This window comes from Dermacentor variabilis, chromosome 3 (genome assembly GCF_050947875.1).
Source record: "Dermacentor variabilis isolate Ectoservices chromosome 3, ASM5094787v1, whole genome shotgun sequence".
Classification (NCBI taxonomy): domain Eukaryota; kingdom Metazoa; phylum Arthropoda; class Arachnida; order Ixodida; family Ixodidae; genus Dermacentor; species Dermacentor variabilis.
Genome location: NC_134570.1, coordinates 112,805,794 through 112,949,286, shown reverse-complemented (window position 1 = coordinate 112,949,286; position 143,493 = coordinate 112,805,794). Strand labels below are relative to the sequence as shown.

At 48.3% G+C, this 143,493-nt stretch overlaps 1 protein-coding gene and 17 non-coding genes across 18 annotated transcripts; 1 reads left to right on the top strand and 17 right to left on the bottom strand.

Moving 5' to 3' along the window:
• Positions 1 to 2,438: 2,438 nt before the first annotated feature.
• Positions 2,439 to 2,529, bottom strand: TRNAY-GUA (transfer RNA tyrosine (anticodon GUA)). The gene is given in 2 exon segments: positions 2,439 to 2,474; positions 2,493 to 2,529. It is a non-coding gene; the product is annotated as a tRNA-Tyr (tRNA).
• An 8,962-nt stretch (positions 2,530 to 11,491) lies between these two features.
• TRNAY-GUA (transfer RNA tyrosine (anticodon GUA)) lies at positions 11,492 to 11,582 on the top strand. Its single transcript is given in 2 exon segments — positions 11,492 to 11,528; positions 11,547 to 11,582. It is a non-coding gene; the product is annotated as a tRNA-Tyr (tRNA).
• Positions 11,583 to 37,667: 26,085 nt separating this feature from the next.
• On the bottom strand, positions 37,668 to 37,758 carry TRNAY-GUA (transfer RNA tyrosine (anticodon GUA)). Its single transcript is given in 2 exon segments — positions 37,668 to 37,703; positions 37,722 to 37,758. It is a non-coding gene; the product is annotated as a tRNA-Tyr (tRNA).
• Positions 37,759 to 63,757: 25,999 nt separating this feature from the next.
• TRNAY-GUA (transfer RNA tyrosine (anticodon GUA)) lies at positions 63,758 to 63,849 on the bottom strand. The gene is given in 2 exon segments: positions 63,758 to 63,794; positions 63,813 to 63,849. It is a non-coding gene; the product is annotated as a tRNA-Tyr (tRNA).
• Positions 63,850 to 64,106: 257 nt separating this feature from the next.
• TRNAY-GUA (transfer RNA tyrosine (anticodon GUA)) lies at positions 64,107 to 64,197 on the bottom strand. Its single transcript is given in 2 exon segments — positions 64,107 to 64,142; positions 64,161 to 64,197. It is a non-coding gene; the product is annotated as a tRNA-Tyr (tRNA).
• A 5,584-nt stretch (positions 64,198 to 69,781) lies between these two features.
• TRNAY-GUA (transfer RNA tyrosine (anticodon GUA)) lies at positions 69,782 to 69,872 on the bottom strand. The gene is given in 2 exon segments: positions 69,782 to 69,817; positions 69,836 to 69,872. It is a non-coding gene; the product is annotated as a tRNA-Tyr (tRNA).
• A 262-nt stretch (positions 69,873 to 70,134) lies between these two features.
• Positions 70,135 to 70,225, bottom strand: TRNAY-GUA (transfer RNA tyrosine (anticodon GUA)). The gene is given in 2 exon segments: positions 70,135 to 70,170; positions 70,189 to 70,225. It is a non-coding gene; the product is annotated as a tRNA-Tyr (tRNA).
• Positions 70,226 to 75,394: 5,169 nt separating this feature from the next.
• TRNAY-AUA (transfer RNA tyrosine (anticodon AUA)) lies at positions 75,395 to 75,485 on the bottom strand. Its single transcript is given in 2 exon segments — positions 75,395 to 75,430; positions 75,449 to 75,485. It is a non-coding gene; the product is annotated as a tRNA-Tyr (tRNA).
• A 5,061-nt stretch (positions 75,486 to 80,546) lies between these two features.
• On the bottom strand, positions 80,547 to 80,637 carry TRNAY-GUA (transfer RNA tyrosine (anticodon GUA)). Its single transcript is given in 2 exon segments — positions 80,547 to 80,582; positions 80,601 to 80,637. It is a non-coding gene; the product is annotated as a tRNA-Tyr (tRNA).
• A 5,497-nt stretch (positions 80,638 to 86,134) lies between these two features.
• On the bottom strand, positions 86,135 to 86,225 carry TRNAY-GUA (transfer RNA tyrosine (anticodon GUA)). Its single transcript is given in 2 exon segments — positions 86,135 to 86,170; positions 86,189 to 86,225. It is a non-coding gene; the product is annotated as a tRNA-Tyr (tRNA).
• A 253-nt stretch (positions 86,226 to 86,478) lies between these two features.
• Positions 86,479 to 86,569, bottom strand: TRNAY-GUA (transfer RNA tyrosine (anticodon GUA)). The gene is given in 2 exon segments: positions 86,479 to 86,514; positions 86,533 to 86,569. It is a non-coding gene; the product is annotated as a tRNA-Tyr (tRNA).
• Positions 86,570 to 86,823: 254 nt separating this feature from the next.
• TRNAY-GUA (transfer RNA tyrosine (anticodon GUA)) lies at positions 86,824 to 86,914 on the bottom strand. Its single transcript is given in 2 exon segments — positions 86,824 to 86,859; positions 86,878 to 86,914. It is a non-coding gene; the product is annotated as a tRNA-Tyr (tRNA).
• Positions 86,915 to 87,168: 254 nt separating this feature from the next.
• Positions 87,169 to 87,259, bottom strand: TRNAY-GUA (transfer RNA tyrosine (anticodon GUA)). The gene is given in 2 exon segments: positions 87,169 to 87,204; positions 87,223 to 87,259. It is a non-coding gene; the product is annotated as a tRNA-Tyr (tRNA).
• A 5,498-nt stretch (positions 87,260 to 92,757) lies between these two features.
• TRNAY-GUA (transfer RNA tyrosine (anticodon GUA)) lies at positions 92,758 to 92,848 on the bottom strand. Its single transcript is given in 2 exon segments — positions 92,758 to 92,793; positions 92,812 to 92,848. It is a non-coding gene; the product is annotated as a tRNA-Tyr (tRNA).
• Positions 92,849 to 93,098: 250 nt separating this feature from the next.
• Positions 93,099 to 93,189, bottom strand: TRNAY-GUA (transfer RNA tyrosine (anticodon GUA)). The gene is given in 2 exon segments: positions 93,099 to 93,134; positions 93,153 to 93,189. It is a non-coding gene; the product is annotated as a tRNA-Tyr (tRNA).
• Positions 93,190 to 93,442: 253 nt separating this feature from the next.
• On the bottom strand, positions 93,443 to 93,533 carry TRNAY-GUA (transfer RNA tyrosine (anticodon GUA)). The gene is given in 2 exon segments: positions 93,443 to 93,478; positions 93,497 to 93,533. It is a non-coding gene; the product is annotated as a tRNA-Tyr (tRNA).
• A 609-nt stretch (positions 93,534 to 94,142) lies between these two features.
• Positions 94,143 to 94,236, bottom strand: TRNAY-GUA (transfer RNA tyrosine (anticodon GUA)). Its single transcript is given in 2 exon segments — positions 94,143 to 94,178; positions 94,197 to 94,236. It is a non-coding gene; the product is annotated as a tRNA-Tyr (tRNA).
• Positions 94,237 to 122,030: 27,794 nt separating this feature from the next.
• LOC142574099 (histone H2A-like) lies at positions 122,031 to 123,384 on the bottom strand. The gene is made up of 2 exons (XM_075683269.1): positions 123,302 to 123,384; positions 122,031 to 122,778 (listed from the first exon to the last, which is right to left on the bottom strand). Exon 2 carries the CDS (start codon positions 122,706 to 122,708, stop codon positions 122,280 to 122,282), a length of 429 nt encoding a protein of 142 aa, XP_075539384.1. The 5' UTR covers positions 122,709 to 122,778; positions 123,302 to 123,384; the 3' UTR covers positions 122,031 to 122,279.
• Positions 123,385 to 143,493: the final 20,109 nt, after the last annotated feature.

The following is a 143,493-nucleotide window of genomic DNA, read 5'->3' as shown; positions in this document are numbered from 1 at the left end:
GAAAAATATTAATTATATTCCAGGGTTCTACGTGCAAGAACCACATTTTTATTATGAGGTACACCGTAGTAGGAGACTCCGGATTGATTTGCACCACCCGGGCTTCCTTAAAATGCGCCCAATTCGTGGGACACGGGTATTTCTTTTTTTGCATTTCACCCCCATCGAGACGCGGTGGAGACTTGTCCGGGGTTCGATCCCGAGCCCTCGAACTTAGCAGTGCAATGTCAGAGTGGCATGGTGCAGAAATGCAGCAGAGTGCCATCACCGGCCACTACATGTAAAGCTTGAGACCTCACATAGCTATCGTACGAGAGCAGGTGCTCATAAAAGAGCACGTTGGCGTTTGACGGCGAACGCGCATATACAACCGGGTTGGAGAGCTGCAAGGATCGCTGCCTTGCGAGAGCACGTACCTCGGCGAAGATGCACCACCTCGGAATAGCTGCCGAGAATGCTAATCGTTTCGAAAACGTCAGGAGGAATATTTATTGCCCTGTGAAGAAAAAGAGAAAAAGGACACTGTGAATCTTGGTGTGTGTGTGTGTGTGTGCGCGCGCGCGCACACACACGCACACTTTTACACGCACACGCACACCCGCCAGCAATTAAGAAAAAAATCATTAATTACCCTTTTTATTAGTGCCCTGGGGGCAGTTGTCCAAATGGGGAAATTTGGAGGCAGGGAAATTTTCATCAATACCCCTGTTTTAAATATCTTTCATATCACACCTAATTAGGTATATTCATCGCAATATTCCAGAGCTCATTCGAGGCAATATCGAAACTGAGCTTGTCCCGCTGTGCCTGAGACGGCAACGCACGGCAGAGAAGTGTTGGGCGAAGTTTGAACGACAGCATATCGCGGCAAATCCTGGCCCCGCCCACAACTGCACATGCTTTCCAGGCAAAGCGTGACGTTTCAGCAGCTGCTGCCACTGGTCAAGACGTCCCATTGTGCAAAGAAACGTCATCGTAACATTTGCATAAATGGGTGACCTAGCGTAATGAGCGCGCCCTGTAATGTGTTTTCGTTGTACAGGCAGCGAGGAACAGCTAGCACAGTAGCTTGAGCTGCGAGCTAAGCTTTTACGCGCACATATAGGGAGGAACGAAGATTACGGAATTCTGTGCCGCTGGGCGAGTTGGTGAGCAACGGTATTGTGAACACGAAATGTAAATTCTAGCGCTTCTGACCCCGAACGCAGACATGGTGCACGATCACACAGGCTGCAGTAGAGGGCAACGTTGGAAGTCAGACACCCATGCATGTAAATTTCAGCTGATGAGCGTTTTAATTGAGGCAGTGAAAAGAACGAATTATGATGGCCGAAAGGATGCGGGTGTGGGCTTTTTATTTTTGTCTATAGCTTATTTCGTTCTAGACATACAATTATCCTGAGTCATCGTTGTGGGGGGGGGGGGGGGGGAGGACGGGGTTGCCAGACTAGAAAGGGAGAAAAACAAAAATAAATACAGTAAAAACTCCCTTGAGTGAACTTCAAGGGACCGAAGGAAATAGTTCACTTAACTGAAAGTTCAGTAAACTGAATATTCGCTAGACCAACATAAGACATGGCATACAGACTCAAAAGTTTGAAGTGCAATTCATGGAGCAAAAGACATGGCATCCATAGTGCTAGAAATGTGTTAAATGGACATATCAACAAGTACAAGGTTCATAACAGTTATAATGCTAACTCTGTGTGAACACGCGGAACCGACGAGACTGGAAAGAAAGAAACGACGACTATGCCACGAATAGCCGGTGGGGAAAAAACACACAGCACGTGGTTTGTGGTGTGACAGAGCGCCGCTTTGCTCTGGCGGCGTTGTAAACGCCAGCGATGTTGCTTTTTTTTATGGCCTCCGAGATTACATGCTTGCTCGTTTTGTGCGGGCGATATCGAAGGCCATGTCTCGTTGCCGTTCGTTTTCCACGCCGCCGCTTTGCCCCAGGGGCGCTGTAGCGCCAGCGACGTTACATTACCGTTGAAACGGCGGTTTGATGAGGGCGGGCATCGGTTGCGCCTGCAGTGCAGGGCGCAAAACTTCGTTAAAAATAAGCCTTGGTCCTCTGAGCGAGTTCGTTAAACTGCAATATTGACTGTACTGAAATTCGTTTAAGTGAAACATTTTTGCATATAATCTATAAAAAAACTGCCGGGGATTATTAAAAAGTTCATTATTCTGAAATATTCGATAAAGCGACGTTCGCACAACTGAGAGTTTACTGTACTGCGATGGCCAATAGAAGGAATGATTTGTCAGAGCATAACTGAAGGATTATATACGTCTGCACTGCGCTTACACGATATAAAGAAAAAAAGCAAGTGATGTGCCAAAGTTCTGGTTAACTCACTAATTCGATTAATCACGGAACACGCATGGAACAAAACAAGGTCGCCTCTGAATGAAGAAACAAAAAATGTAGCCACTCCGTCGAGCCGGATTCGAACCAGCGACCTATGGATGCCCGCAGCACGAAACCTCTACAGTCCACCGCTCTACCAACTGAGCTATCGACGGCGACATTGAACCCGGCGTTTAATATTTATTCCCTGATCGCACTGCAGTACGGCACACACTGGCGATCTGGCGTGCAGAGCATAAGTAAAAGGTTTGATTTTGACAGAACAGTTGGCCCCAGTCCTAGATCGTGTACGTGCGTTGCTGGAATTGTTTTATCGTTTATTTGTTAACCTTTTGCTTTTACTTGCATTGAATTAAGACGCTTCACTTACTCAAATGTCGTTTCTTTCTCATTGTATATTTAGTTTCTTTTCTTCCACATTCAGTTACACGCTGCATCAGCATAAGCACAGTGACGCAGAAACTAAAGAAGCGTAATGCCAGATTTGGTAAGATCATCAATAACTACAAAACACAAACCCGCTACGTTGAATCAATTATCTCTCGTGGTTCCTTTGATCTCGTGTTCTGTTTCTCACTTCTGTTTCATGTCCCTTTACATTTTTTCGTGGCATATCTTTTTCTTCACTTTCTTGGAAAACAGCCAGCTGTTCGTTATGAGAGTTCTGGGTCTCCTCACCAAGGACAAAGGCTGCTTTCACCTACCAATATGTACAACTGGCATGTCAATACCGCATTTCAATTTATACTGTGAAGCGGGAGCCACGAGCACACAGAGAAATAAAAAGAAAAACAAGACAAGTAAAGAAAAGAATGAAAATGAAGAAATCTACCGAGGAATAATATGGTGCAACGGTGACGTAATTTGATGTAGAAAAAAACAACACGAACACAATCATAAAGTAGGCGCGGTTGAGGTAACGGGAGCAGTGAAATAAGGAGCAGTGAGGCTGTCGCTATGAGATATAGACAACGATGACGAGAGAGAAAAACCTTGTTTCGGTGCTCGATCGGCTGCACTACCTCTCGCTTCTCTATCGTTCTGGTCGCGAACGCTTACTGTCCGAAGTGCTTCGCGACATTATCCATGTTTTTATCGATTTATGTTTGTATCTAAGCGTTTCCCTGCCTGCCTCGGTCACTTGGTAGTCAGGGATCGAATGGTTGGCGCATAACGCTGCTTTGCTGAGCCAGAGCAACCAAAACCCAAAATCGATCACTGGAGCAACTTGGATCGCTGAATGCGTGGCAACGTATATACACACGTGCCTCTCTTCAAAGAAGCTCTATCACGCCGACATGGGTCACTGTCGATGCGGGACTGGGTAGGCACCGCTGTCGAAACTCTTTCACGCCGACTTGGAGCACGGGGTGCGTGCAACTCGGCGTCGGTCGGTGCTGCTCTTCGATGAACTTCACTGATGTCAACCTATAGGTTCACTAGGTATGTGCCAGTAGGTGTGAGCAGCTCTTAAATAAATGTCTTTGACGCCAACGTGGGCATATGTCTACATGCAAATAGCCAGTGACCCAAGTTGGTATCAAAGAGGGTCATTAAAGACCGAGTAGCACGACACAGTGCTCGAAGTGAGCGTGAAACATATTCACTAAAGAGCGGCACAATGCTGCAGCCACACTCCCAGTCCCGCATTAATAGTCACCCACGTCGGCGTAAAATAGGTTTCTTGAGGAGTGACACATAGGTCATACTGTGAAATACCCTGTGAACAAAGTTGGCACTGTCGGTTTGTTTCGAACCCGGCCTTGTCAGCTTAGCAGCCTGACGTGCTTTACATTCGACCATGTAATCCAGAGACGCAGGTTTAGGAGAAAACGGTTAGGAACATGCATAGGTAGGTACATGGATACAGAGCCCCCGGAAAGTGCTTCAAGTGTCCTAAGAATTTGACGTAGTAGTTCTGCGGAAACCCGCAAGGTGGAGAGAAGTAATGAATGAAGGGAAAATCAGACATCCACCCGTTCGTAGCAATTGCTACAAAGGAAACCCATACGAGTTCCTCGAAAGGAAAGCCTCATAGTTGAAGAAAAATTCGTCCTGGTCCGGGACTCGAACCCGGGACCACCGCCTTTCCGGGGCAGCCGCTCTACCATCTGAGCTAACCAGGCGGCTAGCAGATGGCAGGGCGAAGTCGAATTTGTTAGCAACACGAAGCAAAGGCAAGAGTTTGACGTAGTAGTTCTGCGGAAACCCGCAAGGTGGAGAGAAGTAATGAATGAAGGGAAAATCAGACATCCACCCGTTCGTAGCAATTGCTACGAAGGAAACCCATACGAGTTCCTCGAAAGGAAAGCCTCATAGTTGAAGAAAAATTCGTCCTGGTCCGGGACTCGAACCCGGGACCACCGCCTTTCCGGGGCAGCCGCTCTACCATCTGAGCTAACCAGGCGGCTAGCAGATGGCAGGGCGAAGTCGAATTTGTCGGCAACACGAAGCAAAGGCAAGAGTTTGACGTTGCGGGTTTCCGCAGAACTACTACGTCAAACTCTTGCCTTTGCTTCGTGTTGCCGACAAATTCGACTTCGCCCTGCCATCTGCTAGCCGCCTGGTTAGCTCAGATGGTAGAGCGGCTGCCCCGGAAAGGCGGTGGTCCCGGGTTCGAGTCCCGGACCAGGACGAATTTTTCTTCAACTATGAGGCTTTCCTTTCGAGGAACTCGTATGGGTTTCCTTTGTAGCAATTGCTACGAACGGGTGGATGTCTGATTTTCCCTGTCCTAAGAATGCTGATCATATTAATACCTAAAATATATTCCGCTGCTCGGTGGAAGGGAACGTGCCCACAACCCCCCTCCCCTTCGTATATATATATCCAGGACTCCCACCCCATCCTGTCTTTATATATACACCTACACCGCGGCGCCAAGTCACGAAGATGCGGTGGCGCTGTTCTCGGGAGTGGCTTTCACATGGTAGGCATTCCGTCGCCGAGCGTACCTCAGTAGCCGCTATGTTTCACGGCCGCGTGGGCGGTTCTATGAGTAGCGTCCTTATTCTATGGCTTTACAACGCAGGTAAGTCGCCAATGAGACGCGTTGCACGGAAAAACGCAAGACGCTCGAGTTTTCATAGGCTGCGCGCCAGATCGCAAGCGCCGTTGGTTGGGACTACTAGGCATATGCCATCTCGTTCGGCCGTATATTTATGGGAACGAAATGAAAGAGTGTGAGTTGGGTGCGCGTTAGTGACCCATTGGGAGTCAAAGTTACTGCGGAGTCCCCCAGTACCTCGTTCCTCATAATCAAATCGTGGTTTCGGCAACCCGCGCCCCTCCCCAGTGCCAAAAGAAAGCACCATTCAAGCGTGCAAGCGGGGGCGGCGAATGTGGGTGGAGCCTACGCATACGTGATGGAGATATAGGGCCTACAGTATATCGATTGCGCCTACCATTGTTTACATACATAGCGTACGTCTATATTCACACATGCGCCCGGCGCGAACAACGTGGCGGCGCCACTAGATGGCGCAGCGTGGACAGAGATACAGCACAGAGACGGTTGTCTAGTGCTGGATCTACGTTATGAATTCAACCTTACAGTAGGCAACAGGGAGAATAAGTGTCATGGAGAGGTAAAATGGCAATGTGGAAACAGGCAGTCATGCATTGACAACGCCTTAGCCTCAGAAACGGCCTAAGAATGACTAGAACAAATGACGACAGACGAACAGGGAGAAATAAGCCCGGGTAGCGATCCCGAACGTTTAACTTCACAATTTGAGAGCGATACTAACGCAGCACACGAGACAGCACTAGCAAAATGCTTGCAAATTAATGAAAAGAATGTAGCAGAGATTTCAAAAAGCATAGAGAAGGATATGGAGGCGCTTCCTACAACAGTCTGAGAGTATAGAGAAACCGTAGACGTCATGCAGCAGAATATTGGTCAAACACGGGAAAAAAATTCTTTGACTGGAACGTGGAAACCCCACAAAAGAAGGAAATAAAGGAAACTACAGAATAGCATAAGTGGAAGGCTAGGAATAATCAAGAAGCCCTGCCCCCCCCCCCCCCCCCAAAGAAAAGGAAGAAAGACCCGGCAGATCCCACGCCTTGTCGGAATCGATGTTATGTGAAGCAGTATGCGGGGAGGGGAGCCTACCAAGTTAACGAAACATTCACGAGCGCCCCAAGACGTATGCGGCTGTTTCATGACCTGCATGGCACACATGTCAAGACATTGATGTCATGACCTATCATTTATACTCGTCATACGCTTTTGGCATGTTATGCCAATTTTGGTATAATCTTGTATTATCGAATCTTGTATTAGGCAATAAAGGAAAATAAAAGAGCGAAATATATAGACTAATAAACTACACGCTGTCTACTGCCCCGAAGTGTCGGAGGGTGTCAAATCGAAAAATAAATGAGAAGTACATATGTCAAATTCACTTACATATTTAATAAAAAGAGGAACTGAAATCTAACATCATCGGCGAAACCACGGCCAAGGGCACACGTGGTGCGGGCTTTACTGATCCTCTAATAACGCAAGAAAAACTATAGTAACAAATAAACAACCTTAGAACCTTAGAATAAATTTCATTCGCTGTAAGTTTTCTTCGTTGTGCTTGCTTCTCTTGTTTTCTTCGCTTTCCTCATTGTTACGTTCACTATTAAAAGAAGGCAGTACTCTGTAGGTGTAACATGAAACTAGTGTTTGCCGCAGCCGTCGCACCAATGGTGTGATGGATTGACCTCTTCACGTAAATAGTTTTGGGCTGCTTGAAGGATTGGTTGCAGAGCATGAAATATTTCTTAGCCATGGCTGTTTCCTAGGAAAGTGTATTAGTATGCTGGTTTTCTGCTGTTCTAGTACCATTGTGGATCAGTCGATGTGAAGATTAATTGGGTACATCTCCCGGGAATGATTTCAATCGGACTAACTGTTGCTCCAACACCTTCTTTTTAAAAAAAAATCGGTTGCCGATTATACGAGAGCGTCGGAAACGCAATGAAGTCGTGAAATTGAACGAGGACTGAAGCAGAGATGTAGACTGCTTCCATTGTGGTTCACGCTTTATGTCAAGGGTATAGAAAGACCATTGGAAAACAGCGATTTCGGGTTAGATTTTTTTACATCAGTAATGGGCAAACAATGCAACGGAAGCATTCTGGATTGAAGCATGCGTACTACGCAGTGCTACTTGCGGACAACGCAGAGCATTTACGGAGACTTGGAAATACGTGTGTCAACGCAGCGACGAATCCAGGAATGAAGAAAGCCACAGAGAAATAGGGAATTACAATCTTTAAGGAAGAGATCAGTAATTACGTTCGAAAGCTGGTCGTACGGACATGCAAGCAATATAAATACCCGGATTTTCACATAAGCAAAGGAAAGACTTATTCAAGTACCGCCAAGATAATCTGCAAATGAAGGGGAAGGCGAATGCAACAATAATGAAAGGGGGATCATTTTGGGGCTACAATAAATATGAGGTGGTGCGTGGAATCATGAGAGGAGTAATATAGGGCCAGCGCTAACGTTAGCAAATGCCATTCTCTGCTCCAAATCAACTATATTGCCGAGTAAAGAAGTTAACCAAAACGTTAAGTATGCCGGCGCGCTTTAGGGGCGCACTGTAAGCACACAAATAAGGCAGTTCAGGCTGAGAATGTCTGGACTCCTTTTGAAGCTACAGAAACATATAATCGTGACATATTCATGGCCATCATCACCAGGACATTTTATCGAGTACTTCATGTTCACGGCACTACCAATCGAGTTATTTTACAGCTCTTTATTTTATAATGGAGTTAAGGAAAGGAGCTTTTCAAGGGAGTGTAAAGGAAATGTTAGAATCACTAAAGGATTAACAAAACTTGTTTGCTCGGGGCTTCCCTATTTACGCGAATTGGAATGTGCGCTGGTGGGGCACACCGCCTGGAACACAGAGACACCTCTGATTGTTGTCACCTGAGTGTTTCCCGTATAGAGTTTAAGGACAGGCACACAATAATAACACGTTGCGCGCACGTCACGTTTCGACAACGTTCAGACTTGACTCGCCTCGTATTTAGATGGCAGGCAGAGAGGTGACACGGCATCTAGGCCCGTCGCCGTTCGATATTGCGGCTATATGGCAGCGCAAAGCTTAGTAACGAAGCGCTAAGAAGTCTCCCAGTTTCAAAAAACATTGTTGAGACCTCTCAGGAGAATGCGAAAGCTTGCGACTCGTCGTCAATAGCACGTGCTCGGTGCACCCTCCAGCGCGATCCCACATGCCAGCGTGGTGCCGGACAAGTTGGTGTCGCAAAATGGCGGCGCCCTCGATAAAACAACCTATATAACGCTGCTAAAGATGGTGCTGAGGCACGCGCTGAATTAATGTGGAATTTCTTGGCCGTCCACAGCGCGACGCTCGTGAAACACGCACTGAAACCCGGTCGCAAAAAAAAAAAAATGATTGCGGACGCAACCCGCGTGGGTCGAGATAAGGACACTACAGCTGAACTTCATCCGTGCTCGTGTAGCAGAGGAAAGATTGCTTGCTATAAGAACCTGTTCTTTTATGTTCATTCTCTGCAACAAGAGCTTATGCACGAGTAGGTTAAAAGAAATACGCTTGAAGCGAATGCCTCGGGACTAATAGCGGAACCTTGCAATTCCTCAAGGGGCTGAAAGAAACGTTGAGTAAAAGAAAGTTTATTCTTTGGCGCCACTAAGAGTGTCACGCAGTATCGCTTGCAGGTAACCAAGCGCCGACGATGAAAGTGTGTTATTCTTTAGTATATCTAGTTGGCTGCACATTCCTGGTCACAAATTTCTGGTTGCGCGGTGTATCTGCTCATTCTCCTGCTTTGTTCTTTGCATGTTATATTCCTGGCTGTGTCATAGAGAAAGAAATGGCGGTATTCTGGCGTCACAGAGACGTAAAATGTTCGTATGGTCATATGTTGGAATAAATATTTTCTAAGCGGTCGTTTATGTACAGACATGCGTTGTCTGTTGGTTGCAGCAGCAATGTTAGCAAATCGCATGTGCTCTGACATTTCTATGAACGCGCCTTGTGATCAGCGCTCAGAAGTTGTATGGTATCGTGCTATTTGTACTGTGCCATCATCGACAGTTCAAAACTTTCGCATCATCATTCGTTAGGAAAAAAATGCAAGCTTTTTGCAACGAAACTATTTATTTTCCAATTGTATCGCAACTTCGCGGAATTTTTAAAGGTGTTTTTAAAGTGATGACGACGGTGTGACAACGACAGTGTGACAACGGATTGATAGCGAAGTGACGACAATGACTTCACAACAGCTACAGAGCTGCGTATCGCCGCTGGTTTATTCTACACAAGCCAACTACTGTTCCAACAATTCACTTTGAGATCCTGGAGATTCCACGCACTGGTGGGAGGCTCTGTATGCGAAGCTGTGGTGTGCAGGCAAAGGAAACGGCAAGCCTCCATAAGAGACTCGAAGCGGACTGCAGCGACCAAAATGCTCCCTAACGCTCAAACCAGGTGGTGCAGAAAAATATTAATTATATTCCAGGGTTCTACGTGCGAGAACCACATTTTTATTATGAGGTACACCGTAGTAGGAGACTCCGGATTGATTTTCACCACCCGGGCTTCCTTAAAATGCGCCTAATTCGTGGGACACGGGTATTTCTTTTTTTGCATTTCACCCCCATCGAGACGCGGTGGAGACTTGTCCGGGGTTCGATCCCGAGCCCTCGAACTTAGCAGTGCAATGTCATAGTGGCATGGTGCAGAAATGCAGCAGAGTGCCATCACCGGCCACTACATGTAAAGCTTGAGACCTCACATAGATATCGTACGAGAGCAGGTGCGCATAAAAGAGCTCGTTGGCGTTTGACGGCGAACGCGCATTTACAACCGGGTTGGATAGCTGCAAGGATCGCTGCCTTGCGAGAGCACGTACCTCGGCGAAGATGCACCACCTCGGAATAGCTGCCGAGAATGCTAATCGTTTCGAAAACGTCAGGAGGAATATTTATTGCCCTGTGAAGAAAAAGAGTTATAAAAGGACACTGTGAATCTTGGTGTGCGTGCGTGTGCGTGTGTGTGTGTGTGTGTGTGTGTGTGTGTGTGTGTGTGTGTGTGTGTGTGTGTGTGTGTGTGTGTGTGAAAACGTTTATTGTAATGAGGTCCGGAGGCTCGACTTCCTAAGCCAAGGTGGGCCGCTCCCACGTTGGCACTGACAGGCCAAGCCTTTCAGCGACATCATGGGCCCTCTGGACGGCCCTTAGTTGGTCTTGAAACAGTGGGCTTTGAATACTTCTTTCCCACTGTGCCCACCCCTCAACGAGGTTGGGAGAGTCGCGCGACACCCCGCCAGCAATTAAGAAAAAAATCATTAATTACCCTTTTTATTAGTGCCCTGGGGGCAGTTGTCCAAATGGGGAAATTTGGAGGCAGGGAAATTTTCATCAATACCCCTGTTTTAAACATCTTTCATAACACACCTAATCAGGGATATTCATCGCAATATTCCAAAGCTCATTCGAGGCAATATCGAAACTGAGCTCGTCCCGCTGTGCCTGAGACGGCAACGCACGGCAGAGAAGTGTTGGGCGACGTTTGAACGACAGCATATCGCGGCAAATCCTGGCCCCGCCCACAACTGCACATGCTTTCCAGGCAAAGCGTGACGTTTCCGCAGCTGCTGCCACTGGTCAAGACGTGCCATTGTGCAAAGAAATGTCATCGTAACATTTGCATAAATGGGTGACCTAGCGTAATGAGCGCGCCCTGTAATGTGTTTTCGTTGTACTGGCAGCGAGGAACAGCTAGCGCAGTAGCTTGAGCTGCGAGCTAAGCTTTTAAGCGCACATATAGGGAGGAACGAAGATTACGGAATTCTGTGCCGCTGGGCGAGTTGGTGAGCAACGGTATTGTGAACACGAAATGTTGTAAATTCTAGCGCTTCTGACCCCGAACGCAGACATGGTGCACGATCACACAGGCTGCAGTAGAGGGCAACGTTGGAAGTCAGACACCCATGCATGTAAATTTCAGCTGATGAGCGTTTTAATTGAGGCAGTGAAAAGAACGAATTATGATGGCCGAAAGGATGCGGGTGTGGGCTTTTTATTTTACACCTGAAAAAGTAAGATGCTCGAGCGTGTCTCCGTCGATAGCTCAGTTGGTAGAGCGGTGGACTGTAGAAGTTGAATGCTATGGACATCCATAGGTCGCTGGTTCGAATCCGGCTCGACGGACACTTACTTTTTTTGTTCTGCGCGCTCTTTTGTGTTTTCAACTTTTCCACCTCCGGCTTTTATAACTGCATCGGCTTCGTTTTTTCTGCCAGTTGAACAAAAGTGCCCTATACCCTTTTCAACTCACACAGACGGCTACGATGCTGAAAGGCAACGGCAAACTATAATTTTGTAGATAACAGCGTTAAAGCCAGGGCAAGGTGTACCGAACAATTTTCGGGTTTTGTTGGCTTTCGGGTTGAGACTTCAAGTTGCTTAATATTTTCCGGTTCGGCGCAGGCTCATCTCTGGAGCAAGAATATAACGGAACGGAACTGGTTGAACCGGTTCCTACGGGTTCATTACGGCTCAGAATTAAGGAGAATAAAGAAGTCTGAGGAAACCACGTTTTTGAGCATCAACCGCGAACTTACTTGAGCGAAATATAGTTCATTTACGCCCTGACGCGACGCGGAGTGATGCATCGATCTGTGGTGATAACCGTTCAGGCCTGAGGGACCAGTGAGGGACGGATTGGGCAACAAACAGGCCTGTGCGTGTGATGCTATATACTCAGGAAATTCTTCAACTGCGCACACTTGATATTCTGAGAATTCCCTTACAGGAAAGGTAGTGCCATGCCCCGGTAGTAAAACGACAAAAAAAAAAGAAAGAAAGAAAGAAAAAGAAAGAAAGAAAAGAAAGTGCTCATGCGCGTTGAGCGCTGCTGAATGTTCAGAACCAGAATAAATTAAGTGTGATAGGTTCATAGCGCAAGACACCGTACAAAAAAACATACAGGATGAGATCTGATCGCACTATAGGCTGTAAGGGAATCGACTTGCTGTAAAGGGTTACGGAATAGTCGCCAAAACTGCATATTATAACAGCTGTAATCTAGTTTCACTAGAACCGGTAGATTAACACAGAAATAGGCAAGAAATAACCGAAAACAGTGAACACTATTCTAGCGAGATAAATGGAAAGCTTGATAATTCAATAACTCAGAAAATAATAATTTCTTTAGATGCAGCCGAGCGATGAACAGTGTTTAATCTGTTGGTAGCGATCAAAATATATAAAGTTGTAAAATATGCCGTATTTCCACCATAATTAGTCCGTATCACAGGCGGTAAAATAATTTCTATCTGACGCAAGTCTAGTCTAGGATTAGCGCTAGGATGGATGGATGGAGTAACTTTGTAGAAAGGTCGTGCGAGCTACGGGGCGCAAGGTCCCATAGAGCGGGCTACTCCCACGTTGGGACCGGGAGTTGTAACTCCCTGGCCGCATCGTGGGCTCGCTGGACGGCCCAGAACTGCTCCGCCAGGTCCGTGCTGCGTAATGCGTCTTGTAGCCTGGCGGAGTCTTGATCCTTGTTTGCGTGGGTCCGACCACACGGCCAGAGCAAGTGATGTACGTCTAGTGTGCTATGTCAATTTTCGCAATATGATGTTTTGTATAGGTCAGGCATGTAGTGGTGTAGTCTGTTCTGCGTGGGGTATGTGTTTGTTTGAAGCATTCTGAACGTCAGGGCTTGAGGCCTGGTGAGCTTATTGTGAGGTGTGCCGTATATTCTGCGGTCTAGATAAAAGTACTTTATGATCTCGTTATATGTGGAGGGAGGGTCCCGATTCTCGCTGGGATGGTCACGACCAGAATAGGGGGCGTCGCGGAAGGTTAGGTCTCGCGCGCTCCTGTGAGCCATCTCATTGAGATTGCGAGGGGCGTCCTCGATCTCTCCGAGGTGTGCCGGGAACCAGCAGATGGTGTGATGCTGCAGCGGTGCGGATATATTGATTATTTGTAGTGCTTGTCTAGCGACTGCTCCTTTCTGAAAGGCTTTGACGGCCGAGCGTGAATCGCTGTAGACGTGGGTGGTGATCGGGTCTGTGAGAGCGAGTGCGTTGGCAACCTGTTCTGCTATCTCGGACTTGTGGGTCTTGACTGTGAGAGCGTTTCTCACTTGACCTTGCTTATTGATCGTGGTGGCAACGAAGGCCTTCCTGGTTGGGTACTGTGCCGCGTCAACGAAACAGGCTAGGATCTTCTTATCACGTATTTCGCGCAGGATGAACGATCCGCGTGCCAGCCTTCTGGGTTGATGGTGCGCGGGGTTCATGTTCCGCGGCAGTGGGCGAACCGTGTAAAAGTTGCGTGTGCCCGTCGGAACGCTTTGATATAGATTCTCGATTACTGTGGTGTCATAACCTAGTTTGGCTAGGATGTCTCTACCCGGTTTGGTTCCAGAGAGTCTTGTCCATTGAGCCCGTTCTTGAGCTTCGGCGATTTCTTCAAGTGTGTTGTGTACCCCCAGTTGCAGCAGGAGCTCTGTCTCGGTGTTCTTGGGGATTCCCAGTGCTAGTTTGACAAGCTTCCTCAGTTGTACATTGAGTTTGTCCTTCTTCGCTACCTTCCATCTGTGCATGGCCGCCTCGTAGGTGAAATGGCATAGCGCAAAGGCGTGTGTTAGCTTGAGAATATTTTCTTCCTTAAGGCCGTGTTGTCTGTTGGCTACGCGTCGTATGAGATTCAATGCATTATTCGACTTTGTCACGATCTTCTCCTCTGTAGCGGCGTTAGAGCCGTTGCTCTCAATGAACATCCCAAGGACTCTGATTTTGCTGACGTGTGGAATGGTTCTTCCGTCTTTTGTTCTGAGAGTAATGACGTGTGTGTCTCTGATTTCGTTCTTTGGTTTGGGACCGCTCCTCGATGGTTTGTAGACGAGGAGCTCCGACTTCGCTGGCGAACATCGCAGGCCGGTGGGAGCGAGGTATTCCTCGACCACGTCGATCGCTTCCTGCAGAGCGCTTTCAATTGATCCCAGGCTACCTCCGGGGACCCAGAGCGTTACGTCATCGGCGTATATCGTGTATGTGACATTCTCGATTTGATCCAGTTTCTTGCCTAGGCCGGCTAGCGCAAGGTTAAAAAGCGTCGGAGAGATGACAGAACCTTGCGATGTGCCCCTGCCTCCGAGTTTGTATTTCTGGGACTTGATTTCCCCTAGACGGAGGGTGGCCGTTCTGTCGCTCAGGAACAATTTTGCGTAAGCGTAGAGTCTCGTGCCGAGGTCGAGGTTGGAGATCGTGTCGAGTATGTAGTCGTGTGATAAATTATCGAATGCCTTTTCGAGGTCTAGCCCTAGGATTACTCTCGCGTCTCTCGTGTCTGCGTCAATGATCTGATGCTTGAGGAGCTTCATGGCGTCTTGGGTGGATAGCCCGGGTCTAAAGCCGATCATTGCTGCGGGGTAGACATCTTTATCTTCGAGATGTTTCGAGAGCCTGTTTAGGACCGCGTGCTCGGCTACCTTGCCGACGCAAGACGCCAGCGAGATAGGTCTGAGGTTATTGATGTTGGGCGCCTTGCCAGGCTTTGGGATGAGCACGATAAGGGCCGTTTTCCAGTCTTCTGGTAGTGCTCCATTCCTCCAGATTTTGTTGATTTCCTCTGTGAGGGTTTCGATTGAGGTTTCGTCGAGGTTTCTAAGTGCCTTGTTAGTTACGCCATCCGGCCCCGGCGCTGACTTGCTGTTTAGGTTCTGAAGCGCCGTGCGTATCTCTTCGGTTGAGAAGTCCCGATCAAGCTCTGGGTTGGCTTTGCCGCGATATGCATCGGCGGTCGTGCCTCTAGCATTTTTGGCCAGCGGGAGGTACTTGTCGGCAAGACGGTCAATGAGCTCATTTTCCGTAGTAATTTTGAGTTCCTCGTGCATGATCTTGTTCAGCGTACGACCCTGGTCCGCTTTGGTTTTGGTTCTATCTAAAATATGTTTGAGCAGGTGCCACGTCGTCCCGCTGTTGATGCAGCCGTCCGCGGCGTCGCACACCTCGTTCCATTGCTGGTTAGATAGTTGCGTGCAATATTCTGCAATCAGCCGGTTGAGGGAAGAAATTCTTTTCCTGAGCCTTCGATAGTGTCTTTGTTCTTTCCATCTCCTGGTGAGCGATTGTTTGGCTTCGAGCATGTGGGCCAGTCGTCTGTCCATGCTTTGAACGGGAAGATCTGTCTCTATTTCCTTCGTGGCCGCCTTAATGTCGGCCTTTAGTTGCGACGTCCATTGTTCCATTGATTCTTTGCCTGTTCGGCGTTCGTGTCTGAACTCGCGGAACTTGTCCCAGTCGACGAACGTCATTTTTCTGGGTCCTCTGGATGGGGTGTCGATTGTTGTCTCAACAATGTGATGATCGCTGCCCACATCCTCGAAGAGGTTGTTCCACTGATAGTTTGGAACGTTGCGGACGAAAGTGAGATCTGGCGTTGTGTCGCGGTTGACCGAGTTACCCGTTCTTGTGGGGTACTCGGCATTCGTGATGAGCGTTAGGTCAAGTTCATCGGCGTCGTTTAGCAAGTCCTTGTCTTTGGCTCTGCTGGCGACGTATCCCCAGGCCGTATTAGGGGCGCTGAAGTCCCCGGCCACGATCACGGGGTTGTCGCCGGCACGGTTGCGGGCGAGCTGGAGTATTTGCTTAAATTTTTGTGCTCTGTGCTTGGGGCTGCTGTAAACGTTTAGGATGAATATGCTCTTGGCGTTCTTGGCTTTAGGGAAGACTTCCGTGAGAATGAATTCGCAATTGCTGTGGTCGTGATCAATGTTGTGTGTCGTGTGGGCTCGCTTGTTGCTGACCAACGTGGCGATACCTCTACATTTGTGTTGCGGTGTCGTTGCGGTCACGTCATAGCCGGGTAGCGAGGGTGTAGCGGTATTTGTGTCTTGTAGGAGAATGACTTGGGGTTTGTCTTTTTTGGCTCGAATGTATTGTTGCAGGGGGGCCTTTTTACGGACGTAGCCCCTACAATTCCATTGCCAAAGGCGAAACTTTTCAGTTTGCACAGCCATCTTTGTTGTTGGCGTTGGGTGGCCTTTGTGAGGCCACGTTCTTGCTATGTCTATCGAGCGACAACGCCCGAGGTAGCTTGGTGATAGTAGGCTGTGACGTCACATATGGGTGGTCTGCCATTTCTAGCGCGTTGAGCCTTGCACCATGGATGTTGATCGTCTCCATGATGTGGTTGATCTGTAGCGTTATCCTGTCGTAACCTTCCTTGAGGGTCCCTACTGTCGTCGCAAGTTTGTCTTGCCCTTCCTTTAGTGACGCGACGGTAGTTGCAAGCCCGCTGAGCAGTTCCCTGATTTCCCTAATGTCGCTGTCCGTGCTCGATGGATGTGTGTTTGTCACGGCTTTTCTCTTATGCGGATTGCGCGTGGATTCCGCGACCGGTACTTCCACTACCATGGGTTCTGATGTGACTTCGGTTTGATTAGAGTCGGGGGGTGGTGGCGTTTTGAGTTGTCTGATTTCCTCGACAAGTTGAGTGATGGTTTGCCTTAACTCTTTGTTTTCGTGTTCTAGTCTTTTAATCGTATTTGCTATTTCTACTTGCTCTGGCCGTGCCATCGGACTCACCTGGCTGGCGGCCTGCTGTTAATGCTGCTGTTCTTGTCGCTCCTGTTGTTGGTGCTGCTGAACTCGTTGGGCCCACGTCAACCGGTCATCACCGCCAACTCGTGGGCTGGGGGCGAATCGTATCCTTGACGAGGATCGCTGGCTCGGGTTCCTGGAGGGTCCTCGCGATCGTGACGACAGGCGACCGCGGTTCCTCGATCTCGAGCGGCCCCGCTCGCCGGACAAGCGAGCATCTGCGTTGGCGGCCACGTTGTCGTTGATGGCGCTACTCTCGGTGTCCTTGAGCGGCGGGAAGTCGTGCTGACTCAGAGCGATTGGCCCTGATCTCGTGGTGCTTTTGCTTGCGTTTGCTGCGATTTTTCTTTCAACTCGTCTTCTTCGGACGACGTAGGGGAGTTGGAAGCGGTTCTTGCATTCCTTGCTTGCCGTGACATGATTTCCCTGGCAGAGCGCACATTTGATCGAGGTGCACACATGATCTGCGTTAGGGTTAGCTAGTCCACAGCCTTTGCAAATTGCGTCGTCGGGCGAGGGGCATACGTCGGCACGATGGCCGAGTCTGCCGCACACATGGCACATGGCAATCTGCTTGCGGTAAAGGGAACACTTGATCAGGGCGTTGTCGTATCTGACATAGTTCGGGACTCGAAAGCCGTCGAAGGTGATGGTGACCGTGCCAGTTTCCTTGATTCTCTTTGCCGCCAGAGCGAGCGGGTTGCGTGGGTTGACGATCTTGCGGTTTATGGAGTCCTGCGTATCATCGAGCGGAACCCCTCTTATAACGCCTTTGCATGTTTCGTGCGGCATCGTCCTATATGCAGTGGTTTCAAACGTATTTTCAAACGGATCCTGAGGTATTTTGCTGCGTTCGCTTCGGACGGTGTGCTGACCACCATGATGTTCTGCTTCAAATTGGGGCATATCGTGTCCTCGCGAATTCGCTCGGTAGATTCGATGCAAGCAGCCATGCAAATTGCTTTGGTGACCGTAAGTTGGCCTACCTTGGCTATGTTGATACCGCCACGAATGCGAATCACGATCTTGATGTCATCTTGGGGCAGCGCGGGCATCCTGCTTGCTTTGATCAAGGAGTTTCTGGCTGTTGAGACAGTTGCGTTGGTATTTCCTCCCTTTCGTTGGTGGTTAACGAGGTTGGGCTGGCTCAACGCAGTCTTGATTACTGACGGGCGCGGCGCCACGATAGTCCACCCTGCGTCTGCGGTGAAGTCTTCCGGGCTCATGTCTTGGCCATTGACTTCGTATGCCATCGCTGTAGGGTCGTTGTTGGGTGGAAGGCTCGTTTGTTGTGATCGCCGGAGGCCACCACAGCCGGGGTGGGCGCGGGGACGTCTGGGGTCGGCGGCGGCTTGGTCGGAGTCGAGACGTGCGTTAATGGCGGCGGCCGTACTCGCCGTTAGGCTTAGAGCCCGAAGCGGGGCGGCGAGAGCTGAAATCACTCGTAAAAAAGTCCAGAGGTCACGCACTTGCCGAAATGTGGTCTCCCTAGGTAGAAGAGAACTTCAAGAATCCGATTCCGAGTAGAAAAGGCACAAAACTGGGCAAAAGGCACATTGAAATTGGCGAGAAAGCGGGAGCCGGCTAAATACACCATGCTAAACCATGCTAAATACACTTGATGGTGGAAGACGATTCACTGATCTGAACAGAATAGCTGCAAGATGGTATTTCAGTTGGCGCGAATTGAGAGCATATTAAAATTGTGAAGCAACGAAAGGCCACTGCTGTGATATGAGCTGAACGTTAATATTCTGATGGCTTAGTGTTGTGTGTGCTGTGCTATACAGCGTGTCCCAGCTAATTTTAGGCAGAGTTTAAACATATGCGAATGTCACGTAGCCGGAGAGCTAGAACCAAGGTAATGTTTGCCGTCTCTTGGAGACGCTCAAATAATTTTTTTTTCATTCCGCCTAATTACATAATTAGACTTAATTATTTAATCAACTTGTGTTGAATGAAGAATGATTGAATGAATGAATTATTGAAATGTTGAGTGTGCTTTCGTATCTTGTCGACTTAGTCCAAAAACGCAAAACACCACGCATGACTTACACACGAAAAGTCTGGGGAGACGGCGACACTTTCCTTTCAAAGAGCCCCCTTTTCTTTTCGGCCCGATTTGACGTAACTCATATGGGCAATTATCGCCCAATCTCCATTTTGTCCTGCATTAGTAAAGTTATCGAGAAATTATTTCTGAAATGTATAAATTGCTACCTAACAAAGGTTAAATAGTTGAAATATTGCTTGTTCGGTTTCCGTCCTGGCAGTCCGACCAGCTTAGCTTTTATAGAATTAAGCGATTATATAAGGCGTTCTGTTGACAGCGATAAATTTGTTGGCTCAGTATTTTTAGGTTTTACTAAAGCTTTAGGCGCTGCTTATCATGTAATTTTATTTACCAAACTAGAATCTTTAGGTATAACAGGTCCAGCTTTAACTTTTCTAAATGATTACATACATGACCTTGAGCAAGCAGTCTGTGTAAGAGGCGCTTATACCGAGTTGAAAGTTATGAACCAAGGGGTACCACAGGGCTCAATACTGGGACCCTTGTTTTGCATTTACATTAACGACTTACCGGGTGTTCTTAATCGTTCTAATGATATTCTATATTCATATGGTTCCACTATTTCCATGTCGGATTAGTCTTGAACAACCTTACTCTTTAAACTGAGTAGTGAACCAGCCAAACTTGTCGAATGTTGTTAGTTAAAATATTTAATTTTAAAGCCTCTGAAAGCTCAGTTCATGATATTTAAAACAAAGCAGAGGATGCTGCCGTGTATCCTCTTAGTAACCCTCGACATATTACCTGTCACCTTATTTCTGCAGCGAACTGGGTATCATTCGTTGTCATAAAATTAGATCCTAACTTGAAGCTTACTAATCATATTGCGTTTGTTAAAAAAAAAGCTTTCGGCATAAGAGCACTCATGAAATCACGTGCATTCTTTTCAGAACACGCATTATTATCTGGATACTTTGCGTTCATTCATAGCCATATAAACTAGGGTGTTGCTTCCTGGGAAAACACATATAACTACCACCTCTCGTCTATTCAACTCATGCAGAACCAGGCTATTCGCATACTAAGCAACAGTTCCGTCTACTAAAATGCTCTGCCGCTACTTCAGGCTAACATTATACTACCTGTATCTGGGTGTTTAAGTATCATTTAAGTATTCTCTTTCTTAAATTACTTAACAAGCAGCTTGCTTACAAATTTGTGGACTGCAGATTACTGACTAATACCAACCAAACTAGGTTTGCGGATAATTTCAACTTTTTACTACCTAAATGTAACACCAACCATGGAAAAATGACATCCTCGTTTTCAGAATGAAAAATATGGAATGACCTACCACACTTAAACTAACGTCATCTTTGAATGTATTCAAACATGAATTGAAATGTTTTATTTTTGTAAATAGTTTCATGCCCTATAAGATGTTCTGTATAATTATGCTTTTCGATATATGTACTCTGTTTGTTTTCTATTCTTTTCATTTATTTTACATGCACTTTTTAAATTTTGCTCCTTTAAATCACGTTTTGTATACCTTCTGCAACCGAAGGTCCCGTTCCAGTCATTGACTTAGGGACCCTCCTCTGTTACTTATTCTATGTTATTGAATGGAGAATAAACTGAAACTGAATTTGAATCGCAAAAGGCGATGGTGGCGGTGCGAGATGGCGTGCGCGCCTATTTTATTGCTTCACAAACTAAAGAGAGCTGAAGTTGGGAAAGAGGATAACATTTTTAAAAATGGGCGAATAAAGCGAGAGGTAGCTTCACAAAGCCATAAAGAAAGGAGGCTGTAGCGACCGTCCGTCGCTACGTTGTCCCAGCTTCTCGAAAATCCAGTTTCCCTCGTCGTGCCAAGTGGTGGGGGTCACTGCCCCTGCTCTTTCTTGGAATCGCGGCGGCTGCCCGACGTACGGACGTAGCGTAGCGAATGTACAGCTACGTAGCTACGTAGCGAAGCGGATGTACAGCTACGTTCAGAAGTTTGTTCGCTCGTGCCCGGATTGTCAGCGCCGGGAATCTTCACCGCGCCTCTCGCCAGCCGGTGTGCAACCGTTACCTTGCCCTAGCCTGCCGTTCGAGCACGTCGCCATAGTTTTGTATGGGCCACTTTTCCTGACATCTGCTGGTAACCGCTGGGCCATCGTGGCTGTTGACTACCAAACAGGCGCTTGAATACGCCAACGTTTTATTTTGTGGGGTTTTACGCGCCAATACCACGATCTGATTATGAGGCAAGTTTTGACCACTTGGGGTTCTTTAACTTGCACCTCAATCTAAGTACACGGGTGTTTTCGCAGTTTGCCCCCATCGAAATGTGGCCGCCGTAGCCGGGATTCGATCCTGCGACCTCGTGTTCAACCGCCCAACACCATAGCCACCAAGAAAGCACGGCGGGTTGAATGCGCCTATTCGTTGCAGACAGCATATTTCATAATCGCTGTTGTTTCATTTCGCAATTCGGAAGACGAATGAGCCCGCCGCCGGCACAACCTTTAGTCCGAAATCGGGCGGTGAGCGCGTCATCCCATCTTGGAGTCCATGACTACATACAAGCCAACTGGTTACGTGAGCGCGGTCTGTGCATGACCAATTCTACAAAACATGATAAGCAGTCACGTAAGGTTCGCAAAGAATTAATCGCATAAATAAAAAATGAAGCCTCCATGCGAACGACGTCACCCGTGAATCTCAAGAGAAAAGTTTTGAAGCAGAATTGTGCGAATCGTCCCCCACCACGGTTTTCGGAGGACGTTCGAGCCCGGACCCTATGCCTACCTTCCGCGAGTGCGACTCCCCGTCGGCGAACCCTTCCCGAATCCCGTCTCCTGCCGCGACTTCGATATCAGCGGCAGCGTGCACCCCTGCCAGAAGACGGCGCTGCTGTGGTAACCCGAAGTCAACTCTTTATTACAGCCGACCTTTCACAATTCGAACGGGTGCTTACGTCTTCGGACATTAACACCCGTGCAAATGTGGCGGAACAATATATGCACACAAGAAACGACTTTCACGCTGTCATCTCGAATAAGACTGCCTCGGTGCCCCGAAGGCCTTCTTTTATGCAGGAAGTGCACCATTCGCGCGGCTCGTCGCGGTCATCCTGGGCCCATTCGCTGCGAAACCGCCGAGGCCGAAAAACGACCTGGGCCAAATACACAATTCACCGACGTCAGATCTGGAACACCCGACATCTCCCATTACCGCACTTTGAGTCAGTTTACATTCATCGTAGATCACGGTTCTGGTGGAAGCTGATTCTGTAGCGGCTGCTTATGAGTGTATGCACATGCAAGGGTATGCAAGGGAAAGCCTTCATTATACACTTTTATAGCTAAATGAGGAAACCGACTTTTGCTGTGAACAACTTTTGTGTGCGAAGGGACCTGACATTTAATTTTAATGCTCGAGCATTCTCAGGGTAATTCGCGCACTTTCCGGGGCCTATCTATCTGTGTTTATTGTAGCGCAATATAAGGAGCAGTGGGGCTGTGGCTATGAGAGAGAGAACGACGACGAGAGCAGGGGTGTAGCCGGGGGGGGGGGGATTATGGGTCTTCAGCCCCCCCCCCCCCCCACGCCAGTGTTTCCGCCGTGTCATTCATCGCCGACCAAAACAACCCTCGGTGCCGGAAATCATACTGGATTTTGTCTAGAATGTCCTTTTCGCGCTTGAAAAGACATTTCAGCGCGAACATTGCGAAATCGGGCTGGATTTCGCGGCAACGCCCATGCATAGGGAGTCACATAACGCACGTAGCCCCATCCGAGCAAAAGTTCAAGGGTGTTTTGAACGTGAGCGGGCTCGTCGCGGCACCTCGCGGAGGCCGCGGGATCTACGGAGCGCAATAATTTCAATTCCGAATCTTTATGGGTATAAAGTTCTCATAAAATTTTGATGCGAAGGTGCATTGCCATTTACAAACTCGTGCTCTATTTAAATTTTAAATTCCGGTACATTGGGGGTTGAATGTTATAAACATTTGACGCCAAAGGCGGATAGACTTTTTTGAAGTCGTACATCGGACCATACAACCAGACAAGCCATACGAACGCTCTGTCAGACAAGTTGACAAAGCACGCACCGAGGTCCGATGAGGCTAAGCATTGTGGCAGGTCATTTTTGCCGTCATGTCGCAGAAAAGAATGTCAACATATTTTTTTTCACCTGTGCCAAAGCATCCATGTCAACACACTAAAGCCAGGAAAGGTGACTACGTTCTTATTTATTTTTCTCTTTTGATTTTTATTCGTGAGGACTCATTAAGCTTCTTCAATTTTTTTTTTGTTCTCGCTACCCGCGGGCTGCCAGAGTCAGCCAATGCGCATGCGCTTTTCTGGTGTTGCCCCGACGACCAGGCGGATCACTTAGATGCGCGTTCGTTTTTCTCTGGCCGAGTGGATTTCTACCTGGCAGAGTTTTGGACGCTTTCTGGCTAGCAGACGAGAAAAAGAAACAATGGTCGCTCGCCGCCATCACTGCGGAGACTCGACGGCCTGCAACGCGTTCGCTTAAGCGCCACCTCTCCGGAAAATTTTGTCCCACCGGTGTAGGATACCGAGCAGTATGCGTATGGATCGCTGTGGACCAAACGTCTCACGTTTTCTTCGATATTCCTTCAGTAGCCACATTAGGTGCCCAAAGTATGCATTCGATTGTGGCCAACATGCTTTCCTTAGCGCTTTCTATTTCCGTGCCCCCGCCCCCACAAAAGAAAGTTGAAGTTGTTTCTCAAAAAGAAATTAGTCGCCGTATGGCTGCCGTGTACGTTGAACATTGCATATCATTGGCCACTGTGAAGCCACTGTGTTCAAAGAAGGACGTGAAATTGCAAAGACGATCCAAGACCGGGCCAAAGCCATCGTGCAATCACCCCCAACAACATTGCAAAGGTCGATGAGCTGAGGAGACAAGAACGGAGGATAAGCATCGATGAACTGGCACAGCATGTGAACATCAGTCACGGTTCGGTTCACGCCATAATTCCTGAACATCTCGGTTATCGGCTCTTGTGTGCGCAATGAATGCCCAAGATTTTGAACCATTGCCAGAAGACGGAGAAGTTCGGGGTTGCCTTGGCTCATCTGATCCGGTATCCAATGAGGGTGACGACTTATTCTCTGCAGTTGTGATCGTGAGCAAACCATGGTGCCACCACTACGAGCCTGAAACAAGACGGCAAAGCTTACAGTGGAAACATCCAATTCACCGCCTCCAAAGAAAGCAAAGGCCGTCATTTCCGCCTGAATGGTGTTGTTCACTTTTTTTTTCGATTGTCAGGGGCCATTACTGCTCGAATTTGCTAAACCTGGTGAGGCTATCAATTGTTTCCGATATTTTGAAACGCCGGATCGGCTGCTTGTCGCAATCAAGAACAAAGGTGGAAAACTCAGGAATGGATTCATCTTGATCCACGATAATGCCCGTCCCCACGTCGCTGATGTGGTTAACATAAACTGGCAAAGTTCGAGAGCGAAACGCTGCAACATGCGCCATACAGCCCACACCTGTCGCCTTGGGACTTCTATATTTTGGGGCACTTGAAGAAAACTCCTCAAGGGAACCAGATTCGTGTCGGACGATGACGTGAAACAGTCAGTTGCAGAATTTTTGAAGCAGCAACCCACGGAGTTCTATGACATGGCAATCACGCGACTTGTTATTCAGTGGGACAAATGTCTAAATGCTCATGGAGACTACTTTTTTAATATAGTACTGGCCGTTTGTCATATCTTCGCATTGGCTAACTTTCATTTGACTCACCATCGTATATTCTGCAGAACTCCTGCTCTTTGTATGTGTTCTCTAGTGCGACTATTATTCCAGTGCAATTACAATACATGACCGGTGATAGCTGCTCCTGCGCATTACATGGGAACAAAGGACAGCGTCATTGAGATTTCTCCCTGGCGATATTATATGTACAAAAATGTAAACAAAGTTCTTGAACGACAAAGTTTCATTAAAATATTTGTCCTCAACTTGTTCATTTCATAGCCTTTACATTTTTCATATCAGCAGCATTCACTGCTTTGCCGGTTTCAAACTGATATTGCTCTGAAGTTCATGGGATATTATCTTTACTTATTAAATAGACAGAAAATATGGAAGCATTGATATAAGTTATTTTGGGCGCAATTTCTGAGACATATGAATATATTCTTTTATGAAAAAATACATATTTTACTTGCCTTTCCAGTGCACAGCGTTCAAAAATTCGCTTGCAGTATCTTTGGCAATGGCAATGCAGTTATTATTCAGGTATTTAATCCCTCGACAAATTCTATAAGGAGGAGGCCGACCTGGAACGTCAGCACCCCCCCCCCCCCCCCCCGAATGAAATTTTTGGTTACGCCACTGCACGAGAGAGAAAAAAACCTTGTTTCGGTGCTCGATTGGCTGTACTACCTCTCGCTGCTCTATCGTTCTGGTCGCGAACGCTTACTTTGGGCAGCAGCCCAAAGTGCCTCGAGACATTTGGTGGAAGGTGCTGGACCTTTTGCAAACCTGAAACTCCGAAGCCGGACGATCCCTGTCACATCTCCCATGCCTGAGGAGACTAGTCCTACCAATCCACCACAGGCACCGTCTCCGGTCGTCTGTCCTGGTGCATTACCCCAACGGGATCCTCCCATATTCAATGGAACTGATGATCATGACGTAGAAGACTGGCTGTTATCGTACAACCGAGTTAGTGCCCACAACAAATGGACTGAGGCTGACAGCCTTGGTTAGCTACCATTCTACTTTTCCGGGGTCGCCCATCTTCGTTTCCGAAACCATGAGGCTAACTTTTCCACTTGGACCGCATTCCGAACGACACTTCAAGAAGTCTTCTGTCGCCGTGCTGTGCGCAAACTTCGGGTGAGCAACAGCTTCGCTGTCCTGTCCAACCAAAGGGCGAAACCCTTATCAGCTACATTGAAGGTATAGTTGACATTTGCCGGCGTATCAACCCAGATATGACCGAAGGTATCAAGATGAAGAACATCTTGAAAGCATAGAAGATGATGCCTTCCAAATGCTCATGGCAAAGGATTCTCAGATGACCAACGACTAAATAACGCTTTGCCAGAGCTATGAGGAGCTATGCAAACAACGGCTTTCTACGCGCCGAGCTCTCACTCCGGACGTCGCGCTTTCAGCTCTGAGTGATGTGTCAGTGCTACTCCTTGCAGTTCAGCAATCTTCGACCAAATCAAGCAATCTGTACGAGAAGTGGCATGCCAGAGAGAGAGAGAGAGAGAGAGAATACAGAGAAAGGCAGGGAGGTTAACCAGAGGTAGTTCCGCTTGGCTACCCTGCACGGGGGGATGGGTTAAGGGGGATAAAAAGAAAAAAGAGAGTGGAAGGGGTGATAGAGAGAAAGCGAGACAAGCACTACCAAAGCGCGTACACTATAGAGCGGTAGGGGGCGGCGCTCTTAAAGTCTATCGTTATGCCCCGTAGACCGCAGGCCAACTCTTTCTTCTGCGAGTCAGTACAGCGTCCGAGTCGCCCTTGTCTCCCGATCTCCATCAGGTGATACAAGAACAAGTCGCCAACGCCGTACCACTTGCTAATCAACCGCCCCAGTGATTTCGGACCAGCTTCGTTTTAACCTTAAAATAGTCGCGGCGCCATATTCTGCAATTTCATCACGTACAGCAAGCGCTGCGCCGATTGAACCCTTAGGGAAGTGTACCATGCGTCTTATAAGCGGTACTTCATAACACGTTGAGTACTCTGTTCTGCCTCGCTGCTACCATGCCATGATTTTAGGATGGGGCTTTCTGTCCTCTCATCATGCCGTTATAGATTGTGCCCATGCTGAACTCGTGCTGTCGCCATTCGGCAACAACGTTTTTGAAGATACTGATGACGCTTCCGGTCGTGTGTTCGTCACCGCCGACACCGAGATTCGTCCATACTCTGTCGCACTTGTACCTTTTTCCTGAGTTTTGTTTTCCGACTCCGCAGTTCTTTTCACGCCGTCTAAGCTCGTTGCTCGCCTTCACCCCTTCTTTCCATTCGACAAGGTTCCAGCGCACTTTATGTATCGAACCTGTTTCCTTGCCCTGCTAGCCTGCTCCATGATGAGTGTCTTGGTTATGCTGACGAAATTGAACCAAGCTTCCTTTACGATGTGCCTGACGACCCGGCTTCTCCTCCGGTTGACGCTATGGCCTTTCAAGCTTCTCCACCCACGCCGCCGTGTGACCCAACATTTTCCCGGTGTATTGATCCCAACCTCACTCCAGGTCAGCACGCCCAGATCGTCGATTTCCTTGACCGCTTTCGCACGTCATTCAACCTACAACAATCTCGCTTAGGCCGTTCTTCCTCTGTTGTCCATCACATCGACACCAGTAACCATGCGCCTTTACGCTACAGGCCGTATCGTGTATCCGCCACGGAGCGTAGCGTCATCGCTGAGCAAGTTAGAGACATGCTCCAACGCGGCGTCGTACAACCTTCGCACAGTTCCTGGGCTTCTCCTGTAGTGCTGGTCAAAAAGAAAGATGACACAATTAGCTTTTGCGTGGACTACCGGCGACTCAATAAGATCACCCGAGAGGACGTTTTTTCACTAACACGTATTGACGACGCGCTAGACTGCCTCCAAGGCGCCGAATTCGTCTCTTCTTTAGACTTACGATCCGGGTACTGGCAAGTGCCAGTTGCTGAGTCAGACCGTCCAAAAACGGCCTTCATCACACCTGACGGTTTATTTGAATTTACCGTGATGCCATTTGGCCTGTGTAACGCACCTGCCACATTTGAAAGAATGATGGACAACACCTTGCGCGGCCTCAACTGGCAAATATACCTGTGTTATATGGACGACATCGTTATCTTTTCACCGGACTTTCCTTCCCACTTACTTCGACTTGAACGCGTCTTCAAGTGCATCGCCGATGCTGGCCTCCAGCTTAACTTGGAGAAGTGTCGCTTCGCTGCCCGGTAGCTGGTCATCCTCGGCCATGTCGTGTCGAAAGAATGTGTACTCCCTGATCCGGCGAAACTACAAGCTGTTGCCCAGTATCCGCGACCTACGACCTTGGAAGAACTGCACAGCTTCATTGGGTTAGCGTCATACTTCCGCCGTTTCATCTGCAATTTGGCCACCATAATAGCACCTTTACCACAGCTTCTTCCTGATGGCCATAACCTTTCGACCTGGTCACCGGATTGCGATGGAGCATTCACAAAGCTGCGTCGTCTCTTGACGTCAACACCAATCTTGCGCCGTTTCAACCCAAGCGCTCCAACTGAAATGCACATGGCCTTGGGGCCGTTTTCGCTAAGAGAAAGGCTGGCTTCGATGATTACGTCGTCGCCTTCGCCAGTCGCGCACTCACTAAACCAAAATCGAACTATCCTGTGACAGAAAAAGAATGCGCAGCTATAATTTGGGCCATAGCCAAATTCCATCCGTATCTCTATGACCGCCCATTTGACGTGATAACTGGTCACCATTCACTGTGCTGGCTGTCGTCCTTAAAATAACCATCCGGTCGTCTTGCTCGATGGGTCGTTCGACTGCAGGAGTACGACATTCGAGTGCTGTACCGTTCTGGCCGAAAACACTCAGATGCGGATGCCTTGTCTCGTTCGCCACTAACAGACGAGGTTAGCTCCCCGAAGGCCTCAATGTCCGAGTCTTCCCTTGCTGCCACGGACATTCTTCGGGAGCAGAAGAAAGAAAGACCCATGTATTGTGTCCAGGCTGAGTTTCTTGTCCACCCCATGGACACCCACTACCACTCGCGCATTACGTCGCCAAGCACATCACTTCTCCAATCGCGACGGGCTCTTGTGCCGTCGTACCTCCCAGACGGCCGCAAATGGTTGCTTGTGATCCCTCGGTATCTGCGTTCGGATATTTGTGCACCGCTCCACGACGACCCCCAGTGCGCGCATGCAGGTGTACTGAAGACATTCGTGCGTCTACGCCTTCGTTACTACTGGCGGGTGGTGTATCGCTTTATCGGTCATTATGTCCGCTCCTGTCTCGTTTGCCAACGGCACAAAGATCCTCCTCGTCCTTCAACTGCTCCATTGCAGCCTTTGCCTTGCCCAGCATGCGCTTTTGATTGAGTAGGCATCGACATTTATGGACCTCTGCCAAACACATCCGACGGTAATCGCTGGTTAATCGTGGCCACCCGCCATCTTAGGCGCTATGCGGAAACTTCCTCATTGTCCAGCGCTTCTGCACGCGACGTCGCCTGGTTTCTTCTGCGCCACATCATCCTTCACCACGGAGCTCCCAGGGAATTACTTAGTGACAGAGGCCGCGTCTTCCTCTCCGACGTCATCGAGGCTTTCCTCAAAGAATACCGCATCATTCATTGCACCACTACTGCATATCATCCGCAGACTAATGGCATGACCGATCGCTTTAATCGCACTCTTGGTGACATGCTGGCCATGTACGTTGCATCCGACCAAAGCAAATGGGACCATGTTCTACCATTTCTGACCTAGGCTTCCAATACCGCCACGCAGACTACCACGGGATTTTCACCCTACTTTCTCCTGTACGGACGCGAACCTTTTTCCACAGTGGATACTATCCTTACGTAACGCCCTGACACCACGGAAACCACTACCTTATCCGAAGCTGCTGCACACGCAGAAGAGTGTGGCAAGCTTTTCCGTATGTTTACGTCAGAAAACTAGCAACGCCAGAAGCACCATCGAGAAACTTCCCATGCTCCTGTATCCTATGCTCCTGGCTCGCTAGTGTGGCTTTGGGTTCCAGCCCCTACCCCTGGACCGTCGCCGAAACTTGCGTCGAAGTACGAGGGCCCCTACCGCGTGATCAACCAAACGTCTCCAGTCAACTGTATCGTGGAACACCTGGAGCTACCTTTGGATCATCGCCGTCGAGGACGCGAAATTGTGCATGTCCAGCGTCTCAAGCCATTCTATGATCCGCCTGTGTTGTCCTACCTGTAGGTCGCCGGGACGGCTTCCTTTCCCGCTGGGGAGATAACTGTACTGCGAAATAAGGAGCAGTGAGGCTGTCGCTATGAGATATAGACAACGATGACGAGAGAGAAAACCTTGTTTCGGTGCTCGATCGGCTGTACTACCTCTCGCTTCTCTATCGTTCTGGTCGCGAACGCTTACTGTCCAAAGTGCTTCGCGACATTATCCATGTTTTTATCTATTTATGTTCGTATCTAAGCGTTTCCCTGCCTGCCTCGGTCACTTGGTAGTCAGGGATCGAGTGGTTGGCGCATAACGCTGCTTTGCTGAGCCAGAGCAACCAAAACCCAAAATCGACCACTGGAGCAACTTGGATCGCTGAATGCGTGGCAACGTATACACACGTGCCGCTTTTCAAAGAAGCTCTATCACGCCGACATGGGTCACTGTCGATGCGCGACTGGGTAGCCACCGCTGTCGAAACTCTTTCACGCCGACTTGGAGCACGGGGTGCGCGCAACTCGGCCTCGGCCGGCGCTGCTCTTCAATGAACTTCACTGATGTCAACCTATAGGTTCACTAGGTATGTGCCAGTAGGTGTGAGCAGCTCTTAAATAAAAGTCTTTGACGACAACGTGGGCATATGTCTACATGCAAATAGCCAGTGACCCAAGTTGGTATCAAAGAGGGTCATTAAAGACCGAGTAGCACGACACAGTGCTCGAAGTGAGCATGAAACATATTCACTAAAGAGCGGCACAATGCTGCAGCCACACTCCCAGTCCCGCATTAATAGTCACCCACGTCGGCGTAAAATAGGTTTCTTGAGGAGTGACACATAGGTCATACTGTGAAATACCCTGTGAACAAAGTTGGCACTGTCGGTTTGTTTCGAACCCGGCCTTGTCAGCTTAGCAGCCTGACGTGCTTTACATTCGACCATGTAATCCAGACACGCAGGTTTAGGAGAAAACGGTTAGAACATGCATAGGTAGGTACATGGATACAGAGCCCCCGGAAAGTGCTTCAAGTGTCCTAAGAATGCTAATCATATTAATACCTAAAATATATTCCGCTGCTCGGTGGAAGGGAACGTGCCCACAACCCCCCTCCCCTTCGTATATATATATCCAGGACTCCCCCCCCCCCCACCCCATCCTGTCTTTATATATACACCTACACCGCGGCGCCAAGTCACGAAGATGCGGTGGCGCTGTTCTCGGGAGTGGCTTTCACATGGTAGGCATTCCGTCGCCGAGCGTACCTCAGTAGCCGCTATGTTTCACGGCCGCGTGGGCGGTTCTATGAGTAGCGTCCTTATTCTATGGCTTTACAACGCAGGTAAGTCGACAATGAGACGCGTTGCACGGAAAAATGCAAGACGCTCGAGTTTTCATAGGCTGCGCGCCAGATCGCAAGCGCCGTTGGTTGGGACTACTAGGCATATGCCATCTCGTTCGGTCGTATTTTGAAGGGAACGAAATGCAAGAGTGTGAGTTGGGTGCGCGTTAGCGACCCATTGGGAGTCAAAGTTACTCCGGAGTACCGCAGTACCTCGTGCCTCATAATCAAATCGTGGCTTCGGCAACCCGCGCCCCTCCCCAGTGCCAAAAGAAAGCGCCATTCAAGCGTGCAAGTGGGGGCGGCGAATGTGGGTGGAGCCTACGTATACGTGACGGCGATATAGGGCCTACAGTATATCGATGGCGCCTACCATTGTTTACATACATAGCGTACGTCTATATTCACACATGCGCCCGGCGCGAACATCGTGGCGGCGCCACTAGATGGCGCAGCGTGGACAGAGATACAGCACAGAGACGGTTGTCTAGTTCTGGATCTACGTTATGAATTCAACCTTACAGTAGGCAACAGGGAGAATAAGTGTCATGGAGAGGTAAAATGGCGATGTGGAAACAGGCAGTCATGCATTGACAACGCCTTAGCCTCAGAAACGGCCTAAGAATGACTGGAACAAATGACGACAGACGAACATGGAGAAATAAGCCCGGGTAGCGATCCCGAACGTTTAACTTCACAATTTGAGAGCGATACTAACGCAGCACACGAGACAGCACTAGCAAAATGCTTGCGAATTAATGAAAAGAATGTAGCAGAGATTTCAAAAAGCATAGAGAAGGATATGGAGGCGCTTCGTACAACAGTCTGGGAGTATAAAGAAACCGTAGACGTCATGCAGCAGAATATAGGTCAACCATGGGAAAAAAGTTCTTTGACTGGAACGTGGAAACCCCACAAAAGAAGGAAATAAAGGAAGCTACAGAATAGCATAAGTGGGAGGCTAGGAATAATCAAGAAGCCCTGCCCCCCCCCCCCCAAAAAAAAAGGAAGAAAGACCAGGCAGATCCCACGCCTTGTCGGAATCGATGTTATGTGAAGCAGTATGCGGGGAGGGGAGCCTACCAAGTTAACCAAACATTCACGAGCGCCCCAAGACGTATGCGGCTGTTTCATGACCTACATGGCACACATGCAAAGGCATTGATGTCATGACCTATCATTTATACTCGTCATACGCTTTCGGCATGTTATGCCAATTTTGGTATAATCTTGTATTATGGAATCTTGTATTAGGCAATAAAGGAAAATAAAAGAGCGAAATATATAGACTAATAAACTACACACTGTCTACTGCACCGAGGTGTCGGAGGGTGTCAAATCGAAAAATAAATGAAAAGTACATATGTCAAATTCACTTACATATTTAATAAAAAGAGGAACTGAAATCTAACATCATCGGCGAAACCACGGCCAAGGGCACAGGTGGTGCGGGCTTTACTGATCCTCTAATAACGCAAGAAAAACTATAGTAACAAATAAACAACCTTAGAACCTTAGAATAAATTTCATTCGCTGTAAGTTTTCTTCGTTGAGCTTGCTTCTCTTGTTTTCTTCGCTTTCCTCATTGTTACGTTCAAAATTAAAAGAAGGCAGCACTCTGTAGGTGTAACATGAAACTAGTGTTTGACGCAGCCGTCGCACCAATGGTGCGATGGATTGAGCTCCTCACGTAAATAGTTTTGTGCTGCTTGAAGGATTGGTTGCAGAGCATGAAATATTTCTTAGCCATGGCTGTTTCCTAGGAAAGTGTATTAGTATGCTGGTTTTCTGCTGTTCTAGTACCATTGTGGATCAGTCGATGTGAAGATTAATTGGGTACACCTCCCGGGAAGGATTTCAATCGGACTAACTGTTGCTCCAACACCATCTTTTTTTAAAAAAAATCGGTTGCCGATTATACGAGAGCGCCGGAAATGCAATGAAGTCGTGAAATTGAACGAGGACTGAAGCAGAGATGTAGACTGCTTCCATTGTTGTTCACGCTTTATGTCAAGGGTATAGAAAGACCACTGGAAAACAGTGAATTCGGGTTAGATTTTTTTACATCACTAATGGGCAAACAATGCAACGGAAGCATTCTGGATTGAAGCATGCGTACTAGGCAGTGCTACTTGCGGACAACGCAGAGCATTTACGGAGACTTGGGAATACGTGTGTCAACGCAGCGACGAATCCAGGAATAAAGAAAGCAACAGAGAAATCGGGAATTACGATCTTTAAGGAAGAGATCAGCAATTACGTTCGAAAGCTGGTCGTACTGACATGCAAGCAATATGAATACCTGGATTTTCACACAAGCAAAGGAAAGACTTATTCAAGTACCACCAAGATAATATGCAAATGAAGGGGAAGGCGAATGCAACAATAATGAAAGGGGGATCATTTTGGGGCTACAATAAATATGAGGTGGTGCGTGGAATCATGAGAGGAGTAATATAGGGCCAGCGCTAACGTTAGCAAATGCCATTATCTGCTCCAAATCAACTATATTGCCGAGTAAAGAAGTTAACCAAAATGTTAAGTATGCCGGCACGCTTTAGGGGCGCACTGTAAGCACACAAATAAGGCAGTTCAGGCTGAGAAGGTCTGGACTGCTTTTGAAGCTACAGAAATATATAATCGTGACATATTCATGGCCATCATCACCAGGTCATTTTATGGAGTACTTCATGTTCACGGCGCTACCAATCGAGTTATTTTACAGCTCTTTATTTTATAATGGAGTTAAGGAAAGGAGCTTTTTAAGGGACTGTAAAGGAAATGTTAGAATCACGAAAGGATTAACAAAACTTGTTTGCTCGGGGCTTCCCTATTTACGCGAATTGGAATGTGCGCTGGTGTGGCACACCGCCTGGAACACAGAGACACCTCTGATTGTTGTCACCTGAGTGTTTCCCGTATAGAGTTTAAGGACAGGCACACAATAATAACACGTTGCGCTCACGTCACGTTTCGACAACGTTCAGACTTGACTCGCCTCGTATTTAGATGGCAGGCAGAGAGGTGACACGGCATCTAGGCCCGTCGCCGTTCGATATTGCGGCTATACGGCAGCGCAAAGCTTAGTAACGAAGCGCTAAGAAGTCTCCCAGTTTCAAAAAACATTGTTGAGACCTCTCAGGAGAATGCGAAAGCTTGCGACCCGTCGTCAATAGCACGTGCTCGGTGCACCCTCCAGCGCGATCCTACATGCCAGCGTGGGCCGGACAAGTTGGTGTCGCAAAATGGCGGCGGCACGCGCTGAATTAATGTGGAATTTCTTGGCCGTCCACAGCGCGACGCTCGTGAAACACGCACTGAAACCCGGTCTCAAAAAAAAAAAAAAAAAATGATTGCGGACGCAACCCGCGTGGGTCGAGATAAGGACACTACAGCTGAACTTCATCCGTGCTCGTGTAGCAGAGGAAAGATTGCTTGCTATGAGAACCTGTTCTTTTATGTTCATTCTCTGGAACAAGAGCTTATGCACAAGTAGATTAAAAGAAATACGCTTGAAGCGAATGCCTCGGGACTAATAGCGAAACCTTGCAATTCCTCAAGGGGCTGCAAGAAACGTTGAGTAAAAGAAAGTTTATTCTTTGGAGCCACTAATAGTTTCACGCAGTACCGCTTGCAGGTAACCAAGCGTCGACGATGAAGGTGTGTTATTCTTTAGTATATCTAGTTGGCTGCACATTCCTGGTCACAAATTTCTGGTTGCGCGGTGTATCTGCTCATTCTCCTGCTTTGTTCTTTGCATCTTATATTCCTGGCTGTGTCATAGAGAAAGAAATGGCGGTATTCTGGCGTCACAGAGACGTAAAATGTTCGTATGGTAATATGTTGGAATAAATATTTTCTAAGCGGTCGTTTATGTATAGACATGCGTTGTCTGTTGGTTGCAGCAGCAATGTTAGCAAATCGCATGTGCTCTGACATTTCTATGAACGCGCCTTGTGATCAGCGCTCAGAAGTTGTATCGTATCGTGCTATTTGTACTGTGCCATCATCGAGACTTCAAAACTTTCGCATCATTATTCGTTAGGAAAAAAAGCAAGCTTTTTGCAAAGAAACTAATGATTTTCCTGTTGTATCGCAACTTCGCGGAATTTTTAAAGGTGTTTTTAAAGTGATGACGACGTTGTGACAACGGCGGTGCGACAACGGATAGATAGCGACGTGACGACAATGACCTCACAACAGCTACAGAGCTGCGTATCGCCGCTGGTTTATTCTACACAAGCCAACTACTGTTCTATACATTCGCTTTGAGATCCTGGAGATTCCACGCACTGTGGGAGGCTCTGTATGTGAAGCTGTGGTGTGCAGGCAAAAGGAAACGGCAAACCTCCATAAGAGACTCGAAGCGGACTGCAGCGACCAAAATGCTCCCTAACGCTCAACCCAGGTGGTGCAGAAAAAAAATTAATTATGTTCCAGGGTTCTACGTGCGAGAACCACATTTTTATTATGAGGTACACCGTAGTGGGAGACTCCGGATTAATTTTCACCACCCGGACTTCCTTAAAATGCACCCAATTCACGAGACACGGTTGCTTTTTTTTTTTTTGCATTTCACCCCCGTCGAAACGCGGCGGAGACTCGTCCGGGGTTCGATCCCGAGCTCTCGAACTTAGCAGTGCAATGACATAGCGGCATGGTGCATGAATGCAGCAGAGTGCCATCACCGGCCAATACATCTGAAGCTTGAGACCTCGCATAGCTATCGCACGAGAGCACGTGCGCATAAAAGAGCTCGTTGGTGTTTGACGGCGAACGCGCCTACATACAACCGGGTGCGGGAGAGCTGCAAGGATCGCTGCCTTGCGAGAGCACGTACGTCGGCAAAGGTGCGCCACCTCGGAACAGCTGCCGAGAATGCTAATCTTTTCAAAACCGTCACGAGCAACATTTGTTGCCCTGTGGAGAAAAAGAGTTATAAAAGGACACTGTGAATCTTGGTGTGCGTGCGTGCGTGCGTGTGTGTGTGTGTGTGTGCGTGCGTGCGTGCGCGTGTGCGCGTGTGCGCGCGTGTGTGTGTGTGCGTGTGCGTGCGTGTGCGTGCGTGTGCGTGCGTGTGCGTGTGCGTGTGCGTGCGTGTGTGCGTGCGTGTGTGTGTGTGTGTGTGTGTGTGTGTGAAAACCTTGACTTCTTAAGCCAAGGTGGGCCGCTCCCACGTTGGCACTGACAGGCCAAGCCTTTCAGCGACATCATGGGCCCTCTGGACGGCCCTTAGTTGGTCTTGAAACAATGCGCTTTGAATACTTCTTTCCCAGTGTGCCCACCCCTCAACGAGGTTGGGAGAGTCGCGGGACACCCCGCCAGCAATTGAGAAAAATTCATTAATTACCCTTTTTATTAGTGCCTCGGGGGCAGTTGTCCAAATGGTCAAATTTGGAAACAGCGACATTTTCATCAATACCCATCTTTTAGATATCTTGAGTATCGCACCTGATTCGTGATATTCATCGCAAAGCTCAGTCGAGGCAATGTCGAAACTGAGCGCGTCCGGCTGTGCGTGAGACGGCAAAGCACCGCAGAGAAGTGCTGGGCGAAGTTTGAACGATAGCATACCGCGGGAAATGCTGGCCCCGCCCACAACCGCATATGCTTGCCAGACAAAGCGTGACGCTACAGCAGCTGCCGCCACTGGCCGAGACGTGTCATTGCGCAAAGAAATGTGTTCGTAACCATTGCATAAATGGGTGATTTAGCGTACTGAGCAATCCCTGTAATAGGTTTTCGTTGTGCTGGCAGCGAGGAACAGCTAGCGCAGTAGCTTGAGCTGCGAGCTAAACTTTTAAGCACACATATAGAGAGGAACGAAGATTACGGAATTCTGTGCTGCTGGGCGAGTTGGTGAGCAACGGTATTGTGAACGCGAAGTGGTGTAAATTCTAGCGCTTCTGACCCCGAACGCAGACATGGTGCACGATAACGCAGGCTGCAGTCGAGGGCAACGTTGGAAGTCAGACACCGATGCATGTAAATTACAGCTGATGAGCGTTTTAATTAAGGCAGTGAAAAGAACGAATTATGATGGCCGAAAGGATGCGGGTGTGGCCTTTTTATTTTTTGTTTATAGCTTATTTCGTTCTACACATACAATCATTCTGAGGCATCGCTGGGGGGGGGGGGGGAGTTCCCAGACTAGAAAGGGGGAAATCAAACAAAACAAATACTGCGATGGGCAATATAAGGCATGATTTGTCAGAGCATAACTGAAGGATTATATACGTCTGCACTGCGCTTACACCATATAAAGAAAAAAAAAAGCAAGTGATGTGCCAAAGTTCTGATTAACTCACTAATTCGATTAACCATGGATCACGCATGGAACAAAACAAGGTCACCCCTGAATGAACAAATAAAAAAAATGTAGCCACTCCGTCGAGCCGGATTCGAACCAGCGACCTATGGATGCCCGCAGAACGAAACCTCTACAGTCCACCGCTCTACCAACTGAGCTATCGACGGCGACATTTAAGACTGCCTGTAATTTTTATTCCCTCATTGCGCAGCCGCCCGGCACTCTCCTGGAATCCGGCGTGCAGAGCATAAATAACAGGTTTGCTATTGGCTGAACAATTGACCCCAAGCGTAGAGAGTGTACTTGTGCTGCTTGAATTGCTCGATCCTTTATTCGTTACTATCTTGCTTTCACTTGCATTGACTTACGATGCTGCACTTACTCAATTTTTCTTTCTTTTTCAATTGAGATATAATTGTTTGTTCTTCCACATGCAGTTTCACGCTGCATTGACATAAATACAGTGACGAAGGAACTAAAGAAGCATAGGGCCAGATTTGTTATGGTCATCGATAACTACAGAACACAAACCAGCTACGTTGCATCAATTACCTTTCAAGGTTCCTCTCACCTTGTGTTCTGTTTCTCACTTCTGTTTCGTGTCCATTTACATTTTTTTTTGTTGCATATCTTTTTCTTCACTTTCTTGGAAAACAGCCAGCTGTTCGTTATGAGAGTTCTAGGTCTCCTCACCGAGAAGAAAGGCTGCTTTCGCCTACCAGTATGAACAACTGGCATGTCAATATCGCATTTCAATTTGTACTGTGAAGCGGGAGCCACGAGCACACAAAGAAGTAAAAAGAAAAAAAACAAAACAAGAAAAGAATGAAAATGAAGAAATCTACCGAGGAATAACAATATGGTGCAACGATGGCGTAATTTGATATAGAAAAAAAAGACGCGAACACATAAAGTAGGCGCGGGTGAGGTAAGGGGCACAGTTGTTTTATAACGCAAAATGCCTCGGTCGAAAAATCGGCGAGTAGTCGTCGTCATCTGCAATAATCTCATAGGACATCATGTAAAGAATTCTCAAAAAGCTCCTACGCTAAAATATTTGTAAGAGAAAATTTAAGCCAATCCTAATGCTTAATATCTTTAGCGAATGATGCACCGGCCAATGGAAAAGCGCACTTACGGACAAGATGGCTTGTGAATTCGGCCCACGCTGTCCTCGTAAAGTACGTCCCCACTTGCGGGTAAAGTTTCTCGAAAGTTACACGGACACGCGTTTTACGGGACGCGGAACTCGCAGGACATCAGGTGACGTTGGACATTCCTCGTTACGTTCGAGACCTTTGGAGAGAACGCGTTGCGGTACCTACTCGACGACAATTCCGCGTTTCCCTTATCACTAACGCGAGACCTTCTTTATATGTCTGGCCGACCCAAGAGGCCACCATAGAGAAATCTGGGGACTTTTGCTTCTCAAATTCTGCTTTTGCTATAGGTACTACTGAAGACGACGTGCATTGCTCTAACTGCGGCATATTCTTCCGATCAAACATGAACATAGCGGGTGATAAAGTGTCCGTAATGGCGGAGTGGCAGTTCATTTCGTCAGTGCTTGGCCCGTGTTCCTGGGACGCACGTATAGCATAACCTTTGCCGCTTCGCAGTACGCATTCGGTGTTCGTCCATTGCGTGCGGCGGCGACGAGAAGAGTACGTGTCACGTGGGCCCTATGTGCGTGTGGAGCCATGAACTTTAGCGCAACTTGCAAATTGATATTTTACAAGAGAGCGAATACCCCGCAACATCGTTTTAATATTCATAGGCCCCTGCGGTCGCTAATGCGGCGTCTACGTAACGACCTTCAGTGCGCATGCAATCGCCAGCTGCGCTGTGTGCTTGGTTTCTCCGATCCCATTGGCGGGAACCCTTCGTGTCAGGCCTGGCGGTGAAGCATAGACAAAGCACCGTAAAGTCAAAGAGGAAACTATATAATAATGCCGCAATATTTGAAAGAAAAAAAGCAAGGTATATCGAACACGCGAGTCGAACCGAGTACCTCGCAGTGATGAGCGCAATGTATTTACATGGCGCCACGAAAATTGCCCACCTCATTCCTCAGCCCTCATCCACGGTCGCGCAGTGCAGCTCGGCTAGGGACAAACGGAGCAAAGCTCGCTCTGTTCCCTATTCGTTTGGGAAAAGTAGATTTCTAGAAGCAAAATTCCCACGGTGCAGCTCCCGTAACTCACGCATTCGCGCGATGGTGGCGCAGGTACGAGAAGGGAGCTCTCGTCAGCACAACAAGGAAAATAAATATGGAAAGTTGGGGGTCACCTGTCTGCGCGACTTGGTTTGCATCGGTTGTTGATACTGGGCCTGCCAAAAAGAAAAATGGGTTCCGGAGTCTATTCTAGCACCCGTCACCACGTCTGGCCATTTTGAGCTGACAAGCGCCGCGCATACTATGCTCACTAACGATGGTGTCTGCCAAATATTACTACGCTAAGCACCGCGAAAAGAGCTGAGATTTCAAACCGAACGCCGTTTGCCCTTACCCTTGCACGCGCCGCGCTCGCAGCTGGTGAGTCAACGCGTATCGCACAAGTAGGCCTACGTACGTCGCACTGCTGTGACGCGTGACTTTGAGAATTATTCAAGCCAACATCTGTTATTTACCCGCCGTGGGTGCTCAGTGGCTATGGTGTTAGGCTGCTGAGCACGAGGTCGCGGGATCGAATCCCGGCCACGGCAGCCGCATTTCGATGGGGGCGAAATGCGAAAACACCCGTGCACTTAGATTTAAGTGCACGTTAAAGAACCCCAGGTGGTCGAAATTTCCGGAGTCCTCCACTATACGGCGTGCCTCATAATCAGAAATTGGTTTTGGCACCTAAAACCCCATAATTTTAAACATCTGTTATTTATGTAATCTGTTGCTTCAGTAGACGAATTAAGGTTTAGAGAAATAATAAAGCGCACAAACAAAATGTCTGCGCATTCGTGTTTTACTTCGCACCGCAGCAAGCGAGATTTCCGTCCGTTTTGTCTGCTTGTCCCCGCGCCGTGCAGTCGCGCCCGGACAGCGAAAGTATGTCATTTTCTGCCATGTTCCAGCGCGCGATCACGCTCTATGACCCGCTTTGTGTCTGCCTCAGACAGTCCCTCGGTATTCGCGCCGCACGCACGCACGCAACTCAGTCGCCTGGCCACCACAGCGGCAGGTAAACGCATCCTCGAAGAGCTGGGTTACCACCCTGCGGAATTCTCGATGGTCAGTACCCCGATCCCTAGGTGCATTCGAGACAAGTTCGTAGTGGCCCCTGTGCCCCGAAACGTCCATCCCGTCCACAACGAGGGCAGACGCAAGGCCAGAGCAGCAGCCATCCTCAAACAGATCAAGCGACACGACATTAGCGCAAGCTTCGTCGACGCTGCGGAGTACAGTGATGGGAAGTCCTTTGCGGTCGTTGTGGTCGACTCGAGCGGAAGCATTTCCAATAGCGCCTCGTTTCGCACTTCAGACCCCGGAGTCGCCGAGCAAGTCGCCATCGCCCTCGCCCTGCTAGACAGTCGTGGGTCCGAAATCTATAGCGATTCCAAAACGGCAGTTAGGGCTTTTCAAAAGGGTTGCATCTCCAAGGAAGCTCTTCGTCTTCTTAGCGGCTCGAGTCCACATGCTCTCACAAACCATTCAATTCACTGATTTCCCGCTCACGTAGGATCGGTCGAGGGTGCTCCCCCGAACCTCAATGAGTCTGCCCACGAGGCTGCGCGTGACCTTACCGACCGCGCTTCCTCTATAAGGAGCGCTGACTCCCCTCCTCTCTACGGTCACAGGGACGCTCCCGCTACTCACAACGAGATTATTAAATATTTCTACATGTCAAGAAGGGTGTTTCCACCCCCTCATCCCAAGTTGAATAGGGCGCAAGCCATTTCGCTTAGGCTCCTACAGACCAGCACATATCCGTGTCTGTCCGCTTTCCACGAGGCTTACCCCGACGTGTATCGCGACGACGCCTGCCCGTCCTGCGGCCAGACCTCCACTCTACCTCACATGCTCTGGGAGTGCGGGTCGACATACCCCAAGTTCATCAAGGAGGAGTGGGACTCGCTTTTGCGTAGCCCCGCTCTAGAAAAGCAAATCCTGGCCGTCCGGCGTGCCCGCGACCGGGCCGGTGGGCTAGACCGGCCGGTCCCGACGTGGGACTAGCCGGGTGCTCGACGAGTTCGCGTCCTCGCCGGACCTACAATAAAGTTTACTCACTCACTCACTCACTCACTCACTCACTCACTCACTCACTCACTCACTCACTCACTCACTCACTCACTCACTCACTCACTCACTCACTCACTCACTCACTCACTCACTCACTCACTCACTCACTCACTCACTCACTCACAGCGCGCAAAATCTTGTGCTGCGCGAAACTAGACCAACGCAACAGATCGCGCGCAACGCCATCAGCGGAAGTGCACCACGCAGAAAGAAAGTGAGGGGAAAAGATGACGGCGGGGAGCGTGGCACATGCTTCAGCCGGTCGTCGAGTTCCGGTATGGCAGAACGCAGGGAAGGAGTTTCGCTTGCGGAGGCTACACGGGGTAAGCGGAGAAAGTGTATCACTTGGCAGTGGCCCTCGCCTCCTGAAATCGTAGGTTCGCGGCAGTGAAGTATTATTATCTCGGTAATTGATGAACCAATTTGAAAAATTCTTGCGGTAGAACGCTCCCCAGAGGGTACCTAACAACTGGCAGCGTATAACCGAAATTTGATATATTGCCTGGTGAGGGGCCCTTTAAGGGCAGTAAAAGATATGCATTCATGTTTTCGAACTGCCCGAATTTTCGGACGTTTTCGCGGCCCCCAGGGAGTCCGAAAGATCGGACGTTGACCGTACAACTGACCAAGAGGTTGGTTCAAATGGTCTGTGGGGCGAACGCGTGGCGGAAGGAGGATGAGAACAGAAACGACTTACGCACTGAGGAATGAACGGGAAAGGAAGCGCGCCGCCGCTTCTTTGAAGGAGCTTGAGCTCAAAAAACAAAGTGTTGGCTGACGCCCAGATGCAGATGTCCCTCAGTCAGACCAAAATGAACTCTTTAAAGCAGCGGAACATAACACTTACGCTTTGTGCGCGGGCTGAGACGATGTCAGGACAGTTGAGGTTGACTTGGCAACTGTTCAGAGAGAATCTGACTTGCGAAAAAGTTCGGTCCTCATACCGATGAGCTTGCTATCAGTTGATAGAAATAGCTCATGTTCAAAAATATTTGGTTTTGTATGCATGTACTTTTTATTCGTATTTGAGAAGGTCTGACTCGATTTTCAATGGTTTTTACCATTTCTTAAAGATGTTTTGTTGGCTGTGTATTTTCTAGTCCCACCTTTATGTGATATTGAATTAAATAAACACTACTCCTTACTATTCAAACTGGATTAAGTTCTATTTTTTAAATTTTTGACATGCTTACTAGAGAGTGGCAGCATTGGTCAACATGGTGGCAGCCCGACTTAAAACAACACGAGGATCTCTGTCACTTTGAGAATTTCGCGAAGGCACTCATGCAAAACCTGGAAAAATCAGGGAATTGGTAAATGCCAACGTGGTAGACACCCTGTCGACTGTACTGCCAATCTCGACAGCCTCCGTCGCCCCGGTCTAGTCCATCATAGGCCTCGAATCTAAAGAATCAGTGCGGTTACGCCGTAACAATATTGTACAGCGATACTTTTGGCACAGTTGTAGGGAACCTAGTTTCATAATGGTCATGTCATCATTATCACATCTGTGATCTCGAGTCGCAGTTTCGGAAGCTCCGTAGTCACCAAGAACTTATTCTGTAGTCTCCTGGCGCTCTTGGCTACGTTGCTACTTAATGTGACCTTTTGACCGAAGAATGACGTACGACTTCAAAACTTTACAGCAACAAGCCCGAAGGAAGTCAGAGCCTTCGACCGAAAAAAACAAAGAAAATTCACTTTCTTCATTTAATGAATGACGAGAATTAAAAGAAGGCGCCCAACGTTACGCTTGAACTTACGGCCCAGTGATTAACAATCTCATACACTACCGACTCAGCTATCCGGCCGTGCTAATGTCCGCAAGAAATTTACGCTTATTCAATAAATGGTAGAAAAAAGAAAGAGAAAAGTAGCACGGTGCCGCTGACAAGCAGAAAATCTAACCGAAACCTTATCATTCTTCAACTTTGATTACTTGTCTGGGAACAATATTGTAATATCACCCGTGGCCTTCTTTAAATGTCAAGTGAAACGGAACATTTCACGGTACGTTTTCTTTTGGCACGCAGTAAACGTTTTTTTGCATATTGTTCCCATGTATGTTGTGCATGTTGATAGGAAGCGCAGCGGGGTTTCTACCCCTCCGGCGAAACTGCTGCGTTTACGTCGGCTCCTAGAAACGAACCTGTATTACAGCTGTATACGCGGTTTTGTGTCACGCGAACAGCCTGTAAAAAAGCTGCAGGCGAGTAAAAGAAGTAAAGTCAATGGGCCCCACGTGCAGGAATTAGCACAAATGGTTTGAATCTAACTAACAAATGTACAGAACAGCGCAAAACGGTAGAATACTGTGCCAAAGGGCAGTCATTTATACGCTTGCTCAGGTATAAAACAAATCATGCGTAAGGAAAGTCATCAAGGCACTTAAACGTAGGGAAGCAAAAAAAGAAAAAAGAAATCTGTTTAATCTCTTCAGTCACGAATTACTATCGATTGTCGATAAATGCGGGAAATTTACATAATTTTTTGTCATGGCGCTCAAGGCTCCATAGAAAGCAAGTCAAGGTGGGAAGAAAATGACTGTGGATGTTATAGAGACCATCCTAATTACGTATAGTAGTTCAATATTAATTTATTGTACGGTTAGTCATAGTACGTTTCTTCAATAAATATATCGAACTACCTGCTCGAATTGCGTGTATATTTTAATTATTAGGTGTAAGCATTACAGCAAGGAAAAAGATTTCTCGCAATTACTACCGAAACGCCGCACTTCAAACATTCCGTCAAACACGGTAGCGCCTTCACCAAAGCGGTCCTCTGAAGCGATACGTTTCACTCAGAAGTGAAACAGCTGTACTTTAGGAAAGCGCAATGTTCTATTTACTCAAAGCTTATTGTTCGTCGTCTATTCCTTGCAACCACTGCATAGTAATTGCAAATATAGGTCCCTTCCATAAATGTGTACGCCTTAATTGAAGCATGAATACGTACGAATGAGGCTGTGGTTACAAATTCTTGGAAGGCCGGGCTCCTGTTAGATGCAGAATCACAAATCTCTAGTCAAAAAGGGTGTATGTTTGGGTGAGTGCGTACACCGCTGCCGTAGGAATCGCTCGCAATATCCCTTATATGATGTCTCACCATTCCGCTGTATTCCGTCTCCTATGTTGCACCTTCGCCCCAGCATAGGGTGCAAGCGCGTAGCAATCCAGGAATCCGAGGTCGAAGCGGTTTCCGTGGTAGCCTTGGACGTTGGACCCTTTCATGAATCAGTTCAGCTTGTGAGGGTCCGGTTCAGGTAGAGTGATCTTCGCGGTAGTTACCTCCTCCACGGAGGGCGGCAGTCATTGTCGCTTTGGAGTGAGCTCTTTTCCTTGCGCGTAACATTCCATGTCGGGACTCGCTGATGAAATGACGGCCTCGTGGGAAATGTCCATGGAATACTCATCGCCGTATTGAAATGTAACAGACTCCTCCGCCGCCGGGAGATTCGATTGGATGGTGACCAGCTGTGAGGTTGCCCGAAGGGTCGGTGTTCAGTCGCGACCTCAGGGATTGTTCTAGAAGTGATGGCTGATGACGCACTGCAGCTTGAGGTCTCAGCCTTCGCTTTTTTGAGGCCTTTTCCCTGGGAATACACAAGCACACACACACACTACGGTCGCGTGCGCGAGTGGCACGCCCACTGAACGCTAGGATCCCCGCGTCGCTTTACAGCGTTCTGCCCATCTCTCTATCTCCCTCTCTCTTTTTGCCGCCATCCGCTCTCAGCAATACAGAAATATGTAGTTTGACTCAATAACATCAATAGCGATATGGACAGAACACGTTCTTAAAAAGATACCCCTATCAGGTTGGTTAAAATTCCCCGGCTCAGACAGTCTGCATTCTCATTTTGGCTCCCTTTCCTACACTTGACCTGGAAGTTAATTGTATTGCTGCAAAGTGAGACTCCATCTCAGCAGCCTCCCGTTTTTTCCCGACAGTTGCTTCAGCCAGAGAAGAGGGCAATGGTCGCTCTCGACCGTGAATTTCGTGCCTGGAATATCGTATCCTAGCTTTTGAATGGCCCATACTATGCACAAACACTCTTTCTCCGAGGTGCTGAACGCCTCCTGACGCGGAGTCACTTTTCCACTAGGTACAGTACGTCCTTGCCCGCTTTCTTTGAGTTGGCCAAGGACGACACCGTGACCACGGTTGCTGGCGTCACACTAGAGAGTGATTTTCCTGCACAAGTCTGGCGAGACAAGCACAAGCCATGGAGACAAAACTTTCTTCTCAAAACAACGCACATATTACAATTAAGGATGCTTATTGATCGTGACGGTATAACCACTGGAGCTGCATGGTCTGAGCGTAAGAGCCATCAGTATATATATGTGGACTCGGTCAAAGCAGAAAGCGTATAAACAATCCAGAGCTGCTTGCTTCAAGGCCAAGGTAGGCAGGTGAGTCTTCTGTGTTATCCCTGGAACCGTAAGATGCACTTGAGGTTGTTTTAAACACCACATGGCTGAGGTCGAACGTGCTGATGGTATGAAGCCCGATGGTAGGGACGCACGATGGATGCTGACCACGCAAACGACTAAACTTCTAGTTCCTTTATTACTGAGAATTTTTAAGGACCTCATCTTGAAAAGCAGGTTGTGCGAAGAGAATTGCCACAACGAATGCCTTCGGCTCCCCGTTATTTTTTTCCCGTGAATGCATTCGGGGCATGGTCACATGATCACAACAAAAGGTCCCGAAAATCGGAGCTTTTCGTGAAAATCCAAATCAATTTTAACACGAACGTGTTTTATTCTGAGGTCCAGCATCAACTTCCTCTAACGGATGTGACTCCGCGCGAACTCGTAAAATATGCTCTATCTTGGCAGTGATGGTACTGCCATCTAGGAGCAGTGACAAAACGCACTGCATCACGACACTAAGGAACGCCGACAGAGAGCTCTTCGGTAGTCTCAGCGCAGCGGGAGTTCCGAAACGGTGTAGCCTGGTGTAGATGGTGTACGCCTTATGCTGAGCTCACCAAGCAGTTTCTGCACGTGGTTTGACTTTCGCGTCCGATTAGCCTGCGACGCCTCGTTGCCTACAGAGGGCAGCTTCAACATGCATCCGCAGTGCTTACGCGCTGCCTACTGCTTCGCTTGCGATGCCACACACTTAGAAAGTTGCTGCTCTAAGTGGAACACAAAGAAAGCAACAAAGTCGCCCCTGAATGAAGAAATAAATAATGTAGCCACTTCGTCGAGCTGGGTTAGAACAAGCAACCTGGGGATGGCCGTAGGACGACACCTTTACAGTCCGCCGCTCTACCAATTGAGCTACCGACGGCGACATTCAGAGGGGCGTTTAATTTTTATTCCCTTCGACCGCACCGGCCGCAGGGCTCTCTGCGGCAATCAGGCGTGCAGAGCATAAGTAACAGGTTTGCTTTCGGCGGAACAATTGGCCCCAGGCGTAGAACGTGTACTTCTGCTGCTTGAATTGCTTCCTCGTTTATTCGTTACCATCTTGCTTTACTTGCATTGACTTACGATGCTGCACTTACTCAATTCTTGTTTCTTTTTCAATTTATTTTTCATTTTCGTTTTTCCACATTCAGCTATACGCTGCATTGACACAAATACAGTGACGCAGAAACTAAGAAAGCGTAATGTCAGATTTGGTAAGATCATCAATAACTACAGAACACAAACCAGCTACGTTGCATCAATTACCTGTCGTGGTTCCTTTGACCTTGTGTAATGTTTTTCACTGCTGTTTCATTGCCGTTTACTTTCTTTCTGTGGCATATGTTTTTGTTTACTTTCTTGGAAAACAGCCAGCTGTTCGTTATGAGAGTTCTTGATCTCCTCACCGAGAACAAAGGCTGCTTCCGCCTACAAATATGAACAACTGCCACGTCAATACCACATTACAATTTGTGCTATGAAGTAGCAGCCATGAGCAAACAAAGAAATAAAAATAAAAACAAAACAAGGAAAGAAAAGAATTAAAATGAAGAAATCTACCGAGGAATAACAATATGGTGCAACGATGACGTAATTTGATACAGAAAGAAAGACACGGAGATACCAAGTTGGCGTGGGTGAGGTAAGGGGTACAGTTGTTCTATAACGGAAAATGTCGCAGTCGAAAAATTGGTGCATATATCCGTGGTCATCTGCAATAATCTCACAGGACATCATGTCAAGAATTTTCAAAAAGCTCCAACGCAAAAATTTTTTGTAAGGAAAATTTCACTAACATCTTTAGCGAATGATGGGCAGGCGAATGGCGATGCGCACTTACGAACAAAACGCTTTGCGAATTCCGCCCGCGCTTTCCACGTATGGTACGTCCACACTTGCGGGTAAAAAAGAACGGGGCAGGACGAACTCGGGCATACCACTCGTTTCTCGAAAGTTACATCGACCCGCGTTTTACGGGACGCGTAACTCGTATGACATCAGCTGACCTACCGAGATTCTTCGTAACGTTCGAGAAATCTCGAGAAAGCACGTGGTGGTACCTAATCGACATCAATCCCGCGTTTCCCTTATCACTAACGCGATACCTTCTTTCTATGTCTGGGCTACCCAAGAGGTCCCCATAGAGAAATCTGGGGACTTTTGCATCTCAAAATGTGCATTTGCTAATAGGTACTACGGAAGACGACGCGCTTTGCTCCGTTTAACCGCGGCGTATTCTTCCGACCAAAGAGGATCACAGCGGGTGATACAGGGTCCGTAATGGCGGAGCGGCAGTTCGTTTCGTCAGTGATTGGCCCGTGTTACTGGGACGCAGGTAGGTTAACGTTTGCCGCTTCGCAGTACGCCTTCGGTGTTCGTCCGTTGCGTGCGGTGGCGACGAGAGGAGTACGTGCCACGTATAGGCCCGCTGTGCGTGGCGAGCGATCCGCCAAGCCTTGAACATGAACTTCAACATAACCTCCAAATTGGCATTTTAAGAGAGAGCGAATTCCCTGGAACATCGTGTTATTATTCATAGGTTCCTATTGTGCTGTTTGTATTGTGCCATCATCGGGACTTGAAAAATTTCGCATCACCATTCGTTCGAAAAAAAGAAAACAAGCTTTTTGCAAGGAAACTAATAATTTTCCCATTGTATCGCAACCTCGCAGAATCAACCGAACATGCTTGTGAAGGGATGACGACGGTGTGACAACGGCGGTATGACAGCTGATTGATAGCGACGTGGCGATAATGGCTTGACAACAGCTACAGAGCTGCGTATCGCCGCCAGTTTATCTTACACAATCCAGCTACTGCTCCAACCACTCGCTTTGTAACCACGGAGATCCCACGCCCTGTGGGAGGCTCTATATGCGAAGCTGTGGTGAGCTGGCAGAAGGAAACGGCACGCCTCCATAAGAGACTCGAAGCGGACTGCAGCGTCGAAAATGCTCCCTAACGCTCAGCTCAGCCCAAGTGGTGCCGAAAACAAAAGAAAAAAACTTTTCGGTGCACTACGTGCGAAACCACGTTTTCATTACGAGGTACATTGGAGTGAGAGACTCCTGATTCATTTTCACCACCTGGGGTTACTTAAATGGCACCCCAATCCACGGCACACGGGCGTTTTTTGCATTGCACCTCCGTCGATTTGCGGCCGTGACGTGTCCGGGGTTCGAACCCGAGCCCTCGAACTTAGCAGCGTAACGCCATAGCGGGATGGTGAAGAAACGCAACAAAGTGCCATCACGAACCCTTGCATCTAAGGCTTCAAACCTCGCATAACTATCGCACGAGAGCACGTGCGTATAAAAGAGCTCGTTGGCGTTTGACGGCGAACGCGCCTACATACAACCGGGTGCGGGAGAGCTGCAAGGATCGCTGCCTTGCGAGAGCACGTACGTCGGCGAAGGTGCGCCACCTCGGAATAGCTGCCGAGAATGCTAATCGTTTCAAAACCGTCACGAGCAACATTTGTTGCCCTGTGGAGAAAAAGCGTTATAAAAGGACACTATGAATCTTGGTACCACAAGATTTCAAAAAGCAGTGAAACTAGGCGATTGGAAAATGCGTGGTACCATGATGCGGTTGAGGTAGGGTGTGTGTGATGCCGTTTTGTGGTGACAAAGTAGGCAGATGCGAATATACGACAAACGTGTGCACTGCTATGGGATCGTGTGAAATTTCTCTGAACAGGCTGCGCGCTCTAACAGCTATCGTTCGTCTCTGCCAATGTTTTCCGCGTTTGATGCCTTGTTCTGTGAGTTGCGCGGAGCAAAACTATAGCCGAAAAATTTGAGCAAGAAATTTGCTATGGCTACGTGCTCTATAGAAAATGCACGGTGAGAAACATACGCTTTAAGTAAATGCTCCTTACGTTGTGTATTATGTAGCTTTAGCTCGCCCTATGCAACTGCATGCGATCGGAAATAGCTTTTCTCGGCAGCCACTGCACAAATTTTGTAAGTTTTCACTATTAAAAAAAGCTCATTCTTGCAAGTTGGTGGAGTGCTTGAAGGCTGCTTCACCTCTGCCACGGGTCAAAAAGTTAGAATCGACTGACTGTGAGAGCAGATTTTTTTAAGAGACCTTAGAAACTTGAATGAAATTGTTGAGAAATATAAAAAAAAAATAAAAATGAAACCGATGAAAACAGATTTACAACTCAACTCTTCAATGGTCCACGATATCACATTTTCATAAACTGCAACTCATAAGAAACCTAAAGAGAAATTAGATCAATTGTAAGGCGGTTCAATTAACGAGTCAGAACGTTGCACAACACACAGGCAGGTCTGTTGATCAAGCGTCGGGCACAGAGCGCGCGAGCTCTGTTCTGGAGCGAGGCGTTGACGATGCGCCTGAAGCACACACGCGTCTCCTGCGGCACAGTATTATACACCGCTTTGATATGCAGGGTGTTTTCGTTACAGCACACAATTTTCTTACAGAATTTTAATGAGTGCAGCGAATGTCGCGTTTTTGCAGACGAGTTCCTACTCGAGCCGGACATACTTTGGCCCCTATACCGTGTGCCTCCAGAACAATAATTAACAAAAATAATAATTATCTTTTTATTAGGGCCTTGGGGGCATTTGTCTAAGTGGTCAGATTTGGAGGCAGCGGCATTTTCATGAATACCCATCTTCTAGATATCTTGAGTATCGCACCTGATTCGTGATATCCATCGCAAAAGCTCAGTCGAGGCAATGTCGAAACTGAGCGCGTCCGGCTGTGCGTGAGACGGAAAAGCACCGCAGAGAGGTGTTGGGCGAAGTTTGAACGATAGCGTACCGCGGGAAATGCTGACCCCGCCCACAACCGCATATGCTTGCCAGACAAAGCGTGACGCTACAGCAGCTGCCGCTACTGGCCGAGACATGCCATTGTGCAAGGAAATGTGATCGTAACCATTGCATAAATGGGTGATTTAGCGTACTGAGCAATCCCCGTAATAGGTTTTCGTTGTGCTGGAAGCGAAGAACAGCTAGCACAGTAGCTTGAGCTGCGAGCTAAGCTTTTAAGCGCACATATAGGGAGGAACGAAGATAACAGAAATCTGTGGCGCTGGCCGAGTTGGTGAGCAATGGCACTGTGAACACGAAATGTTGTAAATTCTAGCGCTTCTGACCCCGAACGCAGAGATTGTGCTCGATCACACAGGCTGCAGGGGAGGTGTTGCGTACTCCAGGGTAGCGTACCGTACTGCTGCCGAAAAGTAGCGGCGACTGCCTATCGAAGCTCGACCGACATTACTGATTGGGTAGCGTGGCGTTGTCGGCGGGCTGCAGGCATCCGGTAGATCATGGCGACCAAGCAGGGGCGAGACCATTTGCTAGTGCGAAACTTGCACGGTTTATTCAAAGGTAGTTGAAAGAAAATAAGAAAAGCATGAAGTATGAAGTATATCAAAAGTACATTTCGGAGCCCCTTAAATAGGCTCTCTACAAGTGTGGGCGGGATCTTGCTTCCGTCGATGACACGTGACAGGCACAGAGAGAGGGCCCCTCCTCCTGCGTTACCGAGCACGGGAAGGAGAAGTCGATCCTCTTTTCGACGAATCCGGGAGAAGGTCGGGTGAATGACATGTCGCCCGTGGGCTCCGGCCTAGTAGAAGGTAGAGGGAACGACCTGTCACCCGTGGGCTCCGGCCTAGTAGAAGGTAGGGTGAATGACCTGTCGCCCGTGGGCTCCGACCAAGTAGAGGGTAGTGGGAACGACCTGTCGCCCGTGGGCTCCGGCCTAGTAGTAGGTAGGGTGAATGACCTGTCGCCCGTGGGCTCCGACCAAGTAGAGGGTAGGGGGATGACGTATCGCCCGTGGTGTCCGACGCCAACCCTAACAGCATCTTCGGCGGGGGAGGAAGATCCCGACGTGTAGGGGCCAGCAGCCGCTGTACGAGGGATCGGCGTGTCGGTATCAGGATTCCCCGTAGAGGTCACGAACCCTTCGTTCGTAGCAGGTAGATTCCGGGGAGTGGTCATCCGTCCTCGTGGCGCTCTTGTGACTTTTCTCCTTGGTTCGGTCCGGTGAAATTGGTCTTTGCAAGCAGGTCTCGCAACTTTTCGTCTCCTGCGTGGGCAAGCAATCACCCCAGAACAGTGCCGGACCCACAACCACAAAGCAGCGAGCACATGGCCACTCTCCCCCAAGACACACCCGGCTTTTAACAAAAAAAGAAAACCCGCTACACCTTTCCCATTCCCTACGCGCGTCCTCCCCCCCTCAACACTAAAACCAGCCATTTCTTGAAGGCGTTAGGACGTGGTTATTAAAATCAGCTAACAATCGGCTTCACTTCCGAAAAACATATGAATGCACGAAAAAAATGCCACGGAAACCCGGATGAGCATGGGGCTTTCGATACTCTAGGGGCAATGACTTAAACCGTCGGCATTGCCGTTAAGCTTACCCTTCTTGTAGCGAATATCGAAGGTGTACTGTTGAAGAGCCAAGCTCCAGCGCAAAAGACGACCGTTTTTCGTAGACATGGACTGCAGCCATGTGAGGGGACAGTGATCAGTCTCTATGGTGAATCTTGAGCCAGCGATATAGCAAGCTGGCTTCTGTACCGCCCAAACTACGCAGGCGTATTCCTTTTCTGATGCACTGTATGCTTCCTCACGAACTGAAAGCTTTCTACTGGCGTACAGTACAGGGTGTTCGTTCTCATCATCTCTCTTTTGACAGAGCACCACCCCCATACCCCTGTTACTGGCATCACACTGAAGAATGAATGGCTTAGAGTAGTCGGGCGCGTTCAACACTGGCTGACTCGTTAGTGCGTTCTTCAGCATACTAAAAGCCTTTTCTTTTGCGTCATCCCACTTTACCGTTTGTGGTTCTGTTTTTCTGAGAGCATCCGTTAAAGGACTCGCAATCTCGGAATACCGCGGGATATATCTTTGGTAATAATCCGCCAAGCCAAGGAATGATCTGATGTCCCGCTTGGTGCGTGGTTGCGGGAAGTTGTCTATCGCGGTCAGTTTAACCTCGGAAGGCCGACGATGGCCTTGCCCTATTACATGACCTCGATAAGCTACCTCCGCGCGCCCTAATGGGCATTTCGGAGCCTTAACAGTTAAGTTGGCCTCTCGTAGCCGACACAACACGGTTCGCAGGTGTTGCATATGGTCCGCCCATGATGAAGAAAAGATAGCTATGTCATCGAGATAGGGAAGTGCAAAGTCCTCCATTCCTCGTAGCACCTGTTCCATAAGGCTAGAGAAGCAATATGGCGCATTCTTCAATCCAAAACTCAGGACTTTCGGACGAAAGGTTCCCATCGTGGAAATAAACGCCGCAAGCCGGCTTGCCCTCTCGGTCAACGGAACCTGCCAATACCCTCTGACTAAATCGAGCGTAGAGATGAAATTAGCAATGCTCACCTTTTCAAGCCTTTCCTCCATATGCGGTATTGGATAAGTCTGGTCCTTCGTGATTAAATTTACCCTGCGGTAGTCGATACATGGCCGCGGCTCTTTTCCTGAGACCTCAACCAAGATAAGAGGCGAGGTATAATCACTCTCTCCTGGCTCGATTACACCTAGCTCTAACATCTTGTTTATTTCAGCGACCTTCAGCGGCTGAAGGTGAAAAACCTGTTGATTCGTGCGGTGCAGTTCGAAGCGCGAACATTGCCGCAGGCAAGCAACTCTCCCAATCGGCTTTGTGCTCATAACAAAGGGCTCGCAAAAGCCGTTTCATGACTGAGTGGACTTTCTCTACCGCGTTTGACTGCGGGTGGTACACTGAGCTATGGATAATTTTAATACCGCACCTTTCCAGAAATGTCGAGGTCAGTGCGCTTGTAAAGACCTGACTGGATCTGACTGGATTTCTGCGGGAAACCGTACTCGCGCGAAGATAGATAAAAGTGCGTTGACGATCTCTGCCGAGCTTAGTTCCTTGAGAGGCACTGCCTCGGGAAATTTCCTTGCGGGGCATAGTGCTGTAAGAATATGTCGATAGCCAGACTGCGTCGCAGGAAGTAGTCCCACTGTGTCTATTATGAGCCTGCGAAATGGCTCCGTGATAATGGGAACAAGTTTCATTGGCGCTTTAGCCTTATCTCCGGGCTTGCTTATGCGTTGACATGTGTCGCAGCTCCTTACAAATGCTTCTATTTCTCGAAAGCAGCCGGGCCAGTAAAATTTCTGCAATAAGCGGTCCTTTGTTTTACGAATGCCCAGATACTCTGTCCATAAGCCCCCGTGAACCAGGTGCAGGAGCTGCTCACGAGAGGAATGAGGCACCACGAGTTGGTCGAATTTCACTCCCTTTCGACTGGTGTACTTTATGTAGAGGATGCCTGCCCTCTTGAGGAACTTCACGTTCTGTTTGGCTACACCTTCTTTAGCGTCAGGCCTTAGGTTACGCAGGGTGGAATCTTTTTCCTGCTCAGCAATCAATCTGGCAGGGCTTACATTCAATAACCTTTGCCTGCATTCTGCCTCGCGAGACATTTCAGGCTCTGGTGCTTTCCTGACTTCTTCATTACCTGGTGTACCTTCCGCTGGTGTACCTATAGGGCTGTCCTGTTCGGTACTGGTGGACGAATCCTCCTTCAAACCTGTTTCCTCCACTACTGGACCCTCATACACTGCCTTGGCCGCGAGATCCCGTGGCCTTGGAACGAGTTAAGGCTTGCACTATCCCTTCACTAAACCCGATTCCCCTGCGTCATAGCAAATCCTCAGATTTGTTAGAAAACAAATATGGATACTGATGCGGGAGATGTGCCGAGACGGCAGCTTCAGTGTCTAGAACTCCAAAAGGTCCTTGGATACGAATCTTGGCCACCGGGAGACAAACACTGGAGGTTTCCACGGCTTGCCTTATCCAAGCATATTCTCCCGTGAACTGGCCTTTCTCTACGTACGACGGATGCACTACGTCCATTGTGGCTGCCGAGTCGCGAAGCACTCTACACGGTTTGCCGTTTAACACGAGGTCTCGAATGTACGGTTCTAGCAATTTCAGGTTTTCCTCGTTACTAGTTAGCGACATCAACACTAGCTTGGGATTTTTGCATCCCACGGAGATATGCCCCGTTTGCTGGTAGTTGTAGCAAACTATTGGTTTCTTGGCCTCGAAAGCCCTTTTCTTTTGCCTTTCTGCCCTCTGTTCGGGTGACTCCTCCCTTCCCTTGCTGTTCTCGTCACTACTTTTCACTGAATCTGACCTTTCCTTTGATTTATACTGATTAGACTTCGACCAACGCTCTGGCTTGTCGGCTCTGTATTTAGTCATCTCCTTCTTAGGAGCTTCGTTGCCTTCGAACGCACGGCGGGTTACGTACTCCTCAGCGAGATTGGCCGCTCTCGTGATAGTGTCTACGCCTGGCCTATCCAGAACTCAATGCTTGATGTTTAGTGGCATCCGGCGGTAGAACTGTTCTAAGGCAACGCACTGCATTGTCTTTTCGGCATCGCCGAGTGCACCCTCTTCTCTGAGCCATTCCTTCAGGTTTACCTCCAAGGTGTATGCAAAATCAGAATATGACTCACTCTTGGTCTTCTCGACTTCCCTGAACTTTCGCTTGAGTGCTTCAGCTGATAATCTACACTTTTTAAGCAGATTTGCTTTGACTTCATCGAAGTCCTCTGCTTCTTCCTTCCCCATGCGGGCGATAATATCAGCTACCTCACGTGGCAGCAACGTAAGCAAGCGTTGCGGCCTCGTGTTTTTCGCGAATTTTGCCTTCTCACACGTGCGCTCAAACTGTACCAGAAAAAATTAGGGGCGTATCGGATGAGCCACGTGTGGGCCGTAACTTTCAGTGGTCCCGAAGCCGTGAAGAAGTTACTCGCCGCGAGTGAATTGAAGGTCAAGGGCCGGCGCTGCGTCGTCATTGATCCTGGAAACCAAGATGTAAGGATGAAAGTGCACTGGCTGTTGCACAACGTTCCAGATGAAGACGTGCGGGTGGCATTCCTTCCTTATGGAAAAGTGACAGAAATTAGCAGAGAGCGGTGGCGAGTACACGGAATCTCTGACAAGGGGTCCACAACCAGGTTGGTGTCCATGCGTCTCAAGGCAGGCGTTAAGCTGGAAGATCTACGACACCAGCTGAACGTCGCAGGTGAACAAGCTTTGGTGGTCGTATCAGACCGTCCGCCGATGTGCTGCGCTGTCATGCAACGGGGCACATTCGCCGCGACTGCCGGGTTTTAAAATGCAGTGCCTGCCGTAGATTCGGACATGAAGAAGGTCAATGCCCTAAGACGTACGCCAGCGTCGCTGGGCCTACGAGTGCCCAGGATTCATCCGAACTTCTCATGGATGAAAACGACGCTGAAGAAGCTTCGAAGCCGTCAAAGGACACCACAGTCCGCAAAATGGTAACGCTAGCAGCCAACAAACCCTTTTTGGAGGACAAGGCGTCAACCAGCAGAGCGCGAACGGGATACCAAAGACCAGGCCGTGGAAAAAGCCACCACATCGAAGGACGCCTGTCAACCTATCAGCGAGGATACAAAAGTGGAAGAAACCCAAGAGGCCTGCATGGACGTCGTCGAAAGCCTCAGTGGACAGCCCACCAAGCGGCCATTGGAGGAGAGCGTCGAGGAAGCAGACAAAGGAGTTGAAGAGACAGAACCACCGCCGAAGGGACTCGGCATAAGACGGTCTTTATTGAAGCTAAGGCCGAATTTTTCCGCTGAGCGGCGGCCGGCGGGAAAACCTCCGTCTTGACGCCGACTCTCCACGCAGCGCAACCTTTTGGAGTCTTCGGGAAGACGTGGGGACTCTGAGCGAACTCATTTGCAAGTGTCGTGAAGCCTTTCCGGTTAGGAGATGCCTATAGCGCACATTGTGCTGCATACGTGATGTGTCTACAAGGTTCATCTTCGCTGTAAGTGTTATACTATGCTAACTAATTTTTCAGATTGTAAAGGGGTACTGTAATGCGATAATTTTGCAGAATATATAAAAAGAAATGGCTTTAAAATCAGGCACAGCACTACGCATAGCGATGATAAATGTCAGAGGTCTGGCGTCTAGGAGACGACAGTACCAGCTTAGTTGCCTGCTGTTAGAAAATGAGCTGTATATCGTAGCAGTTCAAGAGACAAAGGTAGAAACGCAGGAACAAAGTGATCGCATGGTATCACCTTTTAGAAATCGGTACAATATTGCCATAAGTCATGCAGTAGGTTTGTCAGCAGGTTGTGCTCTATTTCTTCGAAATTCTATTGAGATTGTAGAGGAATCTTTGAGTGTCAGTCAATGTGGTCGTTATATTGTTTGTGATTTCACCTTCGCAATGAAAAATTGGAGGGTGATTAACGTGTACGCACCAAACAAGGAACATGACCGGCGAGTGTTCTTTGAGGAAATGGAAAAACACCTGCTATGCGATAAGCTGGTTATATTACTGGGTGATTTCAACTGTGTTTGTGAACCAGAAGATAGAGTGAACAAACGACCTATTCGAGATAAAAGTGCAATATTTTTAAGCGCAGTAGTGGATGAACACAACTTAGATAACGTGGGGTCTTTGTTTTCATGTAACTTCCCCCAGTTCACTCATTTTCAAGGAAATAGCCACGCTAGACTAGATAGAGCTTATATATCGACAGCTCTTGTACCTTTGTGCAGTAATTACACAGTCAATCATGTTTCTTTCAGCGACCACAGCTTAGTGTCTTTCTCGCTTGGAGCAGAAAAAAGAAAAAGTACATTTAATTGGCAGCTCTGGAAACTTAATGACAACCTATTGGATGACAAACCTTTTGTAGATTACGCAATGGAAAACCTTAATGATTTACTTGAAGATCACCAGAACATAATTGGCAGATGGGAGCGTTTCAAAGAAAAAATAAAGATTAAGGCGATAGAACGGGCTTCTGCACTTAAGCACAGTAAAATAAAACACGAAAAAGAACTGCAAGCCCAGTTAGACTTCTTGATCAGCCAAGAAAGTGTTACCCCCGGCCTGCGCAGTAAAGAAATTCGAGACGTCAAGCGACAACTTGAGCTTATCGATGTCGAAAATTATAGAGGAGCAGTGATACGGGCTCGTGCAGAGCATTTGTGGATGGGCGAAACGCCCACCAAACGCGCCCTTAGTGACGAAAAAAGATACGCGACCAAAACAGAAATCAAAGAAATAAGGTACCGAGGTGCAGTCACAGATAAGAAAAGTGATATAGAAGACGCTTTCGTAGAGCACTTTCGCAAATTGTTTGTTGAAAGGAAAGAAGTAAACAAGGGATTTGTAAACGCTTTTCTTCCACTTATGCCGCAACTAGATGAAAATGCAAAATCAGTCCTAGAAGCCTGAATTACATTAAAGGAAATTGAAAAATCAATCGATGATTTAAACCCCGGAAAGTCGCCCGGTCCCGATGGACTGGGTTCAGCGTTTTATAAGAAATTTAAAACTCCTATAGCTAAGGCATTGCATGCGGTAATACAAGAGGCATATGACGTAGAAGAGCTTCCCCTTTCCTTCCGTCAATCACATATCATTCTCATTCCTAAAACGGACGACCGACTTAAGCAATTATTGGTAGGTTCTTACCGGCCAATTACCCTCTCTAACGTAGATTACAAGATATTCATGAAGGTCATGGCAAGAAGATTACAAGGTTTTATTAAAGATATAGTCGGACCACACCAGACGTGCGGAATTAAAGGTAGGAGCATAACGACGAACATTCATATAGCAAGAAATATTTTAGAGTGTTGTGATGTTTTATCCAACCACGTGGCAATGCTCCAAATAGATCTGGAAGAAGCTTTTGACCTTGTCACGCACGAAACATTGTTTGCCATTATGGAATATGTAAATGTAGGGAAAATAATACTGGAAGGGGTAAAAATGTCGTACACTGGATGCTCTGCCTCAATTATAATTAACAAACAAGTCAGCAAAAGCATCCATGTCGTCCCTTCGGTGAAACAAGGGTGTCCTCTGTCGTCACTACTTTTTAGCATTTATTTAGAGCCATTTTGTTTAAAGATTATTCAAAATGAGGAAATAAGAGGCTTTCGTATTATGGCTTGTGAAGTCAAAATATTATCTTACGCCGACGACATAGCTGTTTTCTGTACCGATAGAGAAAGTGTAACAAATGCGATAAAAGATGCCACAGCTTTCTGTCAATACACAGGGAGCAGAATAAAGTGGAATAAATGTCAGGGTTGCTGGCATGGTGAATGGGATAGTGTGCCAGTCACGTACGCCAACATTCAGTGGACGACTACTCCAAGTAAATACCTAGGCGTACCACTACAACATTACAAGGATACACAAGAATACTGGAAAGAACAGACAGACAAGGCTCGAGAGAAAACACAAAAATGAGGAGGACGAGACCTATCAATTTTTTCCCGTGCCACAGTGTGTAACATTTTTATTATTGCTCGAGTATGGTACGTTTTGCAAGCGTTGCACATGTCGCGCATGAGTATTCAACGACTGCATAGAGTGTTGGCTGTTTTTGTATGGAACTCATCATGGGAAAGGGTGAACCGCACAAATTTGTTCCTTCCAGTGAGATCGGGAGGACTGGGTTTGATTCATTTGTTCGTGAGACAAATTGTCTCTAGGTTCGTATATTATCGCAATCAAAGAAATCCTTTTTTAAGAAGTGTTATGCAAGTGAGATTGGCGAACGCATTGCCAGATGTCATTGTGTCATCATGCGCCCATATGCAACGCAACGTCCGCGGATACATGCATGAAATTGTTGCGGCTGTCCAGTTTCTAAAAGTAAGATCTTCAATGGAATACCTCAGCGAGGTCAAGAGAAAACGCCTCTACAAAGACCTAATTGATGTGATGATGCCTCTTCCCTTGTATCGAAGGATGTACAATCCTGGGCCAGGCAGCAATGTGTTAAAAAGGGTTAAAAGTATGACTATCCGATCGTCAGTTAAAACTTTCTTTTTCATGCTCCATAGTGGCACACTTTCTACAATACCTTGGCTAAAGGAAAAAGGGTTGTTGGTACCATGGTCGGTAGACTGTGTAATATGCAAAAGGCCTGAAACAATCGAGCACATGTTTCTCGATTGTTGCGATGCCGTATTCTTATGGCACATCTTGCAAAGAACCCTGAAAAAGGAACTGCCGCTTACACCCTACGGCATCGATTTCTTCCCGTCGAAAGCGAAGGTGTGCCGTACGATATGCTAATGATTCTAGTAATGCACAGTGTTTGGAAAACCAGAATGTCAGTGCGTAATGCGGACGTCAACGCGAGGTCAGCCCGGGACAACTTCAACGAAAGTATCGCATATTTACGAGATGTGTACAAACAGAAGGAAGAAAAGCCAGATTGGTGTGTTTATCTGGACGAACTCCTGACCGTAAAGCGTTTTTTTACCCACTTATGCTAGCCAGACACAAGCTAGCATTTTGAATGTGATGTTATGATGTTGTTTTTTCACTGTATTGTGCCAAGTTGGCAATAAAGGAAAAAAAACTCGTGGCTCAGGGGTAACGTCTCCGTCTCACACTCCGGAGACCCTGGTTCGATTCCCAGCCCATCTTGCAGGTTGTTTTTTATTCATGAAGTGCCTGCTGGGATTTATCGCTCACGGCCAACGCCGCCGACACCGACGCCGACGACACCGGCTTTTCCGCGACACGAGCTCCTTAACGCTGTCGCGTTAAAAGACCTATGTCCCCTCCTACTGCGTAGGGTGCCGTCAAGTCTGTCATTCTGCGCTCACTTTCACGTGCCTCTGTGCTAGGTCTTTGGTTATTTTGTGCTTTCAGAAGCTCAATCTCAAGGCGCTTCATTTCGAGGTCGCGCTCTTCGTTGGCCTCACGTGCTGCCAGCGCTCGCGCTCCTCTTTTTCCTCAAGGCGCTTACGCTCTTCTTTTTCCTCTAGGCGCTTACGCTCTTCTTTTTCCTCAAGGCGCTTACGCTCTTCTTTTTCCTCTTTCTCTAGGCGCTTAAGCTCTTCCTCTCTCTCTTTAATGCTCTCTAGGCATTCCGTCAGTTCCTCGTCGTCTGCCCCGGTCGCTTCGATTGCCTCAATGATCTCCGGCTTTCTCTTTGATTCGGCAATTTGGAGGCCCAACTCTTTGGCCAAGCTCAAGAATTCCGGCTTCCTTAGTGCCTTCAAGTTCATGGCTGCCCTTAGTGCTGCTAAACCTTCGCTCTATACAACCTTGATGTACTCAAACTTCCGTCAACGGTTTAAAGAAAAATCACTGCAATGTACTTTCCAAAAAATACGTAAAAGCCAAGTGATATCTCAGTGAAGAAAAGCCGTGCACTCACCATATGCAGTCATGATCCAGACACCTTCCTTGCGAACGTTGTTGCCAGGACAAAGAGGCTACGATCTTGTAGTTGTCGTCCAAGTTGGGTTCTCCAGGATTCCTATCCCACCGCTGTCACCAGTTTGTTGCCTACTCCAGGGTAGCGTACCGTACTGCTGCCGAGAAGTAGCGGCGCCTGCCTATCGAAGCTCGACCGACATTACTTATTGGGTAGCGTGGCGTTGTCGGCGGGCTGCAGGCATCCGGTAGATCATGGCGACCAAGCAGGGGCGAGACGATTTGCTAGTGCGAAACTTGCACGGTTTATTCAAATGTAGTTGAAAGAAAATAAGAAAAGCATGAAGTATGAAGTATATCAAAAGTACATTTCGGAGCCCCTTAAATAGGCTCTCTACAAGTGTCGGCGCGATCTTGCTTCCGTCGATGACACGTGACAGGCACGGAGAGAGGGCCCCTCCTCCTGCATTACCGAGAAGGGGAAGAAGAAGTCGATCTTCTTTTCGACGAATCCGGGAGAAGGTCGGGTGAATGACCTGTCACCCGTGGGCTCCGGCCTAGTGGAAGGTAGGGAGAACGACCTGTCACCCGTGGGCTCCGGCCTAGTAGTAGGTAGGGTGAATGACCTGTCGCCCGTGGGCTCCGACCAAGTAGAGGGTAGGGGGATGACGTATCGCCCGTGGTGTCCGACGCCAACCCTAACAGAGGGCTACATTGGAAGTCAGACACCCATGCATGTAAATTTCAGCTGATGAGCGGTGTAATTAAGGCGGTGAAAGGCATGAATTATAATGGGCGAAAGGAATGCGGTTCTGAGCTTTTTATTTTTTTAATATAATTGATTTGGTTGTACACCTACGTTCAACCTGAGGCGTCGTAGTAGGGGGGGGATTGTCTGACTAGAAAGGGATAAAACAAAACAATATCCGTGATGGGCAATACAAGGCATTGCTTTGTCAGAGCGGAACTGAAAGGGAATATGTACGTCTGCACTGCGCTCACACTATATCAGAAAAAAAAAGTGAGGTGCCAAAGTTGTAGTGGTCTCACTGATTCGATTAACCATGGATCACACACGGAAGAAAACAACAAGGTCACCCCTGAATGATGAAAGAAAAAAATTACCGACGATTACGTTACTTCCTAATGCGAAATTTGAGCGCAGCAAATAAGCTGTTTCACCTTTTCGATAGATTGAGGCAAAGAAATCGAGCAACACATGTATGCGCTATCACAGAATTTTTTTTTATTTTTCACACGTATTCCTTTAACAAAGACTCCACTAACAGTTCTTGACAGTCACGAAGGAAGCTTCGTGGTCGGAGAAATAGACTGATATATGTTCGACTTGGTACACCAATGCTTGATTCTCAAAGACGAGATCTATACAAGTGCCTCGCGAGGTTGTCACAGCCGTGGGACGCGTTACGAGCGAGAGGAACGGGATGTTCTCCCGCATAAGTGTTAGGAAATTGCTGTTTGTCTTTATGTCAAGCCGCCACCGATCTGGCTCTCTGATTGCCACCGCACAGGGCGAACGGCAGCGGCAATTTCGGCTCGGGCGGTGCACATATACAGATCCGCCGCCACCGATCTGGCTCTCTGATTGCCACCGCACAGGGGTTGCATTGGAGGAGGAGCGAAGAAAGGAATTAAGTTCGAGCCGGCGCTTTGACAACCGGAGACTCGCAGGAAGAGGGGGGAGGGGGGCGGCGTGTACACCCAGCGGCAAACGATGGGGGCAGAAGCGCGCGCAGCAAGCGGACAACACGATAAAGGGAGGAGGGAAGAGATAGCAGCGACTGACTGATGCCGCTGACGCCGATAGTGAGTCAACCCCAGCTGCGGAGTTGGTTTCAGGGACAACGCCGCCGATGCCGACACAAACAATATGATACCCTCGCTTCCGCAGCGCTAAGAACCAGGTGTAGCCGTGGGAAGGTGGTCACGTATTCGTCGACGTGCCGGGGCCTACGTGAAATAACCGGCGCGTCGGCAACTGAAGAGCACCCTATCCGCCACACAAGAACAGGGGGGGGGGACCCTTTCCTCCTCTTTCTGCATGGCGGCCACGGTGTTCTATGCAGTCACGTTATCTTGACTCTCTAGCGGCGTCAGCGGCATCCAGCGGTATCAGTCGGTCGCTGCTAGCGCTGGGGGGATGAAAGGGGGGCGGAGCTGGTTACGAGGCCGACGACAACGCTGACGACGACGCGAAACCCAGGAACGGACGCCAAAGAGCTGCGCTCTAAAAATGCAGCCACTCCGTCGAGCCGGATTCGAACCAGCGACCTTATGGATGCCTGCAGGACGACACCTCTACAGTCCACCGCTCTACCAACTGAGCTATCGACGGCGACGTTCATAGGGGGGGGGGGAGTTTAATTTTTATTCCCTGATCACGCGGCCGCCCGGCTCTACAAGCCCTTGCTTTGTCAGAGCGGAATTGAAAGGGATTATGTACGTCTGCACTGCGCTGACACTATATCAGAAAAGAAAAAAAAAGCGAGGTGCCGAAGTTGTAGCGGTCTCACTAATTCGATTAACCATGGATCACGCACGGAAGAAAACAACAAGGTCACCCCTGAATGAAGAAAGAAAAAATGCAGCCACTCCGTCGAGCCGGTTTCGAACCAGCGACTTATGGATGCCCGCAGGACGACACCTCTACAGTCCCCCGCTCTACCAACTGAGCTATCGACGGATTTTCTTTGTTTATTGCCCGTTTCCAGCACAAACCAAGAACACATTCAAATGCTAAAACAAGTCAACCACACTTTGGCTAACATTATATATTAATATCGCTTCAGCTTGATCAGTTCATCAAGAATAGCCACCCACTCGGGAGGCTCACTCTGGGCACGATATATTTCCCGAATATACGCGACACTTTCGATGAAGTTTATTCTCGCCGGACGGGTATCGACATCCGAGTGTCGCACTGCCATTCTCGTTTTCCACAGACTGTGGAGGCCAAGGAGCATAAACATATCGTACGGAACTCCTCCTTCGTTATCGGTTGGCAAATATCGAATACCAAGAGGTGTAATCGGTAGTACTTTTTTAAGTGTACGTTGTAAGACATCCCAATGAAATATTGGATCCCATCAATCGATGAAAGCGTGTTCAATGGTCTCTGGCTTTTTACAATGTAAGCAGTTTACTGTCCATGGCACATATATTCCTTTTTCGTCTAACCATGTTTTCACGGGTAGCGTGTTTGTGTGTAGCTTAAAGAAAAACGTTTTCTGAGAGGGTCTAACTGGCATTTTTTTCACCCGTTTCAGTACATCATCTCCTTGGCCTCCCCAGTTTACAGACCTGTACAATGGTATTGGCAACATTGTGTCAACTAAGTCTTTATACAGTGTTTTTCTTCTCACAGAGCACAGATATTCCATGGAAAATCGCACAGGCAACTTACGAAGTGAATCAACCACTTCGCACAGATATCCCCTAATACTTCCTCCCTTCACATCACTCGTCGTTACAACATATTGCAGCGGTGCTTTTCGCAAACGGACTTGAATTACTGTGCGTAGAAAATCATTTCTCTGATCCCCCCCCCCCAAAAAAAAAACGCGACACAATTTGTCTGATAAACAAATGAGACAGGCCTAGCCCACCACTTCAAGCTGAACGAAACAAATTGGTTCTGCTTATCCTCTCCCAACTAGAAGCCCATATGAATACGGCAAAAACACGATGCATTTTTTGCACACTTGAACGACACATTGATAACACTTGAATAATATACCACACTTTCGCTTCTAAAAAGAGATTGCACACAGAAGCGCGTCCAAACATTGACAAATCTCGGCCAAGCCAACCCTTCGATTTTTCACTCATTCTATCAGCTTCATCGGACCAGTACTGTGCGGTGTCATTATAGTGCTCGAGCGGCACACCCAAGTACTTAGTTGGCGTTGCTGACCACCGGATGTTTGCAAAGTGAGGTGGCATAATGTCCCAATGACCGTGCCATATACCGATGCTCTTTTGCCAATTGATCTGGGATCCAGATTGTTCACAGTACTTCTTTACAAGACGTACAGCTTCAAGAACGCTATCAATGCAAAAAGCAATGGACTTAGTGGACACCCTTGTCTAAGGGAAGATCTTAGTGACAGCTTCTCGCTGAGGGACTTATTAATTATAATCTGTGTCGTGCATTGGTCGTAGGCCATTTTGACGCCATCCAAGGTTACTTTCCCTACGTTAACATATTCCGAAACAAGAAGAAGAGCATCGTGGGACACACGGTCGAAGGCTTTCGCCAGGTCGAGTTGCAACAAAGCAACGCGTCTAGCGAAAACGTCGCAACACTCCAGAACGCTTCGCGCTACGTGGCTGTTTGTAGTAATAGTGGGGCCTTTTATGCCGCAAGTTTGATGCGGACCGACAAGATTTGTAATGACTGTTTGAAGTCTCTTTGCCAATACCTTCATGAGTATTTTATAATCGGTATTTGTAAGGCTAATTGGCCTATATGTCCCAACCGATAAAAGCGCCTTGTGGTCATCTGTTTTCGGTATTAAAACCATGTGTGCACTTCTGAAAGAAGGTGGCAGTCGCTTATATTTATGTGCCTCAGAGTATACATGCTCCAACACTTGAGCAAGCCCAGGTGCAAATGCCTTATAAAAGGCCGCTCCTAAGCCATCGGGACCCGGTGATTTGCCTGCAGGAAGTTCTTCGATCGCGTGTTCTATTTCTCGGACGCTTTTCGGTTCCTCGAGACTGGCTTTTACGTCGTCATCAACGCGCGGCATGAAATTCACGAAACTTGCTTCAAATTCAGCTCCCACGTGGATTGGGACGCCGAACAACTTGCGGTAGTGTTCGGTAAAGGCCTGTTCAATCATATTCGAGTCGGAAGTAACCTCATCCCCATAATTAATCTGTCTTATTTCATTTTTCCTTGCGTACCTCTTTTCATCGGCAATGGCGCGTTTGTTCGGCGTTCCATCAACCCACAGTCTTTCCGTCCGTGCCCGAATAACTGCTGCTCTATATTTTTCCGTGTCAATAGCTTCCATCGCGCTTTTAACTGTTCTGATTTCATAACGAAATTTTCCAGGTTCCGCACTGTCCATAAAAATCAGAAAATTTAGTTCCTTCTGGAGCTCATTTTCTTTCATTTTTTCATTGCGTCTTCTAATAGTTCCTACTTCAATTGCAACCATTTTCACGCGAACCTTAAAGTCTTCCCATACTTCTGCCCAAGGTACACTCTCATTACTCAACATGTTTTTAATTTCGTGCTTTGCATCGTTTATAAATTTGTCATCACTTAGGTGTTTTTCGTTAAATTTCCAAAGTGCCCAATCGAACCGCGGCTTTCTTGGCTTGGCACCGAGTGCAAACCACACTATACTGTGATCGCTAAAGGACACCGGCTTCACGACATAGTTATCGCATAGAGGCACAAGATCTAACGAGATGCAAGCTCTGTCAAGTCGTGCCTGGCTATCTCGTTGATAGTGTGTGAAGTGCGGCTGCAAAGTACTGGCCTAAAGGCGACCAACGTCTTCTAGGTTGTAGTCATTTACTAAGGTGTTCAATATCACTGCACTCTTGTCCTGCGGGAATTTACGTTCAGCACGATCTTCTGCATGACACACACAATTAAAGTCACCAAGAAAGATGATGTACTTGTCACAACGAAGGTACTCTTCTAGATTCGAGAAAAAACGACATCTTTCATTTATTTCATTTGGCGCATACACACATATCATCCTACATTGTGATCCATTAAAAGAAAAATCAAGAACAATAAAACGCCCACTTTCGCTCACAGTAAACATATCTTCATTTATACCAATACCCCTTCGAACCAAGACAGCGCATCCACCAGACGTGCCGACAGCGTGACATGTGCATATGTTATAATATGTTCTGAAAGGTGTTACCATTTTGTTTGTTTGCTCCTCGCTTCCAACTTTCGTCTCTTGCATAGCTATAATATCGAGTTCATTTTCAACGCATAGTCGGCTGAGCTGGTACAGCCTCCGTCTTGAAGCGAGACCGCGTACATTAATAGTAGCAACTCGTATTCCCCTCTTCAAATCCATTGTTAATAAGCGGGAAAGGTAGGCATAAAAGAAAAATTGGAGGACGCTTAAGCTTCGCCTTCAAGAGTGGAACGCGACAGCGTTCCCGTCGACCCGCCAAGGGGTGTAAGACAAAGAGCTACGGCGCAGCGACTACGCGCCCCGCATCGGACGCGGTGAGCGTCGAGCAACGCAGCGTTCGGCGCGACAACGAAATGTGCGCCTGAGCAAGCGACGCACGCCTGAGCCTTAGAAACAGCCCGTTTCTAAGGCAACACCGCGTTCTCTAGAGGCGCTTTTGTACCGCTCTGAAGCATCGAACTCGTGGCTCAGTGGTAACGTCTCCGTCTCACACTCCGGAGACCCTGGTTCGATTCCCACCCAGCCCATCTTGGAAGTTGCTTTTTATTTATGAAGTGCCAGCCGTGATTTATCGCTCACGGCCAACGCCGCGGACGCCGACGCCGACACCGACACCGACGCCGACGACACCGGCTTTTCTGCGACACGAGCTCCTTAACGCTATCGCGTTAAAAAACGTATATAATCACACGTTGCACTTTTCGGTCTACTTATAGTTTCGTCTACAAGTGCTAACGGACAGAGCAGCTGTTTCGCGACACATTGAAGTGCAGTCCATAAAATACCTTGCTTGAGCAGCAGCTGACCTCCCCGACTCTTCGGTAGCGTTGGGCTATCGCAAGCTCGCGTCTGAGTGCCTTTGCAGGCACAAGTCCCTAGGCTACTTTGGCGTCGACGCCGCCATTCTTTTGTCCGGCGGGATATTCGGCGTCGGCCGTAATGACGGCCGGCGCGTTACCACCGACTTTGGCGGCGGTTCCTCGCTGTTCGGTTTGCCAGTTTTCCCGCCGTTGCTTGTTGATTCTTCGTGTGTTCGCTTCCCGACCGCCACAATAGCATTGGTAACGTCCATCGCTTCGTTGTCAGCTGATGCCATAGTCGATACGGCAGTCGTTTCTTTGGCCGCGATGTCTTGCTTATGAACGTCGACGGCCGAGCCCTTGCTCACAGGTCGCGTAGGCGTTCCTGGCACACCCACCGCTCCGGCGGTCGTTTGCCCCTGCGGTTTCGGTGGTTTGTCGCTGTTACCTTCGCCTCGTTGGCGCTCCCGGCAGAGGCTTCCTCGGCATCCACTTCGTCCATAAGAAGTTCTGCGCTTTCATCTGCAGCCGTCGGCCCCGTCACGTTTGCGTATGTCCTCACGCACTGCGACTCGTCATGGCCATGACGGCGACAACGCGCGCAGCGAGGGACGCGGCAGTCGCGCCGGATGTGCCCTGTGTTGCGGCAACGAAGGCAGAGCGGTGCTCTTCCAGGAATCACCACGAGAGCTTCCTCACCGGCTATCCGTAACAGATGGGGCACGTCGTCCGCCCCCAAGCCCTTTCTCGGCATCAGGGTGACCAGGCGCGCTGAAGAACCTTTATCCTGAAGGCCATGCACCCGCCACCGCTCTCTTGCCACATCCGTCACTCGGCCGTAAGGCGCCAGGGCTTCACGAATGTCCTCGTCCGGCACGTTGCGTAACATCCAGTGCAGCGTGAGGTGCATTGCTTGATTTCCAGGGTCGACGACGATGCATGGTCTATCCTTCACCTTCAAGTCCTTTGCCCGCAGCAGTTCTTTCACTCCGTCACTACTTTTGAAAGTCACGGCCCACACATGACTCATTCGATACGCCCCTAGGGCGAAAACGTCAGACAGTAACTTCATGCTCGACAGCATGTCACGGAAGTTTTCCGCCCGGTATGGCCTTGCACGCATATCAGCATGCAAAAATAAAGTATTCGTAACAAGTCGCCCTGTTGGTAGTTGCGGCAGTAGCACCTGATAATCAGGATCATCGTTAACAAAAAACCTAGAACCGCGGCCCAGCTGGGCCGCTGATGCCGCTCCGACGGAGCTCATGACAGCCACGTCCGTACACTACAGTGGCCGGAAGTGGAATCCTGAGCTATCAACGGCGACGTTCACAGGGGGGGGGGGGATTTTAATTTTTGTTCCCTGATCGCGCGGCCGCCCGGCTCTACAAGGCCTTGCTTTGCCAGAGCGGAACTGAAAGGGAATATGTACGTCTGCACTGCGCTTACACTATATCAGAAAAAAAAAGTGAGGTGCCAAAGTTGTAGCGGTCCCACTAATTCGATTAACCATGGATCACGCACGGAAGAAAACAACAAGGTTACCACTGAATGAAGAAAAAAATGCAGCCACTCCGTCGAGCCGGATTCGAACCAGCGACCTATGGATGCCCGCAGGACGACACCTCTACAGTCCACCGCTCTACCAACTGAGCCATCGACGGCGACGTTCACAGGGGGGGGGGGGGGGGAGTTTAATTTTTATTCCCTGATCGCGCGACCGCCCGGCTCTACAAGGCCTTGCTTTGTCAGAGCGGAATTGAAAGGGAATATGTACGTCTACACTGCGCTTACACTATATAAGAAAAGAAAAAAAAGTGAGGTGCCATAGTTGTAGCGGTCTCACTGATTCGATTAACTATGGATCACGCATGGAAGAAAACAACAAGGTCACCCCTGAATGAAGAAAGAAAAAGATGCAGCCACTCCGTCGAGCCGGATTCGAACCAGCGACCTATGGATGCCCGCAGGACGACACCTCTACAGTCCATCGCTCTACCAACTGAGCTACCGACTTCTTTTTTATTTTTTTTATTTTTTTATTTATTGCCGGTCTTGGACATTACTTAGACGATACAGTTAGCACACACTTATGCACCACAAATTCCAACCATTGGAGAAAAAAAAAAGAACGGAAGGTGCGTAAGGAAAGAAACCGCACAATAGAGTCGTCTGTCCATATCGGACTGGCTTTGTCAAACTAAAATTCCTTCATGGCTGTCAGGGGTTCTAGCCTCGACAGCCAATCCGGTACGCATTCTTCTATTTTCTGCATTTCAATAAATCGTGACATACATTCTTTGAAGTATGCACGAGCTGGCCTAGCGTCAGGATCGCAATGGTACCCTGCCATACGAGCCCGCCATATACAGTGTAGAGCATTCAACATAACAAAGACATAGGGAACCCCGTCGTCATCTTTAATGGCCAGATACCTGATACCTTGGAGGACCACCGGTAGCTCTTTCTTCAGGGTTCGCTTTAAGACGTCCCAGAAGAAAACTGCCGCCCAGTAATGTAGGAAAACGTGATCTATATTTTCGGGCTTCTTGCATATCAAGCAGTGCCACCCCCAAGGTGCGAGACAACCCCGTTCCTCCAGAAACGTCTTCACGGAGAGCGTTCCTGTGTGTAGCTTAAAGAAGAAGATCTTTACCCCTGGTGGCACCTGCATGTGTTTTACTCTTTTAAGTACATCCTGTCCTGGCCCTCCACTGTATATCGCTCTGTATAAGGGCACTGGGAAAACAATGTCGCATACATCTCTATACGATGTCTTCCTTTTCACTTCACAAAGGTAATCATTTGTAAAACGAACAGAAAGGAAGTGTACACTGTCAACCACTTCCTTGAAATAACCACGCAGCGTTCCCGTCATGCTTGCCGTGCTCACATGTGCCGGCAAAGCGTTACTCAACCTTAGCTGACATACGGCGTGCAGAAATGGATCGCGAACATCGCGAAAAAACAAAAATCGGTTTATAACTTGACGAACAAAAAGATGCGCCAGGCCCACACCCCCATCCTTCACTCTTCTGAACAAATTTGTTCGGCTGCACCTTTCCCATGTTGATCCCCAGATGAAAACTGCGAACACTCTGTGCAGCCTTGGCACATTTACTCTGGAAAAATACAGCGTTTGCAAGACGTAATATAACTTAGTAATAAAAAACACGTTACAAACTGTCGCTCTTGCAAAAATGGACAGGTTAGTACCTTTCCATTTGTCTACTTTTTCTTTCAGTTCCTTGGTTTGGTTCCTCCAGTATTCGTCGCTGCTATTATACCTGTCGAGGGGAACACCCAGATACCTGGTAGGAGTCTTCACCCAGTTCACGTTCGCGAAATAGTCGGGTGCAGAAAACCAGTCCCCGTGCCACAGCCCTAGCGATTTGCCCCAGTTTACTCTGCTACCCGTTACGGCGCAGAAATGCTTTACTACAGATATTGTTTCCGTTACAGTCGGTTTGTCAGTGCAACACACAGCAATGTCATCTGCATATGCAAGCAACTTCACTTCTGTCGCTGCCAATCTGAAACCACGTATTCCGTCATTTTCATTAATTGCTACACACATTGCTTCTACGTAGATAGCAAACAATAGCGGACTGAGGGGGCAGCCTTGGCGCACGGAACGCATGATGTTAATGGGGGCCCCCAGAGACTTGTTAACAATTAATCTTGTTGTGCAGTTCTGGTACGCCAAGGCCACGCCCTCAGTGATGATGGAGCCGACATTAACATGATCTAATATGGCAAACAAAATAACGTGAGCGACACAATCGAACGCTTTCTCTAGGTCGAGCTGAAGAACTGCAACACCGCCACCGGTGACGTCACAGCACTCGAGCACACATCGCATCTTATGGATGTTTGAAAAAATAGATCGCCCTTTGATGCCAGAAGTTTGATGGTCTGCGACTATTAATTTCCTTGATGACTCCTTGAAGCCTGCTAGCTAAAACCTTCGTAAATATTTTATAATCGACGTTTGTTAGTGAGATCGGTCTGTAGGATGACACGAATCTGAGTTTGTCTATTTGATCGCTCTTCGGTATTAGAATGGTGTGCGTTTTTCCAAAGGAAGGTGGTAATGATTTCTTTTCGTATGCGTCATTAAATACGTGTGCAAGCAAAGGCGCCAGCTCTCTTTTAAAAGCTTTATATAGACCCGCGCTGAGTCCATCAGGTCCCGGTGATTTACCCATGTTCAAATCGTCAATTGCCTTTTCGACTTCTCCTTCCATTATTTTTTCCTCTAATCGCTTTTTTACGTCATCGCTCAAACGTGGCATGCGATGCAGAATACCTTTTTTAAAACCCTCAACATTCGCTTCCTGAAATGCGAAGAGCGACTGATAGTACTCATAGAAGGCGCGCCGAATGCTGTCACTGTCTTCAAGACATTCCCATTCACTAAAATCTGGTCGACATGGTTTCTTCGTCCATACGCCTTCTCTAAACCGAGCGCCCTTTTCGTGGGCGTCTCCCCTGCCGCTAGTGCATCTGCTCGTGCTCGCATGATGGCTCCTTGATAGCGTTCCTTGTCAAACAGTTCAAGTTTTTCTTTGACGTTTCGCACATCGTCTTTGTACGCACCAGGCTCTTTGCACTCAAGCGTTAGCAGCTGCCCAAGCAGTGTTCTTAAACCCTTTTCTTTCATGTCCTTCTCGAATTTTTTACAACTGGAGCTTTCTATCGCTTTCATATTAATCTTTTGTTTAAAACATTCCCACTTTTCGACGATTGTTCCCGCAGCATCACATTGAACTTTATTAACCGCATCCCGTACTACCTGTAAAAAGGGCTGGTCATTTAGTAACAAGGCATTCATTTTCCACATATCCCAGTTAAATACATGTCTCCTTTTCATTATACCTACGTTACATTTCACCAGGCAGTGATCTGAAAACGACACTGGTACTACACAGTAACCGTGGCATCTTGGAATTGTATCCAATGAAATGTACATTCGGTCCAAACGCGCATGGCTGCTGCCCTGAAAACGTGTAAAAGTCACTTGACGCCCCCCTTCCAGACATTCATAAACATGATCGAGTTCATTTTCATTAATTAAATTTGACAACACTTCGCTGCTTCGGTCACGCACACTAGCATTATTGACTGTCTCCAGCACTCATCACACAATTAAAGTCACCTAACAGCATCACGCGCATATTACAACATACATATTGTGTAAGGTTCGAAAAAAAACGGACGCGCTCATCTACTGAATTCGGCGCATATACGCATATGACGCGGAACTCAGCACCACCCATAACAATATCACAGAGCGCAATCCTTCCTGACTGACACGAAAAAATACTTTAAATCTGCAGTCCAGGCAGCTTTTTCACAAGAATAACGCACCCTCCAGCCGTGCCTACCGCATGGCTAACCACCGCAAAATACCTAGTCGTGAAACGTCGCACCATGCTCCCGGTCTCCTCCTCTCCTTCAACCTTAGTTTCCTGGACGGCTAGTACGTCTATGTCGTGGTCAGTGACCAACCGTAGGACCTGACTTTGCCTACGACTAGCCGCCAGCCCTCTCACGTTTAATGTGGCAATCCTAAGGGACGGTATTTGAGCCATCTTGATCTAAAAGAAAAGTAGGCCCGGAGCATGGTGCGTACCGCTCACGACTAGCCATCGGCTAGCCGCCTCCGAGACCTCCCGGCTTGTTGGGGTCCTTAGGCGTGGGCGCTTTGTCGACAGGCTTTTTTTCAGGCGATATGTTGGGCTTTGGCTTGTATGCCATCCGCCTCCCATGAGGTGTCTTCGTCGGCGGTCCCTCACTGGTACTGGTTGCCCGATCCTCGCGGTCCTTCGTCTGGTCGTGGGTGCGCTTGACGGAAGCAGGAAGAGCCGCAGTACGGTCGTCGTCGGTGACGCCCTCGTCCTGCTGCATTGCGGTCGCGTCGTCAGGTGCGTCTTCACTGACGCTTCCCGTCGCCTGCCCCTCAGTCGTAGCGACCTGTTCCGCCCTACTCGGTTTCTGGGTAGCCTCAGCCGCCTTTCCGTCCACCTACAGAGTCATAGTCCCACTAGTTGTGGCTGTCGACACCATGTCACCGGTTCCTTTAGCCGCATTCTCCGCCTCGGCCACGTCCATGACGTGCTCTGCCGCCACGTCAATAGCTGGTGGGCCTGTCACAGCGGCATAAGACTTGACGCAGTCAGCGTCGATGTGGCCGAAACGTCTGCACCGGGAACAGCGGGGGACTCTGCACTCTCGGCGGACGTGTCCCGTGCCGTGACAGCGCAGGCACTGCATCGGTCGACCAGGAACGATGACCAAGGCCAACTCACCGTCGACGCGGATCTGGTGAGGAAGGTCCTCCACCTTGACCCTGTTCTTCAGTTTGAGAAGGACGGTCCTGGCCGTTGAGGTCTTGGTTCCCATGCCTTCAACGCGCCACCGCTCCCGGCTCACCTCCTCCACCTTGCCGAAAGCCGCGAACGCCGTCCGGACGTCCTCGTCGGCAACGCCATACAGCAACCAGTGAAGTCTAATCTTCATCTGCTGGTCCTGCGGGTCAACGGTGAGGCACCGTCGTCCCTTTACTTGCAGTTCCTTGAGGGCAAGCAGCCTATTCGTTGCGTTCGCATCGCAGAGGGTCACTGCCCAGACGTGGTTGATTTGGTACGACCCTATGCATACCACGTCCGGAAGCAGTCCCGTCGGCAGAAGGGCGTCCCTGAAATCTTTCACCTTGTACGGTCTCGCACGTACATCACCATGCAAAAACACGGTGTTAATCACCACTTGTCCTTTAGGCAGCTGCGGCAAAATAAACGCATAATTCTTATCATCGGTGAGCCTGTTTCCGCGGCCAATAGTGGCCGCTGTCGCTGCTCCACTGGATCCCATGATTCTGCTGACCGCTCAGCTCGGCTGCCGGAAGCAGAATCACCAACTGAGCTACCGACGGCGACGTTCACAGGGGGGAGTTTAATTTTTATTCCCTGATCGCGCGGCCGCCCGGCTCTACAAGGCCTTGCTTTGTCAGAGCGGAATTGAAAGGGAATATGTACGTCTGCACTGCGCTTACACTATATCAGAAAAGAAAAAAAAGTTAGGTGCCAAAGTTGTAGCGGTCTCACTAATTTGATTAACCATGGATCACGCACGTAAGAAAACAACAAGGTCACCCCTGAATGAAGAAAGAAAAAAATGCAGCCACTCCGTCGAGCCGGATTCGAACCAGCGACCTATGGATGCCTGCAGGACGACACCTCTATAGTCCACCGCTCTACCAACTGAGCTATCGACGGCGACGTTCACAGGGGGGGAGTTTAATTTTTATTTCCTGATCGCGCGGCCGCCCGGCTCTACAAGGCCTTGCTTTGTCAGAGCGGAATTGAAAGGGATCCCCGTGATCCTGGCGTATTCTCAGGCAAAGATGGGGAAGACGTCGATGACTGGATCAGCCTGTATGAACACGTCAGCCGCAATAACCGGTTGGACCCTACTATTATGCTCGCCAACGTAGTCTTTTACCTCGGTGGCACACCTCGAGTTTGGTATCGCACGCACGAAGATGAGCTCACCAGTTGGGATTCCCTTAAGACACAGCTTCGAGACTTGTTCGGCAACCCCTACGGTCACCAACTTGCCGCGCAGAAGGCGCTTTCCGGCCGTGTGCAGACGTCAACAGAGCCCTATGTCACGTACATTCAGGACGTCTTGGCTCTGTGCCGCAAAGTTGACACCCACATGACTGTGTCAGACAAGGTTTCCCACATCCTCAAAGGCATTGCCGATGACGCCTTCAACTTGCTCGTGTGCAACAACGTAGCGACGGTGGATGCTGTTATAAAAGAGTGCCGCCGCCTGGAACTCGCCAAAAGCCGACGTATTGACCCGAAGTTTGCCCGTCTGCCCAACACCCCTGCGACATCTTCCTGTGCCGACGCTCCTCGTCCCAACAACACTGCTGATGTTACCAGGATCGTCCGGCGTGAGATCGAGGCCGCCTATCCGGCTGCCTTCGACTCCAGTCCCACTAACACATCTGCAGTCACGGTCTCACTGATCCAGGCAGTTGTCCGCCAGGAGTTCGAAAACTCCTGCTCGGCCCATCGCCCTGATACCCGCCCGGCTTCTTCCATTCCGCCCCGTCCCGCATCTTCTTACCCACCACGTTTCCGCAACCCATCTGAATGGCGCACTGCTGACGACAAGCCCATTTGTTTCTACTGCCATCGAATCGGGCACATTTCTCGGCACTGTCGCAGTCGCTGGAGTTCCCCGATCCGATCTACTTACACTGCCTCCTCTCGCTCCCCAGGTGGCCCTTCTCGTCCCTATGCCGTACCTTCCGATCATGCCGCCACTGATTCTCCTGCAACGAACCGCCCCTATTCTCGTTCGCCTTCGCCCCAACGACGACAATCTCGCTCTCCCCAGCCCCGTCGCTTCTATTCGCCAACTCCCTTCGGACGCCGCTCCCAGCCGGAAAACTAGAGGATGCAGCGCCTCGAGGTGACGCTGCATTGCTCCCTACGCCGCCAAATCCTCTACTGACGTTGCCCACTCATCTGAACCTTCTTGACGTGCAAGTCGACGGTGTTTCTGTGTCTGCTCTCATAGACACTGGGGCGCATTTGTCCGTAATGAGCGCTGACCTTCGTAACCGGCTCAAGAAAATTATCACTCCCGCCACGACGCCTGTTGTCCGTGTCGCCGATGGCGGAACAGCCCTCGTTATTGGTATGTGTACCGCCCGCGTCTCCTTCGCCGATCGCTCAACAATCGTGCTATTCACAGTCATCGCCCACTGTCCCCACGACATCATCCTCGGCTTAGACTTCCTCTCCGCACATTCTGCTCTCATCGATTGTTCCGCCAGTACTCTCCGCCTTGACCTGCCTGTTCTCGATCCTGCTGAACCACACCCCAGTCGCCTCAGTTCCGCCGACTTCGTTCGCTTGCCACCTTCGGCACTGACCTACGTTGCCCTAGTGTCATCCCCACCAGTCCCCGACGGTCACTACATCGCGGCTCCTATGCAAGACGTCCTCCTTACACACGGGATCACAGTACCTCATACAGTTTTATCTATTACGGCGAATTGCGTCTGCCTGCCAGTGGTCAACTTTGGCTTGACGACACAAGTGCTGCCACGTGGGATGTCTCTGGCCCACATTTGCTCATTCGAGGATCACTCAGTAGCATCCATTGCAGTTGACGACACTTCATCCGATACTCCTCTACCATCGCAGTCGGCAAATTGTACCATCGCTGACTTCCAGAAAATGATTGCCCCCGACTTGCCGTCCGAGCACGCTCGTGAACTCTACCGCGTTCTGTTTTCCTACCACGATATTTTTGACTTTAACGATCGTCCTTTGGCCCAAACTACAGCTGTCAAACATCGCATTAATACCGGCGATGCCCCTCCTATTCATCGCCGCCCGTATCGAGTGTCACCAGCTGAGCGTCAAGTTATTCACGCAGAAGTTCGCAAAATGCTTGCCAAGAACATTATTGAACCATCACATAGTCCATGGGCGTCACCTGTAGTACTGGTCAAAAAGAAGGATGGCTCATGGCGCTTTTGCGTGGATTATCGGCACCTTAATAGGGTTACCAAAAAGGACGTGTATCCCCTACCTCGGATTGATGACGCCCTTGACTGCCTCCACGGTGCTCGCTATTTCTCCTCTATTGACCTTCGCTCCGGCTACTGGCAGATTGCCGTGGACGATCTCGACCGCGAGAAGACTGCTTTTGTCACACCCGACGGTCTTTATCAATTCAAAGTGATGCCGTTCGGTCTATGTAACGCCCCTGCCACTTTTGAACGCATGATGGACTCCCTTCTTCACGGATTCAAATGGTCCACGTGCCTGTGCTACCTGGACGACGTTATCGTATTCTCCCCAACGTTCGCTACGCACCTCGAGCGCCTCTCAGCAGTCCTGGACGTTTTTCGTCGAGCCGGTCTGCAACTCAACGCATCCAAGTGCCAATTCGGCCGTCGCCAGATTACCGTCCTTGGACATCTCGTTGACGCGAACGGAGTGCAACCGGACCCAGGCAAGATCCATGCTGTTGCGCAATTCCCTGTTCCAAAGTGTGTCAAGGATGTGCGCAGCTTCATCGGCCTTTGTTCGTACTTCCGCCGTTTCGTGAGAAATTTCGCCGCCATAGCACGACCACTAACCGAGCTTTTGAGAAAAGATGCCCCTTTCCAGTGGGGCGATAACGAGGCCTCTGCATTCTCACATCTAATCGACATTCTCACAACGCCTCCCGTTCTGGCCCATTTCGATCCTTCTGCGCCTACCGAAGTCCGTACTGATGCCAGCGGTCACGGAATTGGCGCGGTACTGGCACAACGCCAGCGTGGCCTCGACCGGGTTATCGCTTACGCCAGCAGGCTCCTCTCACCCGCGGAGCGCAACTATTCCATCACTGAGCGTGAGTGTCTGGCCCTAGTTTGGGCGGTTGCGAAATTCCGCCCATACTTATATGGCCGATCCTTTTCCGTTGTCACAGACCATCACGCGCTTTGCTGGTTATGCTCACTGAAAGATCCTACAGGCAGACTTGGTCGCTGGGCCTTACGCCTCCAAGAATATTCGTATACTGTCACCTATAAATCTGGCCGACTACACAAGGACGCTGACTGCCTGTCTCGCTACCCGGTCGACGAGCCTGACGACGCCGACAGTAGTAGCGCCAATGGCATTTTCTCTGTGTCTGCCTTCGCTAACATCGCCGATGAGCAGTACCGAGACCTATCGCTGCGAGCACTTATCGAGCGTCTGCGTTCTACACCTACCGACGCATCCGTTCGCCGATATGTCCTCCAGGGCGGCATTCTGTATCGAAGGAACTTCCTCCCTGACGGCTCTGACCTTCTTCTTGTCGTGCCAAAGCAGCTACGTCAGACTGTGCTCTTTGAGATGCATGACGCACCCACTGCAGGACATCTTGGGGTAACCCGCACGTACGACCGCGTCCGCCGCCGCTTCTATTGGCCTGGTCTCGCTCGCTCCGTTCGACGCTATGTTGCTGCCTGTGATCCCTGCCAGCGTCGGAAAACACCTCAGGTGCTACCTGCCGGTCATCTCCAGCCGATCACCATCCCTGTGGAACCGTTCTTTCGTGTTGGATTAGACCTGCTCGGTCCCTTTCCCACGTCATCCTCTGGGAACAAATGGGTAGCCGTCGCGACTGATTACGCCACCCGATACGCTATCACTCGGGCTCTCCCTACCAGTTGCGCCACTGACGTCGCGGACTTTCTCTTGCGTGACATTATCTTGCTTCATGGCGCCCCGCGACAGCTCCTTACTGACCGTGGTCGAAACTTTCTCTCGAAAGTTATCGCTGACATTGTGCGTTCCTGCTCCATTCAACACAAACTGGCTACCTCATACCATCCTCAAACCAATGGCCTGACAGAGCGGTTAAACCGTACTCTTACCGATATGCTGGCCAAGTACGTTTCCAAGGACCACCACGACTGGGACATTGCCCTTCCTTATGTAACATTTGCGTACAATTCTTCCCGGCACGACACCGCTGGATTTTCTCCCTTTTATCTACTGTACGGTCGCGAACCTACCTTGCCCTTAGACGCGGCACTTCCTCCTGCTTCGGTCTCAACAAGCGAGTATGCGCGCGACGCCATCGCCCTCGCCGACCATGCCCGCCAGCTTACCCGTGCTCGACTGACGGCCTCACAAACCACTCAGCAGTGCCAGTACAACGCCCGCCATCGTGACGTACAGCTTTCGCCTGGTGCGCTCGTGCTCCTGTGATCGCCCACTCGTCACGTCGGACTTTCAGAGAAGCTCCTTTCGCGATACACAGGGCCCTACCGCGTGCTGCGCCAGGTGACACCTGTGACTTACGAAATTGCTCCTGTGGGTTCAACCTCGTCCTCTCCTCTGGCATCTAGTGATGTCGTACACGTCAGTAGGCTCAAGGCCTACTACACTGCTTCCGAGTCCGATCTTTAGTCGCTCCGGGACGGCGCTTTTGCCGCCGGGGGTAGTGCTACGGCACAATATGTGCGATCACGAAAGGCGAGCAGTGTGAAGACGACGACGACGATTAGAAGCTAGCGCGGGCTGCTGCCTCTTGGCCAAGCGCAGCGTATTGCCTTGTAGCCTTGTAAATATACTTGTAAATAGCTTTTCGTCGGTGTCTTCCTACGTAACACTATGTACGTCATCACTGCGCTTACACTATATCAGAAAAGAAAAAAAAGTGAGGTGCCAAAGTTGTAGCGGTCTCACTAATTCGATTAACCATGGATCACGCACAGAAGGAAACGACAAGGTCACCCCTGAATGAAGAAAGAAAAAAAATGCAGCCACTCCGTCGAGCCAGATTCGAACCAGCGACCTATGGATGCCCGCAGGACGACACCTCTACAGTCCACCGCTCTACCAACTGAGCTATCGACGGCGACGTTCACAGGGGAGTTTAATTTTTATTTCCTGATCGCGCGGCCGCCCGGCTCTACAAGGCCTTGCTTTGTCAGAGCGGAATTGAAAGGGAATATGTACGTCTGCACTGCGCTTACACTATATCAGAAAGGAAAAAAAAGTGAGGTGCCAAAGTTGTAGCGGTCTCACTAATTCGATTAACCATGGATCACGCACGTAAGAAAACAACAAGGTCACCCCTGAATGAAGAAAGAAAAAAAATGCAGCCACTCCGTCGAGCCGGACTCGAAGCAGCGACCTATGGATGCCCGCAGGACGACACCTCTACAGTCCACCGCTCTACCAACTGAGCTATCGACTTTTTTTTTTAATTTATGACCGGTTTTCAATATAACATCGCACATATGAATTTCACGCTCATGACACACATACGAGCTTCTGGCAAGGAAGAAGGAAAGCAAGAAACAAAAAAGCGCTACAAAGCCGTCCATCCGCATTGGACTGACGTTGTCAAATTAAAATTCCTTCATGACTGTCAGAGGTTCGAGCCTCGACAGCCAATCCGGTACACACTCTTGCATTTTCTGCAGTTCAATAAATACTGACATACACTCTCTGAAATATATACGCGCTGGCCGAGCGTCGGCGTCGCAATGGTACCCGGCCATGCGAGCTCGCCATATACAGTGGAGGGCGTTCAGCATAATAAGATCATATGGTACTCCGTCTTCATCTTTAATTGGCAGATACCTGATCCCTTGGGGGTCCACCGGTAACTCCTTTTTCAGCGTTCGCTTTAGCACGTCCCATAAGAAAACCGCCGCCCAGCAATGCAAGAAAACATGATCAATGGTCTCCGGCTTCTGGCAGATCAAGCAGTGGGATCCCCAAGGCATAAGACAGCCTCGTTCTTCCACAAACGTCTTTACAGAGAGCGTTCCTGTGTGGAGCTTAAAGAAGAAGGATTTAACCCCTGGTGGCACCTGCATACGTTTCACCCGTTTAAGGACGTCTTGTCCTGGCCCTCCACTGTATATGGCTCTGTATAACGGCACTGGGAACACAATGTCGCACCCATCATTATACAGTGTTTTCCTTTTCACTTGAAACAGATAATCATTTGAAAAACGAACTGACAGGAAACGCACACTGTCGACCACTTCCTTAATGTAACCCCGAAGTTTTCCGGTCATCCTTGCCGTACTAACAACATGTGTCAGCAATGCGTCGCTCAACCTGATCTGACAAACGGTGCGCAGAAAAGGATCGCGCACATCGCGAAAAAACAAAAAGCGGTTGACAAGTTGTCGAACAAAAAGATGCGCCAAGCCCACACCCCTGTCCTTTACTCTTCTGAACAAATTTGTTCGACTACATCTCTCCCATGCTGAACCCCAGATGAAGACCGCAAACACTCTGTGCAGCCTTTGCACATTTGCTCTAGAACAATGCAGCACTTGCATAACATAATATAACTTAGCTATAAAAAACATATTACAAATTGTTGCCCTTGAAAAAATAGACTGGTTAGTGCTTGTCCATCTGTCCACTTTTTCTTTCGTTTCATTAGTTCGGTTTCTCCAGTACTCATCGCTGCTCTTGTACCTGTCGAGGGGAACACCCAGATACTTCGTCGGAGTTTTCACCCAGTTGACATTCGTGAAGTATTCCGGTGCGGAAAGCCACTCCCCGTGCCACAGCCAGAGAGATTTGCCCCAATTGACTCTGCTGCCCGTGACGTCACAGAAATGTTTTACTACAGCAATTGTTTCAGTCACACTTGCTTCGTCTGTGCAACACACTGCAACGTCATCAGCATACGCTAGCAGCTTCACTTCGGATTCTGCTAATCTAAAACCACGTATATTGTTACTTGCGGTAATAGCCACACACATTGCTTCTATGTATATAGCAAATAACAGAGGACTGAGGGGACAGCCTTGGCGCACTGACCGCATGATGTTAATGGGGGCCCCCAGAGACTTGTTAACAATTAATCTTGTTGTGCAGTTCTGGTACGCCAAGGCCACGCCCTCAGTGATGATGGAGCCGACATTAACATGATATAAGATGGCAAACAAAATAACGTGAGCGACACAATCGAACGCTTTCTCAAGATCAAGCTGAAGAACTGCAACGCCGCCACCGGTGAGGTCACAGCACTCGAGCACACACCGCATCTTATGGATGTTAGAAAAAAATTGTTCGCCCTTTGATTCCACAAGTTTGATGGTCTGCGACGATTTCCTTTATGACGCTTTGTAGTCTGGTCGCTAAAATCTTCATAAATATCTTGTAATCCACATTTATTAGTGATATGGGCCTATAGGATGATACGAATCTCAGTTTATCTAATTTATCGTTCTTCGGAATTAGAATGGTGTGCGCTTTCCCCAAAGAAGGTGGCAATGATTTCTGCTCGTACGCTTCATTAAATACTTCTACTAATAAAGGGGCCAGTTCTCTCTTCAATGCCTTATACAAGGCGGCGCTGAGTCCATCTGGTCCCGGTGACTTGCCCAAGTTTAAATCGTCGATTGCCTTTTCGACTTCCCTCTCCATTATTTTCCCTTCTAATCGCTCCTTAGCTTCATCGCTCAAACGCGGCATGCGGTGCAGAAAGTCTGCTTTGAAACCCTCTAAATTCGCTTGCTGAAATGCAAAGCGCGACTGGTAGTACTGGAAAAAGGCGTGTGCTATGCTCTCATTGTCGTCAACAACAGTTCAATTCATTAAAATTTGATCGACATGGTTTCGTTGTCCGTGCGACTTCTCTAAACCGAGCGCCCTTTTAGTGGGCGTCTCCCCTGCCGCTAGCGCGTCTGCTCTTGCTCGCACGATGGCTCCTTGATAACGTTCTTTGTCGAACTGTTCAAGCTTTTCCTTGACGCTTCGCACATCGTCTTTGTACAGACCAGGCTCTCTGCACTCAAGCGTTATCAGCTGCTGAAGTAATGTTCGCAAACCCTTTTCTTTATATGCCCTCTCAAATTTGAGGCAGCTTGACCTTTCTAAGGCTTTCATTTTAACTTTTCGTTTAAAACATTCCCACTTTTCTGCTACTGTATCAGCTGCATTTTCGCGTATTTCGTTAACCGCATCCCGTACTGCCTTTACAAAAGATGCATCATTTAATAACAAGTCATTGAGTTTCCATAGATGCCAATTAAAAGCATGTTCCCTTTTCCTTATACCTATGTTACATTTTACCAGGCAGTGATCCGAAAATGACACGGGTACAACGCAATAACCGTGGCATCTTGAAATCGTGTCCAAGAAAATGTACATGCGATCCAGTCGCGCATGACTGCTGCCTTGAAAATGCGTAAATGTCACTTGACGCCCCCCTTCCAGACATTGAAAAACATCATCAAGTTCATTTTCATTAATTAATTTTGACAAAACGTCACTACTTTTCTCACGCACACCGGCATTGTTGGCTCGGTCTCTAGCACTCAACACACAATTGAAGTCCCCTAATAACACAACGCGTTTATTACAACGAACATATTGTGAGAGGTTCGAAAAAAAGAGGACGCGCTCGTCTAGAGAATTCGGCGCATAAACGCATATGACGCAAAACTCAAAGTCAGAGATCATAAAGTCACACAAAACAATCCTTCCAGACAGACAGGACCCCACACTTTGAATATGTAAACCCGACAGCTTCTTCACAAAAAGAATGCACCCCCCGGAGGTGCCTACCGCATGACTCACCACCACAAAGTACCTAGTCGTGAATCGTCGCACCATGCTCCCGGTCTCCTCCTCTCCGTCAACCTTGGTTTCCTGGACGGCTAGTACGTCTATGTCATGGTCCGTTACCAACCGTAGGACCTGACATTGCCTACGACTAGCCGCCAACCCTCGCACGTTTAGTGTGGCAATACTAAGAGACGGTATTTCAGCCGTCTTCATCTAACAAAAAAAAGAGCGTAGGCCCGGAGCATGGTGCTTACCCTTCACGACCAGCCCTTGGCTAGCCGCCTCCGGGGTCATCCGGCTTCCCGGCATTGTTTGTCGTCGACGCTTTGACCACAGGCTTTCTTTCAGGCGGCACATTCGGCTTTGGTTTCAAGCCCATCCGCCTCCCCTGGGGCGTCTTTGTCGGTGGTCCCTCGGTGGTGCTGGTCGCACCCTCGCCCTGGTCCTTGGTCTGGTCGTGGGGGCGTTTGATGGGGCCGCCAATTGTCTCAGTCCGGTGGCCGTCTTTGACGGCCTCGTCCTGCTGCATTGTCATCATACCGTTGTCGGCCGGGTCTTCACTAATCGTACCCGTCGCGGGGCACAGAGCAGCCGCGACCTGTGCCTTCCCACTCTGCTTCTCAGTACCTTGAGCAGCCGTGCCTTCTGCGCCGACGGTCGACGTCTCGCTGACTGCCGCTGTCGGTACCAGGTATCCGATGCCTGTAGCGGCGTCCTCCGTCTCGACCACGTCCGTGACGTGCTCTGCCGCCAGGTCGTTCACTGTTGGGCCTGTCACGGCGGCGTAGGATTTGACACAGTCGGCGTCAACATGACCGAACCATCTGCAGCGAGAATAGCGCGGAACATTACACTCACGGCGGACGTGCCCCGTGCCTTGGCAGCGCAGGCACTGCATGGGTCGACCAGGGACGACCACCAAGGCCAGCTCTCCGCCGACGCGGACCTGATGAGGAAGGTCTTCCATTTTGACGCCGATTTTGAGCTTTAGAATCACAGTCCTGGTTGTCGACGTCTTGTCGCCCATGCCATGGACGCGCCACCTTACCCGGCTTACCTCCTCCACCTTGCCGAAAGCCATGAAAGCCATCCGTACGTCCTCGTCTGCAACGCCATAGAGCAGCCAGTGAAGCCTAAGCTTCACCTGCTGGTCTTGCGGGTCCACGATGACACACCGTCTTCCCTTCGCTTGTAGTTCCTTAAGAGCCATGAGGCGCTTCGTCGCAGTGGCGTCAGACAGGGTCACCGCCCAGACGTGGTTTATCTGGTACGCCCCTATGCATACCACGTCCGGCAGCAGTCCCGTCGGCAGTAGGGCGTCTCTAAAATCTTCGACCTTGTAAGGCCTGGCGCGTACATCACCGTGTAAAAACACGGTGTTAAATGCAACTCGTCCTTTCGGCAGCTGAAGCAAAATAAACGGATAGTCCTTATCGTCGTCGGTGATCCTGTTTCCGCGACCAAAAGTGGCCGCTGTCACTGCCCCGGAAGAGGCCATGACCCTACGATCCGGACAGCTCGGCTGCCGGATGCAGAATGACCAACTGAGCTATCGACGGCGACGTTCACAGGGGGGAGTTTAATTTTTATTTCCTGATCGCGCGGCCGCCCGGCTCTACAAGGCCTTGCTTTGTCAGAGCGGAATTGAAAGGGAATATGTACGTCTGCACTGCGCTTACACTATATCAGAAAAGAAAAAAAAGTGAGGTGCCAAAGTTGTAGCGGTCTCACTAATTCGATTAACCATGGATCACGCACGTAAGAAAACAACAAGGTCACCCCTGAATGAAGAAAGAAAAAAACGCAGCCACCCCGTCGAGCCAGATTCGAACCAGCGACCTATGGATGCCCGCAGGACGACACCTCTACAGTCCACCACTCTACCTACTGAGCTATCGACGGCGACGTTCACAGGGGGGAGTTTAATTTTTATTTCCCGATCGCGCGGCCGCCCGGCTCTACAAGGCCTTGCTTTGTCAGAGCGGAATCGAAAGGGATTATGTACGTCGGCACTGCGCTGACACTATATCAGAAAAGAAAAAAAAAGTGAGGTGCCGAAGTTGTAGCGGTCTCACTAATTCGATTAACCATGGATCACGCACGGAAGAAAACAACAAGGTCACCCCTGAATGAAGAAAGAAAAAAATGCAGCCACTCCGTCGAGCCGGATTCGAACCAGCGACCTATGGATGCCCGCAGGACGACACCTCTACAGTCCACCGCTCTACCAACTGAGCTATCGACGGCGACGTTCACAGGGGGGGAGTTTAATTTTTTTTTCCCGATCGCGCGGCCGCCCGGCTCTGCAAGGCCTTGCTTTTTCAGAGCGGAATTGAAAGGGAATATGTACGTCTGCACTGCGTTTACACTATATCAGAAAAGAAAAAAAAAGTGAGGTGCCAAAGTTGTAGCGGTCTCACAAATTCGATTAACCATGGATCACGCACGGAAGAAAACAGCAAGGTCACCCCTGAATAAAGAAAGAAAAAAATGCAGCCACTCCGGCGAGCCCGATTCGAACCAGCGACCTATGGATGGCCGCAGGACGACACCTCTACAGTCCACCGCTCTACCAACTGAGCTATCGACGGCGACGCTCACAGGGGGGAGTTTAATTTTTATTTCCTGATCGCGCGGCTGCCCGGCTCTACAAGGGCTTGCTTTGTCAGAGCGGAATTGAAAGGGATTATGTACGTCTGCACTGCGCTTACACTCTATCAGAAAAGAAAAAAAAAAGTGAGGTGCCGAAGTCGTAGCGGTCTCACTAATTCGATTAACCATGGATCACGCAAGGAAGAAAACAACAAGGTCACCCCTGAATGAAGAAAGAAAAAAATGCAGCCACTCCGTCGAGCCGGATTCGAACCAGCGACCTATGGATGCCCGCAGGACGACACCTCTACAGTCCACCGCTCTACCAACTGAGCTATCGACGGCGACGTTCACAGGGGGGAGTTTACTTTTTATTTCATGATCGCGCGGCCTCCCGGCTCTACGAGGCCTTGCTTTGTCAGAGCGGAATTGAAAGGGATTATGTACGTCTGCACTGCGCTGACACTATATCAGAAAAGAAAAAAAATGTGAGGTGCCGAAGTTGTAGCGGTCTCACTAATTCGATTAACCATGGATCACGCACGGAAGAAAACAACAAGGTCACCCCTGAATGAAGAAAGAAAAAAATGCAGCCACTCCGTCGAGCCGGATTCGAACCAGCGACCTATGGATGCCCGCAGGACGACACCTCTACAGTCCACCGCTCTACCAACTGAGCTTTTTTTTTTTTTCTTTATTACCGGTTTGACACTTCCAAACACAGAACTCTTAAATACAATTTTACAAGTACAATAAAAGACGCGTGAGCCTTTTCATGGCTGGAGTGTGAAGCTAAAATGACTTCAGAGAAGCCAGCTTATCGAGCACAGGTATCCAATCCGGTGGGTTCCTCTGGATTTTGAGAACATCTCGTATGTACACACAGTTCTCACTGAAGTTTTGCATGGCCGATCTTGCGTTGACATCCGCATTTCTGACCGCCATCCTCGTTTTCCACACACTATGCAAACACAGTAACATGAACATGTCGCATGGCATTTCATCTGGATCTTCACATGGCAAGAATCGGATACCAAAGGGTGTTACTGGCAAATCTTTCTGAAGTGTCCGTTTAAGGATGTCCCACAAGAAAAAAGCATCGTGACAGTCCAAAAAGATGTGTTCTATCGTTTCCTCCTTTCGACATATCAGGCAGTGTAATCCCCATGGGACAAACATACCTTTGCTTTGAAGCCACGGTTTTGCAGCGAGCGTGCCCGTGTGCAGTTGGAAAAAGAATGATTTAGATGACGCTCTTACTGGCATTTTTCGAACTCGTTTTAATACGTCTCGTTCTGGTCCTAGTTGATAGATGGAGCGGTACAACGGTATTGGTAAAAACACATCAATTAGATCTTTGTACAATCGTTTACGTGCCACTGCGCTCAAATATTCTAAGGAAAACCGTGGCTTCAGTACTTGATATGCAGACACTATTTCGCGCCAAAAACTGCTCAGTGTTCCACGCGTATCTGCATTTGATGAGACAATATAATCCGGGAAATGATTACACAACCTCATGTGTATAACAGTACGCAAGAAAACATCTCTCTGGTCTCTCAGAAAGAAAAACCTTGAAACTATTTGTTTCAAAAATAAATGACACAGACCAAGCCCTCCGTGTCGCACCGAAAGGAACAAGTTTAACCGACTGGTGCGTTCCCAGGTAGAATTCCATATATAGGTGGCAAACACTCTGTGTAATTTTTGGACACAAGTTCTGCTCATACTGAACACTTGAAGTACGTAAAACACTTTTGCAACAAAAAACACATTACAGACTGTAGCGCGGGAAAACATAGAAAAGTTATGCCCTCCCCATTTTTCAGACTGATCCTTGAGCCTTTCTGTCTCTCCTGCCCAGTATTCTGCAGTATTTCCATAATGTTGGAGAGGAACCCCCAAGTATCTAGCAGGAATACTTGTCCATCTCATGTTTGCATACGCCTCCGGCTTTTGCCCCCAATTTCCATGCCAAATGCCCAGAGATTTATCCCAGCTAATGGCACTTCCGGTAGCACTACAGAATGATGTAGCTTCCTTAACAGCTTCTTTAATACTGTCTTTGTCTTTGCAGAATATAGCTATATCATCGGCATATGCCAGTATTTTAACTTCAGTAGCATAAAAGGAGTAACCATGCACCATTTTATTTATGCGAATTTTTAAACATAAGGGTTCCAAATAAAGTGCAAAAAGAAGAGACGAACAGGCACACCCTTGTTTTATACCTGACAGTACTGGAATGTTTTCACTTACGGTGTTGTTAATTATAAGGTTTACTGCACACACTTCATACACCATCTTGATGCCCTCCTTGATAACGCTACCTACATTACAATGTTCTAGTAATAACTGTAGTATGTCATGATTAACTCTATCAAATGCTTTCTGAAGATCCAGTTGTATCATAGCTATGTTATCTTGAGTCATGTCACAGCATTCTAGGATAGTTCTAGCGGTGTGTATATTTGTGTAGATTGTCCTTCCTTTGATGCCACATGTCTGGTGAGGTAATACGAGGTGTGTGATAACGCTCTGCAATCTCTTGGCTAGCACCTTTGTAAATATTTTATAGTCTACATTCGTAAGACTTATAGGTCGATAGGCCTCAACATCCAACAATTTCCTGGGATCATCCGATTTTGGAATGAGTACTACATGACATTTTCTAAAAGATAAAGGTGCTCTTTTTTGTTCATAGCACTCATTTATCACGCGATGTAACGCTTGTGCCAGTTCTTCCTTGAAGCATTTGTAAATGGCAGCCCCTAGTCCATCAGGCCCAGGTGCTTTGCCAGTGCTTAGTTCATCAATGGCCTGTTTTACTTCATTCAGACTAATTGGCCGTTCAAGCGTTTGTCTTACTTCATCGCCTAGCCTTGGCATGAGCGACAAAAATTCGTTTCGAAAGGCTTCTGTATCTTTTATTTTTGGGCTTAGCAGTTTTCGATAGCATTCAACAAACGCTTTCTCTATCAGTTCCTTGTCGCGCGTCACATCATTTTTATATCTTATTTCTTTTATCTCTTTTTTTACTGCTTGCCTTTTTTCTTCCCCGAGTGCCCGCTTAGTAGACGTTTCCCCTAGCCATAGTCTTTCAGCCCGTGCTCTGACGATCGCTCCACGATATTTCTTTTCATCTATCACTTCGAGCTTACTTTTAAGGTCACGTAGTTCCTTGCTAAAGTGTCCAGGGTTAGAACTCTCAACCGCAATCATATAATCTAACGTGCTCCTAAGTTCTTTCTCTTGTTGTTTTTCAATGCTGCGCCGCACGCAAGCTCGTTCAATCGCCGCAATCTTTACTTCATTTTTAAATTGCTCCCAAAGCGCTGTGAAATTGGAAGATTCAACCGAACATATTTCCTCTATCCTTTACTTTTTTAACAAAAATTTCATCATCCAACAGTGTATCATTTAATTTCCACAAGTTCCAACTAAACTTTGACGCTTTTGGCTTGGTTCCTAGTGTCGCTATCACCAAGCAGTGATCGCTAAATGTGACGTTCTTTACTTTGTATGTAGTAATGTGTGGTATCGCAGCTGCCGGAACATATATGCGATCTAGTCTAGCATGACTTACACCTTGGTAGTGCGTATACTGTACGTGCTCGTCACCGTCAAAAATACAACCAACGTCGTCCAGTTCAAGCTCGTTTACAAGCGCGTTTAATAGTGTCGCACTTCTATCGCGGTAAGTCAATCTGTTGATTCTGTCTTGCGGCCTGCACACACAATTAAAGTCTCCAAATAAAATTATGTTCCTTTCGTACGTCATGCATGTTCTCAGGTTATCTATGTATTCTACACGTTCGTTAATGTTATTCGGAGCATACACACATATTGCACGCCAAAGGAGGCCACAAATGCCAAAGTCGATGAATAGTAGCCTGCCATCATCACTGGACTCTACAGATTGCGTTACAATATCGGTGCATTTTCGAACGAGTATCATGCAACCCGCTGAAGTGCCTCTAGCATGAGACACACATGCATTATACCTATCCCTGAAAGGTTCGACCATTCTGTGCGTTTGCTCTTCGCTTTCTACTTTGGTTTCCTGCACTGCCATTATGTCAATGTCATTTTCCAACAAGAGACGGCTTAACTGGCACTGCCTCCTGCGGGATGCCAAACCCCTCACATTCAACGTAGCTACACAAAGGGGAAATGTCAGATTAACAGCCATTTTTTGGATTAGCAAACAGACGGAACGGTACTCACATCTGGACAGGCAGATAGCAAAAACCAGCACAGGTCACATTCTACTTGTCCGCTATGTAACGTATTATACTGAGGACAGGCTGGCTGAACACACTTCACGCCCCTAAGTCGGGGTCAATGTTGAAGCCGACCGCCTATCAGGCGGTATCTTCGGCTTCGGTTTGAGGCCCATTCGTCTCGTTATAGCGGTCTTCGGCGACGGCTCGCCGCTGCTCGATGGTTCGGGTGAGGCTTGAGATCCGTCAGTGGCCTCACGAGGCCTCTTTGCAGCTGCTTTAGCGGCTGCTGTCATTTCAACATCCTCAATGCCTTCGGTCTCGTCTTTCGCGGTAGTCACTGATGCGCTTACTAAAATCGCGTCCTTTCTCTCATTGACGTTTTGGTCGTTAGTCGGCTTCCCAACCAGCACGCTCTTTGCCTCGCCAGATTGGCTGTCGCCGGGCCCAGTGGAGTTTTCCTGAAGTGGAGACGCGTCAGAGGGTGTGCTGTCTGCCGCCGGTTCTTCGGTCGTTGCTCGGGATGCTGCATCGGCATCAGCATGGTCCATTATGTGTTCAGCCATCTCGTCGCTTTTAACTGGACTTGTTACCGCTGCATAGGATCGCACGCAGTCTTGTTCTTCGTGGCCGAATCGTCGGCAGAGTGCACAGCGTGGTATGCGACACTCGCGCCTGATATGTCCAGTTCCATTGCACCGGAGGCATAACGGGGGCCTTCCTGGTACATGCACGAGCGCTAAGTTTTCCGCGACGCGCACCTGATGAGGCAAGTCTTCAACTGTAATTCCAGGCTTTGGCAAGAGTGTCACCAAACGGGTGGTGGACCCTTTATCATTACATCCCTGTACCCGCCACTTTTCGCGGGCGATATCTGTAACCCTTCCGTAAGGGGCTAACGCTGCTCGAACCTCGTCGTCGTGAACGAAATGCAACAGCCAATAAAGCTTCAGTCTGATGCCTTGGTTGCAGGGATCATAAACGACACAGGGCTGGTCTTTCACGTTGAATGTTTCTGCCGCAAGCATCTTTTTCTTCGAAGCTTCATCACGGAAGGTCACCGCCCACACATGGTTCATTTGGAAGGCGCCAAGGGCCACCACTTCCGGCAGCAGTGCAAGACGCGCGAGCGCATCTCGAAAGTGCTCGACCCGATACGGCCTGGTTTTAACATCCGCGTGCAAAAATACTGCATACAAAACTGATGTACCTGAAGGCAGATGAGGCAAAACAACTTGATAATCCGGGTAAGGCTTATCCGTACACCTGGTGCCACGGCCGAGGGCCGCTGTATCCGCCCCTACGGAGCAAGGCATTCCGCGACCGTTCACTGCGGTGGCCGGAAATGGAATCGAGCTATCGACGGCGCCGTTCACAGGGGGGGAGGTTAATTTTTATTCCCTGATGGCGCGGCCGCCCGGCTCTACAATGCTTTGCTTTTTCAGAGCGGAATTGAAAGGCAACATGTACGTCTGCACTGCGCTTACACTATATCAGAAAAGAAAAAAAAGTGAGGTGCCAAAGTTGTAGCGGTCTCACTAATTCGATTAACCATGGATCACGCACGGAAGAAAGCAACAAGGTCACCCCTGAATGAAAAAAGAAAAAAATGCAGCCACTCCGTCGAGCCGGATTCGAACCAGCGACCTATGGATGCCCGCAGGACGACACCTCTACAGTCCACCGCTCTACCAACTGAGCTATCGACGGCGACGTTCGTAAGGGGGAGTTTAATTTTTATTCCCTGATCGCGCGGCCGCCCGGCTCTACAAGGCCTTGCTTTGTCAGAGCGGAATTGAAAGGGATATGTACGTCTGCACTGCGCTTACACTATATCAGAAAAGAAAAAAAGTGAAGTGCCATAGTTGTAGCGGTCTCACTAATTCGATTAACCATGGATGACGCACGGAAGAAAACAACAAGGTCACCCCTCAATGAAGAAAGAAAAAAATGCAGCCACTCCGTCGAGCCGGATTCGAACCAGCGACCTATGGATGCCCGCAGGACGACACCTCTACAGTCCACCGCTCAACCAACTGAGCTATCGACGGCGACGTTCACGAGGGGGAGTTTAATATTTAATTTCCTGATCGCGCGGCCGCCCGGCTCTAGAAGGCCTTGCTTTGTCAGAGCGGAATTGAAAGGGAATATGTACGTCTGCATGCGCTTACACTATATCAGAAAAGAAAAAAAAGTGAAGTGCCATAGTTGTAGCGGCCTCACTAACTCGATTAACCATGGATCACACACGGAAGAAAACAACAAGGTTACCCCTGAATGAGGAATAGAAAAAAATGCAGCCACTCCGTCGAGCCGGATTCGAACCAGCGACCTATGGATGCCCGCAGGACTTCACCTCTACAGTCCACCGCTCTACCAACTGAGCTATCGACGGTTTTTTTTTATTTATTACCGGTTTTTAATATAACATCGTACATATGAATTTCACACTCATGACACAAATGCAAGCCTCTTGCAAGAGAAAACGAAGGCGAGAAACAAAAAAGCTCTACAAAGCCGTCTATCCGCATAGGACTGACGTTGTCAAATTAAAATTCCTTCATGACTGTCAGAGGTTCGAGCCTCGACAGCCAATCCGGTACACACTTTTGCATTTTCTGCATTTCAATAAATAAGGACATACACTCTCTGAAATACATACGCGCTGGCCGAGCGTCGACGTCGCAATGGTACCCGGCCATGCGAGCTCGCCATATAGAGTGGAGGGCGTTCAGCACTGAGCTATCGACGGTGACGTTCACAAAGGGGAGTTTAATTTTTATTCCCTGATCACGCGGCCGCCCGGCTCTACAAGGCCTTGCTTTGTCAGAGCGGAATTGAAAGGGAATATGAACGTCTGCACTGCGCTTACACTATATCAGAAAAGGAAAAGAAGCGAAGTGCCATAGTTCCAGCGGTCTCACCAATTTGATTAACCATGGACCACGCACGGAAGAAAACAAAAAGTTCACCCCTGAATGAAGAAAGAAAGAAATGCAGCCACTCCGTCGAGCCGGATTCGAACCAGCGACCTATGGATGCCCGCAGGACGACACCTCTACGGTCCACCGCTCTACCAACTGAGCCATCGTTCACAGGGAGGGGGGGGGGGGGGGGTTAATTTTTATTCCGTGATCGCGCGGCCGCCCGGCTCTCTCCGGCAATTCGGCGTGCAGAGAATAAGTAACAGATTTGCTATTGGCTGAACAATTGGCCCCAGGCGTAGAACGTGTACTTGTGCTGCTTGAATTGCTTGATCGTTCAGTTGTTAACATCTTGCTTTTACTTGCATTGACTTACGGTGCTGCACTTCCTCAATTTTGGTTTATTTTTTATTTCAGTTTTAATTTTTGTTCTTCCACATTCAGTTAAACGCGGCATTGGCATAAATACAGTGATGCAGAGACTAAGGAAGCGTAATGCCAGATTTGGTAAGGTCATCAATAACTAGTGAACACAAGCCAGCTACGTTGCATCAATTACCTTTCGTGCTCCCTTTGACCTTGTGTTCTGTTTCTCGCTTATGTTTCATTGCCGTTTAACTTTTTCCGTGGCTTATCTTTTTCTGCACTTTCTTGGAAAGCAGCCAGCTGTTCGTCATGAGAGTTTTGGGTTTCCTGAGCGAGAAGAAAGGCTGCATTCGCCTTGAAGTATGAACCACTACGATGTCAATACCGCATTTCAATTTGTACTATGAAACAGCAGCCATGAACACACAAAGAAATAAAAAGAGAAATAAAGGAAAGAAAAGACAACGAAAAGGAAGAATTCTATCGAGGAATGAAAATAGGGTTGAGCGGTGATGCGACTCGATACAGAAAAAAAAGGAACATCTAAAGCAGGTGCGGCGAGGTAAGCGGTACCGTTGTAGCGTAACGGAAAATGTCGCGGTCGCAAATCGGCGCGTAGCCGTCATCATCTGCAATAACCACACCGAACATCATAACCTCGTCAAGAGAGAGGGGAAGGAATATTTCTACTACCCTGTTCTGGGGGAGAGGCAAAAGGATGCGGAATTTAGAAAAGGATAAAAAAATGTTTTCACACACACACACACACACACACACACACACACACACACACACACACACACACACACACACACACACACACACACACACACACACACACACACACACACACACACACACACACGCACGCACGCACGCACGCACGCACGCACGCACGCACACACGCACACACGCACACACACACACACGCACACACGCACACACGCACACACGCACACACGCACGCACGCACGCACGCACACGCACACACACACACACACACACACACACACACACACACACACACACACACACACACACACACACACACACACACACACACACACACACACACACACACACAAAAAGCTGTTTAGGGTGGCTGAGAGAACTACGTCGAGAATTCTTAAAACGATCCTACGCTAAAATGTTTGCAAGAGAAAATTTCAGCCAATCCCAATGCTTAACTTTTTTAGCGAATGATGCGCCGGCCAATGGCAAAGCGCACTTACAAACAAAACGCTTTGCGAATTCGGTCCGCGCTGTCGTCGTAATCTGCGTCCACACTTGCGGGTAAAAAAAGCGCGGTGCAGGACGAACTCGGGCAGACCACGGAACCGTCGCGCGGCGGACTCGTGTCACGAAAGTTACATCGACCCGCGTTTTACGAAACGCGGAACTCCCAGGACAACAGCTGACGTTCCGAGATCCCTCGTTACGTTCGGGACATCTTGAGAAAACGCGTGGTTGTGCCTATACTCGACAACAATCTTGCGTTTCCCCTATCACAACGCGAGACCTTCTATCTATTTCTTGGCCGGCCCAAGACGTCCCTGTAGAGAAATAACGGGACTTTTGCGTCTCAAAATGTGCCTTTGCTATAGGTACTACGAAAGACGACCTGCTTTGCGCCGTTTAACAGCGGCATATTCTATCGTAGTGGGTGATACAGTGTCCATAACAGCGATCGAAGCGGCAGTTTCTTTCGTCAGTGATTGGCCCGTGCTACTGGGACGCACGTAGCATAACGTTTGCCGCTTTGCAGTACGCCTTCGGTGTTCGGCCAGAGGAGTACGTGCCACGTAGGTCCGCTGTGCGTGTGGAGCGCTCCGCCTAGCCTTGAACATGAAGTTACGTACAACATGCAAATGGCTACTTTACAAGGTACCGTAACATCGTGTTCTTATTCATAGGTCCCTGCGGCCGCTAATGCAGCACCTACCTAACCACCTTCCGTGCGCATGCCCCCGCCTCCTGCGCCATTTTCTGGGTTGCTCCGATCCCCTTGGCAGGAACCCTTCGTGTCAGGCCTGGCGGTGAAGCATAGGGAAAGTACCGTGCTCGGCAGAAGTCAAATATGAAATTATATAGTAATGCAACAATATTTCGAAGAAAAATATAGGGTATATCGAACACGCGAGTCTCACCGAGTACCTCGCTGTGGTGAGCGCAATCTATTTGCATGGCACCACGAAAAGAGCGCACCTGATTACTCAGGACTTATCCACAGCCGCGTAGTGTAGCTCGGCTAGGGACAAACGGTGCCAAGCGCGCCCTGCTCCCTATTATTTTGGAAGAAGTACATTTCTAGAAGCAAAATTCCCATGATGTCTCTGCCGTAACTCACGCATGCGCACGACGCTGGGGTAGTTACGAGAAGTAAGCTCTCGTCAGCAAAACATGGAACAGAAACATGGCAAGCTTCGGTTCACACGACACCATGACTTGGTTTGCATTGGCTGTTCATTTTGAGCCTGCCAAAAAAAAAAAAGAAAGAAAAGTGGGTCTCGGAGTCTATTCGAGGGCATCTCATCAGGTCTGGCCATTTTGAGCTGGCAAGCGCCGTGCGTACTATGCTCGCTAACGATGGTGCCTGCTAAATACTACTTCGCTACGCTCCGCGGAAAGAGCTGAAATTTCACACAGATCAACGTCTGCCCTTCTCCTCGCGGGCACCGCGCTCCCACAGTGGAGTCGACGTATATCGCAAAAGTACGCCTACGTACATCGCACTGCTGTGACGTCGCTCGTAGGGACACGCGACTTTTGAATTATTAAAGGCAACATCTGTCACTTGTGTAATATCTTGCTTCAATAGACGTATTAAAGTTTTAGAGAAATAATAAAACAGAGAAAAAAAATGTCTGCATGTGCGTGTTTTACTTCGCACTACAGCAAGCGAGATATGCTTCCGTTTTCTCTGCTTGTTCCCACGTCGTGCAGTCGTGCGCGGACAATGAAGGTGTGTCATTTTCGACGGTGTTTCAGCTCGCGATCGTGCTCTATGAATCGCTTTCGTCTGCCTGAGACAGTCCCTCGGTATTGGCGTAGCATCGGCTTATACCGCCAGTCAACTGTTCTCGTGCAGAATGAGCAAAATGGTGTGCTGCGCGAAACTAGACAAACGCAACAGCTCGCTCGCGAAAGAAAAAATACGATGAAAAAATGAAGGCGGGGACCGTGACGCATGCGTCACCCGATCCTCGAGCTCTGGTATGGGAGAACGCAGGGAAGGAGTTTCGCTTGCGGAGGCTTGACGGGGCAAGCAGAGAGAGGGTCTCTCTTGACAGTGGCGCTCGCCTCCTGAAATCATAGGTTCGCGGCACTGAAATGTTTGTATCTCGGCAATTAATGAAGCTATCTGAAAAATCCTTGCGGCAGAACGCTTCATAGAGGGCACGTAACTACTCACAGCGTATAATTGAAATTTGATATCTGGCCTGGTGAGGGGCCCTTTAAGGGCAGCAAAAGACATGCATTCATGTTTTCGACATCCTCGATTTTTCGTACGTTCTCGCGGCTCCTAGGGAGTCCGAAAAATGGGACGTTGACAGTACAACTAAGAGGATGCTTCAAATGATACGCAGTGCGAATGCGCGGCGGAAGGAGGAAGAGAGCAAAAACGACTTGCGCACTGAGGAATGAACGGGAAAGGAGTGTGCCGCCGCTTCCTTGAATGAGCTCGAGCTTAAAAAACAAAGTAATGGCTAACGCCGAGATGCAACTGTCCCTCCATCCAAACCAAAATAAACTCTTTAAAGCAGTGAAACATAACCGAGGCGTTGTGCGCGCACTGAGAGTATGGTAGGACAGTTGAGGTTGGCTTACCAAATGTTGAGAGAGAATCTCACTTGTGACAAAGTTCAGGCCTCATACCAATGAGCTTGCTATCAGTTGATAGAAATAGCTCGCGTTCGAAAATATTTGCTTCTATATGCACCTCTCTTTCATTTGTATTTCAGAATATTTGACTCCATATGCAATTGTTTTTACCATCTTCCTAAAAAATATATTATTCGCTGTGAATCATGCTAACCCGGCCCTTATGGCTTATTGAATAAAATAGACACTAGTTGTTACTATTCAAGCTGGATTAAGTTTTCATTTTTAAAATTTTTTGCGATGCTTACTAGAGAGTGGCAGCATCGGGCGATATGGTGTCAACCCGTCTTGACATAAAACGAAGTTTTGTGTCACTCAGGGAATTTCGCGAAGGCACTCAGGCAAAACCTGGAAAACTCAGGGAATTTGGAAAGGTCAACTTGGTAGACCCTCTGTGGACTGTACTGCCAACCTCAGCGGCCCCGTCGCCACGGTCTAGTCCATCAGTGACCTCGAATCTAAGGACTTGGTACGGTTACGCCGTATAGCGATACCTTTGGCACATTAGTGGCGAACATAGTTTCATAATAGTCATCTCATCATTATCACATCTGTTATCTCGAGTCGTAGTTTCAGAAGCTCCGTAGTCACCAAGTATCTATTCTGTAGTTAGCTTCCTGGCGCTCTTGGCTGCGTTGGTGCTTAAGAGGAAGCTTTAGCTCGGGTGCTCCTATCTAAATACATGTAAAAAGAGAATTCGTTTTTCTCGGCAACCACTGCACCAATTTTGACGAGGTTTGTTGCATTGAAAAGAAAAACTTAAAGTCTAGTGACTGTTGGTTTCGAATTTTTGAGTTACGGCGTCAATCTTTTATTAAAAACTGGCGAAAATCCGAAATTTCCCAAAAACAAAACTGCCAAGTTTACAACTCCGTAACTCCTAAAGGAAAAACGATAATACAATTCTGTGAAATGCATCTAATAGTACATCCAAAGCGGACAAAATTGATATATTACACATGAATCTCAAAAAATTTAGTAACATGGAAATACAGCTTTTGCAGAACCCTTGTAAACAACGTAACAAATTCACGTAAGATGTAAAATGACACATCGAATTTGTCCGCTTTCAATGATCTAATGGATGCCGTTCACAGAACCGCGATATCTGTTTATGATACAGAGCTATCAATTTTTAAAAATTGTGCTTCTATTCTTTTCAAACGGTCAAATATTTGAAAATTGTTTTAAGGAAATTGAAGCCCTAAATAGAAATTCCGCTTCCAACAGTCACTAGAATTCAACTTTCTCTTTCAAATGCAACAAATTTCATTAAAATCGGTCCAGAGGTTATCTCATACAAACGTTTTTGCGTTTTACATGTATTTGAATAGGCCGCGTCGGAGTTGTGCCCGAGCTAAAGCGTGACCTTTTGACGGAAGAATGACGTACGAAATCAAAACTTTACAGCAACAAGTCCGAAGGAAGTCAGAGCCTTCGACTGAAAAAAAAATAAAACGCAATTTCTTCATTTTATTAATAACGAGAATTAAAAGACGACGCCCAACGCGAAGCTTGAACTTACGGCCCAGCGATTAACATTCTCATACACTACCGACTCAGCTATACGGCAGTGCTAATGGCTATGATAAGTTTACACCTATTCAGTAAATGGCAGAAAAAAAGAAAGAAAACAAGAAAGAGAAACGTAGCATCGTGCAACTCATCAGCAGCAAATCAAACAGCAACCTTATTGTTTTTCACCATTGATTACTTGTCTGTGAACAGTATTGTATTGTCACCCGTGGCTTTCTTTAAATGTCACGTGAAATGGTACATATAAGGGCACGTTTTTTTTTCGCACGCACTATAGGCTTTTCGCACATTGTTTCCATGTTTGTTGTGCGCATCAGTAGGAAGCGTAGTGGCGTTTCTACCCCTCCGGCGACACTCCTGCGTTTACTTCGCCTTCTAGAACCGAACCTGTATTGCGATACTTCCAAAAGCTGCAGCTCCTCCTTTTTAAATACTGACATGTACGCATTCCCTTGAGGCGACAACAACTTCCCCTCTGTTGACTGCACGCCCGGTGGAACCCTGTCCTTATCGTCGTAAAAAATGTAGTACTCACCCAACCCCGAGCTTGCGAAAACCGTGTCTTCCAGAAGGACGTTTCCAGGTCGGCCGATCCCAGATCATGACGGCTGCCTTCTCGATCGCACCGCTGGCAATCTGTTTGCGGTGACCTGAGGTAGCGTTTAGGCTTAGAATCCTCCAGGCGCATTGATGAGTACGTTCCGTAGACGAATGAAGGAAAAAGTTTTTTTTTACATTATTTACACTGGCACCCGATACAGAAACCCACAGCAAGTAGGAGAATATTGCTACGGAACAGTATTTGCGATGACGAAGAGGCGAGCAGTGTGAAGACGACGACGACGACGATTAGAGGCTAGCTCGGGCTGTTGCCTGTTGGTCAAGTGAGGCGTATTTCCTTATAAATATACTTGTATATAGCTTTTAGTCGGCGTCTTCCTACGTAACATATCTGGTGGAGGTGGACGTTCCCCGCACCTCGTCACGGAGCTTCGCAGTGGACGGTACGTCGAGCCTTCCTTCATGGCTCCCGGAGATCACAACTCAACTCAGCCGCCTCCGACACCTGCTGCCACTTCGACGACCTACATCGCTCTCCCCGCTCCTCGTGATCCTGGCGTATTCTCGGTCAAAGATGGGGAAGGCTTCGAGGACAGGATCAGCCTGTACGAACACGTGAGCCGCAATAACCGGTGGGACCCTACTATCATGCTCGCCAACGTAGTCTTTTACCTCTCTGGCACACCTCTAGTTTGGTTTCGGACGCACGAAGATAAGCTGAACAGCTGGGATTCGCTTAAGCAAAAGCTCTGAGACTTGTTCGGCAACCCCTACGGTCACCAACTTACCGCGCAGAAGGCGTTATCCGGCCGTGTGCAGACGTCAACAGAGCCCTACGTCACGTACATTCAGGACGTCTTGGCTCTATGCCGCAAAGTTGACGCACACATGGCTGAGTCAGACAAGGTTTCCCACATCCTCAAAGGCATTGCCGATGGCGCCTTCAACTTGCTCGTTTTCAACAATGTGGCGACTGTGGATGCAGTTATAAAAGAGTGCCGCCGCCTGGAACTCGCTAAAAGCGGACGTATTGACCAGCAGTTTGCTCGTCTGCCCAAAACCCCAGCGACATCTTCCTGTGCCTACGCTCCTCATCCCAACAACACTGGCGATGTTACCAGGATCGTCCGGCGTGAGATCGAGGCCGCATATCCGGCTGCCTTCGACTCTAGCTCCTCCAACGCACCTGCAGTCATGGTTTCCCTGAGCCAGGCAGTTGTCCGCCAGGAGTTCGAAAACATGGGTCTTCACACCATCTTCGCGGCCCATCGCCCTGATACCCGCGCGGCTTCTTTGATTCCACCCCGTTCCGTATCTTATTACCTACCACGTTTCCGCGACCAATCTGAATGGCGCACTGCTGATGACAAGACCATTTGCTTTCACTGTCGTCGAATCGGGCACATTTCTGGGCACTGTCGCAGTCGCTGGAGTTCACCGACTCGGTCTTCTTATACTGCCTACACTCGCCCCCAGGTGGCCCTTCTCTTCCATATGCCGCACGCTCCGATAATGCCGCCACTGATTCTCCTGCGCCGAACCGCCCCTATTCTCGTTCGCTTTCGCCCCAACGACGACAATCTCGCTCTCCCCAGCCTCGTCGTTCCTATTCGCCGACTCCCTTCGGACGCCGCTTCCAGCCGGAAAAGTAGACGATGCAGCGCCTCGAGGTGACGCTGTATTGCTCTCTACGCCGCCGAATCCTCGCCTGACGTTGCCCACTCATCTGAACCTTCTTGACGTGCAAGTCGACGGTGTTCCTGTATCTGCTCTTATAGACACTGGGGCGCATTTGTCGGTAATGAGCGCTGACCTTCGTAACCACCTGAGGAAAATAATCAGGCCCGCCACGACGCCTGTTGTCCGTGTCGCCGATGGCGGAACAGCCCCCGTAATTGGCATGTGTACCACCCGCGTCTCCTTCGCCGATCGCTCAACAATCGTGCTATTCACAGTCATCGCCCACTGTCCCCACGACATCATCCTTGGCTTAGACTTCCTCTCCGCACATTATGCTCTCATCGATTGTTCTGCCAGCACTCTGCGCCTTGACCTGCCTGTTCTGGATCCCACTGAACCACACCTCCGTCGCCTCATTTCCGTTGACTTCGTTCGCTTGCCACCTTCACCACTGACTTGCGTTGAATTAGTGTCATCCCCACCAGTGCCAGACGGTCACTACATCGCGGCTCCTATGCAAGACGTCCTCCTTACACACGGGATCACAGTACCTCATACCGTTTTATCTGTTACGGCGAATTGTGTCTGCCTACCAGTGGTCAATTTTGGCTTGACGACACAAGTACTGCCACGCGGGAAGTCTCTGGCCCAGTTTTGCTCATTCGAGGATCTTTCAGTAGCATCTATTGCTGCAGAGGACAATTCAGCCGATCCTCCTCTACAATCGCAGTCGGCAACTTGTACCATCGCCGACTTACAGAAAATGATTGCGCCCGACATGCCGTCCAAACACGCTCGTGAGATCTACCGCGTTTTGTTTTCCTACCACGATATTTTTGACTTTAAAGATCGTCCTTTGACCCAAACTACGGCTATTAAACATCGCATTAATACCGGCGATACCCCTCCTATTGATCGCCGCCCCTATCGAGTGTCACCGGCCGAGCGTCAAGTTATCCACGCAGAAGTTCGCGAAATGCTTGCCAAGAACATTATTGAACCGTCATGTAGTCCATGAACGTCACCTGTTGTACTGGTAAAGAAGAAGGATGGCTCATGGCGCTTTTGCGTGGATTATTGGCACATTAACAGGGTTACCAAAAAGGACGTGTATCCCCTACCTCGGATTGATGACGCCCTTGACTGCCTCCACGGTGCTCGCTATTTCTCCTCTATTGACCTTCGCTCCGGCTACTGGTAGATTGTCGTGGACGATCTCGACCGCGAGAAGACTGCTTTTGTAACACCCGACGGTCTTTATCAATTCAAAGTGATGCTGTTCGGTCTATGTAACGCTCCTGCCACTTTTGTACGCATGATGGACTCCATTCTTCAAGGTTTCAAATGGTCCACGTGCCTGTGCTACTTGGACGACGTTATAGTATTCTCCCCAACGTTCGCTACGCACCTCGAGCGTCTCTCAGAAGTCCTGGACGTTTTTCGTCGAGCCGGTCTGCAACTCAACGCATCGAAGTGCCAATTCGGCCGCCGCCAGATTACCGTCCTTGGACATCTCGTTGACGCGAACGGAGTGCAACCGGACCTAGGCAAGATCCATGCTGTTACGCACTTCCCTGTTCCGAAGTGTGTCAAAGATGTGTGCAGCTTCATCGGCCTTTGTTCGTACTTCCGCCGTTTCGTGAAATATTTCACGGTCATAGCCCGACCACCTACCGAGCTTTTGAAAAAAGACGCCCCTGTCCAGTGGGCCGATAACGAGGCCTCTGCATTCTCGCAGCTAATCGACCTTTTCATAACGCCTCCCGTTCTGGCCCATTTCGATCCTTCTGCGTCTACCGAAGTCCGTACTGATGCCAGCGCTCCCGGAATTGCCGCAGTACTGGCACAACGCCAGCGCGGCGACGACCTTGTTATCGCTTACGCCAGCAGGCATATCTCACCCTCGGAGCGAAACTATCGCATCACCGAGCGTGAGTGTCTGGCCCTAGTTGGGGCGGTTGCGAAGTTCCGCCCATACTTATATGTCCGACCCTTTTCCGTTGCCACAGACCATCACGCGCTTTGTTGGTTATGCTCACTGAAATATCCTACAGGAAGACTTGGTCGCTGGGCCTTACGCCTCCTAGAATATTGTATTCTGTCACCTACAAATCTGGCCGGCTTCCCAAGGACGCAGACTGCCTGTCTCACTACCCGGTAGACGAGCCTGACGACGCCGACAGTAGTACCGCCAACGGCGTTTTCTCTGTGTCTGCCTTCGCTAACATCGCCGATGAGTAGCACCGAGACCTATCGCTGCGAGCACTTATCGAGCGTCTATGCTCTACGCCTACCGACGCATCCGTTCGCCGATATGTCCTCCAGGGCGGCATTCTGTAACAAAGGAATTTCCTTCCTGACGGATCTGATCATCTTCTTGTCGTGTAAAAACATCTACGACAGACTGTGCTCTTTGAGATGCATGACGCACCCACTGCAAGACATCTTGGGGTAATCCGCACGTACGACCGCGTCCGCCGCCGCTTCTATTAGCCTGGTCTTGCTCGCTCCGTCCGGCGCTATGTTGCTGCCTGTGATCCCTGCCAGCGTCGGAAAACACCTCAGGTGCTACCTGCCGGTCATCCCCAGGCAATCACCGTCCCTGTGGAACCGTTCTTTCGTGTTGGATTAGACCTCTTCGGTCCATTTCCCACGGCATCATCTGGGAACAAATGAGTAGCCGTCGCAACTGATTGCGCCACCCGATAGGCTATGACGCGGGCTCTCCCTACCAGTTGCTCCACTGACGTCGCGGACTTTCTCTTGCGTGGCATTAGCTTGCTTCATGGCGCCCCGTGACAGCTGCTTACTGACTGTGGTCGTAACTTCCTCTCGAAAGTTATCGTCGACATTGTGCATTCCTGCTCCACTCAACACAAGTCGACTACCTCATACCATCCTCAAGCCAATGGCCTGACAGAGTGGTTAAACCGTACTCTTACCGATATGCTGTCCAAGTACGTTTCCAAGGACCACCACGACTGGGACATAGCCCTTCCTTACGTCACATTTGCGTATAATTCTTCCCGGCAAACACCGCCGACATCGCGGACCTACCTTGCCTTGACACGGCACTTCCTCCTCCTGCGATCTCAATAAGCGAGTATGCGCGTGACGCCATCGCCCTCGCCGACCATGCACGCCAGCCTGCCCGTACTCGACTGACGGCCTTGCAAACCACTCAGCAGCGTCAGTACAACGCCCGCCACCATGACGTACAGTTTTAGCCTGGTGCGCTTGAGCTCCTGTGGTCGCCCTCTCGTCACGTCGGACTTTCAGAGAAGCTCCTTTCACGATACACAGGGTCCTACCGCGCGCTGCGCCAGGTGACGCCTTTGCCGTATGAACTTGCACTTGTAAGTTCAACCTCGTTCTCTACTCTGGCATCTAGTCATATCGTGCACGTCAGTAGGCTCAAGGCCTACCACACTGCTTCGGAGTCCGGGCTTTAGTCGCTCCGGGACGGCGCTTTTGCCGCAAGGGTAGTGCTATGGAACAGTATTTGCGATGACGAAGAGGGGAGCAGTGTGAAGACTACGACGACGACGATGATGATCAGAGGCTAGCGCAGGCTGTTGCCTCTTGGCCAAGTGCGGCGTATATCCTTTTAAATATACTTGTATATAGCTTCTCGTCTGCGTCTTCCTACGTATCAATATTAGACGTCTGTGCTGACACCAGGACTCGTCAGCACCTCCTTCACTGCACCGAAGGTCTCTGCTTTTAAAACAGTCATCTTCTCTAGGAGACTAGACTAGGGAGGAGGAGAAGGAGGAGGAGGACGAGGAGAAACATTTATTAAAAAAATAGGAAGTACAAGCAAATGTCTTTCTGCTTGTGCGGGACTATATCTCGGTCAATCACAATTGTCCAATCAGTCGCAATATCCCTCCCATGATGTGGCGCCGCACCGCCGCACTCCACCTTCTATCTTGCACCTTCGCCCACACATATGGGGCAAGCGCATAGCAATCCGGCATTGCGAGGTCGAAGCTGCTCCCACGGAAGCATTCGACGTTGGCCCCTTTCATCAATTACTTAAGCTTGTCGGGGTCAGGTTCACATAGAGTGATATTTGTGGTAGTTACGTCCTCCATGGACGGCGGCAGTTGTCGCTCGAAGCGAGCTCCTTTGTTTGCGCATCACGGTCTATGCCGGCAGTCGTCACCACCTGGGCGCGCGCTGGTGAAAGGACGACCTCGTAGGAAACGTCCAAGAATGCTCATCGCCGTATTGAGACGTAGCACCCCTGTAAATGCACTCTGGGAGTTGGTGAAAAGATTACTAGATTCAAGATATTTAAATAACGTGCTGCAAATCAATTCAATTTCTATTTTCGTTTAAAGAAATACATTTGGTAACGATAGCATTCAATTGATTGGTCTAAGCACATTGCGCTTGTAACGTTCTCTACTAATACACAAGATATTGGGGTCACCGATATAGAACGGCAATTCTGTACAAATTTTTACTGCCAGCATTATGTACAGGAATGGCATTTGCTGTCTTCCAGTCTCTTGGAACCAGCCCAATTTCAAGAGAGAATTTATACATAACGCATAAGTATTGGGAAACAATTGTGTCGCATTGCGTAAGTACGTAGGGAGATATCCCGTCTGCCCCTGTACCATTGTAGGCGTCCAGACCACAAATCAAACGATGCAAACCAGTGTGTCGATATCAGCCATCTCCTGAGCAAGTTGAATACTAAATAAAATTAGTCGTTAAATGGGTTTGCTTTTTCTGTATCGTCCGTTTTTATTTTATCGGCAGCTACTAAACGGGAATAACACTATTACCTTTTCGGCTCTTTTTGACATACTTCCTAAAGAATTTTGTGTTATGCCTAAGATCTATGTTAGCTTGGCAAAAAAATGTCTTGCCTGTTTCAGTTTTACCCTTAGGTGGTTGTTCGCACTTTTAAGCCTTATCTCATTACCTATTGGTCTTAAGAAATTTATAAGTTTGCGTATTTTAGTGTAAAATTACGCTTTGTGCCTTTTCCCGCGTTTTAGATATTTCGTAGGCACGTGACTATTCCCAGTTCAGTTACTTTGCGACGCAAAATAGTCCACAATACATCAAGGTCGCGGACCTTCGAGAGACAGGGTAGTTGGATGAAACAAGGACAACTGGTTAGAGACAGCATCAATGTTCCGGCTTTCGTATATTAAGAAATTGCGTGGTGGTCGTGTACGTGCACGTATTTCATAGGCGCTTAATTCTGAAACAACGGCTCAACGGTCACTAATTGCAGAGCTTACACTTGTATGAGCAATGAGATTGGGATCGCTGCTCAATACGAGACCCAGATTTGCGTTAAGCCCCTAGCTGTCTCGTGTACATGTGTTACCAGCCATAAACGCTTGGTAATCCTGAAAAGGCAGAACGTGCTCGAGTTTTGTGTCCAGGGAGGCTATCAGCATTCCACTTACCGCCTGGCAAATTGAAGTCCCCTCCGAATATTACGCCGTCAGGAATATGCTACATTACATTGGATAGTTGAATTATCGTTTCCACGGTGTTTTAAGGTGGGCGGCAAAATGTCCCAAGAACCATGTTGTTACACTGAGTAAATTGAACGCGGTGGCACACTGCTTGTGCTCCATTTATAAAAACAACTTCTTGGCTTCGCAGGCTATTTGAGAATCCAAGAAACACGCCACCACCGTGCATATTTCTGTATTTGCGGTACACTGCAAATGTAGGCGGGGATACTTCGCAATTTGATACTGTCATCGAGCCATGATTCAGTGCCCCTGACAATTTGCGCTTGCACATTTTGAATAAAGACTGTGAATTCATGCACTTTATTTTTTAAGCTGAGACAAGTCACCACCAACATTAAAGGATTTCTTTTTCAACGAGAACCTTGAACATTTCATTCACGCTGCGTTGATTTAGCATGGGCCCGAAGAGTAACTGGCTGATGCATGTCACTATTCTATAGGCGAACGCCTGTCCATTGATAATGAACTTAACGTAGCTCAGATGCACTGGGCTATCCTTATTCTCTCGGTTTTCATTAGCGTACTCCCAAACCTGCCGGTATGGTATGGTATGAAGAACTTTATTTAGGTCCTGAGGGATCAGTCTGGGATTGATGCGGGCCGCTCCCACGTCGGGATAGAGTGACCGAGCGCCTCTGCCGGACAGCCCTGAGTTGGTCCACCAGCACTTCACTGTGCAGCATCCGCTGCCACCACTGCTCACCTCGAGAACGATCACCGACCAACGCCAAGCAGCGCCAAAGCATGTGTTCTAAATCGAGCAAACCCCCCACTTCAATAGACTGAAACCCCGCAGTCCGGATTAATTTTATTCATGATGACCGGGTTAGGTTACGTTCGTGTCTGCAGAAGACTTAATGTAACCGCCTGTGGCCTATTTAATTTAGAACGTGGCAGGGAGAATGTCCTGCGCCCTAAGTAATAGTGCTTGGTGATCTCGTTCCAGGCTAACAGTTGGTCGCTGTACTCAGGAGCGGGAGTTCCAGCCCCTTCAGGGAGTACACGGCACACTAATCCTCGTGCCTCCCTGTGCGCCACCTCGTTGAGGTTACGCGGGGCTCCCTCCGCTGTCCCCATATGCCCCGGGAACCAAGTAACTGTATGCGAAGTGATATCCCTACCCTGCAGCAGTCTGTTAGCCCGTACCGCAACGAGTCCTCTCGAGAAGGCTTTAATCGCAGATCGCGGGCCACTAAACACCAAAACTCTTCTTGAATCAATTAGTGCTAGAGCAATAGCCACCTGTTCAGCGACCCCCGGATCTTTGGTATAAATGGAAGCGGCATTTCTAACTCTGCCTTTGCCATCTACCACCACCGTATAAGCATTTTTCCCAATAATCCATGCGGAGTCAACAAACGCAGACTGCTCCTCCTGATCATTTGCCTCTCGCAACAAAGCCCTAGCTCTCGCGACCCGCCTCCCTACATTGTGCACGGGATGCACATTCCGCGGAAACGGACGAAGCATGATATTTGCTTTAAGGTTCACGTTCAACTCGTGTAGGGGCGCCCTATCGTACAACACAGCCACCGATTATTCAATCGACTCTAAAATACACCTACCCGCTGGTGCACCTAGCAACCGCTCCCTCTGTGCCGTACGCTGAGCCTCGGCAATTTCATCTAAAGTATTATGCAAACCCAGTCGTAATAACATATTGTTTGACGTAGTCACAGGCAGACCAAGTGCAGCCTCGATGGCTTTTCTGATTAATGCTTCCAATTTATTTTTCTCCCCCTATTCCAATTTAGCATAGCTGCCACGTACGAGAAATGACAGATAATAAATGCGTGAACTAAGCGCATCGCACCTCATTCTCCTAAACCCCTATGCCTATTAGAAATCCTTCTTATAAGTCTTATGGCCTCCTCCGTCTTTGTGGTAATACGCTGAATGATTCTAATGTTCGATCCATTCGCTTCAAGTACAAAACCCAGGGCCCTGATTGGTTCAACTTTGGGTATCAACGACCCTTCCCTAGTATGGATTCTAATGCAAGGCTCAAGTTCCGGTACCCAACCCTTCGGCCTACGACCTAGCTTCTTAGATTTGAAGGTCAACAACTCCGACTTTTTAGTGGAGCACTTGAGCCCCATGATACCCAAATACTCCTCCGTAAGCGTTACCACCTTCTGCAGCCTAGCCTCAAGCTCTCCATCACTACCACCGACACTCCATATAGTAACGTCATCCGCGTAGATAGAATAGCCAATATCCTGGACAGTGTCCAGTGTATTAGCCAACTTCGACATCGCCAGATTGAATAACATAGGCGAGAGTACGGATCCCTGCGGAGTACCACAGCAGCCCAATTTAAAGACTTCCGACTTTATCTCCCCAAACCTGAGGCATGTCCTTCTATTCGTAAGGAAAGCCTTGACAAACTGGGAAAGCTGCTGCTCCAAATTGTACGGGTCCAATAGCACCTTTAGAATGAAAGAATGTCGGATTTTATCGAAAGCTTTTTCCACATCAAGTCCGATTAGTGCCTTATTATCCCTTGTCCACCGGTCAAGGAGCTGTTGCTTAATCCTGATCATAGCATCCTGGGTCGAGAGGCCGGGCCGAAGTCCTATCATCGAGTGTAGAAAGACCCCATTGCCCTCAACATAACGCGTTAGCCTATGTAAGATGACATGCTCAGCGACTTTCCCCAAACACGATGTCAGGGAAATGGGTCTGACATTTCGAAGCCCTATGGCCTTCCCCGGTTTGGGTATCAGAACAGTAGTTGCAAGTTTCCACTCTTCCGGGAAAGAGCCTTCCTTCCACGATCTCCCGCGTAAGGAACTCAATTGACCCATCGTTTAAATTCCGTAACATTTTATTCGTAATGCCATCCGGCCTTGATGCCGATCGAGCATTAAGATTCTGCAGTGCCATCCTTATATCACTTTTAGTAAATTCCTCATCGATAGCTGCATGTTCGTCCCCACTATCATTCCAAAATCACGTCAGGTGTATCGTGCCAGGTCTCCAACGGAAGGTATCTCTCAGCCAAATCCTTCAGCAACTCCTGCTCCGTGGAGTCTCGACATGCCTGATGAACCAGCTTACCTATCACAGTCCTCTGATTAGTTTTAGGGCTTGTCTCATCTAGTAAATGTCTGAGCAAACTCCAGGCACCTCCCCTCTTAATGCGACCATCAATAGAATTGCATGCTTCATCCCATTGCTGCTTGCACAGTACCCGACAATGGTCTTCAATTTCCTGATTAACCACTGCTATACGCTTCCTAAGCCTTCTATTCAATCTCTGACCTTTCCATCTCGCTAACATCGACTGCTTCGCTTCCAACAAATGCGCCAGGCGACTATCCATGTGTTCCGTGTCAATATCGGTCTGAACCTCTTTAGTGGACGCCTCAACGTCACTTTTAAGCTGACTAGTCCACTCCAAGGTCAACTCATTTCCCTCATCTTCGATTGTCTGCGCTCTTCGTTTCCTAAAGGCATCCCAGTCAACCATCCTGAATGTGCGCTACTTTTTATTAGCCACTACCAAACTAATCATAAGTATGTAATGATCGCTACCAAAATATATATTAGAATTGGGCCAGGACGAATCCAACACCCCCCGAACAAAAGTGAGATGAGGTGTCGACTCTTTACATGTCGACGTGCCACATCTGGTGGGATACGAAGGGTCTGTAATCAGAGTTAAATTCAAGTCTAGTGCTTGCTGCCATAGTCTCTCCCCCTTAATAGTGCTATAAACATATTTTCACACATGATAGGGTGCATTGAAGTCCCCTCCAATAAGCGACGGCGCATCCTTAGCCAGATTGGTTGCCTTAGTCAAAAGAGATGTGAAACTCTGCTTCGTGTCCTGGGGGCAACTGTACAGGCTAAGCAGGTAAACGCTCCTCTGACATGACCTTTGCCGACCTAAAATTACCCCCACCGTAATTATTCCATCTTGCAATCCGCCATGTGAAGTTCATGTCTAATATACGCCAGCCTCCTATTAATGAGAGTAGCGAGTCCTCTGCCCTGTTTATTATTCTTAACTTCCGCTTTGAAATCCGTTAAGGTCACGTTAGACGTCAATGTTTCATCTAACATGATAACTTCAGGTTTCACACCATGCGTTCTAACAAACTGCTGCAGAGACGCCTTCTTATAATTGAACCCCCTACAATTCCACTGTCAAATATTAAATGAATTATTTAATAGAGCCATCTTGACCACGGAAATTCGGTGAACTAGTTTAGAGCTCAAGTCCACTCGGCGACTTACCCTGCTGGGCTAGCGGCCGAGTGCACTCCCGCTCTATAACAGGGACCACCGTCTCGTTTAGATATATTTCAATTTTGCCTAGTCTCTGATCCGTGATATTTTCCCGCTCTTCTATCCGCTCGAGTCTACTAATGATCTGATTTACACTTTCTTGCAATGTCGCCATCATTGCTTTAAGCTCGGAACCGGCTTTGCCCTGAATCCGCACCGTCGAGGATAGGGCCCTCTTTTTCGCAGCAGGCGTCTCCTCGTCCGCCATGTTCTTTTCTGCGACCTCCACAGTCCTCGGTACCTCAACCGCGTCATCATGTTTCCTAGCCTGTCCTAAACTATCGCTGTTACTGGAAGGTAAGCCGTTCCTAAGTTCAGCTATCTCTTTGATAACCCCGTAAATGACTGCTTTTACGCTGTGATTCTCTTACTGCAATTGCGCAATCCTATTCCTATGCCCATTGCCATCCACATGCTCCTGGCGCTGCTCACGTGCTCGGCCGGCGCTGATGCCGCCCTTGACCTTGTCAGCCCAGGTGGTCTGGCCTCCAGCTGCAGGAAAGCGCACCCGCGCCTTCCTAGAAACGGAGCGGCTCCTGGTCGTTGGAGTCCGAGACGATAACCGCTGCCTCGACCTGGAGCGGCTCCTAGAGCGTGACTTCGAGACACCGAAAGGGTTAAAATCCAGAAACCGGGAGCATTCCTAGGGCATTCCTTCATTCATCTCTTTTCGAGCTTCTTGCCACGGGCCGCAGCGACCGAGTTGCTGCCAGCCCATAATGACTTCATGACTGTTAATTTCTTTGTACTCTCACTGTAAATAAAGTAAATAAACCTCCAGTTTTCATCGCAAAGTCCTCCTCAACTTCGGCCAACTCCCGCATCAACGGCAAGGTCCAAAAATCTGGGGGACAGCAATTGGGATTGTCCTCCAGATCCAACAACTGGTGGCAGCGCTACTGTATGAACCTTCGTCCAAAGAAATACTGAGGAACCGGGAACAGCGAAGAAGAGAGAGCCTTCGTCGAAAGAAGTCCTAAGGGACTGAGAACAACGAAGAAGAAAGAACCTTCGACCCAGAAAGCCCTGAGGAACCCTGAACAGCGAAAAAGAGCCTTCGTCCAAAGGAGTCTCGAGGAACTTGGAACAGCGAAGAAGAGAGAGGCTTCGTCCAAAGTAGTCCTGAGGAACTGGTAACAGCGAAGAAGAGCGAGCCTTCGACCCAGAGAGTCCTGAGGAACCGGGAACAGCGGACCGATGAACCAGATGGCATGGTGCTGCAACCGTAAGTGAGCGCGTGGTTTTTTTTCTTTTGATTCGCCAGGCTTCAAATCTTGTGTGTTTATTTTTATAGTTCTAGGAATCGGGAATTTGTGCGCTCAAAGAAGATCGTTGAAGACCAGCACCAGCCGAGGCTGAGTGACACTTAACTAATGCTCCACGTCGGCTCAAAATGTTTCAGCGGCGGTACCTACCCAGTCCCACGGTTTTAGTGATCTGTTGTTTCGGATCATCGCATGTATTCTCTACCGTTTTCACTGAATATAAATCCATTCCAGAGCCGTAATACCCACGATGGCGTCAAAGGCGTTCATTGAATAACGGCGCACACCTACTGGCACATAGCCCGTAAACCCACGTTGTCATCAAAGAACTTCATCGAAGACCAGCACCAGCCGAGGCCGAGTGACACTTAACTAATGCTCCACGTCGGCTTCAATATGTTTCAGCGGCGGTACCTACCCAGTCCCGCATCTACACTGACCCATGTCGGCGTGATAGGTGTCGCTTGAAGAGCGGCACCTGTGTACGCATTACAACACAACCCGCGACCAAAGTTTGTCTAATGGTTGGTTTTTGGCTTTTGGTAGGTTTGGGGTCAGCACAGCAGCATTATGTGCAAACCATCCGTCGTCGGACTACGAATACCCATGTAGGCAGGAAAACGCTTAGATAGAAACCTAATAGATATAAATATAGATAGGTAGTCCCCGGAAAGTGCGCGAATAACCCTGACAATGCTGACGCTATAAAACTAAAGATGAAGTACGTTCGCAGAGAAGTGAAAAGTTGTTTTCCTCATCTAGCTATTTACGTCTATAATGACAGATTTAAAAGACCATACCCTTGTAATAGAACACTCATTAGTAGCCGCAATGCAATCAGCATTCATCAGGACCGCGATCAATGATGCATGCAAAATGTCTCAGATTGCGGTAATGGGAGATGTCGGGGTTTTCAGATCTGATGTCGATGAATTGTGTATTTCACCCAGGTTGTTATTCAGCTCGGGTGGTGAAAATGGGCCCAGGTTGACTGCGCCAAGCCGCGCGAATGGTGCACTTCCTGGATAAGGAGGCCTTCAAGAAACTGAGGCAGTCTTATTCAAGACGACAGTGCGAAAGTCATTACTCGTGTACGTAATGTTCCATCACGTTGCAAAGGTACTATGCCCGAGCAACTGTGAAAAGTACGCTGATTGAGGAGCCTGAGAGAGATGCCTTGCCCATTCTCTCACGACTTCTCGGCATGCGGAAGGAGGCAGGAGTTTATTCGGGAGGGTTCGAGAGGCGAGTCGCACTTCGCGGAAGATAAGTCAGGGCCTGAACGTCCTTTGAAAACCGGTTTGGGGGACGCTTCGCACAATTCTGCTTTAGTAACTTTTGCTTGAGTTTCACGGGTGACGTCGCCGGCATGGAGCGTTATTTTTTGTGCGAACTTTCGATGACTGCTTGCTTTGTTTTACAATACAGCCTACGTACGTACCCAAGACCGCGCTCACGTAATGAATCAGCTAGCCACGGACTCCGAGATAGGGCGGCGCCTGCGTTGCCCGATTTTGGGCTGCCCCTATAGGTGCCCCGGTTGCCGGCTCAGTTGTCTTGAGAACTAAGAAATCAAACAACAGCGATTCTAAATATGGTGCATTGAATATGTGTTTACTAGATTTCTTTGCCTTCTTTTCCACAGAAAGGCGTCGTGCAGTTTAACTTGACTTTAGCTCAGTCCCAGGGAATTTATGTCTAAATGAATGAATTAAATGTTAAACAGAACTCCACACCAAAATGCCCTGCATAGATCGTTTTTCTCCGAGCGAGAAGATAGGCATGCTTGAAAGCGCCGTCGCTATCGGATGTCGCACGGGCGCTTCGCCCGTCCACCCGGGCTCTCACTGCTGCCGCTGTGTTACAGATTAGTACTTGCGTCGTAGAACAGCAGCCTTCTGCCTGCTGCTTGACGATGCAAGTAAACCTCTTGACGTATGCCGTCACTGACAATTCTCTCCGTCGAGGCCGAACGTGCGTGTAACCTCATTGAGAAACACAAAGGACGTCAATCGTCAAACCAATCCAAGCAGTCGTCAAAACAATTGCAGCACCTGCATCTCGTAGGCCTTTCGCCCAACATACAGGGCTTCGGATTAGTGGTGCCACACATTCCATCCCAGCTACAACTATGGGAAGACCACGAGTCCTGCGTACTCCTGAGGAACGAGAGGAGACCGCATGCTCAGATGAAAAGAAATCACCGATTACTATCGGCTGGGAAGGGCCCGGTACCCACCAACTCATCCAGAGCTAACCAAGAAACAGGCGGTAGGCCTGGCACCTCCTGCAAACACTAACCCGGTGGCCTGCAGCAGATTGTATACAGTACCATACAATGATGAATGTAAATTTTGTATGAGTAAGGCGGATCTCCCACATTGGGCATGCTCAAAGGTGGCCTCTATCGAGAGTTGCGAAATTCGAAACTGGCAGCAGTGGGAGACCCTGCTGCTGCTCAGACCAGCGATAGCAGTTCTGGACCGTCCAGCTATCCGAAGCAGCCGCTGAGACCAAGGGGATCTCGGCCGTCTGCTAGGTGGAGGGTGGCTGCGTCCCCCCTCGTTATTACTAGCATCAATGAAAGTTGACTTTCTCTCTATCCTTTCGAATTAGTTCTCCCTTAACACCTAGGTGTGCATATCCCTGTTAACTTATCTTGGAGTGTTCATACCGACTACATAATCCGAAATGCTAATCGCATGCTTGGCTACGTCCGCAGTAACTTTTCAAACGGCCCTTCATCCCTAAAAATGCTTCTTTATACTACCCTTATACGTCCGAATCTAGAATACGCATGCGCTCTTTGGGATTGTGCCACTGACAAACTAATTAACTCATTAGACCTCGTGAAAATAATTCAGTTCTTTTCATCTTACCTAATCACAATAGAACTGCAGGTGTATCTACCACGAAAGCCAATTATGAATGCCACTTATCGCACTTTCTTATTGTCATAGAAACGCACGTATATCTCTTTCTCATAAATTATGCCATCATTTAACACTGCGCAAAGATATCATTTTCCGGCCACAATACGTGTCGCCTCGAATCGACCACCGTTATAAGATTGGTGTTCAATCATGCCACACTAAAAAAAAAAAATGCGGTTATTTTTTCTTCGGTCAGCGACGGAATGGAACCGTCTTCCCGGTGGAGTCGTATCCCATTTACGGTAACCAAAAATTTCGAGAAGGTTTAGCTAACATTGTGTAATCTAAGCATCTTTGTTCACTGTATTCTTGTAATCCAAGTGCGTTTTGTATTTACCACTTTATTTTCTTAGTTTGCTACCAATTTATCATGTCGTTGTGCACCCTAGCTAAAACGGTATAATGAGAATTAAGCCTTTGTACTTAAACGTTATAAATGCTTTTATTTTACTCTTTTTCTCATTTTTTGTAACCCACTTCCCTCTTTAATGCCTTTGGCGCAGAAGGTAATAATAAATAAATAAATAAATGATAAGTCACCCCAACGCTGCGCAAAAATATGCCCACGTACGTAGTCACACCTAATTTAGGGAAGTTCCGGCGAGTGCGTCTGGGCGTATTCGAGAACCGCAACGTATCGATGTTGATAACACACCGTGTCATCCCGTCTAGCTGTTTGCTAGAGCAGTGTACGAAATGAGGAACTGTATATTTCAAATCAGCATGGTCAAAACGGAATTACAGGTGCAGTTTCCTTCATCCTAATGACATGATCAGCTTCAGGTCAGTCGGTCAGGTCCGCCAGCAGTTGACGCTCGAACTCGGCGAGTATGACAGGCTTAAACTCTGCTGAACGCGATAGACATCGACTCAAACTGTGGGTGCGGCTAGCGAAAGTGAAGTTCGTGCAGCCAACAACCCAACGCCACTTGCCTCCCATCTCTAGCCTGTCCACACAGAACGTAACGTGTCGTGACACCAACTTCTCACGATGAACGCTAGCTCAATCCTCAGGCCTGTCGCCAGCCATTAATCCCCAGCATGGTATGCGTACACCTCCTTCTACGTCATAGCGCAATGGGGCCAGCAGCTGAGGAGCAGGCAAGGCAGGTGTTTCGAGGGAATGAACGATATTCATTTGTAAAAAATCTGCGCAACTCGCAAGCCTCGATGATTTCAAGAAACGACAGAAGCGTGCAGAAGCAGATCCAGCTTTCAGAGACGATGGATAATCAGCGCTTCTAGTGGCCAGTGCTGAAAGCTCCCGCGTTTTCAATGCGACGGGCTCATTTTTTCGGTGATAAATAACGTAGAGGCGCATATTCCACAAAGTCCGTAGAAAGGCACGTTATAGGAGCTGTATCACGCATCACAAATGCAGCACTGATAACATCGGGGCTTCAAATTCTCTGTCCATGACGTGTAAAGCTTAAACGAAAGGAACCTGTGGAAGTTCCCGAAATGACGCCTCGTTTTTGAGGACAAAAGATGGTTGTTTGTAGAAACTAAACGGGAACCTCAAAATCACCCGGTGTTGCAAGTAGTATGGACACATAGCTTACATTTCAGTCTGTCATCTTATCTTCACGTGAAGAAACACACGTTCCAAATGACGGTTTCTACAACGGAGTCGCGTCTTTGAGTGTAGTATTTCAATAATACCCATCGTGTCATGCCGTGATCGATGTGCGCAGTGGCCGAGTTGCAGACGTTAAAGGATGGGCATCTGCCATGAATGTCCGTGACCTAGGTAGTAACAGGCGGAAAGGTCGGCTGTTACACTTCTTGCGCAGCTGAGCGTTAGACAACATTGCAATTCAGGAAAGAAAAATTGAATCCGATGAGGGCATAGCGGCTGCTGTAGCTCCATTTCTTTCTGAGTACCAAGCATGTCTTAGTCACGCGATTAATGTCTTTTCAGGATGTATGCTATTTGAGAGGAAAACGCGGCAATGCAATGTGTTGGGGGTGCGCACTGTTAGGGAACAGCGCCTTACACGGTGTTATGCCTACACGGAAAATCAAGTTTGGACGTTTCTTTGCGTGACCGGGAAGACTACATTCTCTCGTTGACCCAGCACTTACGCACTTGCAAAACGCGTGCATGACGTGATCCTAGGCCCCCAACTTCCTTACCGCGCACTCCGTCCATATCGCTTGTATGGTCAGCGTCCTCTGTCTTGATCTTCACTTTCCGGAAGCCGCTGACCCACCTCCGAGCCGCCTCTTTTCCTCCGAGTACGCCCGCTTCACACCGCAGAAGTGACCAGTGGCGCAATGGATGTCCAGCACTTCTTGGTAGGTAACGTTATACTGCTTTACGGCGCCCCGCGAATTGCACACTGTCCGAGGCTGTTATTTTCTTCCTCAAGTCATCGCTGACCTACTGTGTTCTTTTTCTGCTCAACCAAAACTGACAACTGCTTACCATCTCCAGACTAACGGTTTCAAGGAACGCTAGAACCGCACACTCTCACAGACGTGCTCGTTATATAGAAGTTTCGCCGGATAAGCGCTATGGGGACCTTGATCTTCCCTGCGTAACTTTTGCATCTGATTCCTCTCGCCATGATAAAGCTGCATTTTCGCCTTTCTACCTATCGTATGGACGAGAGCCGACTTCATCCCTGGACACTTCGCTCCCCCTATCTGCCACTTTCACCAGCGAGTGCGCAAATGATGTCTTTGCTCGTGCTGACCCCGCCCATCAGCTTGCCCGTACTCGGCTGACGGCGTCGCGAAGAAACCAGCGACGTGGCTACGACGCTTCGCTCCGAGACGTGACTATCCCTCCTGGTGCGCTTGTGCTTCTCTGGTCCCCTTCCCGCCGTGTGGGCCTCTCCGAAAGACCTCTTTCCCGGTTCACGGGCCCATATCTTGTGCTGCGCCAGGTGACACCTGCTACCTGCGAGATTGCCCCTGTCATTTCCACCTCGTCGTCTCTCTTTCCATCCAGTGACGTCATTCCCGTATCAAGGCTCAAGATCTACCGCTGTGTTTCTGACGACTCCATTTAGAGCTACGGAACCGTTATTGCATTGACCAAGACAAGGCCTGTCATGATTGAAGAGACCATGCTTGCGACCACGTTATAGCATAGCATCAGCTGTTCGTTCCAACTTTCCATTACACATGTCTCGTTGCTGTCTCATTTGATTAGAAATCAGTACATATGCGCATGCGTACGGTGGTGTGTGTTACCTATATATATGTGTACCACTTCGTGGAATAAAACAATTGTTGGAAGTTAGCGCTGTGTCCGCGTCTTGCCACTGTCTTTCGTCCATTTTCGCGCGCTAAAGAAACCTCAGTTATGGAATACCAAGGCGCCCTAACCTACGCTCTTTCACGCAATATTGTCGCGCGACGGGCCGCTCGAGGCACTTGGCGTGTATTCGCGGGCTCCTTTCACGCTCGGAAAAACACTTATGTAGCGCGTATGGAGCAACAGACAGCTGTATCGGGAGTTTTTCGTGTTGCTCTACAACTTTCTCATTGACACTTTTCATCTGAATATAACATTCGATAAGTACAATAATTCATTATAACTAATTATGCAATTAGGTAGAATTAAAAAAAATTATCTACATATCTCTCCAAGCGACGGCGGACATCACCACCTTGGTTCTGTCCAGTTGCGTGGCATTTGCATATTTTTAAACTCTGGCTAAAGTGCTAAAGTCAGCAGGGATGCCCTGTATACAGGTTGTTTCACGCAACTTGAACGGGGGTTTTAAAAAAGTGGTTAACCGCACTTGTGTGACAGCAATGACATATGGTTTGCCGTCATGTGGCGCTCTTTAGGCAATTTTTCATGTTCCGCTCATTTAGTTGGTTATGTAAGATAAATTGTGCAACATCTTAAGTATTCCCTTCGGGGCCAAGTGGCGCATCGTTGCATTGTAGAGGACCTTTCAAAACGACTGATACAATGTTTTGTGCAACGTACATGCTGCGTGATCATATCTTCCAGCCTTTAAAGAAAGCTCGGGAAATATGAAATACTACCGCGTGACTGCGCCCGTGCGTTATCGTATTGCAGCGCGCTCAACCGTGCGTCGAGCCTATCGCTTATCAGGGACGACGGTGCTTCCTTTCCGTGTCGATCACAGGAGCCCTAGCACAGAAACCCGCGACTCTACCCATTACGTCACACATGCATGCATCCCTCAACAGGGAGACTTTCCGCACGTGAGCCAGATCGCGTAAACGTTTGGCGCGTTTTCCGAACGCTGATGGCTTCTTGTCAGCCTCGCCTCGTGCAACGTCGATGTGCGATGCCTGCCACGCCACTGGTGGCGCTCTTCAACACGGCAGCGCTGTCAGATCTTAAGTAGCTGACACGGCGCAGTTTCTTTTATTCGGCAGGAGTCGCCTTAAGTGCTGCATCATACGCGTATAGATGTCAAAACCGCGCATACTTTGAACCCCGTCCGAGGAGCCCAAGCACAACGCTGAACCTTGCTATGGTTGTCAATTGTACGCCCTTCGTGCCGAACTACCAGTTCTTTAACTACGCGAACGCCGGACCTCTAGCACAGCAGCCCGATAGCGTGACCGTTACGCACGGACGCATTTGCTCCTACATCGGCGTACTTGAGTTATATCGTAGATGTGGCACAAAAAAAAAAAAACCCGCAAGTTTTTCTAATATATTCACACGTCATCAATACATCAAGTTACGGTCCTATCCGGAGCAAAGTACAGTCTGAAAATTTAAGCTGATCCCGAAGATATCGCGTTAAATATTTAGGCGTCCGTCGTTTCTACTTACTCCACGCAATGGAGTGCCGTGCGCGGCGACACCGCCCTATCTCACCTCCACCTCGCTCACGAAGGCTTTCCTCGACTTCAAGTTTGAATTGACTTCTAACTTTCGTTGTGATAGCAATTATATGGGCACTCCAAGCGCACTTCTGCCGTCGCCTTCGCCATGGGCGATAACACCGTCGCTGCGCGCCGTATGTGCGAGTGAAAGCATGCAGGGGGAGGCGACGATCACGGCTCAATATTGCGCACGCGATGGACGAAGGCGGAGGGCAAACGCGCAGTCTTCCGTCGCGGTAAAACCCGTGGGAGACGGGAGGGAGGGGGAGTGGCGTTGGGCTCCGGCAGCAACTACGTATTTCACGACCGGGCGCAAGGGTAGAGTAACGATCGCGGCTCAATTTCGTGCGTGGAATGGAGAAAAGTAAGGAGGCAGCGCGGGAGGGAGGGTGAACGGCTTCCACTCCGCCAGCAAATGCGTAATTTGCGCGACCGCGCGCCGTGTATTGAACGCGATCTGCAGACTGGTCACACATTTCTGGGTGTTGCGTTCTCGCCGCTGTTTGGGTTGAAGCGATGGACAGCTCGGAAATCGCGCCGCGCTTGGTCACACCAGTGTTCGGACAGCGAGTGTCCGCGGTCATCGAGTGTGATGTGCTCGTGTTTGCATATGCGTGCCGACAGCGCACTTATTCGGTCACCAAGTGAATGTTTGCAAGTTCATACGGCCGACAAATCTATCCCTCGTATACCTGTCTACTAATTTGCCATCGCAATCGACGCTCCGCCTTTCGGCCGAAACTGCGACATTCCCCCCCCCCCCCCCCCATTTTGTCAATGGGGAACTGCCACGAAATATCCCCCCGCCGCCGAGCTCACACAGCCCACGCATTTCTATATTCCCACGTCATCGAAATCCGGCCGCAACATCCAGGAAGGAGCGTCAGCGGTGCAACGCTATAGAAACTAGCTGAAACACCATGGCGTGTCACTTTCTAAAAGTGCACTAGATGCACCAGAATGTGAATGAAGCGTTATTCGACAAAGCACGGTTGTGTTTTAGTGTCGCGCACGTTCTATACCTGTTGCCGCAAAATTGAATGTACGACATCTTCATCCGTTTAGTGTGCATTTGCTGTGCGTCACGGAAAACATGAAAGCGCGGGCCATAGGGCTAAAAGATTTATTTACACGGTGTTACAGCGGCGTCAGAGAAGGGAGGGACGCAGATGGGGCAGCAGGTTGCATTATAGTAAGTATTCCAGCTTCCAGTGCCGAATAACACCTGCAATGTGATAAAGTATACATAAAAAAATCACGACAATGCGCAGTCGTGTCGTCACCTATAACGTGTAGCATGCGTAAGTGTAGAATAAAAGCGCAATGCAACAAAAGGCCGAATAAACTTCGCCGCGCTGCTGCGTTTAAAAGTCCTGGCTGGCTGCCCCAGGTTCGTTCAACTTCTTGGACTTGGCGCTCGACGCTTTGGGGAGCAGTTCCGGCCGAATGTGTGGCAGGACGCCTCCTTCGGCGATGGTGACGCCGGAGAGCAGCTTGCTCAGTTCCTCGTCGTTGCGCACGGCGAGCTGTAGATGGCGCGGGGTGACGCGCGCCTTGTTGTTGTCCCGCGCCGCGTTGCCGGCGAGCTCCAGGACCTCGGCCGTGAGGTACTCGAGCACCGCGGCCAAGTAGACGGGCGCGGCGCCGCTCACGCGTGCGGCGTAGTTGCCTTTCCGCAGGAGGCGGTGGATGCGACCCACCGGGAAAGAGAGGCCAGCTCGCGAAGAGCGGGACTGCTGCTTCGGACGCTTTGGCGATTTGCCGCTGGGGAATGAGTGACGGCTGGACGACATGGCACCGGCAACGTTGGAACGACTGCCCTACACGTGGCGACGCAACTCGACGAGCCCCGGCGAGGAGTATCTGGAATGAAGTTTATTTCGCGAGAATAGCAGCTTGGGCTTGTTGGTTTTCCACCCTGCTGTTAACAGCGCAAAAGGTAGACGAGAGACGAGACAAGAAGACGCCACAAGCGCTGTTAGTGTCTTCTTGTCGCTTGTCTACATTTTGCGCTGTTAACAGCAGGATGGAATGAAATGCACAGAATTAGTTTACGGAAAAAAAAAAGTATGCAGACAAGAAAAAAGAAACAACGCACAAAACTGTTCTGCGGCACAACGTCCAACGAAAACTCGATGACCTCAGCCCTGCTAAGAAATACGCTCCAACTTCGTGGGAGAAGCTCTGGGCTGCAGTATGGCAATGAATGAGCGCCACCTCATAGGACGCCGAATGGTTCTGTACTGCGACAAGACGTGTTCCTGCTTCTTGTAACGAATGCTATTACTGCCACGCACGCTTTCGCACAACGACCGATACGTCTGAGCGTGAGCACCGAGACACGTAGTTGCTCCTACTATATGCAAAGTACAGTAAACGTTCTCACCGCTCGAGACGACTTTGAAACTGCAGGTGTCAGGTAAGCCGGTAGCTATGAGTCGAGTCCTCCGGTGGCCACTTCGTAAGGGCAGTGCGGCAGCGGTAACACGTCGGCAGAGTTTTATGCCCTCGATTTAAGTCACGTGTCTTATGTACGCTAACGGATATCGCTGTATCGCTTCTAATCCAGAACAGATCGATAGCAATCAGATGACGGTAGATCAAGACAAGGTGGGATTATGCGTTTGTAGCACTGCCAAAGAGCGGCCAGTGAGCTGTCGTTTTGTTTTCGAAATAATGTCGTCACGTATGTCGTCAAAGTATGATCGACAGTGTGAAATACTTCCAAAGAGCGCCTTGTGTTTTCCTCTGGTGCGCGAACGTTTGTATAACCAGACGGGGCCGTTTTACCGCGTCCCAGTCGACGGAGAGTAAGGTAAATTTTGTATCTTTGAATGTAATTGCACTGATGTTGACGCTGTCTACGCTGTCGGTTCATTTAGATTCCCTTTTTTGATGGGAGTGAACATGCATACTATACGCTGAATTGACGAGCGCTACCAATTTACTGCGACTGTTTTAATAAATGCGCACGCGACGATTCGAATGAATGGCACGATTGCCGCATTTCTACGCGTTAAAACAAGCAAAAATGTGACCTGTTACCTTTACGACATGTTGCCGCGCCAAAGTTTAAGGTTAAGTTATGGTATACTAAGTCTCGTACACGGGCACGCCAGTCGGCCTAAACAAGAGCCTTAATCACCCTAGGACGTCAGAAAGAACTCTGCAGGCGTCAGGGTACGTTTTTTAAAAGTCATTGTTCTGCTCTGCGTTCGGTAACTGTTCTCGCCACTTCGTGACACAGTTTGGCACGCCGTAGAAACACGGCTACCTCCGCCCTTAACTGGCGTGACCGTTGCGTCGTCTAGATATGTTTCCAGTTGATCCGCTCGACGTGGATAAAATATTCACAGTTCAGGATAGTCGCAGACCTGCGCAGCACAGCCAGAGCGTAAGCCGGAGGGGCGCCTCCACAGGAGCTCTAATTTCGGCAGAACGCACCAGAGGCTTCGTACCTTGCGAGGAGGCGCCATAACGAGTACCGAAGAGTAAGCGCAGGCATCGAGACTGCGCGGTGCGCGTGTCACCTCCCTTCACCCGTGGCACGATGCGACGCTGCTGCTGCTGCTGCTGCTGCTGCTGATGATGATGATCATTTATTTGCATCCCCCTTGAAAAGAGGCGGTGGCGAACAGTCACCTAGCCTGCTTGAGTTGACCAGGTCCAACTACATGCAACATGGAACCGCTACGTGCAGCTGTTACATGTCGGGAAACTTGGTGGAATGTAACGCAACTGCAATGCAACATTTGCACCTATCGGCGGAACGCAAGGTCCAGGTCAAGTTGTGACAAGTGGCGGGATATGATAATAATGATGACGATTTATTGGCGTTCCATTTGAAGCGGGGTGGTGGCAAACGATCGCGCAAAATGCTTGATTTTTTCACATATGCTATACATGTTTTTTTCATTCCAGAATTTTTGTATAGATCACCTTAATCTTCTTCTTCTACCTCAAACCTTCTCATCTACCTTGTACCGCTTTCTATGAACTGCTACGTGGCGTGCCACCTGGTGTAATAATATGCAACTGCAATGCGACGTATGCACGTATCGACTCTACGCGGCGTTCACCTCGCATCGCGTGAGAAGTGGCACAATGCGATGCAAATGATGCTGATGATGATAACGGTGGTTATGATTTATCATCCCATTTGAAACAGTAGGGTGACAAATAGCTCAGTAGCCTGCTCGATTTATTCAAGTATTTAACAACCAAGACTCGTCACCTGCGATGACATTGTCCAAAAGTAGGGGTCACCTGCGCAAGTCCCAAGTTTCCTGGTACATTGGCTCGTTTCCCAATCTCAATGACATCGCCCACTCCCAAGCGCGCGCACTAACCCACCGCGCGGGAGCAGGATCGAGCTCAGACTCCGGGGTCCTCGAGTTTCGGGACACTCTCACTACTTTCAGCGAAATTACTGCGCACTATCACCTGGGTAGGAGGACTTATCCTCCCCCTCACAGGAAACTGGCTAGACCTCTGGCATCCACTTTACGCATGCTTCAGACTAAGTGCTATCCAAACCTGGCCCTTTTCCACACGATCACTCCAGAGGCTTTTAGCTCTACTTGCCCCGACTGTGGGGCTGTCAGCAATCTCGCACATATGCTCTGGCGACGCCCCTCGTTACAAGGACTCAATCGCATCACAGAAGAAGAATGGAGCTCTGCCATCCAGAGCTCAGAACTTACATGTCAAACCTGGGCTATCCAGAGAGCCCACGATGCGGCGGTTAGGCTCGGCCTACCCGTCCCCGCGTGGGAGCGGCCCGCAGCTCTGCCCTAGGGCAAAGCTTCTCAGGACCTTGTAATTAAAGTTCTTTGTCTGTCTGTCTGTCTGGTACATTTCGACTCGGCGGGATTTTTCGGTCGTCCGTTAACATTTTGGGCACAGCCTTGGTGCATACCTTTCGCATCTGCAAATTATTCGTAAAGACCTCGTGAACGGTGCTTTTTGGAATGTTTAATGCCTGTGCCATTAAACGGACACTCAAACGGCGGTCTGAGTTCAATATGTCTTTCACATGCGTCCCATTTTCATTGGTGATGTTCGTTGACGGCCCTCCAGTGCGGCCTTCGTCGCTAATTTCTTCACGACCTCCTAAAAATGGCTTTGTACCACCGGTAGAGACTTGATGTTGCGACGAACAGTTATCAGCAGAGGCCGTCGTTATCAGAGGAAACGATTCCACTGCGGACTAGCCGAGTTTAACACAAAACTTGATAGCGATCCTTTCTTCCAACGAGCTGCAGTGCATTACGGCTTGCACGGGAAATGAAAATGAGCTTCACGGAACAGCCTCTGCTTACTCTCCAGATGGTAGGAGACGACTGAGCGACTGCGCGTACGTAAGCTAACTTCCCCCTCCCCGAATGTCAAGTGATCCTAGCGCGCTGCCACGTATATAGTCGCCTCACAATGTATAATTACTGACATTACGATATAATCACAAACCGTGTACTTTAGTTTAATTATGAGCATCGGTAATATTTACTGAATATTCATTTTTTTTACTATATTCATGAGTTTTACAAGATTTGTTTTAGCGTAACTGCTCGGTGTCCAAGCTAAACTACCCAATTTGTTTGTTTCCTGAAATTAATGGACTCATTATGAGATATGTGTGCGCGCAGTTGTATGTGTGTGGATTACTTGCGGTTTCTCAAATTATGTATTGAAGCATTATACGAGCGGCGCATTGTAAATAATTAAAAAAAAACAACTTATTTTTTTCTTCGATATTTTCATGGGTTATATTGCAAGATTCGTCGCAGGTTATCAAGATGAGCTAACTGCGATGCCTTCATTATTATTTGGAGAATAGAATACAAGGGGGTAGGTTATGAGTTAATATAAAGGAAAGTTCGAACTGCGTGGTTTAACTTGTTGAGTTCGCAATAACATATACATACTCAAGCCCTCTGCGGTGTGTTTTTATGAACGGTGGAGTATTTAATCCACAGCTCTCGGCGGAAGTATAAATGTTAGCAAAACCAAATTTAATGAAATTGGGGAAAGTTTTAGCCAATGTTCTCACTAAGTAAAATGTCAGAAAAAGTTGCTGTCGTTCTAAAAAAAAAGAAATACCTTAATTAGGAAGTGCTCGAAAAAGTAATATACGGATAATGTTTGGAAGTCGCGCGGGCCATATGCGGTAATGTCTTATACTACGAGTTTTATATACAAGCAACTGAAATTCTTATTGCGACTGCTGGAAAGAGCTTCGCTGAAAATTGGTTTTTTATTACGCAAGGTCAAAAACCTGCTGTCCTTTATTTTACGTTCCGCAAGCCCCCGAGGGCTTATTCATGTCTTGCACGCTATTTGGCGACAGGATTCTCTTTTGTATCCTCGTATGGGTATGCTGGTATTACAGCAACGGCACAACACACAACTCTTAGCTAGGCCTCAAGCATTTCAGTGTCTGCTCGCGGGCACGATGTTGTGCAGCTCTATCTCAAGGTATCTGTATGCCACGACAAAGTGCAAGAGCAGTTATATATCTCTACTATATTTATGTTAGCTCGGCTTATGTGGGGTAGAGAAAGCGCCGTTTCATTTGTACCTTGCAACCCATACAGACCGTCATAGACGTAAAAAAAAAAAAAAAATATCGGCACCCACTAGGATATTCAATGGCAATATTTCGCGAAGCCCTGCCAGCCAACCTACAGTGTACTTCTACAAGTAAAAGACCACGTACACTTTCGAGGCGAGGCAGTGCTGCCACGCGCGACAACGCAGGGTTCACTGCAGGTGGTGGTGGTGGTAACAACTTTATTGACACTCTGCTCAGTGATGACCTGGCAGGCCCGAGTGCTAGAATGGCCCCTCACGAGGAGCGACCCTTTCGGCCCAGGCAACGAGGGCTTTTTGTACTTTTTCTTCCGGCGTTCTGAGCAGCTCTTACCACGTCTGTTGTGAGGGAGCTGGCAGGAGCGACCTGGGAGGGGGTAAGCCCTCGCACCCCCAAAGAATGTGATTTTGGGTAGCCAATGTTTGATTTGTGCAATTTTGACATATTGGGTTCCATTGCCCGTTGGTAATTATGGATAGCCAAAGTGGGTTGGGGAACGATTTAGTTTGGATTCGACGCAGGATCGAGGCTTGCGCTCGCGTGAGGCTTGCGTTTGGAGGCGGGTAAATTCGCCTTTTTTGCTTGTAATAGTTTATTTCCTGGTATGTCGTCGGTGCCTCATCCATGGGATCCGAGTCTGAGGGGCACATCTCCCGGTTGATTAGACCTCGGGCTACGCAGGTGTGCGCGTTTGCCAGTTGGCGCGCAATTTCCGGCTGAACGCTTTATTGACGATTGTTGCCTACAAGCAACAACGTTATCTTCTTCTTCTCGCTGAGTTTTGGTATTGAGTACGAAGTTTATGGCTAAATGTGTTCGGCCAACATGGAACGACAGCCAGCGAGTCTCATTTGTTGGTTTAGTGCAGGAGCACTGGACGAGGAAGAAGCAGTTGGGCGCGCGACTCGCTTTCTTTTCAAAGCACGCTCCGAGGAGATCGACCGATCCAAGGTTTCCCGTGGCACTGTTGCCGCCGCACACACGTGACGTAAAGCAAGCGAAGCGCACACGTACAGTTCACGTATGACGAGAGCTGTCTTTACAAATTCTAAACTAAGTCATACGGGGCTCGAGATGAAGGCAACTTCCAGTGTTCTGTCTGGTGTGTCGCCCCTATCACTTAAAAAGTTTCACAGTGAATTGCTATCTTTTGATTTGATTATGCTTATTTTCATGTGCTTCGCGCACTTAGATATAAAATACAAAAACAACGATCACTGAAAATACAACCATCACTGAACGGAAGTAATTTTCATCTTAAACAAATGTGTGTATTTAAGGTGACAACCTTATAACCACTTGCCATGTACTCGGCTACAAAAATTGCGCGGTCCGCTTAGAAACATCTGTATTTAATGTGTCCCGCGACCGAGACGTGTCAAAAGTCTGGCAATGCTCATTGCTACGGCGTTGGCATGATTTAGGACATGACAACAACTAAATACTAAAGCTGGCGTTCTTTTCTTTGTCTGCCGTCTTATGTTGCGCGAATCACAGAATGCAATGAGGTCAGTGCAGCAAAAACCCGCCTGTACACACACGTGACAGTCGCTGCAGGAAAGCAAATGCAAGCCGAGAGGTATATTAGTAGTGCAGATGAATTGTAACGCGACTGATAAAAACATGGATAAGCGATGCTTCACGTCAGGCGCAACAAGCAACAAAGTACATACACATGCTTCATTAAGGAAGCAAATTAAACTGATTTTTCGGGAGTTGAAGATTCAGATGATCACTCAAACAGAAGAATCTGAAAATATAACAAGCAAGAAATCACTGCGCGATTGTTTTAGACACAACAAAAGTCTATGTCCACTCAACATCGCATGCTAAGCTATCGGTCCGCCATCGTGACGGAACCTGACGAGAGAGTTCAATATACACAACGCTCATTACACGTGCATAGTTAAGGCGACCATCGTCAGGTATACACGTCCACACAAGTCTTGTGATCATTGGCAAGGCAGCTGGTTACCAGTCACATTGGCCACGCTGGCAACGTATGCGACAATGTCACGAAATCTATTGGTGCCCGGTATCGGACTATTCAGAGCGGTGCAGTTTCCTTGCCAATCTTCGCACTCGACGTCGAATATGGCTAGGCCAACGCTCAGGCTGGCGAAATTTTTCTTGATCTTGCAGTACTGAAAATACATTGAAAGGTTTATGTGCACACTGGCTACACTAAAGAAAAAAATAGGAAAAGAAAACAGAATCCTCAATAGCGTTTGTCTGCTAAAATCTAGCCGCAATGAGTCTTTATGGCAGGCGTTTGAATAGGGAATTCCGAACATGGTGAAATTTTGTCATAGTGTATCCTCTCTGATTGGTGACGTGACAGTGGGGCTCAATTGTATTGGCTAAAATGCAATTATGCTGCACTTTGAGACTGTTACGAAAGTTCGCAGTGTACTGAATACCACTAAGGGCCTGCATCTTCTCGCCTTTCTTCAATGAAACCTTGGCTAGTTCCCGCCCCCTTCTTTTTATAAAAGCTCTCGGCTCTCGTTGAAATCACGGTGATGACGGCTATAGTTTAGGCTTTAACGCCTTTCTGATCAACGTGTACAGAATCAAGGTGACATTCTTTTTTGGCAGCGGTGGCAGAGGCAGCAACATGCTTGCTAAACCGTTGTTCTGATGTACAGCAGATGCTGACTCCGTGACAGAAATTAGCTTCAATCAGCTGTTAGCGATACCTATGGTTCCACCGGTTCCATGGGACCATCGCACTTTGCTTATCGCTGCGCCCAGCAGGCAAGATGAAAATGCTGTTTTCTGCGAACGCCTGGAAACTGCAACTGGAAACACTCAGGTGCGGCTCAAACACAGCAGTGAGAGATGTGTTTCTGGCTTTACATTTTGCGACTGAGGCAGCAGCACTTGATAAACTGTTCATTTGATGTACTGAAGGTTCGTCTCAGCTTTTATGTTTATACCCTTTAATCTTCTCTGTCGCTGCTGCAACCTGGCATAAAGATGTAACAGTAATGAGCTGAGTGAAAACATCACCTGCTGATACGCTTGTCGCTCCGTCATTCGCGATGACGGAAATGCGATTCTATGCATTGTTTGGAAATTCACTTTTCGTGGTGTCACTTGTTCTGAGCTAAACGAGGAATGAATTTCTAATAGAACGCAAAGCAAAAGGAATTGGAAATGCGAGGCATGTTGTGCGGGTGGCTGGAAAGGCAACAATTAAAGCCAGGAACAGAGAGGCATACTGGTCTAACTCTGTTCACAGAAATGAACCTGAAGCTGACCTCTCCCCTTTCTCTAAGCCACAAGGTAGAATGTATTGATAAGTCAATTCAAGTGATGTCGGACCAATTTCATCGCACTCAGGAACGTTTATTATCCCATGGAAAATAGATACAAGGTATCAGAAAGTGAGTCGGAAACATTGAGAAAGAGCAGGGCGTAGCTGACATAACTCCGTTTAAGTTGGATCTTGATGATTTGAAATGGCGCAGTGGGCGTTTAAACCCCGAGATTCACCGAGTCACCCACCGAGTGGGTGACTCGGTGAATTGACTCGGTGAGGCGGAGAATTTCTTAAGTAAGGTTAATAATGTGGCGGAAAAGCCTAGTGCGCCTAGACCTCCGTGACGAAAAATGATGCTGTAACCGATGCCATTGCCCTTCACAGGCTTGCTGAATACGCACTAAAAGTACCGGGATTTATGGTGCGGTTTGCGATTCAGGAAACCGAAGATGCGTGGCTAGAGTAAAGTAAGTCTCTAAGACGACAACAAGAAGGTACCTAATGGGAGAACATGACAACTTAGTCTAGCACTCTGACTACAATCGTTAGGGAATGGTCGAACAAATCCAGTTTCCAGTTTGACCCAAGACTGGGAAAGTGCTTATTCGCAGATGTGGGGAAGCTGCACATTATCGGACGTGAGAACGGCTTAAACTGCTCAGCGGGCTGGCTTTCTTTTCTCTTTTCCTTTCTGTTTATGTTTGCCCTTTGTTTTAATTAGAATTGCACGCGGAAAGTGATGCACCTGTGTTGTAACACTAGAAAAGTTGTGCGTTTCAGCCTTACAGAACAGGCTTCTTGCGATTTTTTTCAGTTAAATATCAATCCGTCATAAAGACCGTGAGCTTCTATGCTTTCTTTCTAAACTGCAGAAGTGTCTTCATCGGACAAGGCTCGCAGAAACTTGGTCGCGTAGTACATTTGACAATTTAAAGCTCCCAAAAGTGGTAACTATTTATTTACATAGTGTAAACCGGCGGTAGGGGGTGTGCCTCGGCTCGACAAGGGCTTTTTAAAAACTAGTGTCGCTTGCTATATACCGCCCGGTGACTTTGTACCTGCTTTTCTTACTTTTTCTTGAGAATCTTCTTGCTTTTATAAATGTAAATCAATATTATTCGGTAATTGCGAATGACTTCTATAGATATGAGTAATGGCAGTGTCAAAAAGTATAGATTTCAAATATTCTGAGTAGCAATGGCTGCGCTAGTTCTATAGCTTCACCGACTAGGGTGACATCATCGACTGAGACAATTCTTGGTTTTCTTGAAACTACTTACGACATGTCGCGTGTAACAACTTGTATTCCCACGTACCTAATATGGGGCCATAAGCCTGTATCTTGTTATATCGAAGCACATTATTGCATCCTGTCAGACGTCAGTGTACTGTATAGTCAGTAAGTGGTGACACAGGAAACTTTTGAATCCTTTCGTCGATGCGTTAGTAAACTTCGCCAGGGCGGCTTCATCAACAAAATTCATGTTTACAAAACATACTAGGAGTTTTTAGAGGTATTTCATTGTGCTTACAAAAAAAATTGTCCATAAAGTTTCTAAACTGTATAGGAGTTCAGGAAAGCCGCGGGTCACACGCGACGTACAGCGAAAAATTACAAAGAAAGATGGCATTCTTCAAAAATTTCGTTAGGTGCGCTTCGAGTTCATCTTACTTCTTTTAAAACATTCAGAAACACAATGAACAAGGAAGTATGGATGATAAAAATGAATTACTACATAAAACCGCTTTCTAGAGCCTCTGTGAAGCCGGGTCTTTTATGCTGCCAATCAAATTCTCAGTTTAGTCGGCATGAAAGGACCCCGCCAGCAGGTGAGACTTTAGAAGATGGAGTGATCCTTATGATGTGGACCTCACAAATGCCTTGAACACGTATATCGTACAAAAAAAAAACGTCCTTTAGCACCAAGTAACCTTATTGATACGTTGGGTAGCAGAAATAACGTATATTTAGAGACACCAGATATTTACGACGGCTGTTCTGCCCAAACAGGCCTGACGGACTCGCGCAACTGTGAGGCCAAAGGTATACAGATTAAGCTCATAAGTACGTCATTGGCCCGCGTCAGTACAGATATTTAATCTTTGCATGGCAACAGATGTCTTCCCGTCTAAAATGCAGGTAGCACGTGTGATTGCATTGCATAAAAAGGCAAAAGTAATGTCTCAAACTAGAGGCTGCAGTATGGATTCTTCTATCTTTTTCGAAGGGTCTCGATGGCGTAATCTTGAAGAGTACCTCACGTTTCTTCAAAGGTAACAACATCGTAACGAAGTTTTAATTATCAGCAGCAGCCTATTTTATGTCCACTGCTGGTCGAAGGCCTCTCTTTGCGATCTCCAATCGCCCCTGTTCTGCGCCATCCGATACCAACTAGCGCCTGCTAACTTCCTAATTTCATCACCGCATCTAGTCTTCTGCCGTCATCGACTGCGCTTCCCTTCTCTAACTGCGCACCCTGCTCTGATTGTACACCTCTTCTGTAAAACTATGGTCCACCGGTTATATAATCCATGCATTACATGGGGTGCCCTGCTCCATTTTTTTGCTCTTAATGTCAATTATCTCCGGTTATCTCCGTTGGCTCCCTGATTTATACCGCTCTCTTCCTGCCTCTTAATGTTACGCATAGCATCTTTCGTTCCATCGCTCTTTGCGCACTCCTTAACTTGTCCTCGAGCTTCTTTGTCAATCTCCAAGTTTATGCCCCATATGTTAGCACTGGTAGAATGCATTGATTGTACACCTTTTTTCTTCATTGGTAGTGGTAAGCTTCCAGTCAGGATCTGACAAGGTCTGCGGTATGCACCCCAACCCATTATTATTTCTTTCTAAATTTCCTTCTTATGATCAGGGTCCCCTGTGAGTAATTGACCAAGGTAAACGTGCTCCTTCACAGACATTAGAGGCTGACTGGCGATCCTGAACTCTTGTTCCCTTTCCAGGCTATTGAAGAATAACTTTGTCTACTGCATATTGATATTCAACCCCACTCTTACACTTTCGCTGCTAAGGTCCTTAATTATTTGTTGTACTTCGCCCCCAGTGGTATAGGACAGTGTCATCCTCAAAGCGAAGGTTGTTGAGATATTCGCCGTTGATTTTCACTCCTAGGCCTTCCAAGCTTAATAGCATGATTTCAATATAGCTTCCAAAAACACTGCTCAACTCACTATAGGCACAGTGCAAAAGTAGCCAAGTATTATTTTATTGCAAGCAGCAGGGAATTTACAATCTTGTCTCGAAAAGAGCCAACAATACCTAGCTCTCGCTTTCTCAAGGTCGTCATGCAGCGTCATTGCAAGCATGATGACCAACCAACATCCTATTGATTGATTTCGTGATTGTGATAACATTCTCAGTAATACATAATTGCTAATTTTTGGGTAAATAAATTACACATATGTATGCTTACGATTTCTAAAAGTCCGATTATTTCATCTTGGAACTGCCGGTCTAAGCTTGACAGCTGCGCGTAGCTGCATGCGCGCGCTGTGCGTGGCCGCCAAGATGGCGGGGGCGTGCTGCGTCGCGTAGTCTATACCGTGGCCACCACGGAGTCCTGCGACAAGACTTTTCGCTGCCGCGACAATCAAGTTTCGGCTGGGGCATTACCCGCTTGACTTGTCTCCTTTATAGCTTCCCGCGCTCTGACGGGGAATAACGCAGTGCGAAAGTCGCGTATCAGAGACGATGCATGCACTTATATACGAATTTCTGGTGGCATGATATCGATGAGACGAGCTCCATTAATAGCGGAGCCTTTCCATGATTACTTCGAAAAGTGGTAGATTATGTTTCTCGTGGGGAATCAGAATGAAGAGGAAATTCTTTGGCTGCTCCAGGGACGATTTACTCTCCAACAGAGTCTTCTGTTGGCGTCTAAGACACATTGCAAGGTTCCTTGAAGAATGATGTCACACTCTTAAGACTGATTGGTTGCCTGCTTCTTGTTTCACTTTAAACAGCGGAGAGAAACATCGACGAGAGCCGATGGTTGCAATCCCTCGTGGCTTACGTGCTGACTGAGCTGGCCCGAATCTAAAGAGTAGCGTTTAATTATTGGGGCACTTCGAAGTTTGATGACGTTTCCAAGTTGTTCGAAATAAACAGAAAAGAATAGAGGAGAGGCAAGCCGTCAGAAAAGTGCCTCACCTTCTCACTGACGGTTTCGTTTGTTTCAAACGTTGCCACTAGCGGAGGCGTGTCTTGACTCATCGACATCGCCGTGTAGTGGCCGCACCTCACAGTGGTCGGTCCGCCGTAGATTGAGTGATGGTCATTGCAAAACTGCAAATAAAAAAAGTTCAGACTAAACCATCCTTCCGTTGATATCTTTGTAAACGACAGCCTGTGCATTACGACAGAAGGCACGCGCGCTGCTAATTTCAGCGGCGAACACGTCGCTCAGGAGCTTTGGTGGTAATTGCAGAGAAAGCGGTACATTTATTCAGCATTTAAACATGTGACATCACGCGACACGACTTGGTCGACCTTTGCAGAAACGCGCCACAGCTCCACAATGTGATAAGAGATGCACAACTTATTTCATCATCAGCTATAAGATGCGCGCGCACACTAATTACAGCGAAGCTGTTTATGGCTAAGTTTCCGTGCGTTCTTCGTGTGCGTGTGTAAAAGCAGTGGATTGATCCCAGAGAAAGTGCTGGAAGGGTCCTAACGCGATCACACACCCCTGTGGACTCCGCTAAGTAGTCTCCGGCGTCTGTAACGCGCCCTTGGACTGCCCTGGTCACACCTGTGACCTGAATAGGTCCTAGGCACAAGGGCAAGAACGGTGGTTATTATTCGAATGTTTGAAAATATTAAAGATAGTAAGAAGAAATCACAGAAAAAAGAATGAATTGTAAAAGTAAACAGAAGATGACACAAGTGCCAAATCAAACTTCAAGTTGAGGCGTCCGTAGGGCGAATAATGTGCCTCGTGGGGATTGTACATATCCCGGGTCACGGAGTTCAGTTTGCTCACGACCAGCTTTTACAGCGAAGCTGTCTATGGCATGGATCTGGAAAAAAAAAATGCGCCCGGGATGTCGACAAAAAAAAATCATCATGCAGGCCGATCCCGGTGATTGCGTAGAGAGTCCAAGCTCAATGGCACATACCCCTTTGGGCTCGGGGACCTGTAACGCGCACTTGAACTACCCTTGTCGCACGTGGGACCGAAAGCGGTCGCAAGCACAAGGGCGAGAACAGATGTTTTTGTAAAAAAAAGTGTTTTCTAGAACTTTTACAAAAAATGACTATTAAAAATTATAGGCGCCAACCGGGCAAATGCGCTAGTGCCACTGCTCGCACGTTCGTCGTCGTCGTCGTCTTCCACCGCTGGATCCGTAGTGCAAAAACTATCATCATCAGAAATGGCTCGAGATTCGTTTCTTTCACAGCCGGTTCCGTTGCCGCCCGTCATTCAGGCGTAGAATTTCACTTCTGTGTTCGTAACGGGGAGGCCGCGTTTACGGGTGTGCGAGCAATTGCTTAAGTGGGTTTGAGCCATTCATCGTCTTACGTGACGGACACATTTAACAACAGAGGTGAATCCGCGAATGTGTGTGCGTACCTACATCGCCACGATGATTACAGATTAGGACAACAAACATGTTTGTACTTTCGTTCGTCATTGTGGATCACCTATGGTCGTGCGCTAAACGTTGGTAATCCACCTCGACAGAGTGTAATGGCTGATGAATTTTTGAAGGGCTTAAAGTGGGCATGGCCGACCCGCGTCGGCCATGTCTACGTTCGAACTGCCCGCTCTTTGTGGGCGTTCGAAGCGCTTGCGCATCTAGTTTCCTTTCCTTCCGCCCTCCTGTGGTGGTGGTCCCGTCGAAACATCACGCGTGTCTAATTTCCTCCTCCTCGTCGGGGTGGGCGGTCTCGGTGTCCACGTGAATGACAATAAATGTGTTCGAGTACCTTTCGTCCCGATGACCACCAATCAAGATAATAAATGAGTTCGTACCTTTGTTCAGAAGTCTGTGTCACCTCTCTGTCGTGTGCTAAACAACATGGCTGGTCATCGACCTTCATAGTGGAATGTCTCATGATTTTTAAGCTAAATTTTTTTTGCTATGAGATGCGCCTAACGCACTCGGTGTCTCAAGCGCTGGCTCGCACCAGACTGTTATCCATTATCAGGCATGCGTCTGTTTAGTGGCTAGAAAATCTGGCTTCTGTGCTGCGGGACCGGGGTTCGAAACCGGCCATCAGATATTTTTTTTCTCATCATTACTGCTAGTGTCAGCTTGCGATATTCCATAAACGGCACGAAATATGCTGCAGAGCGAGAAGTATAGCCCCCATAACCTTAGTGCTTTAAAGAGAAAACAAAACTCGTATATGCAAGTCGGCGACCGCTGAATGAGGCTCGGCGCACGCGGCTGTATGCGCATGGTTCGCCGTTGTCGTTTTTCACCCACGCTTTGTCGCGCTTCTGCGGCTCTCGCTCGCGACATTTGCCGACACCAGCTCACAGAACGTCTCCCACAGCGTCCCTTAGCTTTGACCCTGCGAGCCTATTCTTCGTCAATTAAAGAAGCGCGCACGTAACTGCTGCGAATGCTGACAGTCGACTACCCTTGTGCTGCGCTGGAAACGCTCTTCACGTTGACTGCACTGCATTTGAATAGCTTTTCACAGTTCGCGTACTTCCCAAACGTTGAGTGTTCACATTCAACGGGCAGGAGCGGAGTAAACGGAATCGTCAGTGGTGCAGGATAACGCTCTCAGGTGGACTTAACTGCAGAATATATGCGATTAGTAATGCGAAGAAGAGTTGCCACAGCACCACCCTTTCTTGCAGCGCGTCGCTGGTGTTATTGCAGTGTTTCTCCTGCTATACATTTTTGGTTGCGAAGCATCTCTAATTGTTTTCTTGCGGTTATATAAACCGTATTTACTTGATGAACGAATAGTATATGATCCCGCACTGCATGGGCCTTTGAAGACGCCCTGTCAAACCTAGTCAACGAGAAGAAATATTTCAGCACTCAGCTTTCCCTGCGAAACGTTTGCCGCAACTCTCACGCTCCTGTCAAGTTTACAGACACTTCTGTCAAGTTGCATATTCAATGGACTGTACTAGTCCAACTTGCAGAGAACACACGATAAGCAAATTAGGCGACGTTTCACCTGGAAAAGTTTACCGTTACTAGGCCACTTCAATGTGAATTGTCTGTCGAAAAAAAAAAGACCAACATGAACACATTCATATCCTGTTTGTGCCTTTGTGTCCAAATTCCGATTGGGACTCCCATCTAAGTTTTACCCCTCGTATACCTATTTCCCGGTACAGCTTTCTTTGCCTCAAGGTTTGTAAAGAAAACACAAGAGCCGCTTATTGGGGCACGAGGTCCGTTGGCAAGCATTGTGCATAATAAGTTCCAAAGAAGGAAGGGTGTATTGTTTACTCGGGAAAGGGCAGTTTTCAGACATAAGAAACAAACAAACAAAACAAGAACATGCAATGTCATAGGTGAGCTCCACCATGGTGTGCAAAAACTTTACACCACGTCGTGGATGCTTCTAGCTCCCCCGTCACTGTGGTGATAGGTTAGGCGGCTGAAAAATGAGTACCTCTTAGTTTATTTCAAAACAACGTATCACAGGACAGAACAGGAAAAGCTTGCGGTTAGGTATCCGCCACGGCTACTTCGTTCTCCTTCCTGTTGTTCTCACTTCGTTTCTCTTACAACACTAACAGAAACCAAATAACAGTCTCTTGCACTGCGAGTGTCATGCCATTTCATTTCCACTGTCTCGATGAGTATGGGCCGATTTTACTCATCAGCGCTGGCTCACTTACTGCGGCAGTGCTGTTGGGACGGCGAATGTGGTCGACACATTTTTCATCGAGATCGGCGCGCTTCTCCGGCATGTAGACCCGGGTGCACATGGACACCGAGATGGCCATGGAAAGATTCCTGTTCCAGTCGGTCTGTTTCTGGATATGTCTCATCACATCTACCTATGCGGACATAAAAAAAAAGATATGCAAGAGATGAATGCCGCAGTTCTATATGGGGCAGAAATTAAATAATTTCAGGGCATGTGCACAGCCTAGAAAGTTATGAAACATTGCCAAGCTACTCTGTGTCAGACCATTCCGAAAACCTGCGGATGCTTTGTAAATTGAGCACGTATGTAAATATTTTCTGCCCTTTTTTATTCCACTGGAAACCAGTTGGGAGGTGGCTAATTTTAGAAAGTTCGTTACGCCCACACAAACGCACACACGCAAAGAAAAAAAAATTAACTCACTGGTTTTCATAATTATCTATGCTGTAATGAAGTGGTTTCGTTTTTTAGGTTTATACGTTTTTTGTTAGCCTTGTGTAATTAGTTTCTGTTCAACTTTTTTAGAAAGACTAAGCCATATCTCAGTCGGAGGTTGCGTATGTCCTTTTCTCAGTTTTTTTCCCCTGCATCTCTCATCGCCAATGAAACCCAGCACTGTGCGCCTTTCGAGAAATGTCTCAGCAAATGTGTTTCCTGCCTGTGTTAGTTTCACACAACATATCTGTTAGCCGTACGTGTTCCGTACTGATGCTGGACATCCTCAAAGAGACGCAGCCTTCCATATTTCTTCCAGGTAAAGAGACAGAGAAACAGAATCAATCCTGAAGGAGGTTTTCCTGACTTCCAGGTGAAGACACTTCAGCGCTTACACAGGTGGTCGCCTCGTTCCTCGTAACCTCACACGTCCAAAAGGATCACGTGTTCTCCACTTTTCGCGTAGTTGAAGACTCCCTCAGCGTATATGTATTGACGGGTCAGTAAACGCGACTTGTGCGACTCCATCGGCCGCCCCACTACAAGTTAACGTGCTACTATATGCTCCCGTGAACTTACTGTGAACGGTTTATGAAATTAGTTTCATAATCCGTTCTTCCTACAATGCGTTATCTTAAGAACGTCAATAAAACATTGCTTCATCAAATGACAAACATGTAGGTGCAGCGAGGCATCTGTATGTATGTGGTGAAAAAGTTTTTTTTCTGCGTATAGCGCAACTGGTATACAAATAGGCAAGTGAGGAACAAGAGACACAAACAGCGCTATGTACAGGTGTTGTTCCTACTCTGCATGCGTTTTTGTACTGGCTACATTACACAGAAAAACTTTCACAATGACGTACCAACAAGTGGAAAACCTGAACGCTAGTAGACAAAAGCGGCATTTTTTTTTTTGCATAATTTCCTAGGATTCAATTCACAGAGTGAAAGTGAATGCTTACGGGGAGGAACACTGAGTATCTTAAGAATACAGCTCGAATGAGCTGAGTAACGTGGTTGCTTGACGATCGTAGTAGCTTTGAGGTACTTTTTTAGCCTTCTACCACACTCACTAGAAGGCGTGCCAAGTTGAAAACCTGCGAACAGAAGCCACGCGTGACATCTTCGAGAACGCAACTGCAGCGTCATCAGAATGATCTGTCATAGCAACAACCGCGGATCTTTGTAGCTTGTCTCGTGACCCGCAAGCAAGAAATGGGCACGCTGGCTCTCGGTCGGCGTGGTCGCCGCTACGGTCTTTTCCGAATCAATATGACGACGACGGCATGCCACATTGGCCGTTGACACATCACTCCTTACAGCATTATTTGTCAGCTTGGTGCCAAGGGAAGCGCACTAGCGAAGTTTTGTTCTGATTCGAGATCAGGACACATTGGACCAATATTGAAACCCCATTGAAATATTATTGGAACAGTGTTGCACATCACTATAGGAATAATGTTGAAAGCCCATTGAGATATGCTGCTAATGTTCTGAAGACGTTCGGCGTGCAGAGAAATGCGAGTTGAAAGGTGCATTCGTTTCGCACAATTACTCTTCATTCATGTATCATTCACAAGTAGCCTAATAAGCATAGCGACGATGGCGGGTTGGTTTAGATCAATGTTGTAAAATTTATGGAGCGCGAAGCACTGAAGTGCGGAAAAAAAGCACAAAAGACGGACAAAGGAAGAAGGATGGCAAGAGGACAACACGAGCGTTTTTTTTACTACCAAATGAATTAATTGATCACAATAATACACACATATACATACACACAAGATGATATAGTTATCAATCACAGCGTCAGAGACACTAGTCGCATCAGAAGGTTAGCCAGCAGTAAAAACAGACAGAATGAGGGTTGGCATAGGCTTAAAAGCGCGAACTCCTTATTGTGAAGAACCGCTGACGGGTGACTAACGTATGTCTACAAATTTCTTAATAAACTAGGCCCCTGATATTTCTCGCGTCCCCTTATCGTGGTGGTGATGCAGCACACATCCTGATTTAAACCTAGGCTTAGATCTGCAGATATTGTAGTGAAATACTAGTTTAGAAGTTCTACCTTTATCTAAGTCATTTTTGTGTTGCCATAGTCTTTGGTTCATGAAACGGCCCGTTTGCCCAAAATATCTGCGGCAGCACGAAGAGAGTATTGGATACACGACCCCAACGCAGCACTTCATAGACTTACTTTTATTTTCATGTTTTACCATGCATAATCATCCGTGTTTATTTAGTGCTCCACTAAGGCGTTCATCCGTCATCCTGCAAATACGTCCAGTATTCCAAGGAGCTGATAGGACTACCTCGACACCATATCGCCACGCTATTCATTTTAGCCCATGAAAAGCTTTGTGCACATACGGTATAACTGCTGCTCTTTTCTTTTTTCTTTGCCCTTCTGATATTTTCTGGTCCCGCTTATTTTTTTACTTTATGCAACAGTTTCTCACAAATTGACGAAATGACAAACCTCGTGAATCCCACTTCAAGTAGCCTGCATGTCTACCTGTACTTTCCGCCAGGTGTGAACAAGATTTTGTTAACGCGTTGCTGATGGCGGACGAAGCAATCGCTTACTTTGCCCATTATGAGTGATTAAAGGCGTAATTAGGAACGGGCTTAACGCTTCGCGGTTGGTATGCCCACCAAACACAATCTGGCAGTTGTCTAAAATTAATATCTAAAAAGCGCAACGAGTTGTCCTTAGGAACCTCGCAGGTAAAGTCCAATCCCCTGCAGTTTTCGTTGAAAAGACCTAGAATACGCTTGGTCAAGTGGCTACTACTACCCGAGGAGGAAGGCTGCAAGAAAATGAGCTTGTCATCTACATACCTAGCGGCGACCCTTACAAGGCCGTCTAGATTTTGTTTGGGAATGCTATCAACCTTTCCAAGGAGAATTTCGCTCAGGACTGGCGCTACACTTCAGTGCACTTCAGTGCACTTTTGAGGATTTCAGCGCTTCGCGCTGCAGAAATTTTACAAGCAGTCAATTTGTGTCCGCTGTCGGTCACAGGCCTCTACCATCGATTTCCCTTTTTTGCGCCCGCTCACCCCATCGGATGCCTGCAAATTTCTCAATTTTATCACACCACTTAATCCTCAGCCGTTTCCTACCGGGTGTCTCTTCTCTAGACACCCACTGTGTACCTCTGACAGAACTCTCGTTAACCGCCCTGCTCCAATTATGGCCAACAAGAAAAGCCAAAACGAAGCCAATTGCTCACCATGCCTAGCAGGTTTGTCGTTGTGTTGATTTGGTAAGGCGCTCCTCCTGTGATGACACAAGCGAGGCCTGCTTGGTACTCGTCTACAGTTAAATGCGTCAAAACGATGAGGCCGTCCAAGATGAAGTTCCTGCAATAACAGATTAGGATCATTTTCGTCCAGTCGTCATTTCCAAATGGGTGCGGTTGCACAGTAACTGAATATTTCGCCAAGTGAGGAGAAGGAAAACCAATGACCGACATTAAAGGGAATGTCAACTAGGCCAGAATGGGTTGCGAGACGTTGATGGAAACGAAATGGCCATCGGTTATAGCGATAGAGTCTAGCACGCTGTTCGGGATTTAAGTAGGAAATATTATTTTAATTTGACAAAGTCAGAAAAAGCAGTAAGTGGCGTGGCCCGGCGGCGAAATCTTGATACTTCGAACCGTAGTCAAGAGATGACTGTACGCAAGTCGACGAGCATTAGGTACAGTATAATTACTGCTTAAAATTGCAGTTAGTATATTCTTAGACGTTTGCACTTCATTCAATGCGCATTGCGAAGTAAATAAAGCCCCCGCTAACGAACGGCGCTAGCGTCGTCCCACACGCATAACGGCGCGCATGCTGTTGCACGAGCACGAGTATAGAGCACGCGTTTGCAACTACACCGAGTTTTATTAACTCCCTGTGTTACAAGATTCCATCGATGAGTTTTGCCGTAAATGAGTGCGTTTTTTCACCTTCGTGTCGCCGCCTCTGTCACGTTGTACTGACGCCGAGCTCTCCGCCTACCGTCCGCAGATTGTCGGCGTCGGTCCAGTGTTAAAGAGGCACCGACACGAAGGTGAAAAACGGTGTCGCCTACAGTCGGCAGACACCAATTACTTGTGGCGGGGACGGTGGCCTATCGTGCAAGTCGGATTCGTCGCTTCCGCTGCCACTTTCGTCCATCGAAGCATGACGTTCTTAAGGATCTAAATTCTGAGTACACATCCGAGCCAAAATCCTTTGTTCCAGCTCGCCCAGGACCTCGAGAGACGACATTGGAAATCAAAAGCGCACGCTTGGCTACAACAACACGAACCGCGTATCACGTGTGAAAGCGTCGTTTCGTTTTCGATGCGCTTGGTATCGTTTTTAGTCAAATACCAAAGCCGTTGGACAGGACAGGTAAAGTATCGCAGAAATAC

Coding starts and splice junctions, on each gene's coding strand:
- LOC142574099 (XM_075683269.1), bottom strand. CDS start 122,708: ATGTCGTCCAGCCGTCACTCATTCCCCAGCGGCAAATCGCCAAAGCGT.